We start from the raw sequence: 144,179 nt of genomic DNA on the forward strand, positions 1-144,179 counted from the left end.
TGTGGAGCATCACATATAAACAATAACATTTTAAGGGATATTAACTTTCAACTACCTTTTTTTTTAGCAATACTCAGAAATTCAAAGAACCATGTTTTGGATAAGAAACTGGAGTCATTGTCAGTTATGATAAATTGTCTCTGTAATTAAGGGCCTTTAACGTTTTCTAAGGAATAATCTTGCCTCTCAGAAACTTTGAGATGTCCAAGAAATTGAGGGAAAGCATGCCAGAAGAAGGAAATGGTACAACAGTAACAACTGGCTTGTTGGGGTGGGGCTCTAAGACCCACATCTTCCAGATCAGAGTTGAAATCATGATCTTTCTTCTTAATAAGGCAACATGATAAAGGCCTACCCCATTTTTCAAAAGAATAGAACCAGATGCAATGGTAAATACCTATACTCCAAGTGATTTGGGAGACTGAAGCAGGAAGATTTCAAGTTCAAGGCAAGCCTACTAACTTAGTAAGACCCTGTATCAAAATAAAAAAATAAAAGGGCTGGGGATGTATCTCAGTGGTAAAGTTCCTCTGAGTTCAAACTCTACTACTAAGAAAAAAAGAAAGAAAGAAAAAAGAACTTGTACCCTTTTCTGAATACTCTATCCATTACTTTCATTACAATATAAAGAAAAAAAGAATGAATAAGGTTAATTAATACTCTGAAAACATTTTCAATGCTTAAATAATTGGAGGGAAATACTGAAGCAACATAATAGAAAGATGCTCTTAAAACCGGTTATAGAGGAAAAACTATATATGCTTTAAATCTCTTCTGAAGTTAAAAGGTGAGTGACCATAAAACAATTTGAAATATCACAAATTAACTACATATAGATAGTCTACAATTTATGATGGTTTGATTTATGATTTTTGATGTTCTGATGATGCAAAACTATACTCATTCATGAATGTACTTTTCACTTCCAGTACAATATTCAATAAATTATATGAGGTATTCATGCTTCATTGTAAAACATTTCGGTTTAGATTAATTCACCCAACTGTAGGCTAATGTGAGTGTTCTGAGCATGTTTAAGGAGGCTAAACTAAACTAAGCTCTTTGGTATGTTAAATGGGTTAAATACATTTTTGGTTCATAATAGTTTTAACTTACAATGGGTTTATTGGCATGTAACCTCATTATAAGTCAAAGGGCACCTGTACATATGAGATATCAACAGAGAAGAAATTACATACTAGACAAAATGAATAATAATATTTCTGATCACAGATTATGGCTATGTCATAGCCAGCAGATGGAGATTTTGCAAGATCCTAGGCTTTGCTATATTCTATTCTATAGCCTAGAAGAAACAGATCATCTCTCATCAGTCTGAATAAAATTCTGGTGATACTACAAGCCCTTGGGGAAAGAAAATGTAGCATTTAACAAAGAAACCAAAAATACTCAGAAGTATGAATTTCCTCTAGATTCAATGAAAATAATAAGTTTAATTTTTTTAACAAACCAAAATATTCAAAAAGAGTGATGTGCCCAATCATCAGGGGGAAAAATACTTCATTTGTTTTATTTTAAAAATATTTATTGAGGTCTTTCATTGTGCCAGGCATGTTCTATATCTTACTAGATTCAACGTTGAGCAAAACAGATCAAATTCCTTTTTTCAGATGCTTATATTCTAGTGGAAGAAGAGATATTAAAAACAAATACATAGAACATGGCATGGTGACACACACCAGTAATCCCAGCAACTCAGAGGCTGAGGTTGGAGGATCTCAAGTTCAAGGTAGCCTGTGCTACATAGAAAGACTCTGTTTCAAATAAATCAATGAAGATAGATAGATAGATAGATAGATAGATAGATAGATAGATAGATAGATAGATAATAGATATATATAGAGAGGACTGGTTAAAGTTGGGCTGGGGTGTAGCTTAGTGGCAGAGTGCAAGCTTAGTTATGCATAAGGAAAAAAGTACATACATAAAAGGTTAAGGATGTCAGAAAATGAATGGAAAGAGGATAGGGTATGCTGGCATGGGATTTAATTTAAATAGAATGACTAGTGAGGCCTCATTGAAAACAGTATTTGAACAAAGATCAGAAGAGGGTGAGGGAGTGGACTTCATAGGAATCTACATAAAAGTGTTCTAGGCAGAAGGAATAATAAGTGCAAATGTCTGGAGGCAGCAGCAAGTGTAGTGTGTTTGAGGCACTGTGCAGATACCAGTGTGGCTAGAGGAGTTGAGTAAAAGAGAGACTCTGCAGATACTAGAGACTCTGCAGATACTCTGCTTTCACTCTGAACAAAATAGAAGGTTATTGCAGGGCTTAAAGCAAAGGAATGGCATGATATTACACATTTTAAAGGGATCTTATATATTTTAAAGGGATCTTTCTGACTGCTGTGTTGAGCATTAAAAACAAAAATCTAAACGTATAATTCCTCATCCTCACCCGAGCGTGTGGCTGAAAAGTGGTGATAAAATTTGGAAATGACCTATCCATCCTTTGTCACCTTGGCAACTTCTGACCAGTGGTACATAGAGAGGCCAGCTGGTTGGGATTTGGTGCTTCCGTTCCATACTGGAGAAGGATAGGAAGGGGTGGGCAGCAAAAGCTTATCATTGACAGGTGCAGGTTGAAATATTTATCTCTCCTCCTACTACTACTAAGGAGAAAATCAGCTTCCTCTGAAAAGCAAATAAATAGCATTTTCAGTAATAAAAAATAAGGAGGTTTCTCCCTTTCAGTTACTTTCTCTGACTATTGTAGCACATAGTCATCAAAATAAAATGCAAAATTCCAAACCTGACATCTGAGGCTGCCTCAGCATAGCCTTGTTCTTTCCCAAATTCTTTATTTTTGCTGTAAACAGATCAAGGATTTCAGCCAAACTGAATTGCTATTTTCTATTCTATGCTCATGCTGTTTGCTCCATCTAAAAGGCTTCCCTAACTCTCATTTCTCTGTGTCCAAATCATACAAAACTAGCACTAATATGAAGGTGAAAGAACATGAACAGAGGCCCTGAGCTACTCTTTGTTAAACTTTGGTCATGTCATTAAAACTTTCTCATTCTGTTTCCTTGTGTACTATTAACTATTTTGTGGAGTTTGTGGTACATTCAAATTGATAATATATGAGAAAGTGCTTATAGAGACCAATCATACAAATTTATTTAGTCAATAAGTATCTATTTCATTGAAAGGAAGAAGGTTGAGGCGAACTGTGGAGGAAATATTCAGGAAAAATATATGGGGCTTGGAACAATTACACCAAAAGAGATCCATAGTCCCGTATGTCAAATACCTTCATAGCAACAAAATTATAAATATTTGTAAAACTATAGTTTGTATATAAATGAAAGTTTGCAAATTTGACTGAATTCAATGACTATTACATATATTTGGTGTTCAATTAATAGGTGATATTATGAGTAATAAAATAAAGGTAAAAATAAGTTATCATTATGTAAAATTTATTTTCCATTCCTTCATTTTTCATGTCTTTCATGATATGCCAGGGTGAGTATAAAAGTATACACAGATTTTTGAAGATTCACTACCAAAAATGTCAAAGAAATGTTAAGATTAACAACTTTTGTATTGATTACTTACTGATATGGTAACATTTGGGGTATACTAGATTAATTTAAAATACACTATTAACATTTTAAATGTATATAGTACATATTGACTTTCACACATTTTAGATAAAGCTAGGCAGTGAGAAGTGAAAAGCAAATTTGAAAAGTCACCTCTCCTCATTCTACTTTTGAGGCAGGGAATGTGATAGAACAACGAAAGGAACAATTGTGTCAGAACAGTTGAAGATCATCATTGGCTATGGTGTGCCTTGATTTTTCCCTAGCTATGGAGGGTCACTGTGAGGTTTATTGTTAGATTGTGCAGGGTAAGAAATGGGGAGTATTACAAATTCAAATTGGCTCTATGAACAGGAAGAGTATGTAAATCCTGGAACATGACATGATCTCTAGGACCCAGAAAAATTCCATCAGAAAAATCTCGCCTTCCTCACAGAACTTTGAAATACTGGAATGAATTTCTCAACTAGTCAAAGGAGGTAAAAGTCAACATTCAAGCCACCTTCCATAAAATTGTATTTCATGTTTTATATACGTCAATGAGTATATTTATAAAATCAGGGGCATCAGAGCTTCCAGAAACAATTGAAAACAAGTTGTAAATGACCATAGTCTATCAGATAGGCTTTATATCTTTAAGTATGACATAAGCATGAATTATCATCTGGCTAGTTCAAATGAAGTAGCAAAATCAGAAAAGGTTAGTTTAGAACTTCTTAAGTCCACCTCTTTTTAATCTGTATTATTAATGTGCAGAAGAAACCTGGGGCTGTATGGGCACAGGGTCAGTGCTGGGGTTGGTCCCCTGGACAGGTGAAGTGTGGGGTCTATATGGGTCTTTACCTTCCTGGAGCAGCTGGGGACCTGGGTGAGTCAGGGTCAGAGCCTGCTGCTCTGCTCAGCTTTGGAGCACAGCAAGGAATCCCGGAGTGCAGAGAAGGAAAAACAGGAACATGAGGGGAATGAAGAAAACTATTTTTCAGTATACTTCCTCTCCCCTTTCTCCCCTTCCACAGTCTGCCTGCCTGTCTCTCTCTCTGAGACACACAAACACACACACACACACACACACACACACACACACAATACTATTTCATCCACAAGGATAAGCAGATGAAGACCCCCATTGTCCATTAAAAAAGTGGTAACGCAACAATTGAAAAAAAAAAACCACAAACCCTCAGACTGGCTGACTAGGAACATTGAAAGCAGAGGCAGAGATAGTCAAGGACAATTCACAGGCCAACTCAGAGGCCATGAAGCCAAGTAACCAAAGATGTATGAGACACACACACACTCACAAAGGAACTTTTTAAGAACTTGTTTGTCTGAGCTGGTGCAGGCGGGCAATGAATAATATAATTGTTCTTCTAACAGGGAGGATACAGGATTCTTTTCCTGAGCTATTAAATTTCATGTGTAGCTGCAGGAAGAGAAAACATTGAGAGAAAAATGATCCCTCAGGAGTTTTAAGAATCTCATCCCAACTGAGTTTAAATATAACAAAGCTTTAATATCGGTCTCAGGGTTCAAATAGATGCTATTTAGAAAAAGCAGGGCAACCCACCTCCCCAAAAGAGTTTACCTCCTCAAATTCGTGTTATATTGTCTGTAACAAAGTAACCTGTTTATAACTCCTCTTTCTTTAGGGCAAACATGCAGAAATATGTTGGTATTTGCCTCTTTTTATAAAAATAATTAATAGGATTAAACATTTCTAAAAGGCAATAGTTGCATGAGCTAATAACCTTTCAATATGGAAAATGTTTATTTTGGTTTTGTTTTTTAACTCAAGTCCAAAAGAGCAATTTGGAAATTTGTGCTAAAAGAATTTACAAGATCATGTTTGGCAAAAATTACTTGATCATCTGGCTGTGAGAGAAGAGAGGAATGAGATTCAGAGTACAGATCATTCTGCACATCACCAGAAGGAAGCCAGGTTCAGAGGCACTGCCAATTGTTTTCCTGTCATTTCAATTACATTGAATCATACAAGTTGCAACTGAGTCCTTGTTAATAGGTCCTAATTCATAATAATCTCTGATTTGAAAGTTCTATTACAGATCACCTAATTCTGATTTTTTCAATCCACAAAGTGATTAAACATACACACAAGTATATGCTTTTTATGAAGAAAATATTCTAGTTGTTGTTGTTTTTCCAGCTGCACATCAAGTGATAAGGAACATATTAGAATGCCAGAAGGTACTTTGAAGGGAAAAAACAACCAAATATTTTAAATGGTTTCAAAAAACTGATAGAATGAGATGGTTAATTCCAAGGTTGGGGAAAGAAGGTAACAAGGTGAGTCTGGAATCATTTGTTGTACAAGAAATTAAGTTAGTACTCACAAAAAGAAAGGGGGAAAAAAAAGTGGGAGTGTGAATAGTTGACACAGGAAGTAGCCTGAAGTGTCTCCAATTTTATCAATCTGAGAAAACTTAATTATTCAAATTATACAGGTACAATTATTTGGATGTTGAATGGCTCCCAAAGGTCAATGCTTGTAATACAAAGTGGCAATACTGAGAGATGGTCGAACCTTTAGGAGGTAGGGCCTTGTGGGAGGTCATTAGGTCGTTGAGAGCATGTTTTCAAAGCTGATTGAGGGACCCTGGTCTTTTCTTCTTCCTCACTCTTTGCTTTCTGGTTCATGATGTAAGCAGTTTGTTCTACCACATGCTCCCTGAGATTGTCCTTTGGCACCATTACCACAGGCTCAAAGCAATGTTTAATTATCTAGTATTTCCTTATAGGTAGATTCAGATAATGCCATTCTGACCAGATTGCTACAAAAGTGAATCTGTCTTTTTCAGGGTATGATATCTCTAGGCACATGGTATCTACCTGAACCTCCTTGGTGATGTCAATTTTGATCACCAATAATGTCTGGTTTCTCTACTATGTACATACTAATTTCTCCCTAATAACTAATCAGCAAGTTATGAAGAGGCACTTTGAATCCATGTAAACATGAATTCTCTATCAATTTTATTTATAAACCTGTCTTCATATTTAGCATCTATTGATTATCCTTGCTCAAATCAATGTGGTATTGGTGATGGAGGCAAAATTACAGTTTTACAACTCCATCATCTTTGCACCTTTATCAGTTATCATTCTGTTCTAAGGAAGTGCCTATTCCCCCTTATCTATTATCCCCATGTGGACTTATGGATTCCAGTTTTATTCAATAGTATTCCTGTCCTCATGTATTGGTTAGTTTCGAGTTACTATAATGAAATATGTGAGGCAGTTAACTTACAATGAGATAAGGTTTATTCTGGATCATAGATCAAGGATGTTCCAATTGCTTTGTGGTAACTTCTATTGGAGATGAGGTAGTAATCTGAAGAGATAAGTGTGAAGAAGTTTTAACCACTTGGAATCTACAGACTATTCACACATGAACATACTGCTATTTTTTGGATAAAAATGCTCTCGGCCCAAAGAGGAGTTCTTAGGTCAAACTTCGGGGCATCTCAAATCAATGGCAGAAAGAAGGCTGTAGAGTCTTGCTTTACTGGGTGAAACTCCCCAACAAAGTCCTCCAGAAATATCTTCTCAAAGACAACTGCCTCTTGTGTACCAACTCACCATGAGCTGGCTTCAGATATAATGACAATCCTTTACTTTCATAGTGCAGACCACCTTTCTGTGTCTTTTATTGTTCTTTGCCACTACCCTAAGTTATGAACCTAAGAACTGTCTGGCCTTGTTCTATATAGAACCCTAAAACTCCCATTTATGCAGGTGTTAGACTATCCTAGGTTGACACTGTCTGATCTGAAAAATGTATTTCAGCTTGGTCAATGGGAAAATCTATATCTTTACCAAAACCCGTCCTTTGTCTTCTTTTATAAAATAAAATAAGGGAGGAAGAACTCTGATTACCTAGAAGTTTCCTTGTTACACTGATAACCCATGTTTTCTGGTAAGTTGCCAGCTAAAATTACTAAGCTGTACCATGAATACGGGCTTCTGAGGTGATGATGGTGACTTAACAACTCAAGGTGACTTTGGTAGTGGGTAAACTGAGAGAAGTCACACGGTTCTAGTGAGCCACCTAGCTTTAGTGGCAAGCATATCCATGTGGCATGCTTTACTAAGATGTCCTTGAGTCAAAGTGGTAGGCAGAACAGAAGTATCCTAAATAGCTATGATGTCTCCTAGTCTCAGTTTCTTGCAGATATAAAAATAGAAGAATGGTGTGGAGTAGGTCCTTTATAAGTCATAAACTAGAAATATCAAAACATGAGCTTCCCCTGGATAGAAGGGGTGGGAGTTTGTCATCTGCCTTGTGTGAAGGAGGCAGCAAGATAATTGATATGCCCACTATTTATAGCCAGGCAGTGATATCATGCAGGTAATTTGAGCTATGAAGGAGTGTTTTCATTTATGGATAAGTCCTGGATTATGTCTAAATGATATCAAGCATCCTAATAAGAAAATAAAACTTTGGGTGATAAGTGAATTGAAAATGCCTATAGGATTTATGTTCATCAGCAATATAGCTTCATATCCAACTGGGTGTTACACATCCATGCAGATCACTATTGATAGTGCACAGATGTGGCCTCAGGATTTGTCAGAGGTAAAGCACACTTGGACAATTATGAGCTTTGGGAGGCAGGGAGGTAAATGGGTTTTCTGTGAGCTGGGCTGCATTGTCCTTATCCTAACTGCTGAAAAGTGTCCACCTCATTTACTAGTAACTGCAATGTAGTGCACACTTGTCCTGCCGATTAGTCTGTATATGAGGGGTTCTGAGACTTCATATTATTAGACATGGAAATAACTACAGCATTGCAAAAATTTGTGATGCTCTCTAACTCACTCTATAGTTAGTCCTCTGTTCCTTTACTTAGTCACATTAAAAGTTTCCAGAGATTTTGTAGCCTGATAAAGTATATGTTCTAATTCAAAGACAATTTCTGGCTTGTCTCTGTCCTCATTTCATAAAATCTGTCTGTGATATTGAAACTCTAAAAGAAGCATTGTTAGTAGAGATATTTATGTATGTACTGTAAGAATTAAGTTTTATATATATATAATATATATATATATATATATATATATATATATATATATATATATATTATATATATATATATTCCTTCACTCTTTCTTCAGTATTTTCTATTTTTGGTACCAGAGATTGAACTCAGGGGAACTTAACCACTGAGCCACATCCCCAGTGTTTTTGGTATTTAGAGACAGGGTCTCACTGAGTTGCTTAGATCGTCACTAAGTTGTTGAGGCTGGCTTTAAACTCATGGTCCTCCTGTTTCAGCCTCCAGAGCCACTGCAATTACAGATGTGCACCACTGTTCCTGGCCTTTAATATTTTCTTAAAAGTTACATACTCAAGCATCCCTCTCCATTTTAAATCATTTATACTATGGATGACTTTAGAATATAAATACTAGTTTATTAATGTTCATCTTCTAGTTAGTTGGTGACCCGGGTAATTAATTTTAAATTAGTATTTTATTAGGAAAAAAATAAAAGCAAAATTAGACTGGAATCTTTTAAGAAATGCATATGGTAGGAAAAGCATGATTTTCAAAGCCAGGGATCTCTGTGTTGATCATTTTGATGCTTATTAGTTCTGTGCAAGGGAAATAAAGACTCTCCTTCTATGAATTTATTTCCTCATCTTTTAAATTTACTTTAAATTTGAAAATATAGTTTTTAAGATTTAACATGATTTCATGTGAAGTCCCTAACTCAGTATAGAATTGGCATCACTAAATATTAGCCCCCCCATCTACTTCTTATCTTCCTTCTTAGTAGTCTTTTTCTTTTGTCTTTAGTCTTTTTTTTCTTTCTTTTTAAAATTTGTTCTAATTAGTTATATATAACAGTAGAATGCATTTTGACACATTGTACACAAATGGAGCACAACTTCTCATTCCTCTTGCTGTACATGGTGCAGGTTCACTCCAGTCATGTAATCATACATGTATATAGGGTAATAATGTCCATCTCATTCCAACATCCTTTCCATCTCCACACTCCCTTCCCTTCTCTCAATACCCTCTGCCTAATCCAAAGTTCTTCCATTCTTCCCTACTCCACGCCCCTGCCCCCATTATGAGAGAAAACATTTGGCCTTTGGTTTTTCACATTTGACTTTTTTCACTTAGCATGATGTTCTCCAGCTCCATCCATTTACCTGCAAATGCCATCATTTCATTCTTCTTTAAGGCTGAGTAATATTCCACTGTGTATATATATACCACATTTTTTTTTATCCATTCATTGGTTGAATGGCATCTAGGTTGGTTCCATAGTTTGGCTACTGTGAATTGAGCTGCTATAAACATCGATGCCACTGCCTCAGTGTAGTATGCTGATTTTAAGTCCTTTGAGTATAATTTGTTAAATCTTTCTTCTGTCTTTTCTGATATCCACATCAAATAGAATAATAATTCCTTATAGCTTTTACCCATTATTTTGTTCCATTCTAAAGAATCACAAAAGAAGCTTGTTTGGAGCGAGGTGCCAAGCAGTTAAGCCCAGGGAACAGTGGGTCACTATTCTATCAAGAACCTGATCTGTATTCATTCAAAAATGAAACTGGCACAGGTGTCTCATGCTTGTTCAATCCTGAGTGTATCTGTACAAGAAGAAGAAAGTCACTTAGAATCTCTCTTCTGGGAAAATTCTCAGAGGCTTTCCCTGAAAACTTGTTATTTTAGTTTCTGGCCAGAGTTCAATAAAGCCAGTTTCTTATTACTTAATTGCCTTATTAAGTGAGAATCTCTTTAAAAAGACATTCATTTGGTTTTCCTTACAATGAGTTCTTTAACAAGTTTACTCTGAATCCAGCTTTTACTTGGAGAAGACAGAATACAAAGGGTTTGTTATTTTTCTCCAAAATGCTATACTCAGCTCTATGGTCAGTATTGAACATTTGAACAGTATATGGTGATAACAATAGGAAAAGAGATGATTACTTCTCCTGCTGTTACCAAAATTCTTCATGCAAGTTAGAGTGCAAGACAGGCAGAGGCCAGGATGATGTGGGAAGTCATCAAATTCAGAAAGCAACATCTCCCTCTCTAATTTCACAATTATTAAATTCCAAAACTTTCTGGCTGCCTCCTTAGAAGAGGAAGAATGCTGATTGAACCTCTAACTAAACTCTCTTTAAAATACAGTTACATACAGTTTTACAGTTAAATACAGTTTTAATGAACATAAAAAATAAAATTATTGTGAATGCAAAACTATGCACATGTGAGGTAAAAATTTATATGATCATGACATAGTTTTTGTTAAATAAATAACATGTATCCAAGGGACAAGGCATGCTAAGTCAGAGTAATTATATGTGTTTAATATAATAAAGATGAAAAAGTTGCCTGCCTTCAAGAGATGTATCTTGAGATGTTTTTGAAAATGTGAGCATTATATGCAAGATAATATAAGTAAAAAACATAGAGGACCAATACAATACTAATGTTTCAGTCAGCTTTTTTTTTTTTTCCTGCTGTGACCAAAAGACCTGACAAGAACAATTTCAGAGGAGGAAAATTTTATTTTGGCTCATAGTTTTGGAGGTTTCAGTTTGTAGACAGTTGACTCCATAGCTCTGGGCCCAAGATGAGGCAGAACATCATGGCAGAAGAGTGTGGTTGAGGAAAGTAGCCCAGGATATTGCCACCAGGGCGTGGAGAAAACACTCCACTCACCAGGGACAAAATGTAAACCCTAAAGTCAGGCCCACAGTGACCCACCTCCTTCAGCCACACCCTACCTGCCTACCGTTACCAGCCAGCACTGATTATGTTAAGGCTCTCAAAATCCAATCATTTCACCTCTGAACTTTGTTGCATTGTCTCACACATGGGATTTGGGGGTTCACCTCATGTATAAACCATAACTAAGTTATATAAACAGAGACTGGATTAGAGAGGACCATGTTAATGATACTATACACAACTAGCAGGAAATGGGAAGTCCTTGGAACCTAATAAAATGTCACAATGTAGCTTGAACACCATAGCCTAGACTATTTCAATAAGAAATAATCAGTTCTATATAAAATCCTCAATGTTTCTATTATTATTATTATATACAATGTATATAATCTAATTTGAAAATGGAGTTCATATATGCCTGTACTATATATACAAAGGATTTTATGAATATGGGTTTTCTGACGTCTGTCTTTAAAAGGTATGGCTCATAATATAGGGTTTTAAAAAATTAAAGGGAAATATTCAATTATATTGATTTACTTCAGATGGCAAATGTCCACATAATACCAAAACTAGGAGAAATAGATTTTTAAGGCAAGGTAAAATTTTGTTTGAAACCATGGAATTTAAGTTTTAGGGGCACTGATAAACATATTAGTAAACTCTTGGAGCTAAGTCAAGAAGTCCAACCTACAAATAAAAAATGATGGAGATTAATGTGTCAATAAATAATCCATAAATGTTAAAGATAAGGTAATAGAAACTATCTAAGAAAGTAATGATGTTTTTCCTCAAAAAATTATAAGTAGGAAGCAAGGCCCTGAACAATTTAGGGAGACCCTATCTTAAAATTTAAAGATTTTTTAAAAGGATTGGGGATGTGGCTTACTGAGTTCAATCCTGGTACCAAAAAGTAACAGTAGAAGTATCATATTATATAGTAACCTCACTGATAGGGAATATCTCTGATATCCATGGGTTGAAGAAACATCTACACTCCCATGTCTTCTGCAGCACTGTTCACAGAAGACAAGATCTTGAATCAACTGTTGTGTCTATCAACAGATGAGTGGATGAAGGAAACATGGTATACATTCACAAGAGGATACTATTCTGCTTTTGACAATAAAAAAAATTCAGTCATTTTTGAAAACATGGATGAAACAGAAGGATATTATGCTAAGTGAAAATAAATCAGGACAGAAAGACAAAATACTGCATGACCTTATTTATAGGAAGAATCTAAAAAAGTTGATCTCACAAAAACAAAGCATGGAATGGTGGTTATCAGGGTTTTTCTACAAAATAATTCTAGGAAGCAATGCATATGTTAATTAGCTCAATTTAGACATTCTAGTGTGTACATATTTCAGAACATTGTGTTGTATATGATAAATACATACAACTTTTATTTGACAATTTAAAAATATTTTTTAAAAACTTCCCTTCTGGGCTGGGATTGTGGCTCAGTGGTAGAGAGCTTGCCTAGCATGTGTGAGGAACTGGGTTCGATTCTCAGCACCACATATAAATAAATAAAATAAAGAGGTCCAGTGACAACTAAAAAATAGTTAAGAAAAAAAAATGATGATGGTGTTTTTAAAAAGACCAATGGAGCATTTGAAACACTAACTTTTAAGTACAAAGAAGAGACAAAAATGGAATCGAGTTTCTATTTAAAAAAAAAATTTTTTTTGGCACCAGGGATTGAACCAGAGATACTTTACCACTGAGCCACATCCCCTGTCTTTCTTTCTTTCTCTTCCTTCCTTCCTTCCTTCCTTCCTTCCTTCCTTCCTTTCTTTCTTTCTTTCTTTCTTTCTTTCTTTTTGAGACAGGGTCTCACTAAATTGCTGAGGGCTTTGCTTACTTGCTGAGGCTGGCCTTGAATGTGCAATCTTCCTGCCTCAGCGACCAGAATTGCTGGGGATTATAGGCATGCACTTCTGGCTAGGGAGCAAGGAGTTTTCAAGGAAGTAGTGATAAAGATCTATGCTGATTGTCTTGTGGTGAAACACGATATCCTGGGAGTCGGATGAGCTGAGTTCTTTAAATTACAGAGGCAATTTAGACTAACATGTTCACAGTATCCAGCTACTGATTCCTGGAACTGTCTCGCTCCTTATTTTCTTGCATCCTGACTTTTCTTTTGACTTTGTGAGGTATGTCTACACTCTTCCAAAAATTCTCTGATTTTACTTAGACTTGTCAGAATTTGTTCTCATTGCTCTCAACCAAAAGAACTTAATATATATTCCTACAATTGATATAACTTGACATTAAGGAAGATACGTTCCTAGGAAATCACATAGCAGAAATAACATTCTCAGTTTTTCAGTCATATTTGAAGCTGTGATTATGTACTGCTCCTCCAGAGCATCTGTTTCACTGTTTGATTTCTCACTCCACTATAAACTTCATGAGTAAACTTCCAGAAGAAAGGCAACATTACTATCTGCACACAAATAAATTCTGTGCAAGGAACAAGGAACATAGTGATAAGAGTTTAGTCATTGAATGAACATATGCTTATTAACTACTATGTACCAGAAACTGCTAAGTATTTAAGAATACAAAGACAAATTAGAGATTTCTACTTATCACAGAGCCTAGAAATGAGTAGGTGTGCCAATATTGTTAAATGAATTTAATGACCTAGACAGCTTACCATACTTATCATGGTACATTTTGCAAAATAGTATAAGCTCACTTGGTATTGCCACAATATAACTACTAATATTATTTTCTTCTTATTTTAGGGTTTTCATTTATATTGCCTTATAAGTTTCTTTTTGAAAGGAAAGTGACCACAACACTCAGAGCAACCAAGAGATCTTTATTGCAGCAGTGCAACAGAGGAGAAAAGAAAGAAAGAGAAGAGAGAGAGCACGCAAGAGAAAGACAGAGAAAGCAAGAGAGATAGCAATAAAGAGAGCGGACCGGCAGGAGGGAGTTTTTATAGCCCAAATCTAATGAGGTCTCTGGGTCTGCAAGCTGCCTTGTTGGCACAAGGGGGTTACGTGTTCAGCCTTGAGCAGGGGGTTGAGTGTTCAGCCTTGAGCGGGGGCTTGGGCATTTGGGCTTGAAGCAAATAGTTGATAAAGAGCCAGACAGAGGGTTTGAGTGACCAGGTCACCCTGCAGCTAACTTTGTTTGTCATGCCCTGCAGACAACTTACTCAGCCTGTCCTGCACCTAACATTTTTCCCTTTTTGTTTTTCTAAGTGACATGGAGGATGGCGTAAAGTCCTCTGGCTACTTCCTGCTTAATGGTGGGCGGTGTTGGGCCTAGAAGGGGAAGTGGAGGAATGTTCGGGGGACAGGTCTGAGAACACCAGGGCAGCCAAAAATAACACTCAGTGGCTATAGATAACTACTTTGGTAGGGGTAAAGTCCATAAAAGTTCCTTGAAGCCATAGGTTGTCGACGGCATCAAACCATTTCTGAGTGGAGGAGATCTTTGGTATCAGTCATTGGTCTTGTAGGAATTCTAGGAAATATTGAAGTGGCTTGGTTGAATCCAGTAATGTTAAGGGTGACAGCCGGATTGCAGCCAGTAGAAGAGCAATTGCCTTGACCCATAAATTGAGAGCAGGTGGTGTCATCCTGATGCCAAGTCACTCCATATTAAAGCGCTATCTGTGGTTGTGATAGAAACTTGAGAGAGATTAATGATTAGTAAAAGAAGAAGAGAGTTGGCAAAAAAAATTTGAGTTTAGTGGGCATGGTGGAAATCCAGGACTGGACATTTGGAACAAACAGGTGCCTTTTTAAGGTGGGAGACATGGTACCAGGGGGAGTGGCCCAAAAGCTTCGTCACCATTGGGGTAGTAAGTATGATTATATGGGGTCCCATCCAGTGAGGTTCCAACAATTGAGAATGCAGTTCCTGAAGTAAGACTGAGTCACCCAGTTGAAGAGGGTCCAATTCAGTTTGTGGTTGTACCGGGATTGAGGCAATGAATGGCGCAGGAAGGCACTGGTCTGCATGTTCCCTGGGAAGTGAGGGCTGAACCGTTGTCTGACTGGGTGGAGGTGGGAAATCTGAACCTGGGAATGATCTCCTCAATGAGGATGGAGGCAATGGTGTCAGCAATTTCCCTGGAGATAGGGAAGGCTTCAATCCAACCTGAAAAAGTATCAACCAAAGTAAGTAGGTAGCGAAGCTTTTTGTGCCTAGGCATGTGAGTGAGGTTGATCTACCAGTCTTTGCCTGGCTAGTGGCTCCTCATCTGAGGTGTGGGGAGTTTAGGTTTGATGCTTTCTTGTGGGGATACTGTAGAGTAGACTGAACAAGCAGAGTGGACCTGCTAGAGAGTAGTTCTCATTCCTAGGAAGTGAAAGAGGGGTTGTAAAACCTGGAAAAGAGGTTAGGGAGGGTTTTAGGTGGGGGCAGAGTCTCTGGAGCCAGAGGAGTTGGTCATGAGTCATAGGTCTCTGTCTTGGGCATCAGGGGTAGTCTTGAAGAAGTAATTGATTGACTGACTGGTTGGTGAATTTGTGTATCTGATCTTTCAGGAACTTCTGTAGGCAATTTAACAGTCGTGGTCCTATTAGTGGTCCTATTAGGAGAAACATAAAGAGGACTAATAGGGGTCCTGTGAGGGGCAGGAGCCAAGGCCATACTTGACTGAACATTCCCCATGGAGCCTGTTGGCCTAGTCTCCTCTTTTCTAGCTGTTCTTTGTCCTTCATTACTCCCAGGAATGATGGTGTTTTGGCTTAACTGTTTGGTAGGTGTTTAAGATCAAGCTGGTCAAAATTGACTTTGTTTTTATCTATTGTTAAGAGTCAGCCGAGTTCCCATATGGGTCACTCGTGGGGGAACTTGAGAGCAGCTTCTTAGTTCTGCTAGTGCTATTTGCGCTAGGATGAGTCCAGGTCTTGCTTGACCATGTGGCTTCCCTTGGAAGCATCAGGGATGTCTCCAATGACCCTCCTCTTCATAGCAAATGCACTGATTGGCTTTTTATTCTTCAGTGGTCTCATTAATCTCACTGATCAGGAGGTTATGTGGCCCAGAGTTGCAAAGCTCTTTAGAGAAGTTCCCTGTTCCCTAGATTTAGACTGACTCAGAGGGCCAGAGCCAAATATTGGTTTTCTTGGCCTTTTTAATTTAACTTTAAGTCTTGATCATAAACATCCAGCAAAGTCAGTTTCACCCTAAATTAAGAGTACTGGGCTTTAGCTGAAGTTTGGCCTACTTTGGAGTCATTATTACATGTAGTAAGATGGGAGACAGAGCCTTATCTCAGGTAAGGCAGGGCTCTTTATAAATCTTAGGTAAAGTGTTCTAGTATTGAAGTTGATCTTTTTTTTTAATAAAGTTTACATATATTGTTGCTTGATGTCACATGAATACTAGCTAACACAATATGATATTACATTTAAATTGTACCCAGTGTATAGAACTTTATATTAATCTTATTGATAACAGGTCCAGTTACAGAACATTAAATGATATAAATAAATCTCCAATATGTTATTTTTATAAGCCTAAAATTACCATGCAACCTTTTGGAGAACATCAACTTGATATAATGTGTTTTTTTTTTTAAAGCTTCTGTCTTAAAGAATTATATACCTGGAAAATAGGAACACATTTAATAGTACCACAATTACATTGATGTTTTTGTATTAATCAAGTTTAGCTCTTAAAGAAATAACATATTACAATATTGCAAAATAGCATTTGTTGTTTAACCATAGTTGTATAATTCTTAATTCCTTCAAGATTACTTGCTCAAAAAACTTACATATATAACCAACGTACATAGACCTTTTTTATCACTTGCTTAAACCCTCCTATTTACTTAATAGACTCTCTTGTCCAGAAATACCTTTTCCTTCTATTAAATCCATACTTAGAACCTTCTAATTTCTCTTTCCCATCTGTTAACTCTTTCTTTATTCACACTTTGAACTAATCCTTGTAAATTTCTGAATTTAGGTAAATTATTCCATTTTAATAAGAGATATTTTGTTATTTGCAGTACACAATTAATCACATCTGTTTACCATTTCATGAAAACGTAAACAATGTTTAAGTATATAGAATTATACCGTTGTAGGGACGGACAAGGCAAGGCACCTAAGATAGCACCAAAGATAGGGAAACAGTCTTATTTAGTTGCAGCTAGATTCGGAGTGCACAGCTTCTGCCGTAATCAATTAATCCCCTGAAACCCAAATTTAGATAGTTTCAGAATTTTGCACCCAGCATATAAGGGGAGGGGCTCAGAAGTTCACAGTCTGCAGAAGTTCACAAAAAGCAGGGTTTTTTTTCTTTTTTTTTTTTCTGTTCTGAGCAAGTTAACCCTTCAAGGACACCTGGGAAGGGGAAAGCTTTTTCTTCCTTTTCTTTCCTCCCCCTGCCAGCTCTTTCCATGGAGCCCAGTTAGTAACTCCCTTATCTTAGAAATGTAGTCAGCACTGTGAAGTCCAGCTCAAGGCCAGAGGCCTTGTTCACATATCTTGTGAAAAACTAGTAAGGGGGTGTCCAGCACCTGGAGTGCTGATTTTTCCCAGACAGTAGCCAAGTAAAACAGGGCAACATGAAAATAGGAAGTTTATCTACACTGAACTCTTTTGTAGAGATTCTTTTGCTGAAAGTCCTAAAATCAGCCATGGTGAATATTACTGGAGAAGGTCAGTTAAGACTTTTCTGTGGGCCTGGTAGGGAGGGGGAAGACGGGAAGGTGGGGCTGAGAGCAGCTCCAGTGGATCTAAGAATGAAGAAGGAGATGTAAAAGAATAATGGGAAAGGGGTTTGGGATTTTCCCTAGCAAGGAAAACTTGAGCAGCAGAACAGGTAGAGCAGAGGGGAAGACGGGAATGAATATCCCCCAAAGCCTGTGAAGGACATTAAATTCTTAGTAACCTGTTTTCAGTGATGACAAAGCAACTTTAAAGGCCATTTTCACCAGATATTGGATAGGGGTCTGAGGGCTCTCCTCAGCTAGTTTGAGCTTTGGGTTTAGCTGGTAAGAGGATCCGGTGGGACCCGGTGTGGGCACTGACAAGAGAAGAGAGCAGTGAGTGGGTGGATTCCTTCAGTAACTACTACCTCAGCAAGGGGGCAACGGTCTGAGGAAGGGTGGTGGTGTAGGTTTTTGATCTAGTAATTGGAGGGGAGAAAGCAGGTTACTGAGGTGGGAGTGAAGGCAGACAGTCTGGGGCAGAAGGCTGAGGGTGAGGTGGAAATTCATTAGCAGGGTCAAAAGTAGATAGGGTGGAAATTCATTAGCAGGGTCAAAAGTAGTGGATGAGTCTGGAGGAGGAGAAAGTTGGGGATCGTGGTTGGGGGAGTTGGTTTGCAAGCTGGAAGAATTTGTAGAGGTTTGCAAGAGGTGCAGAGAGCAGGATTGGATAGGAGCAAGAAGAAAGTGATCTTTACCCATTTTTTTGAATACTCACAGTAATTGTAAAATCCTCCTGACACCACCATTGGGTTTAGGACTCCAGGAAGGGGAAACCCACCAATTGAAGGCTGGTGGTGGATGGAGTTCTGGCGGTCGAGAAAATGGGTTCAGGCTGTCCAGTGAGTGGCACTTCTGAAGGAAGAGGGACCCAAAAGTGGGTTTTAACCCTCTCCCGGGTTTCGGCACCAATGAAAAGAAAGTGACCACAACACTCAGAGCAACCAAGAGATCTTTATTGCAGCAGTGCAACAGAGGAGAAAAGAAAGAAAGAGAAGAGAGAGAGAAAGAGAGAGAGCACGCAAGAGAGAGACAGAGAAAGCAAGAGAGAGAGGGGACTGGCAGGAGGGAGTTTTTATAGCCCAAATCTAATGAGGTCTCTGGGTCTGCAAGCTGCCTTGTTGGCACAAGGGGGGTTACGTGTTCGGCCTTGAGTGGGGGTTGAGTGTTCAGCCTTGAGCGGGGGCTTGGGCATTTGGGCTTGAAGCAAATAGTTGATAAAGAGCCAGACAGAGGGTTTGAGTGACCAGGTCACCCTGCAGCTAACTTTGTTTGTCATGCCCTGCAGACAACTTACTCAGCCTGTCCTGCACCTAACACTTTTTAATTTTGAATCTAATTTAACTTCTTTGTTTCAAAGGTTTAAGTTCATTCTGGAGATTCAAACATGAAAAATGAAGAAAATAAAGTGCAGAATATCCAAAACAATAACAACAACAAAAGAACGACCAAAAAACAAGCAAACAAACAAATGAAAAACAAAACAACATGCCACAGTCCGGCTCCAGCAAAATAGCCGGGGGGTGACGAACAACTTGTGTACATTGATACAGCAGGAGTGGGAGCCGTTTATTGTAGGACAGGAGGGGTATATACATTACACACAGCTTATCTTAATTAACACAAACTAACATAATATTCCTTATTGGCAGTCAACCAATAAGGGATCTCCACACTTAATGGCTCGCTGGCAGTACTTCACAAACCACTCCCTCTGGCAAAACGCCAGGTGCCATCTTGACTTGTTTACAGACCCTAACAACAACAAAAAAAATGTAACTTGGAAGGAACAACAGGAGCTGGTCCACTAAGTTATTTCTGCTCCTTTACTCTGTGAAAAGAAGGAAGAACATGCTCCACTAAGTCAGTGGAAAATCAGTCCTCTGTTGGGAGGCATCCAGTGTGGCTAATGCAGTTGGAAATCATTATAATCTGCAATCTTACAGCCCTAGGAAAGAGTGAGGAACAATGTGGTCTGTATTAAAACAGCTGTGGATACTACCTCAGATTATTGTCTTTCAAGATATAATGTGGGAACATTTGATCTAAAGACAAGGGTTCTTACCATGGGGTACTGGTAAGTGTTTTACAACTGGTTTTCTGGGAAGGAAAAAGAAAAAAGAAAAAAAAAAGCCAACACCCCCACCCCTAGCAAAAAATATCTGGTTGTAGCATTTGCCAGTTTTCATGGTGCCCATTATTTCTATTGTAGCCTATTTCCAGCAAGTAATGTGATGTCAGCCAGATCATAGGATGCCTGAAAATTTATCAGTTGACTCTCAGAAGCTGGCATAAGTGAACTCTTGCACTACACTGATACTTCTCCATGGAGACTACTTATCACATTTCTCAGTCCATTATAGATGCACACTATATTAATGAGTTGTCTTGTGACAGGAATGGAGGAAAAAAAGATCAACTTTGCCCTGTGTTAAGAGTGTAAAAGACATACCATTTTTAAAAAGTAAATTTAATGTTAGCTTTATGTAGGTTACAGGAAAGAACAAACATTTTCATGTAAATCTATCTAAGAAGAGCAAGGAACATAGTGATAAGAGTTTAGTCATTGAATGAACATATGCTTATTAACTGCTATGTACCAGAAAACTGCTAAGTATTTAAGAATACAAAGACAAATTAGAGATTTCTACTAAGATCTTCACATTCTTGTAGAAAAGATAAAGACATTAAAGATCACAATCTATTTTAAGCACAACTGTGGAGTAGATATTGGAAACAGTGATGGTACATAAAAAGCATAAAATCTATACTGCTCAGCATTTCTCCCAATACTGCCAGTCATAGAACCTCTTAATATTTCTCTAGTCTCATTTCTACTGTACAATGTGATCCGTGTTTCAATCCAACTGAGCATCTTGAAGCTCCTCTAAAATATCTGGGCTTTGTAACAAAAGCTCATTACTTATCTCTGTTGCTGATCTAATAATGAAGATAAGGTTTTGAGAAAAAGGAAAAGTTTTATTGATTTGCTAGCAAAGAAGAAACACAACAGACTTCTATCCCAGAGCCTGTGATTTTTCCCTGCCAGAAGGAGCACAGGGCTTTGTTAAGAGGAATACAAGAGCTGAATCCAAACATTAGATATATTTAATTAGTGTCCATAAAGTGTCTTTGAGAGAGCCATTGCTCCAGTTCCCAGGTGTGGGGCTTCTTTATTTTTATGAGCAATCATACTTTTCTGGGCAGTGAAGGATATGATAGCTTAGCCTGGAATGAGAGGGGGAAAAGTGCTAATCTTGTTTTCCCCAATGCTAGAGAGAGAGAGAAGAGGAAGAAGAAGACAAAGGAAAAATAAAAGAAAATCGTGTCACTTTTAAAATAAGACATCTATGATCAAGCAGCAAGGTTTAGCCTCAAAGCATTAAGTGGATAAGTTGAGACGTTATTCCTTTTTGTTTGGTTTTCATTGTTATTTGAGAAGTCTGCTACAGTTCTATCATTGTTGATATTCCTTTGCAGTTTGGATGAAAAGAACAAAAATGATCTGAAAACCATTGTCTCCACAAGGACACCAAAGTAAGTCTGACCATGAGCAGAACTGCTTGTAAATATTGACTGGTGGAATTTACCAGCTAAGAAATACATGCAGCATTTTCCATTTCCATGTACTTATTTCAGAGCTAGGAATATTTTTAGCATGGTGTATCTGTGCCATCTAGATTGGTCATTGTAAAAAAAAAAAAATAATAACCTTCAATTTATGTGCCTCAGTTGCACCAAAAAATGAAAAGTTCTGTTGCTTTCCTGTGCTGACTTAACCCATACTTTGCTCTTAAGACTAGATACATGCTAATTAATGAAGCAAAGGGATTTGGGAACAGGGTCTGACAGTTTAGGGCCTGCTAGGTATTGATTTCAAATATACCTTAGTGTTTGTGTAACTGAAAAGTTGAGTGTTTTTGATCATTTGTAGCTGTCTGTCCTTTCTCTTCAAGTAGTTTATTAGTGCCAGGATTAAGCAGTTCCACAAAGATTAATCTATGTATGGTTTTATTTCTATAAACTTCATTACATTTTTAATGTATTTTGCTTCCTGGAACTGTGGATTCATGTTTTTCATTAACTGTGAAACATTTTTAGTCATTATCTATCTCATCAAATGTTCCAAACTCCCCAGTCTCTCAATTCTGTCTTCTCTGGGTCTTTCGTTAGATGTAATTAGATATTGACAAAAATTACATGATAAAAAAATCTTTGTTAAAAGACCATATAAAACAATATTATAAATGTTTAATTAAGGAGACAAGAGAATAAAAGATTAACAAAACAGTTGACAATTGCAAATAGAGATGATCAGAGTTGAATATTATATTTATTATAAATGTCAAAGGAGAACCTAAGGGATTGAATTTATAATTTTCAAGTTCTCAAGGTTGGGGGAACAGTAGAAGTAAATTACAGATGTAAAAGAATAGATATATTGACACATTTAATTACAATGTATTAAAAAATATTACACCATGATTAAATTGAATTAATAGCAGGCAGTGTTATATAAATACTTTAACATTTGAAGGTTTTTTAGTAGATTTACTAAATTCATATATTTAGAGAAAAAAATGACCTGGTCTTCAAGGTTAATGAAGAAAATGCATTTAATAATATGCAGCATTTATTGTGACAGGAATTCATAAAATAAGGAATAGAAAAAAAGTTCTCTAATTATAAACAAATTCCTCATAAAGAAAGTTACCACGCCCACTTTTGAAATGTGAAGACAATTCACACTATTATAAACTAAAGAATGTTTACTGTTATCAAATATTAAATATCATAAAGGAAGCCATGGGAGTGCAATAAGGCAAATTAAAGGAACAAAACTAACCATATTGTCATTATTTTGAAATTATGTGTTTGAATAAAAGAAGAGAGTCTATACAAAAGTGTTTAAATAATAAAAAAATAGTAAATAAATGTAAGAGCAATATATAAAAAGAACAATTTTAAAAGATAGTTTTAAAGATAGCATCTTAAAAAAGACCAAGAAATATAAATTACTGATGACTAAGTCTAATAAAATGAGTGTAAACCTTAGTTCAGAGAGAAAAAAAACTTTATTAAAATATATTAAAGAAATAGATCAACTACATGCAGAAGATACTCTCATAAAGAAAAGATATATATTATCATGTCTTAACTTGTAAATTTAATTTGAATTCCTTGCAAAAATCCTGCCCTAGTTTGTTATGCAACTTGATAAACTGGTTTTAAAATAAATAAGAATAAATATGCACCAGTAATGGCCAACAACAGTCAAGATGATTTTGAAAAAGAATAAGGCAGAACAATTTATCCAATTATGTAGCAATGCTTATTACAATGCAATAACAATCGGGGCAATATTGTATTGACTAAAACTAAAGAAAATACCAAAGGAACAGAATAATATGCCTAGAAACAGTACCATGCATAAACAGAAACTTTACATATGACAAATGCCATTGTTAATCAATAGTGAAAAGATGAATAATTTCATAAGTGGTGCTAAATAATTGGTTAAGCATGTAAAAGTAAAAGCATGCCCATATTTCACACCATATATGAAAGTTATTGTTAGATTAAAGTCCTAAGTATGATAAGCAAAATATAAGACTTAGGAAACCATAAGATACTCTTTTATGACTTTATGTGCAGAAAACAATATATACAATTTTAACTTGTTTAAGAAGTTAAAATATAAACCACATATATGAGAAGTCCGTCTTCTGATTAAAACCCTGTGTGTGTGCTTTCCAGACCTTATGAAAGACTTCTGGGGAAAGCTGTTCTACATGGACAAGAGGAAATGGAAGGTATATTCTTTATTAAAATAAAGCAGAGCACACTTTCCTCCAACTTCTCAAAAGTTGTGTAAAACAACTGTTTATTCCATAATTTGAAGCCAGTCAAGGATGCTTCAATAAAACCAAGCCTGCTACCCAGGCCAGAGACAGATCAAGTCATAAGATTCACAAAATGGAAATTAACATTTGTTAAGGTCAGGAGTACCTTTCAAAAAAAATGTTGTCTAAATATTTCAGATAAAAAGTTTAGAAAAGTTTCCTTTTGATCTGGCTAAAATATACACTATATTCCTTTTTTTTTTTTCCTTTTCTACCTCCAGGCACTGCTACATAAAACCGCCAGCATTATTAATGCATCATCTTACTCTATTATTCCTTGACTTTACTAAATATGGCAAGAACTTAGAAATAGGTCCTTAAAAGAAGCAGATGTTATTGCTGTTGAGTTATGAACAGTTAAGCCCTTCCCTTTTCTACTTCTTAAGATTTGCAGGCCTTCATAGAATTGTGTGTAAAAGAAAAAAATCTTTAAAACTAGCTTTGCTGAACGCTCAAAAGGAAAGAAAGAAAGAAGGAAGGAAGGAAGGAAGGAAAGAAAGAAAGAGTAAGAAAGAGCTACAAAATTAAAGTGTACATTCTCAAAATCTTAGAAAATATTTTATCCTCAAAATAAGCCCCCAGAATATATGTTGATGGTAAGTTGAAATTTTCAGTATTTAACTATTTCATTTTTCCTAAGTCATTTTGCAGTCATGGTATAACAACATTTTTAAGTTATTTGGAGTTTCTCTCACATCATTGTTTACCTTGTTCAAAAGACAAAAATAAGCAAAAATGACAACTGCAGATAGATTTAGAAATTCTATATTTTCCCCTTCATATAGAGAATAGTTTAGTCTGTGGACCCAGATACTGTTTGTGCCCTACACTTGCCCCAGAAGTTTGTGGGCTGCATTTACATTGGATTAAGTTTCACCTGCCCTCAGGCAAGTTGGGAAAGGTTGTCCCTTTGTTTTCTCACAACAGCCATTATTAACTCCTTTCTTTAATTTATTCCTTTTTCTTTCTTCTTTCCTTTCCCTTCCTCTCTCCCTCCCTTCCTTCCAGTAAATATTTCATCTAGCCTTTGTGCATTCTTTTAAATAACTTTTTTTCTCCTGTCAATTATTCATTCAACACTGACTTTTTAAAAAGTATGCAAAAAAGAGATGAAAAGGGCAGAACAGTGCTATTTAGAGACTTACATATTGCTCTGATGTATAATTAAAATGTATGCAAAAAGGAGATGAAAAGGGCAGAACAGTGCTATTTAGAGACTTACATATTACTCTGGTGTATAATTATCTAAAATATTTAAAATCAAAGTAAGTAAGTTGAGAGAATAGTTCAGTGGTAGACATGTACTTACTAGTTCTAGGCCCTGGATTCAATCCCATAACCAACACACACACACACACGCACACACACACACACACACACACACACAAAGAAAGAAAAAAGAAAGAAAGGGAAAAATAAGCTTAAATACATGTTAAATTAGAATGAAAAGTATTTTTTCTTTAGGAAGTCACAAGTGGAAACAAAAAGTATGAGAAATTGCACGGTTACATACAGAGAACTTGGAAGATTTTACTATTAAGAGCCTATAACCAAAATGTGAAATAATTGTTGAAATACAGGCTTTAGTAATTGATTACTTTAAGGATAATTATGAAATAATTAAGTAGCTAAGAGCTACAACTGAAAATTTAAAATGTTGCTTCTGAACAACTTTAGATAAAAAATTGAACTTGTTTCCATATTTAAGCAAATTCTTTTTGTTTTTTTATAATTTTTTTCTAATTAGTTATATATGATAGTAGAATGTACATTATACATAAATAGAGTATAATTTCTCATTCTTCTGGTTGTATATGATGTAGAATCACATTAGCAATGTATGAGTGTACCTTTTCCCTACATCCTTGCCAACATTTATTGTTGCTTGTATTCTTGATAACTGCCATTGACTGGAGTGAGATGAAATCTTAGAGTAGTTTTGATTTACATTTCTCTAATTGCTAGAGATGTTGAACATTTTTTAATATATTTGTTGATCAATTGTATTTTTTCTTCTGTGAAGTGTCTGTTCAGTTCCTTAGTCCAAGCGGATCAAAGGCTTAGGTGCTAAAACAGAGACCCTGTGCCTAATAGAAGAAAACAGTAGGACCAAATCTTCACCATATCAGCTTAGGACCTGACTTCCTTAACAAGACTCCTAAAGCACAAGAAGTAAAATCAAGAATCAATAAATAGAATGGATTCAAATTAAAAAAGCTTCTTTTCAGCAAAGGAAACAATCAATATTGTGAAGAGAGAGCCTGGAGAATGGTAGAAAATATTTACCACATTCACCTCAGGGCATTAATCTCTAGGATACATAAAGAATTCAAAAACTTAACACCAAAAAAAAAAAAAAAAACCTAATGAATAAACGGGCTAAGGAACAAATTCTTTATCAAAACAAACTGTTCAAACTATGTGACTAGTCAACTTTCAGCTAAATTCAGTAAGTGGTAGTCTGAATTTATGAATGGGAGCCTAGTATAAGATTAAAAAAATATATCATTCAGAAGACAGGCTTGGTGGCACAGGCCTCTAAGACCAACAATGGGAGGCTGAGGCAGGATGACCTCAAGTTTGAGGCCAGCCTCAGCAACTTAGTAAGACCCTCAGAACCTTCATGAAACCCTGTTTCAAAGTAAAAAGTAAGAAGGACTGCACATGTAGATAAGTACTAAAGTTGCCTTAGGTTCATTGCTGAGCAGCTCCCCAAAAGAGTTACTCAGATAAACAAATCTTTGAATAATGATTAAAACTAAAGAATTTATTTGATTGAAATTATTTTGTATGTATCATACAAACTAAAGCTGAGTGTTATAGTTTATTTTTTTCTTTTATTTTTATTGTTGGTTGTTCAAAACATTACATAGTTCTTGATATATCATATTTCACACTTTGATTCAAGTGGGTTATGAACTCCCATTTTTACCCCGTATACAGATTGCAGAATCACATCAGTTACACATCCATTGATTTACATATTGCCATACTAGTGTCTGTTGTGTTCTGCTGCCTTTCCTATCCTCTACTATCCCCCCTCCCCTCCCCTCCCCTCCCCTCTTCTCTCTCTACCCCCTCTACTGTCATTAATTTCTCCCCCTTGTATTTTTCCCCTTTCCCCTCACTTCCTCTTGTATGAGTGTTATAGTTTAAATCCTTCTCCAGAAGTTCATGTGTCAGAAATAATCCACAATGAGACAATGTTGAGAGATGGAACTTTTAAGAGGGGAAGAAGGCATGAGGGTTCTGCCCACATGAATGATTTATCATTATGACAAGAATAGGTTAGTTATTGAAGGAATGGGTTCCTGATAAAAGGATGAATTTAGCCATCTTCATACCTCTCTTTCTTGCTCTCATCTTTGGTCTCACTTGGACTTTTGTTCTCCCCTTGCTCTTGACCTTCTGCTGCCTTCTACCATGAGATGATAGAGCAAAAAATTCCAGATGCAGAGCCCTTCAAATTGGATTCCCTAGCTTCTAGAACCATGACCCAAATAAACTTATTTTCTTTACAAATAACCCAGTCTGCAGTATTCTATACTAGCAATGCAAAAAAAGAATACTATAATAATAACTGTAAATATATAATAATATATAAACAAATAACTATAAGATACTATAAAAACACTAAATAAAATAGGTGGTATCTCTGTGTTGAGTACCAAAATAATTTTTACATGTGATATGCTATTCTGAAAAATACATCATCCTTTCCAAATGTTTAATGTAACAGCTTCCAGTTATAAACATTCTACATCATTTTTCTTTTAGAACTTAAATCCTAAAGTCAGAATTTTCTTTTTTCCTTTTATTATCTTCCATTACATTTAAATGACGTATCAGAAACTATGACTTCATAATTTTTCAATCTCCATATTTCTCTTTTGTTTCAGTCTGATAGCTCTGTATTGTTCACAGTGAAGATTAAATATCAAGGCTCTACCTTTATCTAATACTTCTTTCCTGTTTCTCTTTCTTTATTAAGTGCCACTATTCTTTATATTTACATGATAATTTCTTAACTCCTTCTATTATTTTACATTTTTTATATTAGTCCCTTTTTGGCTTATCTAAGCTATTTGGCCTAATTCCAGGTTCATACATATCAGTGCTATCCTTTTTTTTTAACACCTTTGAATACTGAGACTCTTCCTCTTCTTCTAAAAAAAGCATATTATGTTCTTTAATAAGGTAAATGACATATTAAAGACTCAAAATTTTTTTGTGGTGCTGAGAATTGAACCCAGGGCCTGTGCCTGCAAGGCAAGCACTCTACCAACTGAGCTACATTCCCAGCCCCTGAATCCTGAGACTCTTTAACCTCTACAAACTTTAAAATCAGGCTACAAATTTCAATAACTCTCATACTCACAATCTTCATTGCTTTTTCTCAGATTGTCCAATATTATTGTACATCCCAACATGGCGCTGAAAGGGTCATATAGAATCCCTGTCATTTATACTTCAATTTTAATAACCTTTTAATTTGTTTCTTGTTGAGTCAAAATCACACTCCCTGAAGAGATCTTATTACTTATTATTTTCTCCTCTCCATTCCCTCAGTCCCATTGTGTCATCTTTTAGACCCAGCAGAAACTTTTTCTTTTAACTTCTATGGCCTTTTAGCAATTCACTGAGGATGTTCATTGCTGGGATGTCTATGAAGAATACATATCAACCTTTTCTTCTTCTCCATACTCTAATATATAAGGGTAATCAGAATTTTGGGCAAGGGGGAAGGGAAGAACAAGGTGCAGCCTGGTTTATTTGAAAGCCTCCAAAGTGAAGCAGGCATTGTTAATGTACTGTCCAGAACCATAATTTGCATACATGGTGGCATGTTTTTTGACAGCTAGTTACTTTATCTTTGTCAGAGAACTTCCCTCAGACCTTACTGGACAGCATAGCAAGCAGATGTGATAGTCCACAGAGACAGACCTTAACCAATAATTCATTGGTGTTGTGATAGATATGTAGACCTTAGCTTTCATCATTCACTGAATGAAATTCTTTTACTCATGTTTTGCACAACTTTCTAGACTTCATTTGCCCACTATGGTAGCCTACTGAGTGACACATTTCCTTCACTTTTCCATTTCACCTTGGTTGAGTTCTTAGCAATTTGCAATAAACTGCTTGTGCACATGAATCACTGGGCTAAGGGGCTAGAGTCTGGGTCTGGGAAGAAAGGCAATAGTGACATTTGGAAATTGTAATATATAATTTCCTCATACACTATTTGAAATCACTGCTTTAGCAATAAGATTGAAGCCAGCTATATTAGTTGATCTACTTTTTCTGATTTTCATCTCTAAGCAAATATTCTTGTATCTTTTTCTTCATCAAAATCACACAGCGATCTCTTCAGTTAACTTTCCCACATTTCATTCCTTGGAGAAAAAAGTTGTATTTCTCTATCAAGATCTTTCATTTTTTGATCTACTTGCAATACTAGAGAAATTCAAAGACTCTTATGGTTTGGATCATATGCTGAAGGCTGGAACCCCAGTTGATGGCACTTTTGGGAGGCACTGGAAAGTTTAGGAGGTGGAGCCTGGTATAAAGAGGGTAAGTGGTGATAATTTATATTTGATAATATATTTTGTCCTTAGGCCCTAGCGTTTTCTCTCTCTTTCTTGGTCTCCCTCCCTTTCTTCCTTCTGGCAGTCGCAAGGTAAGAAACTTTCTTTGGCCATGACCTTCTGCCACGATGTTTCTGCTTCTCCACAAGTCTAAAGGCAAGGGCATCAATTGATCATGAACTGAAACCATGTACAAAATAAACCTATCCTCCTTTAAGTCGATTTTATCAGGCAGTTTGTCACAGTGGTGGAAAGCTGATTAACACACTGCCTTTGATGAATTATGCTAAACATTTACAGAGCATTTAATACCAATACTTTGAACTCTTACAAAAACTGAAGAGGGTATACTTCATGCTACTCACTTGAAATGTCACTTATTTTATATGTGTAGTTTCTATATAGATTCTCTCTTTGTTTCATTGTTATCTTTGTCGCTATGCCATTATCAGTTTAAATTACTGTAGGTTAAAAGTATGTTTTGATATTTGATAGTGTAATGTTCTATTCCACCTGAAAATTTAAAGTCTAAAATAGTGAAGAACAAAACACAAAGAATCAAAAATATATTTACGAAAGCAGAGCCCCTGATATGCCCAGTCCACACAAAAGCTGGAACTAGATAAAAGAAAGATGGCTCTGGTGGTTAATTTCAGGGGGCATATCAAAGGTGGGGATAAGGTTTCAAGGGTGGAATCTTGCTTCATGATGTCTTGCAGTCTGCAGGTTGATTGGCATCTTGGCAGGTCACACCCATCTCAGGTGCTGTGTGGGATCCAAGGAAGAGCTGAGGGGGAAGTTCACCTGCATCAGATAATCTATCCCTGTGGGTATGCCATGGGAAGTTTCCAAAGCCAGATCTACCCCCTACAATGTACATACAACACATTCCACACACAGCTCATGGATTGCTTATGACAGAACAGCAGTTGCCTGTTTCCTCTATGTCCTAATTCTTGGCAATCACTGTAAGTATTATATTCTTGTATAAGTTTGATTGTTATAAATACTAAAATGTATGGCATCATACAGTGTTTGTCCATTGACCTAACTTATTTCACTTTGTGTAACATCCTTCAGCTTCATCCATATTCATTACATTATTGTTCACAACAGCCTTAGTCGCATCACCAGATGTCAAATCTGCCATTGTCTTAATATTAGAATTCCCAGACTTAAAAACTGTGAGAAATGTTTGTTGGTGAGGCTACCATCTATGGTATTTTTATAATAGAAGCCTTAAACAACTAAAAACAATAATATGTCAACAAATTAGACAATGTAAATGAATGGACGAAATCTTAAGAGGAAACCATCCATCAAAACTTACTCAAGAAGAGGTAATTACAGGTAAAAAGACTGAATTAGTAATTCACAATTATCCACAAAGAAATGCAAAAGCCCAGATGCCTGTACTGATAAATTTTCCCAAATGTTTAAAAAGGAATTCATACCAATTCTACAAAAATTTGCTCAAAATATAGGAGAGGAAGCAACACTTTTGTGAGACCAGTATTACTTCATAACAAAACCAAAGATATCATAAGAAAAGAAAACCACAGACGGATATCTCTTATAAATATATATATGAAAGTTTCTCTAAAAATACAATTAAATTCAGCAACCCATAAAACAGTAAATATCATTTTTGGATGGAGGATGGTGAATAGAAGAAAGCTGTATTTTAAGTCACAATTGGCTTCAGACCAAAGCAGCAGGTGTACAGCTTCTCAATGAGGGTAAGTGAAAGAGGGATTTCACTAAAATTCAATATTGGAGACTAAAAAGTGGTTTAGGGGCTCAGGAATTTGGGTACAGTAAACAAAGAAGAAAGAATACATTGGAGCCTATCTGGCTGCCACATTAGCGGCATAGGCACAGCTTCATCACAGATAGGGAGATGGGTGGGGGTCAGGGGGGAACAGATTTGGTACAGAAAAGTCTGAGATAAACAATGCTGCCTAATGTTAGCTGATCCAGAAGCTGCACTATGTGTTGATGCTTGAAAAATAGGCACTGTATCTCAATAGGTTGAAGAAAGCTGACTGAGGTAGGACCATCTTGGGTCAACTGCAGGACCCAGGAGAGCAGGGGAAAAAAAATACTGTCACAATATCCTCACAGGTGTCTATCATGTGACCTAGGCTGTACATGGTAGAAAGTGAATGAAACAAGTGTGGAGGAGACTGTACCCAAGGAGATTCAAGTCAGAAGGACAAGGAGGGTCCCAAGTTGTTTCTGATAGCTCAAATGACCAGATGAAATGGGCCAGGAGTCCGAACAGGTGAGGGTGAATACACTCAGAGATTAAGCTTGGAAAGGCTATGCTCCCTGGCAGCAATGAGTGTAGGATCAACACCCCTCCCCAAACTGGATTTCATGGGAGACCCAGACCTGCATCAGAGATCAGATACTGTCAAGCCCTATAATCTCTCCTAAGCAGACAACACTCAACAAAGCCCCTGAGGTTTGATTAGACCTCAATCCCATCTGCTGAAACTCCCCTCAGTGAACTTTACAGAGCCTGTACCCTGAAAGTACACCAAACTGATCTGAGTGGACGAAACACCAATGCACAGTACTTCCTAACCACATTCCCCTCATACTGGTGAGAAGGGAAGCTGAGTCTTATATCAAACAGCAGATTCAATCTAAGGGAACTTCAGTTGGCAGTTCAGAGAGCAACACAAAAACAGGAAGGAGTTAATAATCCTTACTCTATTGTCATCAGCTGGCTGGATTGGCAACTAAAAAACCACACAAACACAGAAATACCTTTTGCAGGGCTCAGGGACGGCTCTGAAACCTCAGCTCCCACACTGGAGGGCAAGGGGAGCAAGGGAGGCAAGAGGCAAGAGAGCAAGTGTACCCCAAACACTTGTTTTTATTTAGGGGAAAGACATTTGATAAAAAATTGCACCCAAATAAGTCAAGAGATGGTGTTACAGCAAACGGTGGTGGTGGGGTGTTGGTTGGTAGCCCAGTCCCATTGGGTGACATCCACTCCCAGAGTTACACTTCCTTACCAAGCGAAGGTGAGGCCCACCTGCCTCACACTGTGTACATGCCAGTTCCACACCCCCATTACTCAAGGCTAAGGGGGGCGTGCTCAGCTCCTGTTCAGGGTGGCCCCCAACACTATTATTGTATAACTCACAAATAATTGGAAAGAAAGACTGCTGGACATAAACAGTGACCACCCAATCTGGTCAACTATTTTGACCACTTCAGAGGAGATAGCACCTTCATTTTTCATTAAGATTTTTAATTGTTTTTATTTTTATTTTAAAAATTATTTCTGTGTGTGTGTGTGTGTGTGTGTTACTCTTGCTATGCTGTTTGGTTCAGGGAAATATATACATACTCATGTTTGTTTCTTTTTCTCTCATTTCTAGCATTTTTAGATGTAATTATTTTTTCCTAGCTTTGTCTTTTGAGGGTTTAAATATTTTGGATTATGTTTTTTTGTTTGGTTTTGTATTATTTTCATATGCTTATTTCTTTTGTTTCTGTTTCTCCTCCTGCTAAGGGCCAAATTCTACTGTTCTCTTCTCCTTCCTCCCAATACTTTTGCTTCTTCTGTTTTTTTCCTCCTATTATATAAACATCACCTGCTACTCTCGTCTACATTCTCTGTTCACTTTTTAAAATTATAAATTCTTTTCTAACTTTCTAACACTCTTCCTTTCTCCCAATTACCTGTATTTTTACCATCTTTCAGAACCAATTGACTTATGTAACTCCTAACTACCCCATCATAAATGCTGACACAATCATTACTGCTATGGATTATATAGTTTATACCTGGTCTTTCCTTTAAAGTCAGATCTAGTTCATGGTTGTTGATTTTACTATTGACAATTGCTAAGCCCATAATTCTTGGTTTTTGGTGGTAATTAATATTGAATATGTCATAGCAGGAACTAGGTATTTGCTTTAATGCTGTGTATTGTTTGCAATGGTTGTTACCATTGTTTATTTCACTCCATCCTGTGAGGTGCTGGGAACTTCACAGGTTAGAGATTTTGCTGCTGAACTAAACCCAACCAAAAGACAGCATACCTTGTTCCACACATAAATTAATGCCATTCAACCTTCAGCAATACTTTAATACAAAAAATAGAAGAGATAAAAACTAAAACTGACAATTAGATTATGTAATTCCCACCCCATTTAAGTTGGGGTTGTCATTAATAAACTAGACAACATAGTAGACACCTGCCGTTGAATTCCTGATCTAGTTCCTGACTTTTTTTTTGTATTGTTGGTAGTATTGTTAAATGCTCACCCCACCATTCCTATATACTGGCAAATAGTGTTACAGATGTCAAAGTAGACACTGGACATTTAAAATAAATCTATACATTTGTTGCTGACATTAATGACACTCTTGGCTCCTCCCTCCCTCTAAAAGGTTGGGACACTTTAAGATCAAAAGGTCATGTCAAGTGTTCTCTCTCATTTATTAGAGACAGAGGGGTGAGGAGCAATATGAATTGAAAAAATGGAGGAATCTTACAAAAATACAAGAGAGATCAATAGAGTAGAGGAAAGGGATCAAAAGGGAGTGAGGATGGGAGGGTATTGGAAGCACTGGAGAAGAAAACCTATGAAATTATGCTATGTCCATGTATGAATATACCACAATGAATCCTGCTTATATAATGTGCTAATTAAAATAACAACAACAACAGTAATAAAAGGGATACTGGTATAGCAAGAAAGGGAGGAAAAGGGTAGATACCACACTGAGGAATGAGACTGATCAAATTGTTATTTTTATGTAATGTATGAGTATGGCATACTGAATTCCACTATTATGTACAATTATGCACCAATAAAACATAAACTTAAAAAAAATCACTAAAAAAATTGACTGTAAGTGTTCTGTGAAATCTGAAAAATGCTTATTCAGTTTTTCATTTAAAAGCTTGATTACATATCTTTTTTTATCTTTTAGGTTGTAAAAAATTAAAATTCTAAGTATAAGATCCTCATCAGATATATTTCTTACATTCTATGGTTATCATTTCTTGATATAATTGCAGTACAAAAGTTTTTAATTTTGAGAAAACTAATACACACACACACACACCACACATGTACTTTCGCATATTTTTATGATTTGAATATTGGGTGTCATATCTTAAAGTTATTTTATAACCAAAGTCAGAAACACTGATTCCTGTGTCTTAACATTTTTATAGTTCTTGATCTTATGTACAGATGTAATAAATTTTGAGTAATTTTTTGCATATAACATAAGGAAGTATTCCAAATTCTTTTGAACAGGAAGATTCAGTTATCCCAGTACCAGTTGTTGAAAAGACTATTATTTCCTTCATTAAATTTTCTTCTTAGTTTTTAAAAAATAATTGACCCTAAATGTTTGTTTCTGAACTCTCAATTCTGCTCCATTGACCCACATGTCTATTCTCGTCTGCCGCAGTCTGGCTGGGCACAAAATCACATGCCACTCAAACAGGAACAAACTTTATTTTTGAAACTCCCGCCAATGCCCTGTAAGCTGCCGGGAAATATGCCGACCCACACACGCAGCGTTCTCCTGGACACACTACTCCAACAGGAAATCCCTCCTCCGGAATTCCCTCCTACCACACTTTCCCAACCAATGGGAACTCTTTGGGAGTCCCACTAGAGCTCCAAAGTAGCAGGCCAAGGTGGACAGCAGGGGTCTAATATCCATTTGAATGCAGATCTTAACATAATCATATCATCTCAATGGCTTGCTGGCCTCACCTTTCAACCAAAAATGCCATGCATCATTACTATTTGGCTATGGCTCTTAGCCCTCATCCCAGTACCATGCTGTTTTGTTTACTATGGCTTTATGGTGCATTCCAATATCAGGAAGTATGAGTGTTCTATTCTTTTTCAAAAGAGTTTTTGGCTACTTTCATTTCCCTGTATTTCTATAGGAATTTTAAATCATCTTATCAATTTCTGTAAAAGAACCACTGGTGTTTTTAATAAAGATTAATTAATCTGTAAATCAATTTGGGGAGTACTGCCATCTTAATAATTTTAAGTATTCTGACTCACAAATATGGTGTGTTTTCTATGTTATGTCTTCTTTACTTTGCCTCAGTAAGGTTTTGATTTACAAATCATTTCTTTGGTTAAATTTAACCCTATATTATTTTTTGTTGTTAATATATGAAGCTGTTTTATTTAAGTTTCAGACTGCTTATTGCTAGTCCAGAGAAGTAAAACTAATATTTTTACATTAATCTTTTACCTAGAATCTTATATCTGCCAATGTGATTTATTAGTTGCAATAGTTTTATATATAATAATATTCACACATTGCTGAATATTGTTTGCAGTTTTCATGTATATTAACATTCTTAAGTGATATTGATCTGCAGCTTCCCAGTCTTAATCTTTGGGTATGAAGGTACTATTAGTTTCAAAATGAGTTGGGAAATGTTCCTTTCTCACCTATTTTTTGTGGTATTAGAGATTGAACCCATGGGTACTTTACCACATCCCAGCCCTTTTCTTTTTTCTTAAGACAGGATTTTGCTAAGTTACCCAGGATGACCTCAAACTTGTGACACTCTTTCCTCTTTCAGCCTCTTAAGAGTAGCTGGGATTACAGGGAAATACTAATATGTGTGACATTTCCTCACCTATGTTTTGAAAGAGTTTTTAAAGTATTAATTCCTCTTTAAATGGAATGTTGTACCTTTTAACCAACATCTTCCATTTCCCCACTCCCTCTTATCCCTTGCCAACTATCCCTGCTTTCATGAGTTCAACTTTTTTAGATTCCATGTAAAAGTGTAAGGGTAAAAGAAATTGAAGTTAAAGCGTAAAAGTTAAAGAGTAAAAGACCGGGTGTTGTAAAGTTTCTAAGCTGCAAGGTCTGAGTTAAATTTCTGTAGCTGTTAAGACAATGCTTGGAACTGCCCAGTAATAAGGGCTCTGTGTGGTCGCACATAGGCATTGCAGGGCCTGGACCAATCAGTTTAAATGTAACCCCCTCCTTAGGAATGACCTATCACTCCAGCCTGACCTGTTCCCGCCAATGAATGAACCAATCATGTTTAGGAGTTGTTGTTCAATTTTCCCACGCCTCATGATGATTTGTTCTGATGTATACAAAGCCCTCCACCCTCCCCAAAAAGTGTACTTAAGCAGTGCTCAGCCCCTGCTCGGGGCTCTGGGCTGCTTTCCCTTCTTGAGTGGGCACGGAGCCCCAGCATTCTGGTTCAATAAATCCCCCTTCTGCCAATTGCATGAGTGGTCACTTGGTGGTCTCTTTCTCCGATGTTTCGCAGGACCCTTACAAAAGTATATGCGTTTTTATGCTAGTTTACTTCATTTAGCATATTTTTTTCAAGTTCATAAATGTTGCTACAAATAACAAGGCTTCCTTCTTTTAAAAGCCTGAATAATATATATATATATATATATATATATATATATATATATATATATATATATATATATATATATAATATACATACATATATAATATACATAAATATACATAAACTAAATGTGAGGTAGATATATATTTCTATCTATATCTATATATCTCTATATCTCTCTATATATCTATATCTATATATCTGTCTATATATATATCACATTTAGTTTATCCATTCATTCCTTTGTAGATATTTAGATTGATTCCACCTCTTATCTATCACAAATAATAATTATCAATGAAGGTGAGGGGGGTGGGCATATCTTTCAAATATATTGATTTCATTTCCATTGGGTAAAGTAAAAGATTTCATTCCTTTTTTTGTACCTACATATCAGCTATTTGTATCAGTTACTATGATATTACAATGACTTGTTACTACCAAAACTCATGTTGAGGCTTTATCCCCAATGCAACAGCAAATAAATCCCCTTTCTGCCAATTGCATGAGTGGTCACTTGGTGGTCTCTTTCTCTGACGTTTCGTGGGACCCTTACATTTGGTGCGTTGGCCGGGAAAAGCGCATTGCCGGACAAGGAGACCTCCAATGGACTCCTTTAGGGGGTAAGTAAGGGGCCTCTTCCTCTTCTTCTTCCTCCTTCTCTTCTCCTCCTTGTTCTCCTTCTTGTTTTTCCTTTGCGATCACTTAGAGCTTTTTGGTTTTTGGCTCGATGGAGAGCGTAAGTTCTCAGAGCTTCTTGGTTTTGGGCTCGGTGGAGAGCGTAAGTTCTCAGAGCTTCTTGGTTCAGGTTTGGATTTTGGCTTGGATTGGTTTGGTTGGGTTGGCAGCGTGGCCGTCAGCGGAGAGTGTAAATTCTCCCTGGCAGTGGTGACAGACGTGTCCTAATCCACAGGCCACTCCTCTTAAGGGACGCCTTAGAGGATTCGGGGGGGCAAAAGTGCCCCCAGTTGGTAGAGGGACAAGAGTGCCCTCGTTTGTACTCTGCTGCCAACCCGTTTGGTTTCGCCGGCAATTCTTTCTCTCAGATTAGATTCACAGTCTGTCTTTAATCTTTGCCTCTAAACTTGTGTTAACCGTTTACTGTTTGTCCTTGTCTCTGTGTCACGTTTGTATTGTCCCTGTCTCTGCCTGAGTAACTCCCAGTATGGGACAAAGCCATTCCACGCCTCTGTCCCTGAAACCTTTCTTGGTCCCTGCCTCTACTCCGACCCCTTCCCCCAAGATCCTATCACTCAATCCTTCTGCTCCTCCCCCTTTCCCTCCATTCTCCTTGAGTCACAAGATTGTAGATCTTGGGGTTGTGAACGAACGGGAGCTGCATGATGATCTTTGTGTGTCATTTTGTCTGTGTCTCTGTTAAGTGTGATGGCATTGTTTTACTTTGGACCGATGCAGAGTCCCAAGTTCCAAACGGCCTTAGATGTGTGGAAGTAACTTTAGCTAAATTTTAACCTAATGCTTCTCCTGTGAGGGACCAAAAGTCAATAGAACCGCCAGCTTTTCTGTTCTCACCTTTTACACCTCTCTTAGCTGTGTTTTAAAGAACTTTGATAAACTTTACCCCCCTTTGTTAAGCAAGATTAGGGAAGCAGTGTTTTCTTTTCTTCCCATAGTTGGCTTGAGCACGCCCACTGCAGAGGGAAATGCCTGGGGTCTAAAAACTTTGATATCTCGCTTAAACTTTTCTCAAACTCGAAACAACTGCAAGCAGAAGATGAACTTTTTGGGAAGCTGACTACTGAAAAGTTAGGAGATGTGAGAAATGCCTAGTGCCTGGGGTCAGACCAAGCCAGAGGAACTAATCCTATAAGTAAAAGGTGGAACTAAGGGGCTCCCAGCAGCTGCCAAAGCCATTTTGCTTTGGGGAGTCTCCTCCTTCCTTACCTGCACTTTAGGGATTACCCCACCTCTGTTTGCTTAACTAATGAGAAAAAATTAGAAAGTTTCAATTTTGAACTGGGTAGCCTGAGAAAATTTCACTAGGTATTCCAGTGCATTAACTTGGGCGAAGATAATAAATTATGATATGATATCTGTTCCCCTCAGTGTGTAAGATTCAAGGGGGAAAAAAAAAGGGTGCTAAATTAAAACGTTGGTCTGGCTTATTGAAATGACATTAATTAGCAACAGTCTTGGAAATTTTTAAGGCTTAATTTTGGATATACATGATAAAACTTAACACTACTTTAGGAACTTCAGAACAAAGGAAGCAGCTTAATGATCCTGAGGAAACTTCCTCTGATGGTGGCCTTTATATTATCAGAAAAAGATCCTATTTTCAGTTTTGTGTGGGCAAGTGTTTCTAATGTAAAGAGATATAAAGATATAAAATTTTGAGAATTGCATCTTAAACCTGAAAATTATGACTTATAGCTAAAATGCCTTAGGCATGAGGTTTCTGCTCAGAATTCCAGTTTTCCCAGTTCCTTCCAGACCTCAGCCAGGACTTAAGCTGATATGCAAATAGAAGAAGCTTGGGGCACTCAGCAGGAGACAGATTTCAGGCCCAAGGGAAAAAAAAAAAGGTTAAAGTGTCTTTTTACCTGAACTCAAACTAGACCCCAACCAAAAAGTAAATTATATGGTATTTATTAATTACTGGCCAGTCATTTTTTTTTTAGGACTCTTGCTTTTTCTTAGATTCTGTATTTTTTTGAGCTCATGATTTTGGTCCTATAGACCTAGGTTAATGTTTTTCTGATCAACTGTGGAGTTTTGAAACATTGCAATGGAGATTTCACCTGAAAAAGCTACAAGGGTGTTACACTTGTGTTATGTGTTGTATGTCGGTATGTCTGTATGTGTGTATGTCCATATATCCTGCAGTGATATGACAATTGACAGATGAGTGCTCATAAAAAAATTTAAAAATGGATCCAAATATCTTTGATTCACGTGATTCAAATGGTTCAATTTAAATTGGGTAAACAGATAAAAGTAAAAATGTCTTTAAAATTAAGCTTATAAGTTTTTCTAGGTGTTCAAAAAGACCCTAATAAAATGATGATGTCTGTAAAATAATCTGCTTAAATTCAGAAATTTACAGATATTGTTTTAAAGTGTGAACAGAAGGAAGTTAACAGATGGAAAAGAAAAACTAGAACGTTTTAGATATGGATTTAATAGAGGGAAAATGTGTTTCTGGATAAGAGAGTCTATGTGATTAAGTAATTAAGAGGGTTTAAGTAAGTGATAAAGAAGGTCTGTGTAAGTTGGTTATATGTGTAAGTTTGAGCAAGTAATCTTAAAGAAAATTAAAGATTATACAACTATGGTTAAACAACAGCTGTTATTTTTCAATATTGTAATGTTGTTTCTTTAAAAGCTAAACTTGGTCAATATAAAAACATTAATGTAATTATGGTGCTATTAATGTGTTCATATCTTCCAGGTATACAAGTCTGTAAGGTAGAAGCTTCAAAAGAACATTATATCAAGCTGGTGTTCTAAAGTTGTATGGTAATTTTAGGCTTAAAAGAAAAACATGTTGGAGATTTGTTTATATCATTTGTGTTCTACAACTGGACTTGTTATCAATAAGATATGTACAGTTCCATGTTACTTTTTACACTGAGATACAATTTAAATGTATTCTTAAGTTAATGAGAGCCTAATCTGTGTGAAGGTTTTATTGCAAAACACAAAAGTACATTACTACTTTTCTACAAGAGGTTAAAAGCTTTCAGCCTTTAATTCATGTTTTAAATGTGATATTATGTTGTGTTAGCTAATGTTCATGTAAACTTGAACAACAATTTATGTAAACTTTGTAAAATGATCAGCTTCAGAACTATAGTACTTGAGATTTATAAAGAGCCCTGCCTTTACTTGAGATAAGGCTCTGTCTCATCTCACTACATGTGAAAGTGGCTATGAAAGAAGTAAGCCAGATTTCAGTACAGTTAAAGTTGTGTCCAAAAGTAGGTTTTTGCCAAGATTACTAGGATCTCAAATAGGGAATTATGATGTATAACCCTGCCAGAATTCAAGGTAGCTATTATGTAAGCTAAATATGTTTTTACCCTAGTTAGTTTTGTTTTGTTGTTTGCTTATAGATGGTTTAAGGATTGCCTGTTAATGTTTTAAAGAGGTACTGCTTTAAGAACTCACAACCTGGGTCAACTTAAGATAAGGAGTTATCACCTACAGGATAGAGAGATAGACATTAAAGCCCAGTGCTCTTAATAGAAGGCTGTTAACTTATTTGCTGGATGTTTAAGATTAAGTTTTAAAATTAAAAATTTGGCTCTTGCCCTCTGAGTCAGTCTGAATCAGGGAATAGGGGACTTCTCCAAAGGGCTCTGCAACTCTAGGCCACATAACCTCCTGAGCAGGGAGATTAATGAGACCAGTGGAGGGCAGAAAGCCGATCGGTGCATTTGCTGTAAAGAGGAGGGTCATCAGAAAGGGGAGACATCCCTGATGCTTCCGAGGGAAGCCACATGGTCAAGCAAGGCCTGGACCCATCCTAAGGTAAATGACACTAGCAGAACTGAGAAGCTGCAATGAAGTTCCCTGAGGACTCCCAGGGAAACTCAGCTGACTGTTGACAATAGATAAGAACAAAAGTCAGTTTGACTTGCTTCATCTTAAACACTTAGCAAAGATAGTTAAAGCCAAAGCACAGCTGGTCCTAGACATTTTAAATGATAATAATAGTTAAATGTAACTTCCAAAAATAAGTAAACTAGAAGCTACAAAAGAGATTCTTAGACAGGAATGCCTGATAACTATTAAAAGGAACTGCCAGAGTAGTTTTTAGTTTAAGGCCCACAGATATTCCTAACCTACACATGTAGGCTTGGTGTTTGCTAGTATGGCTATCCAGCCCTAAGTAGCAAAATTAAAGGTTTCTCTATTAGACATAGGTCATACTAGTAAAAAGGACATCTGTAAACCTAAATGTTAGTTGTTGTGTTTACATCCCTGACATTTCTGGCAAGGTGACAAATATCCTTAAAGATTTACATGCTTAGATAGAAGCCATGTCCTCAGCAACTTTGTCGTGGAAACAATATCTTAGCTTCTGGTTCTTGGTACTTCCTGGTGGAAAACATTGTTAGTCTCTGTCTTGGCCATTATACTCATTGGCATATTCCTGTGCTGTGACATTTATTGCTGCATCAATATGGTTCCAGTAAATTAATGAATTCTTGTTTCTCTTATAGACCACCTATCCCTCGAATGGCCCTCCAGCCTAATACTTCTCAATTGGACTTTTATCATGGACCACTCGATAGACCCAATTATTAAAGGGGGACTCCAAACTGCTTGCCCCACACCGTCCCTTTTCAGCCTGAAGAAGCCAGAAAGATTCTCTTCGCCCCCCCTTCCTTACAGCAGTGAGGAGTTCCCAAATTAGAGGGGGGAATAAAGCCAGATTTTAAGTTAGGTAGTCAGTGTAGTTAGATAAATCGGGGTCTAATACCGAGTGAAATCTAAAATGGAGGCCATGCTGAAAATGATTCCAGGGAACGCAAAACAACTCATGAAATGTGAAACCCTTCAATAATTGTGATGCATTACTTTTAAGATTAAAAGTAGTCAGAAAAAGGAGTGGGGAATGTAAGGGTAAAAGAAATTGAAGTTAAAGCGTAAAAGTTAAAGAGTAAAAGACCGGGTGTTGTAAAGTTTCTAAGCTGCAAGGTCTGAGTTAAATTTCTGTAGCTGTTAAGACAATGCTTGGAACTGCCCAGTAATAAGGGCTCTGTGTGGTCGCACATAGGCATTGCAGGGCCTGGACCAATCAGTTTAAATGTAACCCCCTCCTTAGGAATGACCTATCACTCCAGCCTGACCTGTTCCCGCCAATGAATGAACCAATCATGTTTAGGAGTTGTTGTTCAATTTTCCCACGCCTCATGATGATTTGTTCTGATGTATACAAAGCCCTCCACCCTCCCCAAAAAGTGTACTTAAGCAGTGCTCAGCCCCTGCTCGGGGCTCTGGGCTGCTTTCCCTTCTTGAGTGGGCACGGAGCCCCAGCATTCTGGTTCAATAAATCCCCCTTCTGCCAATTGCATGAGTGGTCACTTGGTGGTCTCTTTCTCCGATGTTTCGCAGGACCCTTACAAAAGTATATGCGTTTTTATGCTAGTTTACTTCATTTAGCATATTTTTTTCAAGTTCATAAATGTTGCTACAAATAACAAGGCTTCCTTCTTTTAAAAGCCTGAATAATATATATATATATATATATATATATATATATATATATATATATATATATATATAATATACATACATATATAATATACATAAATATACATAAACTAAATGTGAGGTAGATATATATTTCTATCTATATCTATATATCTCTATATCTCTCTATATATCTATATCTATATATCTGTATATATATATATATATATATATATATATATATATATATATATATATCACATTTAGTTTATCCATTCATTCCTTTGTAGATATTTAGATTGATTCCACCTCTTATCTATCACAAATAATAATTATCAATGAAGGTGAGGGGGGTGGGCATATCTTTCAAATATATTGATTTCATTTCCATTGGGTAAAGTAAAAGATTTCATTCCTTTTTTTGTACCTACATATCAGCTACTTGTATCAGTTACTATGATATTACAATGACTTGTTACTACCAAAACTCATGTTGAGGCTTTATCCCCAATGCAACAGCATTGAATGGGTACTGGGGCCTTTAAGAAAGATTATTGTTTTTCTTAGGTCTTATAGGAGTGGATTAGATCTTGAAGAAGAAAGTTTCTATAAAGTAGAGAGCAAACAGATGAGCAACTTTGTCTCTTCTGTCTTGCATATGTGCTTCTTCGCAAATGCTTACTTCCTCTTTCTGTTTCTCTACCATGATATGAAGCAGCATGAGGCCTTCACAAGAAACTGAGCAGATGCTGAAGTGAGATGCTCTCATACCGCTGTGCCTTTCGAAGAGTGAGCCAAAATAAACCTCTTATAAATTACCCAATCTCAGTCTCCTGTTATTGCAACAGAAAACAGACAAAGACACCATTTATTAAACAGAGTGTCCTTTTACCACTTTACTTTCTTGTTATCTATGTCAGAGAGCTCTTGAACATAGAATTATGCATACAATAATAATGGTACAACATTTTGAGATAGACACACACATGCACAAACACACAGGAACTACTGCCTATTCAACCTAAGACATGTGTTGGTGTTGTTTCAGGGGAAATATTGTAGTAAAATCAGAGATGGAGTCAAATTATTGACTTTTTTTTCTTTTTGTGGTGCTGGATACTGAACCCCATGACTTTTCACATGTAAGGCAAGTACTCTATCATTGAGCTACAAACTCAGCCCAAATAACTGAATTTTGACTTACAGCAGTTTTCGAAAATCATGATATTTAAGGATTGGTTTCTGTTTTGATTTCTCCCCTCTTTTTAGAGTAAAATGGTGTTTTGCACTTTAGATGGAAAATCATGAAAACCTCATTGCATTGTGTCATGAACAGTAAGAAATAAAATACATGAAGAGCAAAGGTGAATTACATAAGAAAAATGAGTGAAACTCCCACTACAAAGTATTATACAATGTTCAAGTATATAATTAATTGCAGTCATTATTTGTTCAGAGTATAGAGATACCTGAGGTATAACAACTATTACTAATTGTCTTTCAATATTTGACTTAAGCGCCACTTGCTCAGAAATTAAATATCTGGAATTGGGGCCAGGAATCTGCATATTTATCCAATTGAACCATATGTCTGCCAATGATTGAGAACCTCAGTGTTTGTCAAGAAGGTTGTTAGTAATTCATAAATACAACAAAAGTACTAGGCCTTTTCTCAACTCAAAACATCAACTCCCAACACTATGTAGACATACTTTGTCTTCAAAGCATTTAATACCATCTGACACTGCACTGTATGTTTACTTACTTAGATTTTCATTGTCTACCTTCCCCAATAGAAAAATATATGCTGTGGAGCATAACTTGGTTACTTTCCTAAAATATGAAAAGATAAATAGAAATTAGGATACAAAAATAGAAAGATCATTTAGCACTAGATTATTACTAAGACACTAAGATGAAAGAATGAAAATTATTAGTGAAAAAAGTAACTGAAGAGACTTTTTTAAAATCCTTATTTAAGAAATAAAATACATGAAGAGGGGGAAAAATGCAGATTGAATATTCAGTATAGTCCATGGTGTAACCACTGAAAAGAAATTCATGGCTAAGCAACACTTGCATGACAATGGATGTTACAAGGATAATATAAAAGTCCTACGACCATATAGATAAGTTTAAAATAAGGATTTCATATAAAAGAATAAATATCAGGTTAGCAACAGGTTTTTCTTCTAGCAAAAGAAATGAGTATGGTCTATAGAGAAAAGGGAAAGGGATGACACAAGAATTGATCACTAGCCAAGGTGAAGATCATATGGAGAAAACAATGACTGTTTCAGATATGCATGGGCTCAGAAAATATGTAATAGATATATATATTTCTTGGGAAATAGTAAAAATAAAAAGAGTAAAACAAATAAAAAACATTTTAAGTATCATTGTAACCAAGTATGAGGTGAATAAAAATGAAAGTTTGAAGTAACCATAAGTTTAAAACAACTCGTGGGTTTAAACATAGATTGCCTAAATTGTTTTTAAATATGATCTAAAACATGAAATGCAACTTTGAAAAGTATTGACATAAAAGGCACATAATATACAAAATAAAATTTTTGTAACATCAAGTCTCAAACACCAGATTATACAACAAAACCTGACAAATGAAATAGGAAGATGAAATAATAGTGAAAATACTAAATTCCTTATTTTTTCAAAAAAAGGACTAAATAAAAATTTTCAAAGAAAAGATTAAATAAAACTATGTTTTAGCAGTCAAGAGATGTTGAAAGCCACAGTTAAGTCAGAATGACGCCTGGCATTTAGCCAGAGGGAATGGTTGAATGGTGACTCTGCTCCGGAATAGGGCAGCTCCAGGATTAGGGAGGATCCTGCTGGGATTAGGGCGGATCCTGCTGCCTCTGGCACCTGCTACTTTGGAGTGCCCATTGAGTTCTCCCAGGGTTGCGGGAGAATTCGCGTAGGGAGCCCAGTGGAGGGAGTGTGTTCCCGGGAAGTGTGTGTAGAGTGCCGGTCCAGAGTTCGGGAATAAAGAGTTGCTGTTTGAACCTACAAGGCTTTGTGGTGGCTCGGTTATTTTGTGCCCAGCCAGACTGCGGCATTTGGTGGCCCATACGGGGAATGCCTGAAGCTTGGAGGTAAGTGAAATTGCTTGCCCCTGAAGGAGAGCGAGAGAATGGGTGACCATTTCAAAAAACAATGTGTTCTTGTTTTGATTTATTTTGTTTTTATTTCAAGTTGCCTGTCCCTAGAACTTTCTCAGGCAAATTGGGGAAAATGGTTGGCTCAGGGTTTGAAGTTGTTCGCCCCTGAGGAAGAGAAATTGTTAGAGGAAGGAGGCACCCCAGTAAGACCAAGAACAGTTAGGGCATATGTTGATACAATACAAAAATGTAGCCCATGGCTTTTTAAAGAGGAGTTGTTGAATATATCACAATGGGACCATCATGGTATCCTGTAGAAGGATTTTTCTTCAACAAGAAAGAGATAGCTAGTTCTGTTTACTACACTTGTCTAAGATCTTGGTTTTTTACAGACATCTGATTAATTTACAAAGCTAAAGTGTTGAAACATCAACCACTAAATATAAAATCAAGTACTCTTTACTTATTAAGTTCCATAAGGTAATATATTTAAACATTATGTGTGTTTTCATAAATTGGTAAATGGAAAAAAAGTTTAATATTGCTTTGTGTCTGTGTCTTTGCTGAAACAAGGTTACTAAGGGTTAAGATTCTATCAGGTGTAATTTATATCCAAAGAGTATAAGAAGTTTCAGTTGGGTTTCAATTATAGTATTTAGTATCATAAAAAACATGAAAGTATTTAATCTTATTAAAGTGGAGTAATTTGTCTAAATTCAAAAATTTTATAAGGGTCGTTTCAGAATGTGAATTTTTAAAAAAGGGTTAACTTCTAGAAAAGAGATATAAAAAGATTCAAGATGTGGAAATATATTTTAATATAAAAAGTTAAAGGAAAAAGAAATGTTTCTAGATGAGATAATCTTTGTGTGGTGAAGTAAAAAGTTGTAAAATGTCTAAGTAAGTTACAAAAGGCTTTAAAAGGTTAAATTAAAGGTGGTTAAGATGCCTTCATGGTAGAGGAAAGATTGTGTCATTCGTAGCCTAGTTAATCTTTTTAATTTTTTTTTTTAGTTATCGGCGGACACAACATCTTTGTTTGTATGTGGTGCTGAGGATCGAACCCGGGCCGCATGCATGCCATGCGAGCGCGCTACCACTTGAGCCACATCCCCAGCCCCCTAGTTAATCTTAAAAGCATTACTTAAAAAAAATGAAAATGGGAAGATAATAGGATAAAAGATATTTGGATAAAGAAGATTAAAAGTTTGAAGTAGAAAACTTTAAAGACAGAAGTACAGAAAGGTAAAAAAAAGATAGAAAAGATGTAGGAAGATAGAAAAGATGTAGGAAGACAAGAATTTTAAACCCACAAAATAAGAAGCAAAAAAAAAAAAAACTAGGAGGAAAAAAAAGCAACTAAGGGATGAATGTACAAACCTTAGAAGAAAACTAGAAGATAGAAACAAGATTAAAAAATGGTTAAAAACGTCAAATAAAGGTATTTCAGATAAAAAATGCAAAAAGCTAAGACAACTATTAAATACAGACATTCAAGATAAAAAAAGGTAGAAGAGAGAAGTTTAAAGTCATTTATTGGATAAAATAGAAGAACAAGGAGATTATTAGTAATTTTTTCAAAAAGCCCATCAACTTTAATTTCTGGTGGTGCAGAAATTAGAAGTCTCAGATGAGGGTGTTAAAATTTATAGACAAGAGCCAATTTAGAAAACGTTAAACTAGAAGGAAATTGGTTTAAAACCACATTAAAAAATTAAAAGGACTAAAGTAATTCTAAAAACTAAGGCAAAATGCTTTTTGGAAGACTTAAATTTAAAAGGCTTTAAATCCAGTATTTAGTTTGCTTTAAAAAACATAAAGGACTTTGATTATTCAAGTATTTCAAGATCAAAAATAATGTTTTTACATTGGACTTTGAGCTAAGATAATTTGTAAAATTGGCTCCCTTCATGCCAGAAAAAAAAAAAAAAAACTAAAGATATTATAGCTCATTGCTCATTGCCACTGTGGGTGTTCCAAAACAGTTAAAAACAGATAATGTCCCTGGCTATACTTCTACCTCTTTTAAGCAATTTTGCTCATCATTTGGCATTACTCATATAACAGGAATCCCATACAATCCACAGGGACAAGGCATAGTTGAAAGAGCTCATCAAACTATTAAAATGTACTTATCAAATCAAAAAGAGGGAATTGTGAAGGGGTACATATCCCCCAAAGATAAACTTAAAATAACCCTTTTTACTGTAAACTTTTTAAATTTGGATTCATCAGGGCTTAGTGCTGTGGAAAGGCATATGTGTCCAAAAAATGTACATAAGCCCAAGGTACTTTGGAAGGATATTCTAACAGGACAATGGAAAGGTCCTGACCCAGTGATTGTTTGGAGTCGGAGGTCTGTTTGTGTGTTTCCACAGGAAGAACAGCAGCCCATTTGGATTCCAGAGAGATTAACTAAAGCGATTTCTACAGACCAAAAAGAAGATGATTTGGCTCAAATCCATAACAGCTGATATTCAGATCTCCAGTTTGGCTATTCTTACATCTGCAACAGTGATTCTCCCACACTGGAGGCTAATGGATAATGAACACCATTAAGGCCTATTTCAAATGTAAGAAAACTTGGGGCTTACTTTTGGGAATACCTTCAGACTCATATGCAAGTTACAGGAAGAAGGATGGAATATCAGAAGAGTCAAACCTAGGTGGTAACCAGGATGCTTTTTTTCAATATCTATTTTATTATTGCCTTTTCCCACATCATGAAGTTTTATTTTATTTTTTGAGCTCATACAGACCTAGGTTAATGTTTTTCTGATCAGTTCTATTTTTTGACTGTGGCATTTTTAAACATTGCAATGGAGATTTCACCTGTGAAAAGCTACAAGGCCTTTACTATTGTCCTATGTGTTGTATGTTTATGTGTGCACACTTGTGTTTTGTGTTGTATGTCTGTATGTGCGTACGTCCATATATCATATATGAGGAACGCTCATGAAAAAATGGATCCCAATTTTTTTTTATTCACGTGATTTAAATGGTTTAATTTAAATTGGGTAAACAGCTGTTGAGGATTGTTTTAATATGTGAACAAAAAAGGAGGTTAACAGATCTGTTTGTTTACTTTTACCTTTCCTTTTCATTATATTTAATAATTCTGTTCAGGATAATGTAAATTGTTTAGAAAATTGCTTTCTTTTAGTGCCTGCTGGAATGTTACATAATTTTTTTTTAGCTATCATTGCTAGAATTCCTATCTTCATCCCAGTGCCGGTGAAGACAAAGATAAAACTCAACTACAGCTTCTTCGATAGCTATCACAGTAAACTGTATAAACTGATGCATCAATGAATAATAACTCAGCAAGTGATGCTCAATCAAGGAGTCAATTTACTTTGGAGGAAACGGACATATTAATAGATTCCTCTGCTTTGAACTGTTTGCAGAACTTGCCTGGACTATGTATCACTTGCATGCATTGTGAACCATCTGTTGGTGCAGCGAATTGTGGTAGTGCTGGGGTATCTTTGCTGATGGTGTCATCAGTGATACAATTTTTCCAAAAAGAGCTGTCATTTGGCTTGGTGCCGTGGCATTTTGCATCCTCCTCCCTTCTACTTGTGATGTCTAAAATTTGGGGGCCAACAGAGGTGAGGCAAAGAACCTCACCACCCCCCCACACTGGCACTAAGGCCAAATTTGGGGGACAATAGAGGTGAGGCAAAGAACCTCACCCCGCCACTGGTGCAAAGGCCTATCCACAAGTATGGCTGTATGCTGGATAGGTAGCCAATGACAGGTAAGATAAGACAGGAGGCTGACGCCTAGAGGTCAGCTCATCTGATGACGGGTAAGGACCACATGTAGTACTGGATAATCTAAGACAGGCACGGTCCCTAAGCCACACGCTTGTTGTTTAATTAAACAGAAGCGGGGGAGATACTGAGAGCCACAGTTTAGTTGGAATGACAACTGGCATTTTGCTAGAGGGAATAGCAAATAGAGGGAATCCTATCCTCTATAAAATAGAGGGAATCCCTGCTCTGGGATTAGGGCTGATCCTGCTGCCTCGGGCGCCCTCTACTTTGGAGTTCTCGCAGGGTTGCAGGAAAATTGGCGCACAGAGCCCGGTGGAGGGAGTTTGTTCCTGGGAAGTGTGTGTAGAGTGCTGGTGAGAGTTCGGGAATAAGGAGTTGCTGTTTGAACCTATAAAGCTTTGTGGCAGCTCGGTTATTTTGTGCCCAGCCAGACTATGGCAAAGAGATTCTTGGAAAATGTTAATAATTGTAGTAGAATTAAAGTCAGAATATATAACTTACAAATCACTGAGAGAGATTAAAAAGTGTATGAGATTACTCATATAGAAAGCTACAATTCGGGAAAATAAATACACATGCACACATTCACAAAGGAAACACAAAGAAGCATAAATAACAGGTATGCATACATACAAGCCATAAACTGGTATATACAAATAATTTTTTCTTCAGCTCAAGTCAGTTTTTATTTTGATGCCCCAGTTCTGATGAAGAGTGGGCAATTAAAATTTTGGATGTTAAAGTTTGCTTCTCTTTATCCTAGTGTTGTAGCAACACTCTGAGAGGTTTGTATAATTGTACAAGGACAATCTAGTTCTTGAGAAAGAAATAAAAAGATTATTGCTGAATTTCACAAACCCCAGATAAATGGCCTCTTTAAACCTTGTGGTTTTCTGACTCTACACTATCATATAAATCTCTATAATCTAAAATGTGGTTTTCATCCCTATTCCAGTGTCATGACACATTCTATTCCTCCTACTAGAAATATTTCCTTTACTTACCTATGACAACTGTGTAACTCTGGGGACATGACAAGTTCATCTAAACCCCTGCACTAATAGGACTGACCAAATTTCAGTATGGCTTCTAAAAACATAAAGCCACAAGACTAGTATTGATATAGTCAGGAACTACCACAGGGACAAAAGGCAGACACACTCCAGGGACTTAACTCATGAACCATTAAAAGTACCATATGCTTGTGTTATGGTTTGGATGTGAGGTGTCCCCCAAAAGCTCATGCATGTGTGAGACAATGCAAGAAGGTTCAGAGGAGAGATGATTGGGTTGTAAGAGTTTTAACCCAACTGGAGATTTAACTCCCTGATAGGATTAACCGGGTGGTAACTGAAGTGGTAGGGTGTGGCTGGAGGCAGTGGGAATTGGGGCATGGTATATATTTGTAGCTGGTGAGTGCAGTCTCTCTCTTTCTGCTTTTTGATTACCATGATGTAAGCTACTTCCCTCTGCCACACTCTTCCACCATGACACTTTTCTACCATGATGTTCAGCCTCACCTTGAGCACCAAGGAATGGACTCCACTGTTTATGGATTGAGATCTTTGAAACCATGAGTTCTTTTTTCTTTTTTTTTTAAAGAGAGAGAGAGAAGAGAGATAGAGAGAGAATTTTTTAATATTTATTTTTCAGTTTTCGGTGGACATAACATCTTTATTTTTATGTGGTGCTGAGGATTGAACCCAGAGCCCCGTGCATGCGAGGCGAGCCTGTTACCACTTGAGCCACATCCCCAGCCCAACCATGAGTTCTTAAATAAACTTTTTCTCCTCTACAGTTGTTCTGGTTGGGTCTATTAGGTGCAGCAAGAAAAACACTGACTAAAACAGCTTGTAATCCCAGAAATTCAGGAGGTCGAGGTAGGAGGATCACAAGTCCAAGGCTAGCCGCAGCAAATTAGTGAGACTGTCTCAAAAATAAAATAAAAAATTAAAATAAATAAATAAATCTTATAAAAACTAGACAGTTCAAAGCCCCCAACAATAACAGGAACTAGAGAGGCTGCCAAGAAGCACTAACTTCACTCAGGCTGCAGATGCTGGATGGATGGACAATGAAAAGCAAGTTACAGCTTGGCACCTGTCTTTATTGTACACTTGCCTCCTTTATTACCTTAAAACTTACATCAGGTTCTTGCTGAACTCTGCACACTGGCATGTAAACTAATCAAGGAGCGTTCATCTAAAACTGGTTATACAAGATTTATTGACTTAAATTTACCTCTCCTGTACCCTTCAAGACTGAGGACACCATGATAGGAATAACTAAGGTATTTTCAAGATTTGCAGGGACATTCAACTGCCAGCTCTTACAATGTCCTATTCCAGACACCCCTAAAAAGTGCCTTGGAGTCTCCAGTCATTCTCCTAAATCTGCAGTTACTCAGAACTTCTGGAACAACACCTGGCAAACAGAATAGTCCATAATGAAACTGCCTCACTTAAGCAGGACCAAATCACCTCATAGAAACCAAATTGTCAACCATTCAGGATCACAGGTCTAATAAACATCATACAAAACAAATGCAGATCTCCTCCTTAAGTAAATATCCCTTCTGTGGAGCCAAATGGGAAAGCCAGAACTGAGATAATGATCAGCCAGATTCCAATCCATCCCAGCAATCTGATAAAAAGGCTTGTCCTTTATTCTGGCAGTGGCATGGTCTTTCTTTTAGTATTGTCTCTCTTCTCCTTGAAGTTAACCCACGATGATCCTATTACAACTTTGCCTGTTCAGAGGTCATTCTTATTGTCACTGGCTCAGAGGGTCCCCATCTCTGGCATATTTATGAGGGAACCACCCATAAAATGCCTGCCTGAGAAAGTTCAACTGTTTTTCAGCCAACAAAATGATATGCTCTTGATACCCTTTTCTTAGGGCAGCTTTCAGAGAGAACTTGCCATTATAAATGTGCAACTTCTGCAACTCAGAAGTACTTTATCAAGGAATTCAGAGCCAAACCTTGCAAAAGCAGTCATCAAGAAGGACACAGCCTCTCAGTCAAAGGTTAAAAAGCCTAAGGTAACTACCAGCTAACAAACACTGTTGGCCTAATCACATTTACACTAGCCAATTCTGTAATTTTTCACTTTTTTGCACCCACACTTCCATTCACTCCAATTATTTTTAAAACACTGAATTGCCTCTGCATAAGGGAAATTGAGCTTAGTTCTCTCCCTTACTGTTAGTAGTCACTGGGCAAAACGTTTTTTATCACTTTAATATCCAGATGCTATTTTTGTCATCAACCACCTAATAACTAATTTCAGTCCCACTTCTTTGACAAAATGATTCCAAAACAGATGCAAAATGGTTTTCCCTTTCATCTGTCTTCCAAAGCATTTGCTGTCTGTGCCAGCAAAATGGGTGTTGGCACAGAATTTTACGCTTACCGAGCTTTATAAAAGCCATGTCATATTCAGGGTATACACTGTATTTGATTTAAAAAAAAAAACGATAAAATATTCATTTATCCCTCAAAAACTCTGATATATTACATAGGGTGGCTTTCGGTACCTCTCCCCACCCCTTTCGCGATTCCCTTAAACTGGTTTTCTTCTCTTCATCTGAAGCCGGGTTTACAGCAGAACGCTGGAAACTAGCTGGATGAAGCGGCTTCCCTGTCCCAGAATAAACCCAGGATGGCAGAACCCAACGTTCGAAGATAGCCCAACAGGAGTCCACCGTACTACGCTTTCTCTCGACACCTGGAAGAGCGCAAAACTGCGACGTCCTCCCGGGAAAGGGACTTCTGGAGGGAGCGGGGGCGGAACTTCCGGGGTCCGGGCCACCCGCCGGGGTCTGAATAAGGATGCCACGGACTGAAAGGGGACCTGGGTGAGCGAAAGGAAACTCGGGGGAACAGAGTTTGGGCATCGGAGAGCAGAAGAGGCTCTCGCGGAAGAGGCTCTCGCGGAAGCAGGGAAAAGACTCCGAAAGGTAGCGTGGAAGAGAGCTGAAGGGAGTCGTGGGGAAGCGGAAGCAGAATTTCCCCTCCCTTTCGGGCTCTGTATTCGTAGGAGCTGGCGGTAACCTTAGCGTCATCCGGAAGACCATCCCACAAGGTGGCTGTGGAGTGGATGCTAGCGCGTAGCCCAGCGAATCTCACTTGGAGAGCAGAGGGGCTCCGCTGCCGGGTCCTTGCCAGGCGGCCGAGCAGGCCCACTGCCCCCTGCTGGGCGTGGGAATGCAGTGGCTTGCGCCGCCCACTGACCTTCCGAGGTATTGGAGGCGCCGGAAAACTTTCCGGGGGAGGTGGAGGGGTTTTAACATTTTCAAGAGGACAAGAAGGCCTAATTTCAAAGCACTTATTTGATTTCTGAAGACTTCCAAGGCCTTGTGTTAATTAGGTAATGGTCTCTGGGATCTCCGTACTTGTTTCTTTCTGTTGTATTCAATCTGGCTTAACTGCCTTTATTCTAGAATTTTTGTATGTGTGCCGCAGTGATTAAAAGGCAATACACACGCAGAAGGGCCACAAATGTAGATTGAACCCATAGGTAAATTATGATTGAAAAGACTGATGAGGATTGAGAGAATATCCAAATCAGCACTCCCACATTCCCCATCAAGGAGTTCAGTGTATACCAGCCATTGTTCTAGGTGCTCCCAGTTTGTAGAGATAAATGGACACGGACAGGGATAGCAGAAGACTCCTTTTGAAGACCTTGTGCTCTCTTGAGATAAGCTGGAGGGTTATTAATATTTATATCTTCTGAGGGAGGGAGGGAGGGATATGGTGATACAACATCTGATCTTTTCTTGACAACTTATTGGATGAAAGACAGGTACATAATAATTGGTTGGGGCACAGACAGAGAGTGATCAGCATTCCAGTAAAGAAAATCAGCCTTGCAAGAGGCATGGAATTGAAACAAGGTGAGTTATGAGAATAGTGAATTGGACAGATGGACTGTTGGTTGTGGCCAGTTTCTTAGCCCTATGTATGAAATTCAGTCTTAAGAATATTATTGGTAATTACTATTTGCCAGGCATTTTTCTAGACATGGCAATTGCCCTCATGCAGCTAAATGTAGTGGAACAATTTGATTAAGGAAGTAGGGAAGTCACGGAATGAAGGTTTTGATAAGGAAAGTAGAGGTGATGTTGTCTAGGGTGTTAGAGGAGATGACTTGGAGTTACTCTAAGGAAGAAAAATGTGTCACAGAGATCAAGGATACCAAAGTTTGGAATGATGAAAATCCTGAAGGATTTGAGGAACTGAAACTTTTTTATTGTGGTTGTGTGAAGGAGAGGGTTTGGGTGACTTGTAATGAAACTTGAAAGGTAAGTTTATATGGTAATATCCTAACATCAAATTGAAACCTTGACAAACAGGCAGCATATTGACAGTCTAATCTCACATACTTCTGTTTTTTTTCTTGTTCACTACCTGCCTTAGGTTGTTTTCTTAAGTATGATCTGTGTTAGTTTTCTGTTAATGATTCTAACATAATGGTGAAATAGGTAAGTACTTTTAATAAAACAACTAGTGTATTCTCTTTGGGGGTGGGGCGTGCTGGGGACTATTTGATCACCTTTGTAGAACTTGAAAACAAATTGGAGAGCAAAACCTTTGATCCCCCCCCCCCCCAGGGGTGAGGGGTGGGGGGGTGTCAGAAGGTCTTCTCTCTTACCTCTTTCTAGAGGCTTGGCAGTAAGACTGAATTGGCCTTCTGATGGGGCAGCAAGCGATCCTACAAGACAGATTTTAAACTTTTTACACTGAAGAAAGTTTATAACATTGTAAATGCCTCAGTACCTTTTTGTTGCCTTGTGATTTAGGGAGTAAACCAAGTATAGATTATTAAACTACTTGCTTACACAGAACTTGAATCTTAAACTGTATTTACTTATATTTTCAGATACTATAATAGTTGACTAGTGACTAACACCTTGTTATCTCCTCAGCATTGACCTGCTGTGTACTTTAGACTCTAAATTTAGAATTGGGATTGAAGTATACAAAATAGGCTCTTAGCAAATTTTTAGACTTGGCTGCCTAAACTTTGAGTCAGCTAATTTGGTAGGTTTAAACAGTGTCATTGAGTTTTTTTCTGGTACTATTCTTGTACAGACAAGGAAGGGAATCTGAGAGGAGGAAAAAAAAAAAGAAGAGACGGTAGTGCAAGGAGTACAAAATGAGAAGAGAAAGAGAAAAATATGGAATTAATAGAGAAAATGTTACATGGCTTAATATAAGGTTTCCTGTAAGAAGTCAGCATTTCAAAGATCACAGATATTTAATGAGGCAAGGTATTACTGTTATTTACATATAACATAATATTACATAAGTATTTAAATGTTTAATGATTTAAAGATAGGGGATGAGGATCTGATGATATTTCATACTAATTGCACGAGTGTTCTTGGCTGCTGGAGGGAGGGACAATGTAGCAGACAAACCCCTTACAAATGAGAGCAGAAAACATATTGCTTGCTGATTCTGTTATCCTACAATAATAATTTAAAATGCTAATGATTTTATAAGCCTTTACTCCTTTGTATTTTTTAGTTTTGACTCTTTAGTCTTTTCCCTATATAGAGCATTATAAAAAACACAGGCAAATTTATTTCTTTAATGTTGTATAATCCATATCAAGTTTCTCTAGCATTTTTATATGAAGTCATGATTAGTGTGGAGAGGATCAGGACTTCTGCCCCGAATTAATTTTATTAATTGAGTTGCCTCTATATTTGATTGTCCCTGGGGATAAAACATGCAGAGAGCACACACAGTCCATACAAAAGCAAATTCCTGGAAATATGTTTGGCTCTGAGTATATACACTTGGGTTCTGTGTGAGCTGAGCTATTTACTGATCTTGAGAACATATTTTCTCTAGACCTGGAAGGAGCCCTAAGGAACCCTGAGCCCTACTCTATGTTGCTTTCTTAGGAAGGGACATTCCCTAGACTGAAAACAACCCCAGGTTCCTTTTCCACAAGGGTCTGGGGGTTCTGCAGGGGTTGTTCTGGAGGTGACATGTAGAGACCAACTAGTAAAGACATAATGGGAGAACAGATCACAGTGAATCCAAAACAGGAGTATCAGTGGAAGCAGATTCCTTTGTTGACTCTTATAGAATGCTCAAAACTATTATGTGTCTCTGAAAGGGGGAGTAAGAATAAGGATACTGGTTTCTCATTTAAGTGTGCTAACAATAATTATTAGGTATTTACCTTAGTATCTACTAGGTATACTGCCTGTCATTCTAAGAAAATTACAAAGGATGTATCAGGATGTAAAACTCTGTTTTTTTTTGATTGTCCATTTGTAAGAGACACACAAAGTCCTTTAATAAGGACTTTTGCTTACTATCCAACAGCTTTGTGAGATATCTAGGCAAATAGTTAAAGTAGGAAGAATATACTAATAGACCCTTCCTTATAAAGTATATAAAATGGACATTATAGATATGCAGAGTACCTTTAGATTATCTCTTAATAAGCTAATTTCTTTAAAGTGGCCATGTTTTGATTGATGATTCAATAGAGATCATATTGTGTACAAACTTTTTATAAACTTGATTAAAACCAGACAAGGAGCTCTTGCCCTCCTTTTCTGAAAGGAAACAGAGATTCTTAGCTGATTGGAAGAGTGGTGGCCAGCTGACCAGAGGCCAGTGAAGAAGAGAATTTGGTCAAATATAATGCCCTACACACTTTGAACTTGCATTTATTAGAAACCCAACAGTAAATTATTTTTTTCTATTTTGTAATTCTTTTGGAATTGCATTATGTGTCTTTTAGTTCCACAAATATTGAATTTAAAATTATATGCTAAGAGTTATGAATAAGGCATAGTCTCTCTTTAAAAATTTAATTTAATGGAGTCAGGAACTCACCTTCAAAATATTACCATTGCCATGGACAGTGGTGCAAACCTGTAATCCCAGCTACTTGGGAGGCTGAAGCAGGAGGATTGTGAGTTCAAGACCAGCCTTGGGAATTTATTGGCGACCCTGTCTCCAAATTAAAAAAATAAAAAAGGAGACCTGGGATGTAGTTCAGTGGTAAAGCACCGCTGGGTTAAATCCCCAGTAAAACACACACATTCCCCCCCCCCACACACACACAGAGCTATCATTTGTGTCAGTTCTAAAACTCTGTTTTTTTGATTGTCCATTTGTAAGAGACACACAAAGTCCTTTAATAAGGACTTTTGCTTACTTGCCAGACCTGACAAAGACTTCACACTGTATTATCAGTGGCTCCAATGTAACATTTGTGTTCCTTACGAGTTTTCTATTATGAAATGAAATAGAGTACTTAAGAAACTGTCTTCGAAATTGACAATTTAAAAGTTTGGGAAACATTATCTGTATATTCTTTAGGGTTTGTTAAAAAGTTTACTGAGAAGTATATGTAGCATACACAGAATGTAAAATATATAAGAAGAATGTAAAATATATAAGAAGAATGTAAAGAACAATGACAAAGTAATTACCATTGTATCCATTATTTAGGTTAGGAAATAGGACACATCCACACTCTGAAACCTAACTTTAAGCACCTGTTAGGTGACTCAAACACTTGTTTTTCTTCATTCTTTACATTTAGGTTATCTTATTTATGACTAAATGTAATATAATCTGAAATTCATAACCATAGATTTTTAAAATTTTATAAGTATTTAATAATTAATGCATAATAAGATAGCCTGTGTATAAAATATGTTTAGAATGCTCAGAAGACTTGATTATAGGTAGCTGTGGAGTGATTTGAAGGAGTATTTCAGGTTTTACAGATTATTTGATAAATTGATATTTGCTTTTTAAAATGGAAGGGCGGGGGTGGGGAGAGAAAGACAATAGCAAGTGCTAACAAGATTGTGGAGGAAATTTAACATTCACTACTTATGGGAATATACATTGGTACAATCATTTCAGAAAATGCAGACAGTATTTTCTAAAGTTGAACAAATGAAAACAGTACATGCATTATGATTGATGGTATACCAGTCAGTTGGCTGTGTGTGTGTGTATGAGAGAGAGAGAGAGAAAAGTGAGCTCGTGCACATGTGCGCATGCATGCTAGTGCTTGTTAATAGTTGGAACTACCAATGGTCTAAAAAGTTAACTTTGAAAATTCTTCAATATTTAACAATCAGGATAAGATGAGCTGTAGCATACCAACCCAATAGTTCTATTCTTAGATATTTATCCATCAGAAATGTATATATAGTGGCCAGTAGATACATACCAAAGTTGTGTATAGCAACTCTTTGTAATGCTAAAAACTGGAAACACCTCAAAAGACTGTTAACATAGAATAGGTAAGTTGTGATACATTCATGTAATAGAATGCAGGAATGATGATGATTGACTATTTAATCTCTAATTGTACATAATATTAGCAATGGATTCAGAAATAGAAAGTTGAAACCAGACACAAAAGAATATATGCTTTTCAATTCATGTAAAGTTAAAAAGTATGCAGACTAACCTTGGGTTAGTTTGTCATCCTTATTTGAGGCATTCTGAGTGCAAGATGGCACAAAGGACCTCTTGAGGTTCAAGTTATGTTCTATTTCTTGATTTGAGTGCTATTTTAACTAGGATATTTTCAACTAGTGAAAAATTATTGAGCTGTGTCTTATGTTTTGTATACTTTTCTGAATATATGTTTTATATTAACAAAAATGTTTTGATTTTCGTTAGGCAAAAAAAAGTTGATTTACATAGGGCAAAAAAAAGCCTAGGGGGAAAAGATGAGATTATTGAGGATATATGTATAAAATAAGAAGAAAAGAGAATAGAACCATGGAGAACACAAAATCCACATACACATTCCTGTCCTTCCCCATTTTCCTTATGATCCTTTCCAGCTTTTTGTATGAAAGCATGGCAAAGGGAAGGATAATGCTAAGAATAAAATTTCTATTAGGGTGCAATTGCTCTCATAGCATTCTGTTTCCAATGGGAAAACAGAATAGCTGATTGGAAGAGTGGTGGCCAGCTGACCAGAGGCCAGTGATATTTGGACTGAATTAGATTTTGAAAAAGTTAAGGGTTGGAAAATGAAAAACTACTGTGATGAGAAAGACTACCTGGAGACAGGACGTTTAATTAAATAGAGAAAAGCAACATTTTTTCTAAGCCTTTTTAGTTTTATTAGGTCCCAGTAAATGCATTGTAATTATGTCATTCTCCTTGATACACTGAAATGATATGTTTTGTGAATCAGCCTGTGGCTGATTAACACATAATAGTAGAAAATTGAGTCTGTTAATCTGGACAGCTGTATACTTACCTCTGTTTTTTCAGAAATGGCAAAAAATCTTTTGAATGCAACATCTCTGTCTGCAAGGACAAAACTACTACATCAAGTGGGAGTATCACTTTATAATACTTCTCATGGCTTCTATGAAGAAGAAGTAAAAAAGACATTGCAGCAGTTTCCTGGTGGATCCATTGACCTTCAGAAGGAAGATAATGGCATTGGCATTCTTACTCTGAACAATCCCAGTAAAATGAATGCTTTCTCAGGTATCATCTTTTCTAAAATAAAGAATGAGACACTCAATCTTACATGCTATCACATATTTTGTCTTTGGTGACTGAATCTTCAAAATCTTTGCTCTTTGTAGAATGCATGCAACCAAATGAAACTCTGTTACATGATCCAGGAACATTTTTACTAATGTTAAAATGGTATCTTAATGTTTTAAAAAGAATTGTGAACACAGATATTGATAAAAAGGACACTGTTAAATCAGTCTTATTTTTTCCATAATTTATTAACTATATAAAAACTTTGTTTTCAGCTAATACCACTGAGAAACAAGGAAGAGAAAGTTTCAAAGATTTACTGAAACTGAATAGAAAAACCCATAAATGAAAAAAAAATATTTTGCTTACATTTTTTTTAATGAATTGAGATAAGACTGTTATTGTTAATTTCCCTCTGTTGCCTACAAAGTGTTCATTTTAGGAAAAAAGGCACTCCTTTTAAAAAATTTCTTTTTAAATTTTTAATTGTCATATATATGTAGTACAGTGTGATAATTTGATACATATATTTAATATATAATGTTAAAATTAGAGTAATTAGCATTTTCTTGTGTTGAGACCTTCAAACTCCTCTTAAAATTATTTTGAGATACAAAATGTTTTTTCTTATAAATACATAATGTTATTTGTTATAAATGTATTATTTATATATATTAAACTATATATAATAAAATTGTTTTATATATATTGCATATAATGATTATTAACACATATAATAAATTATTGTTCTGTAGCATTTACCAAACTAGTGAGTATTAGAACTCATTTCTCCAATTGAAACACTGCACTGGCCTATCTGTTGACACTTGCCTAACTCTTAGATTCTGATGAATAACTTTTACCTATTAGTCAAAATTCTGAGCATATAATAATTTTATATTTAAGAGACATGGAGAACAGAACGTGGTAATTTTTACTAAAGCTCAAATTTGAATCACGCTACCACCATGTTATATAAGAGGTATTAAATAGCCTTCTTGACCACATATTATGTTTCAAGGTGATTTTGTGATCTGCTTGTAAGTTATGCACTGCATGGGGCAGAATAAATTCTATTCTTTAGTAGCACTTGAATATTGGACTCAAAAATATCTCAGTAATTTTATGTGTCTATATATAATTATCATTATAACTGCAGATATAATTGAGTAAGTTGTAAACTTTGTAAATACCAGTAGTGACTCTTTATAACTCACAACTTTTCTCTCTGCTTATCAGAATTAAGAGGTATTTTTCTTTTCTTTTTTTTTTTTTTTTTTTTTTTTTGCTACTGGGGATTGAATCCAGGAGTGCTTAACCACTAAACCGCATCCCTAGCCCTTTTTTGTATTTTATTTAGAGACAAGGTCTCACTGAGTTATTTAGGGCCTCACTAAATTGTTGAGGCTGACTTCGAACTCGAAATCCTCCAGCCTCAGTTGGGATTACAGATCTGCACCACCACACCTGGCCAGAGATATTTTTCTAGGTCAGTGCTGACCAATAAAATATAATATAAAACCCAAATGTGATCTGCATGTGTAATTTTAAATAGTCTAGTAGTCATCATTAAAAAAAAGTCAAAAGAGAGACAGATAAAATTGATTTTAAAAATAATACCTTTAATTTAACTCAGCATATCTAAAATATTATTTCAATAAGTAACTGATACATGAATGAGAAATTTTCTTACTAAGTCTTCAAAAGGTGGTCTTAAACTCACTGTACTTCTCAGTTTAGCCTCATTTCAAGTTCTCAGTAGCTACATGTGCTTCATCATTACTTTATTAGATGCTATAGTTCCATACTTTCAGTTAGCTTTAAGGAATAAAATCCAAATTTGATATTAGCCCAGGAAAAATAAAATTAGAAAGTCAAGAATGCTCTAGAGGATTAAATTATATTAATGGTTCTAATTTGCTACTGAATAGTTACAAATAATCTTTTGTTCTATAGGAAACACTAATTTAATGCATAATGTATCAATTTAGTAAAAACAGAGCTGCTTTGATTTGAGTAATGATGTTTAATTAGGTTTAGTGGGGAAAGGATGAGTGAGAATCATTCATCCAGATACTTTATTTCACAAAGTCAAAAACATGAATTTAAGATTAACTATTGTATAGATATTGTTAGATTCAAGGCCAACATAATTATTTGTAGATACTTAAATATCTTAGATAATTTGAGATCCATATTTGCCTATATAGATTTATTCTTACCTTAAACATGTAGGTCTTTTATTTCCCCTGCTAAACTGGAAATCATTTGAGAACAAGAGCTCTACTTCTAGAGCACCTAGGACTTTCTTGGGAAGGGTTACAGTTCTAAATGTGCCATAATTAGTGATTAGAGAGGATAGCTACATTACTCAATTTTCTAAGTCCAAACATTGATTTAACATTTGTTGTAGAACCACCTTGCTACTGGTTACTTCAAAAAATGGCAAAGAAAATAATAGCTCTGACAGTAGGGATTTTATATTACAAAATTAAATGTATGTAGTTTAATATGAGCTATAAAAATTTTCTGGAAACTTGTACAGATTCTTTGGCATTTTAACCCTTTGTTGTGATCTTTACATTGCTTCTACTTTGAAGTTTTCTAGGCAGAGGAAAATAAAATTAATTATGTTGAAAACATTACAGACTTTATAAACTTGGAACATTACCAAAGATAAGCACATTTAACAGTCACTGATTAAATCTTTAAAGTTTCTTTTTCTGTTTTAAATTTATTATAAGGATGCTCAAATAGAATTTTGAAATATCTAATCAATAATTCATAGATTTCATGGTTGGAAGGCATGTGAAGAGTATCTGTGGTTTACCTTGGGTTTGTAAAAGCACAGTTCATCAGTCATGGAATAAGATATTTACTTCCTGAACTTTCCTCAACTGGCATCCTGTTATACTCCTACTGGTATGAACAGAGTAGGAATTTCACTTTATTCCAGTATACCATATGTTTGGATTGTCACAAGATCTCATAGTCATATGTTATAACGTTTGTTAAGATTGTCAGTTGGGACACTTATGCATTTGCTGTGAAGTTATCTCTATATTTTTATGTTTACCCTAAGAAGTAAATTTTCATCATCTCAAATTGTATATTCCTGTTCCTACTCCTGCGACATGTATGATAAATTTAACTTTCCTCCTTAAATATATATTTGTATGAATTCTTTTGGTACCAGGGATTGAGCCCAGGGCCCCTTAATCACTGAGCCACATACCCAGCCCTTTTTATATTTTATTTTGAGACAAGGTCTTGCTGAGTTACTTAGGGCCTTGGTAAGTTGCTGAGGCTAGCTTTGAACTCACGATCCTCCTGCCTCAGTCTCCCCAGCCACAGGGATTACAGGTATGCTCCATCACTCCTAGCTATTTGTATGAATTCTTGAGGTAGAGATAGATAAACTAAAAAATTTGTATCTTTAAAGCAGAGACTCATAGATCCTCTATGTACTCTGTTGTACTAGTACAAATAGGCATTTGATAGACATTCAGTAAATATTTGTAAAATACATGAACTAAAAGTCTTGCTTGACATTTTTTTTAATTATCAAGATTTTATTTAGCATGACAATACAGTTTATACTGGTAATAAATTAATATGTACAGTTATAAAAAATGTTTGGTGCTATCTAAGAAAAATGTTTCTTAATCTATGAAGGATATGCAAAATCCTTTAAATAGCTGACTTAATTTTCAAACCCAGAAGTGTGGTAACATTGTTGATGAAAATTGGAAATTCTATTCCCTGTAATTCATGATTCAGACAGTGTTGAGTTTATAACGGTTTCACTTGCCCTATCTGTTCTGGCAACGTCCCACAACTGAATGGGAACTGGTAGCTGGAAACTGACCCTATTTCCTATACCTGTACAGTGAGGGATCCACTGGCCTGGCCTCAGACTCCAGAGCTAATCAGACAGAGATTGGGTTAAATTGGGTTAGATTGGCGTAAATCACAGAGGTGTTCCACAAATGTCTATGGGAGTAAATAAGGCACAAGCATCACTCAGAACTCGAGTCATACCTGAAAACCTTGATTTTACTTTCTGCTTACTATAGGATTCATTCCTGGTATGTTATATTGTAGTTCTAAAACTTAAGCAACTCAGTTGATTTAAAACAAAATCATTAGGTCTGGGGATATAGCTCAGTTGGTAGAGTGTTTGCCTTGCATGCACAAGTCCCTGTGGGTTCAATCCCCAGCACCACAAAAGAAAACAAAAAACCAACATTCCTATTATTGCAATATTATCAACAGTCACTGACTGTTGTATTTCTTTGCTCCTGGGATGTTTGAACTTGGGCAACTTTTCATCAACAGCAGAGAGAGTGTTTATGTTAACACCATCTACAGTGAGTTTGAAGATAGTTTATTTCTCTTTGCAGGTTACTGCCCACCGGAGTCAACCTGTACCCTACTCTGTTCATCTGAGCAGTCACTTTGCTTTTCAAAGTAGTGTGGATTATTTCTGGGCTGACAGTGTTCCTAACAGCAGTGAGATTTCATCATGTCATGAATATGCCATATAATGCACCAAGTACAGCTAGCATATAATTTTTAATTTATTATGTTTCAGCCTAATAGTTGCATATAGCCATGCTGCTGCCAGGTTTAAAAAAGAAAAAGTCCACTTGTTTTAATTTAAACTTCAAAGGAGTGTAGTTTATTTATCAATCAGTACATATTTAGCAGGCTTTCTAATTGCAGGAGCCATACCCAAAATAACTTGTCAGATATCAGTACATTTTCATACACACAGCAAAGTTGTGTTTGTAATGGAAATTTTCCAATTTTCTTTTGATTATAATTTCTTTCTACTCTCAGCACTCTAGCAAAGGAAGACTAATAGTCTATCTTCATATATTTCTCTTTCTCCCTGGCAACATTTCTCTGGTAGGAGTGCATGTTTGGTTTGGTTGCATGCTATAGAGGCTTATTAGATGTGTCCACATGGATATATTTATTCAGAACAGGCCTTCCATTTTCAAGTTCATTCTCTATTATAGATACTTTGCTTTTTAGGAGTAGGGACACAATACTGTGATAGGCTAAAAGCACTGGCACCAGCCATATAGTCTTGGCATTAACCCCTCTCTGAAATGCAATTTCATTGGTTATATCAGAAAATAATCAAAAATCTAGACACAAAAATATTTGCTTTGATCTGGTAAAATAAAGCATTCATTTACTAAGTTGGCTTGTTTGCTTCCTTCAGTTTTTTTTTTAATCTAGTCATGATTTTTAAAGAACATAAGGAATCTCTACTTCTTTGACCATTTCACTTTAGACTTTTCTTCCTTATTCACTTACCTGTAGCAATGGAGAAAATATAGTCAATCTTTTCTCTTTAATACCGCAATAGAACTCTGTCCATGAAGTGTAACAGAAATGACATGCTGAACAGCACCTGAACATTCTAATATTGGAGACTGTCTTGGTGATGGAACCAGAAGGGCAGTACTAAGGAAGTAGTGGATTTTTATTTAAGTTAATATAATAAAGCTGATGGTCAAATTTCAAAGAAAGCTAATTTTAACCATCTTAGTAACTAGTTAAAAATATAATCTCTTTTTAATAAATCCTAATGACTGAGGTAGATGATGCTGTTATATCAGATACTGAATTAGGTTTAAGGTATAAAAATGATAACTAAGGGAAAGAAAGCACTGATTTAAAATTATCTTCCTTTAAATTCAGGTGGATAATTAAGAATGTTTCCAATTCAATGTTCTAAACATGAAATCCAGGTATGGGCTCACTTTTGTATTTGAAGATGAACTCAGCAGTTGGAGGACAAATGGGCTAACAGAATGACAAACCACGAAACAGCTGTCCCCATGAAAAAATCAGTTACTCTGCATTTGATATTTCCATCTGGGCTCATTCTCAACTGTTCAGGATGTGGATTCCTAAAGCATTTAAGTAATTTTTTGTTAGTTGAAGGTGCTGGGGCTGTTTCTCCACACATAAATTGATCTTTGTCATGAATCACTTTCTTATGAGAGAACAGCTAGGACATATTGCCACATCTTCCCCATTCTCCAAATCTTCCTTGGTGATGGAAAAGTTATCTCCACACAGGCAGGTGTAGAAATTCATTTCGGAGTTCTCATCATATTGTAAGTCCTTGATCTCTACCTCATTGTGAAACACTGCCCCATGGTTGTTGGGGCTAGCAAAAGGCTGGTGCCCCAGTGGTCCAACACCGCCTCTGTTGGTCTAACTTCTCGAATGCCATCTGGGCTTGCTTGATACAATTTTATTTCTGAATTATTTCTGTTTTTGTAATCTCTTACATGTGTTGTGATTTTTCCTCTTCCCTCTCTGGCAGGTGTTATGATGCTACAACTTTTGGAGAAAGTGATTGAATTGGAAAATTGGACAGAAGGGAAAGGCCTCATTGTTCGTGGGGCAAAAAATACTTTCTCTTCAGGATCTGATCTGAATGCTGTGAAAGCTCTAGGAACTCCGCAGGCAAGTGTTATGTGAATTATGCTTTAGGTTGTACATGTCGACCAGACGTTTAAGATATTTATATTTTACTTATGTGGTTATTAGAATGACTTGTACTCTTAAATAGCTTTCTTAGAAACTAAGATCTGAGTATTGGGAATCTCTTTTTCAAGGCCATTGATATGGCATATTCCTGGGTTAATTGAACCTTTCATATGGCAGAAGAAAAAAGCTCTGAATTTAGAATCTTGGGTTTAGGTATAGACCTGGCCCATAACTGAGAAAATTAAGAAGGTTGGCCTTTTATTCCTCAGCTCCATGGAGGTAGTAAAATCTACCTCACAGATTTTTGGAGGCTTGGGATGTCTACTAAAATACTGCTTTGTAATCTGGAAGACTATCATAAGATTTTAAATTAGTGATATAAATTGGTAACACTAAGATGATAGGTTAAATTCAAGATCATCACCTTCTTTCTAGAAGTCAGGTGAAATAACTACTCCTTTTGTAGCCATTTGTTTTGCTTCTTAAAGGTTAAGGTACGATAATATGAAGGACTGAAAAAAAGGAAGGCCAGGAAGATTAGTAATGACCAAAGGTTATAATTAAAATCATCAAGACTTTTGAGTTTTTTAAGTGTAAGCTCCCTAGCATCTCTGATGAGGAGTTTGACAAGGTATACATAGGCACCTAGCAAACTGACACATAGTAAATTTCAACCAGTATTAATGATTTTAAAAGTATGCTTGTGAATTACCTGTTAGAGTAGGAATCCTAATCCTTTTCCATTATCAGTCCTCAAAGGAACTGGTTTTTCTTGAATTCAGCCCACATTCCATAGGTCAAAAAGAAAAAGAAAAGAAAGGGAAGGGAAGGGAAAGAAAATGAAGTGAAAGGAAGGGGGAAATGAAAGTAGGGAAAAAAGTAACTAGTATTTGTTATCCATTTAATAATAGTGGGTTATGTGTAGGTATTTAAGTTTTAATGATATTTCACAAGTCTCATACCAGTGTATGTAGTATATTATTCCTATTTGCATAAATATGTAAGAGAAAATCTCTTCTGATAAACCAGAGCATTGATTTTGATGGAATTAGATTTGAATGCTGGTTTTAACACTTTCTGGCCAAGCAATTGGGCAAAACACTTAATCTTTCTAAGTCTGTTTTCCTAATATAATTTTTAATTTTTAGTTGTAGATGGACACAATACCTTTATTTTATTTATTTATTTTTATGTGGTGCTGAAGTTTGAACCCAGTGTCTCACGTGTACTAGGCAAGAGCTCTACCACTGAGCCACAACCCCAGCCCTTATTTTCCTAATCTTTAAATGAGGATTATAATACATATTTTATAGAGCTATTGTAAAGATTCAGGGTAATATATAATAAAGTGGCTACTAGCCCTGTGTTTGAAAAAGTTGGCTGTTATTTTTATTTCAAAGAGTTTGAGATAGTAATAAACCTTATTATCCTTGAGATGATGTGGAATTACAGCACCACTTCTAGACTTAAATTTGTAATGTGTTGGAATGGTGAGAGCTTTAACCTGGAAATTTGAAGGGATGGATTGTTTCCAAAGCTTTATCAGTAATTAACTGGGTGACCTGCAATATATGAAAATAATTCATCTGATTTTATATATATATATAAAATATATATTTTATATATATATATAAAGCTTTTACATATATGTATAAACACACATCATTGTCATCTCTAGAATGGTTGTATTACTATTCACCGTAGTTCACAAAAGATACTATCAAGATAGAATGAAATAATAGATTATTGTGGGCCTGATATAAGTTATGTAGGAAAACATCTCTAAAAAGATGAATTCTAATTCTACCTTCTTATTTTCTTGTAGTCAGAAAGTTGTTTCTGTCTCTTTAGATCATGTAGCCAGGACTTTTTTCCCATATGTGTAAAAGACAGAAGTGGAAGTATATGCGTGTTGTGTGTGTGTGAGGAGGGGTGGGAGGGGTGTATAAATCATTGGTATGATGTGAGTCATGTTGTAACAACATTTATTGAGAGAATTTTTGTCCAGACTTAGGTAAGTTTGCTCTTTGTAGTATAGACATTTTCCAAGTATTATGCTATCATCAGTGTCTGCAATAAATTTGTTGATTGATAGCTGAGAACTAGAGGTGTCCATTGCTTCTTGCTATATGCATCTTCCAAGTTTCTTTAAGAAAATAAGGAATTGCAAATCTGCTTTACAATGAGTATGCTTAAATTCCAGATTAGAGTTGACCTATTTTGTTTAAAGCATTTTTCAGTATAAATGAATTCTTTATTGTATTTCTATGAAGTTTCCCTAGTCATAGTATAAGAAATATATAGCATAAAAATAATATTAAGAAACATAGTATATATGTATAGAGGGTATTTTATCACATTTATTCTACAATTAACAAGAACTAGAAATGATATATGTAAAGTTTCTGACAACCATTTTACATGTAGACTATATTCTTATGTACTTGAGAAATAGCTATAAATACATATAAAACTGAAATTAAAAATAGCTTTGGGGCTTACGAGGCTCATGCATGTATATGAGTTGCAGCTATCTGTTAAATACATTGTACTCTTACAGTTGAGTTATTTGAAGACTTTTTAACATGACTTAAATGCAAACTGTTTTCTCTCAATGGGGCACTTTATCCAACATACTGACTCTTTGTTGTTATAGATGCATTATTAGCATCTGCTTATTTGGTGAATTTGCCTTTTCTGAGAATGATGGGGTGATTGGAATATTTGATAATTTTAGTAAATTGTAGTACATTCCCTTGTAATTATAATAAAATGCTTTAAAGTGATTATTAAGTGAATTTTTTTGAAAAGGGTAATCATTTAGTATTTTTGTCACTGTAATTTTTCAATCTTAAAAATGTTTACTAATGAAAATTATTAAATAAAAACAAGAGACTAATAGAATGAAATCCTCATGTACCCATAGCATCATTAATAGCTATTAACATTTATTGTATTTGCATATCTTTACTATACTTTTTTTCTCCTTTCAAGTGTAACTGATCCCTTAAAAAGTTGGTTTCATTTTGGTAGCCTTTGTTTAATGAACAGGAGAAAAGTTCCAACTGTCCCTGTTAGGCAATTAAAATTCTTACTATCTTACAGACCAAGTAATGGAATAACATGATGAAAGGATTAGCCCTGAAAAGTTATGGGAGGGAGAAAAGAATAAAATGGCAACAAATAATGCAGATTTTAATCCAATTATAAGATTTGAAATTGATCACCACAGATGTTGCATGAACTGTAAGGAGTTTTCTTTAGAGAGAGGAAGTAATCAGACTCCATCTATAAGCTTCATGAGACTCCACTCTTTATGTAATCTTCTACAGAGTGTGTAGGTACATTTCTACCTTTCCAATCACCATTTGAATCAAATAAAACAAGATTTTTTTTCTTCCTCATTCCTTATGGAAGAGGAAAATGAAGTTCATAGTTATGATTCGTTTAAGTTCATGTTGTTATTAAGGGGTAGCACTAGGATTCACACTCAGCTCTTTAATTCCCATTTGGTTTTGCCATGCTAAGTTTGAGATGTTGGCAGAATGCGAAAGTATCTACTAGGTTTTAACATTTAGCTTAAAAACAGTAGTTGAAGTCTTTGGAAGTGGATGAATCTTCCAAGGAAGAAAGTATAAAAAAACAAGAAAGAATCGTGGATTAGATTTTTGAGAACATGTGCATTTAGAGTATTAGCTGAATAAAAAGAGTTAGGAATGAAACCTAGAAACGAATAATCAAAGAAATAGGAAGAGAATTGGGCGTATAAAATTTTGCCATTAAACTGTGAGGATCAGGATAAAGAAACTGGTCAGAAAAAGATACTACCTGTTATGGACAAAGAGAAGACAACAGAGAAAGAGAAGTCATTTAATTTGATGAAGAGACTATTAGAAAGTTTGAGGGAAGTTATTTGGGAGCAGGTTGAAGGCCAGATCATACTGTGTTGACCAAAGTATGTGAGGTGAAAAAGAATATATAATACATTTGGACTACTTTTAAGACATTTGCAATTTGTGGAGATACCAGTATAAAAGCCTTAGGCGTACAGAACATGAAAACATATTACAACTTTTTGCTTCTTCCCTTCCTCCTTTTATGTGTTTATATTCATAGGGTTAATAGGTGGGTGTATCTTATGCTTCTTCCCCCAGATTACCCAGAGTGGAATGCTTCACTGTTCTAGGTGTGTGATCTGACTCTCATACCTGCTTCTTGTTCGTCATAATCTCATGCAAAACTGAGCTCAAGAACCTTTAGGACATCAAGAGTAAAATACTGCATTATTTGAATTTCAGACAGCATCAAAGGGTTTTAAATAGAAATTTCATTTTTTTTAAGTTAGATATATTTTTGTCTTCATTGTTTATACTAAAAGCTGAATTTTAAAAATATTTCTTAGGTAATACATGTGTGTTATACCTTTGTTTTATGCTTATTTTTATTTAAAGGATGGAGTGGCCTTATCCATGTTCATGCAAAACACCTTAACAAGATTTATGAGGTAATGTATCTTTCTTTTAAATTTATAATTTCTAAAAGATCAAAAATCTCTCTTTACTATTCCATTATTTATACCAGTTAAAAAAATAATAACTAATTTTCAAATTGTGTATATTCTAGTGATGAACTGTTTCCTTGTGTGTGGAGGACAGTCATTTAGTTGCTAATGAAATGTACATGAGTACTGAAGAAAAGAATTTAGACCTAGCCCCTTTCCCTAAGGAGCTTATATCACTAGGTATATTAAGGAATAGACATGGGGGGAGTCGAATACTGATATTAGAGCAAACTATAGACAGTGATCTATTAAAAACAGATAAAGATTATCACATATTTAAGTTAGTAGAATGTGGAGTGGAGTGAATCCAGAGGAGAGAAAAAGAATTAAAGATTGGAGAAGACTACAGCTTTCTGAGAGATGGATTTACTTTGCATCTAGATGAAGAAGAAAAGGGGGGACAATTCTTTTATGCATTTGGACATACAAACTGACATATTTGGGCTAATTAACTTTCTACTTTCACATTCTGATTATAGACAATTTAAAAATTATAAAAACTAAGGAAATTTATATTTAAGCATACTTATTTATTGGTATTCATCACTATTTTTGTTACTCATTATATCTGATAGAGTGATTGAATTATAATATTACTATTCTAAAATACTTTTTTTCATTATTTTAACTCCCGAATTCATCTCTTTCCCCTATTATGCCTGACTTTTTCTCAAATTCATGTGAAAAGTTATTCTTTTTTAGACAATCTTTTCTACTTGGGAGCAGTATGTATCAAGGAGCACTCAGTTATTTTACATCTGCAGCTTCACTTTTTGTTTAGAACCTATAAAAAAATTCCATACTTTTAAAACATTTTAGACTTACCATGTAGTAGTCACACATTCTTACAAACAGAAAAGGTAAAAGATTTATTTTATAACACAAAATAATGTCTCCACATAGGATTAATCTGTGGATCATTTCAAGCACTAATGAGAAGATTTTTGAGGAACCTTCAGTATACAGTTTTGGACCCCTATCTTCTAGATCACAGTTTCCACCATGGCTGCAGCCTTAATTTTCCTACCCTTAAATAATTTTAGTAAAAATGGACTAAGATGATATTACGTTAAATTATTCACAGTTGCCAGCTTCTGAGAAGTCCCAGGGGCTTTAAATTATACAAAAGCATCCATATTTGGAATAAAGGTATAATATGCTGTCCTTTCAAAAGTATATTATAAGGGAGCTATTTTGATAAACTTACATCCTATTTAGCATGAATTTTTGTATTTTTAGTGTTATGTTGTTTTTTTCTCAAGGTGCATAGATTCAAGGTTCTACTGTCCTTTGATGTGTTTGCTATAAACACAGTGCAATAATTTTGTTTCAACTATATTTTAAGATTTTTAAAAATATTAAAAAATAGAAATATTAACATCCATTTGTTTTTCAATACACAGACTTCCTTTAATTAGTGTTGCACTAATTCAAGGTCGGGCATTGGGTGGAGGAGCAGAATTTACTACAGCATGTGATTTCAGGTAGGATAAACATTGCATTATTTCTTGTTTAAACATAATTAGCATATTTATTTTCTGCCTTCATTTCTATATTTAGTATATTCTTAAACAAGATAATAAATTAGTGAATATTATCTTTTTTGTCAGTCATTATAGTAGATAGTTTTATTTTAGTTTAATTACTATTTTATGCCTTGAAAAAATTAAAACACAATGATTTTGACTAAATCAAATTCATATTAGCAAAACCTCTAGGAAGATAAGTCAGAGAAATGTAAAACTTAAAATCCAAAAGCATTACACATGAAAAGTAAACAGCTGGAAAAGAAAATAGAGGAAAAACCTGTTCTAACTATCCTCTTAGCAAAAAAAGAGGTTTTCTGAGATCCATTATATGTCTTCAATCTATGTGATTCATAGCAGCACTGTGAGGCTTTGGGGAAGATTAGGGAATAAAGTTAGAGAAAGTTCTTTGGGATTGATAGCTCTTCAATCTCTAGAATTATTCTCAGTATTGAATAGCTATACTACTTAGGAATGACCTTTTATAAAATCTAATGCTTTACATTTGTTTGAAACTGCTTTCTCAACACCATTCCCAAGACCTTTAAGCACAGCTGTAAGGAAACATTAGTACAATAATCTCTACAGACTCACACACTTATGCCTCTTTATGTAAAGAGTAAAGGGTAGAATATAAAAGGGTGATTGGATAAAATGGTGAAATAAAATGGTACAATAATAAAGAGCCTGAGCATCTGAGTTCAGTAGATTTAGGTCATTCTCAGTTTGCGACTTTTATCTGATTTTGAGCAAGTTACTATTTCACCTTTTTAGGTCTGTTTCTTTATCTGTAAAATGGAATATCTCCCTTAAATAGATAAGTATAAATGAGATTATGATTATATAGATTTTAGCATAATTTTAACCTAAAGTACATATTAGTGTACACAAATGTTATTTCTTAGAATCTTAAAACTATCTTATACTAATCTCTTTTACAAAACTGCCAATACTTTTAAATTCATTGTCCTTTCATTTGGGTTTTTCTATTCATTGTACACTTGTCCTAGCTAACAGAAGTGCATAATAAATGGAGATCTGTAGTCAAATTTTGACTTGCTTTCAGACACTAAGGAAAAAAAAATTCTTCTCTGGCATGTAGTACCATAGATATTTCAGTATATTGTTATATAACATTTTAACAATTTTTAAAAGTAACTTTATTGTGGTATAAATTTAAAAATTTATTGATTTTAATTATGTAAGTTAAATTTGGATGAATGTGTACATCTATGTAACTATCTTCACAATTGAGATGTAGAACATTTTTATTATCCCCATATGTTTGCATATGCCCATTCCCATGATGGATGAGAGCAGCTGTGACACCTCTTTGTAATTTTAATTTGAATTTCCCCAACAACTTGATGGTGTTGAGCATCTTGCTTTCTGTTTATTAGTCAGTTGATCAGTTGATATATCTTCTTTTTTGGTCTTCAAAATCTTTGCCCCCTTTTATAAGTTGAATAATAGCAGTTATTTATATATACTTGATAAAATTATATGTCAGATAAAATATTTTTTTAATTTGTTCTAATTAGTTATATATGACAGCAGAATGCATTTCAATTCATTGTACACAAAGGAGAACAGTTTTTCATTCTCTGGTTGTACACAATGTAGAGTCGCACCATATATGCATTTATACATATACCTGGGGTAATGATGTCCATTTTATTCCACCATCTTTCCTTTCCCCATGCCCTCTCCCCTTCCCATCCTCCCCTTTGCCCAATCAAAGTTCCTCCATTATTTCCACTGGTGCCCCCCACCCCGCATTATGGATCAGCATCTACCTACCAGAGACAACATTGGACCTTTGGTTTTTTGGGATTGGCTTACTTTGCAATATATTTTTAATATATAAATATTGTGAATATTTGCTCCTAGCCTATGGTTTGCTTTTTTATTAGTAGCAAATTTTGAAGAGCAGAGAATTTTATTTTTTAAAATGTTTCTAGGTTCTCTGTTTAAAATAATTACTCTTGTGAAAAACTTGCAAAAATCATACATATAATTCCTATATACCTTTCACTCCATTGGGGATTGAATCAGGGGCTCTTTACCACTGAGTTACATCTCCAGTCCTTTTAATTTTTTATTTTGAGACAGAGTCTCACTAAGTTGCTGAGGTTGGCCTTGAACTTGTGATCCTCTGACTCAGTTCCCTAAGTAGCTGGGATTACAGGCATGCATTACCACACCTGGTATTCTAATATCCTTTTACTGGTCCATGATCTAATCAAGAATATATTTTATCTGATATAGATATTGTTACCCCAGCTTTCTTGCGATTAACATTTGCCTGTTCTTTCATTTTAATTGATCTGTATTGTTTAAACTAGAGTCTGAGAGACAACATACATTAGGTGTCTTCCTTTATTTTTTTTTTTCTTCAGAGTGATGACAGTCTTTGGATTGTTCAGTAGAGTAACATTATGGAGTATTTACTCTATATTTGTAGACAGTGTTATTGATATGATTGGGTTTAAATCTACTATATCAAAACTTATTTTTTATTTGTCCCATCTGTTTTTATCTTCTTACTCTTTTCCTGCCACATTCTAGATTATTTTTATCATTCTATTTTCCCTCTACTATTGACTACATGCCATATATGAAGATTTGTTTATGATTTCTTAACAGTGTGAACTTTGGGATTTTAAACTTGTCACAGTTCAGCTTCACATGATATTATATTAATTGCATAAGATATAAGAACATTACAATATAATTGTAGTTCTCTTTTTCTGTCCTTTATGTATTAGTGATATACATTTGCTTTCATTTAACTCCACAATCACCATATTTTTGCTTTAAACATTTATCATTTAAATCAATAAATATAATGAGAGTCAAATGTCCTTTTATTTATTTGTATTTTTCTAGAAGGAATATTTGGGTTTAAGCATATTTTGATTTGTGACTAATTCATGATGATGACTCACCTAAAGAAACTCTTCTAGTATTACATATGTTTTCTTTTATGTTGTTTGAATAGTTTTGGAACTCATTTGTTTCTAAAATAGCTAGACCTAAATAAATACCTGGATGATGTTTCTACATTGATTTTCTAGTTTTCTGAGAATAAAATGAAAAGCTAGGGAAATGAAAGCTAGGAATTCTATCTTAGGAAACTTCACATAAAATGTTTTCCATGGACCCTTGATTTAGAAACCCTGTTTTTAAATAGGTATTTTTATGTATGTAATATTTTGTCATTATGTTTGATATATTATTGATGGTTCTTCTGTCTACTAATTTAGTCTGATAAGGCCTTCTAATATTTTAGTTTTGTGTATGTAAAACATAAAAGTTGAGTTTCATGACGTGTTACAAAGTAAGAACCTTATGTAACCATGATTTAGGTTAAGAACTGGAGCGTTGCCAACACTTTTGTAGTCCTCCACCTACCCCTTAGTCACAATCCTCTCATTTCCACTAGGGTTAACCTCAAATATGGTAATTCCTTTATTGCTTTCTTTTATGGTTTTATAAAATAAATATTCCATAACAAATATTTTATTTTTTCTATTTTAGCTTCATAGAAATAGTTTCAAGGTTTAATAGAAATAGTATGAAAAAGATTCAGCTAACACATGTAAAGTTTAAAATTTATCACTCAAGTTTTAGTTTGTTAGTTCAACCATGTCACTTTATACTCACAGAGATTTATAAATAGTTTCAGTGTATGAGACAATTTACCAAGATCCTAGGTTCTTTGAAAATTACTAATTCCTAATTTAACAGATTCTAGTGCACAACGAAAAATGGTCATTTTGTTTGACAGTGCCCTCTGCTGTCATCAGTGCAGATTGCATTAGGATTCAGCTACTCTATTCTATGAGCAGTCATTGACATTATGGATGATGTGAGACTAAATGGGAAATTGGTCTATATGTGAAAGGATAGAATACTTTCCTCATTTTATCTGAAATGCAGGTACTTATGAAATATACAATTTAAATATATAATTACATAGAGTATATATTTTTTTAAACTGTATGTATATGTTACTGCACTTCAAAATTCTCTACATAAAAGTAAATGCAAATTAAGACTTTGTAGATGTCCTTTGGAGAAAGTGAAAATTATTTAGAATCTACTGTTTATCTTCAAGCATTTATTAGACTTTGGCATCATCCTTCATATTCATTCCCTACCTGTATTTGGGCATAGTTAGGGTTTAAGACAAAAGGCAAAATAGCAGGTGAAATAATCCAAGAATATTTAACCCCTTGATATTTATAAATTGCCATATTATGTTAACCTCTAACTGAAAGAAATATAACATGTCTCAGAGTCTCATTAAATATTTAATTTTGTTGTATGTGAGACTATTGCCCCCTGGTTACATTAAGTAATATATCAGGTATATTCACAGAGTAGAATACAGTTTCCAATAAAAACATGTTCATCTGTAGACTAACTTCTCTGTAAGTGGTGTCTTCATTCATTAAACATTTTTTAGCATGTACATATGCCAGGCACTGTCATTCACAAAACATTTATGTTTTAGGTTTTTGTTCTGTTTTTCTAGTTGAATGTTTCTGTTATTTTTTTAAAAAAACAATGGTCCACAACCAATTACAATAGTCCCTTCCATAGAGTTTTGCTTTCTGTGGTTTCAGCTACCTGTGATCAACCACAGTATGAAAATATTAAATGGAAAATTCCAGGAGTAACAATTTACAGGTACTGTGTTACACATTGTTGTGTAGTCTGATGAAATCTCATGCCATCCTGCTCATATCTACCAGGGATGTGAATCATGCCTTTGTCCGATGTATTCACACTACATATACTACCTGCCCATTGGTGAGTTGCATATATGTAGCTTTAGTAGTGGTCTAACATTCTCAGATCAACTGTTATAGTATCCCAGTGTTTGTATTCAAGTAATCTTTTTTTTTTTAACTCTATAATGGCTCCAAAGCACAAGAATAATTATGTTGGAATTTTATTATACTATATTATTGAAATTTCATGTTCTGTTTCATTAGTCATCTTTCTTAATAATTTCACTATGCTTAATTATACATTAACCTTATAATAGGTATGTATGTATAGGAAATAACAGTATATGTAGGTTTTGGCATTGTCTTTGGTTTCAGGCATCCATCAGGAGTTTTTGGACCTAACCTCAGTGGGTAAAGGGGGATCACTATAGAAATTAAAATGATTAAACTGATCCTTCACCCTGTATGTTTGAAAAGAATTGTTCCCTTAGACGTTTTTAAAATCACATACCAAGAATAATTGTAGTTCTTAAAAGAGGCTAATAAAGCAGATTGCTTACTGAATGATGTACATTACTAGGAAGTGATAAATCAGTACAACTCCTCTAGCTGATATTTTCCCCTGTTTTATCAGTACTTTATTAATTATCTTCTATGACAAGTTGCTTAAATTATATTCATAGTTAAATTCTAAGAAAATCTGTGTCAAAAGAACACCAACATTTTTATTTCATAGCATTCAACTAAAATGGTAAGTTCTTTTAAAAAGTATATCTATTGGCCCTCTTTAGCTTGTTTAACTTTCTTACTCTGGAGAATTGCCTAGAATTTACTCAACTTATATTTCTACACTTTTCCATTTCCAATGCATAATACTTCAGCAGATGGAAATATACTTAATATGAATTTACACAAGAAATGAGCCCAGATGTCATACTAGCATGGTCCCTTCCTCTCCAGAAAAAACCCCTTTAAGCACCAGCTGATAATAGATTTAATGAATACATATGTCAGAAACACTCAGGTCTACTTGGCATTAGTAAGTAGACCTTCATAGTAAATTATATTTTGTTGAGTCATTATTTCACACAAAATATTCCAAAAGACAATGGCTTTTTAAAAGCATTTTAAAAACCAAAAGGCTATCTTCTGCATTAAAAATTGGCATTTCACAATTGAAAAATTAAAACAAGATGACTTGAAAGTAGAAGACTGGTAAGAAGAATAAAGGCACAAGTTGTGTTTAAAAAAAAAAAAAAGGAAGAAGAAGAGGAGGAAGGAGAAAAAGGCATTCCTGCTGGGCCCAGGGGCACATGCCTGTAAGACCAGTTACTTGGGAGGCTGAGGCAGAAGGATTGCAAGTTCAAGGGCAGCCTGGACAACTTAGCCAGACCCTGTTTCAAAATAACAAAAGGATCAGGGATGTAGCTCAGTAGTAAAGTACCCATGCAATCAATCCCTGTTTACCCTGTCCCCCCAAAAGCATTTCTCATTGCCCAGAACCTAGTTGCTCATCATTATACTTCCATTATGACAGATTTCCCTGAGTGCCAGGGATACGGAATATTTTTCCTGTATTTGTTGGCTATTATATTTCTTATGAGAAATGCCTGTTTACTTCTTTTGCCCATTTATTGATTGGGTTATTTGTTTTTCTGACGTTAAGTTTTTTTAGTTCTTTATATTTTCTGGATATGAGCAGCTGGAGCAGCTGGCAAAGATTTTCTTCCATTCTGTAGGCTCCACATTTAGTTTTTTCCTTTCCATCCTTGTTTATTGAATTCTCTCTCTTGAATATATAAAGTTTGTAGTAAAAAAGCTGTGTAATTTGGTATTATTAATGGTATCTCATAAGAAAATTCTAGAAATGATTGCCCAATCAAAGGTTAAATGAATAGTAACAAATTAATGAATATTGTTAGTTATTACAATTTCTCTTTCATAGGAAATAGACCAGCCTTGCATTCCCTTTAGCGTGTTTCATTAGCCTTGACAACAGAGCCTACTGTTAAACCTTTGAATTTTTGCCAATGGGATGGATGAGGAATAAAGTTTCAGCAGTTTTATATGCATTTCTCTAAGTGCAGTTGATCTTATTTTCATGTGTCTAAAAACCATTTTTTAAATCTTTGTGAATTACCTACTCATATTTTGCTTATTTCTGTGTAGAATATTTTATCTTTTACCCTTAATTTTTATGTTTTGCAACCTTTAGTGATATTTGTCATCTGTGATACATTTAAAAAATATTTGCCTACCTGGCCATAAGTCTTCTGAGTCTGCTTATTGTTTTTGCAATGCAAGCCTTTTTTTTTTTTTTAATGTAGTCATGTCCATCAATCTTTTTTTTATTGCATCTGAATTTTATGCGGTAAAAAGCCCTGCCTCTTTCCCAAGTTATAGAGAATTCACTTACGTTTTATTCTAGTATTTGAGTAATTTTATGGCTTAATCTATAACCTATTTTTAGCTTATTTTTATGAATGATGTAAATAATGGACTTATTTTATCTGTTTTTTGCCAAATGTCTGTTTTTCTGCAACACTATTTTGAAAGGACTTCTGTGTTTTAGTGATTTCAGACACACCTTATCATGTGCTAGATTTCCACTTGTAATTGTATCTATTGACAGATTTTGTTTTGTTCCAATTCCAATTTTTCTGTATTGTTTTTAATGCCGTGATAACTATGCATAAGGTCTTATCCACCTGAAGATTATTTCCTGAAAATAAATCCTATAAGTTGTACAAGTACTTAAAGACTAAGAGAATATTCAACACTTTTGATATGTATTGCCAACTTGTCCTCTAGGAAAGATCCTACCAATTTATACTAACACCAGCATTAAATTAGTGTTTATTTGAGCAGATCCTTTCTTACAATGAATATAATCCTTTTAAATTTCCCTTCTTTCAGCCTACACCATTGTGTTAATGAAGGGAGCCTCATGAGGCCAGTCATCTGAGGGTTGGGAATGAAAAAGTTTTAGGGGGAATCTTTAGTTTCTTTCCTTCTGTTTTCTATAATTTGTCTCATGATGGGTGACAAATAGAAAGTAAAAGGGAAGAAGGTGCCAGGAAAGTATGTGTGCAAACAAATAAGTATTTATGTTCAAACATGATTTTAAAGTATTGCTTGTTGTCAGAGATGCTAATTATGTGGTTTTCTATACCATATTTTATCCAAATCAGCAGTTTGCCTTGTTGTCTTTGACTCTTAATATGCAATGTAAAAGGACTAGCAACTTCTAGCCTTAGACATTTAAATCAGTGATTAAAACCTTTAAATTTATGACATCCCATTGCTAGTTAATTTTATAGTGTCAATGCTTTATTTAAAAACTTTCAAGTATTTATTTGGTTACTTATGTTATTTCATTTTGTGTCCTTTTACTTTGTTATAATTTATGAGGTATGGTATGCAGCCAGTCTAGTAGCCAGACTAGGATTCCAGGCCAAGCAGTCTGGCTACATAGTCTATGCACTTCACAGCATAGTTGAATAATGTCCCAATTCAATATGCATTTCTATCCTCATCACCAAGTTCACTGTGCCTTTCATCAACACCAAACATTTTTATAAACTATTTTTCTTGTATAACTTTTACTAAAAACTTCCTATTTTAGTAAAATTTGATAAGTTCTTTTTGAAATTGTTTTTCTTGACTACATTTGGTAACCCTAAAATGTAGACTTAATTTATTAGAAAGTAGTAAGTAGCACACTGAATGGTTTTCCAGGTATCAACTTCGACCTTCTATCACCAGCCAAACATTAATAGTCTTTCTCTAGTTATACACAGTTTCTCATATAACACGCTTCGATCCAGACAGTAACAAGAAACATCCACATTTGATTAACTTCATCTCTTCTCTCCCAGGATGTCAGAGGAAATTTTAAACATTGCCAGGAAGCTTACATAATGAACAACCTAAAGACACTTATAAGTATTTCCTTTTCTTATACAAATAAGGGGCTTTAATATGATCTTATAAATTGAGTCTGTAGTAAGTCTATAGAATTACAAGAGCTGTCTTCTATTGTTTACATGAATTGATAGATTATCTCTTGCAATAAATTATATTACAGGTAAAACTACATGAAACCCTAGAATTAGTCTATACTCTTGTAAGATGAATGAATAGTTTGTTTGTACATGTATCTTGCTGATGATATCATGTTTTCTTAAATTAGGTTTTCTACATTTAAAATGTTATAGATTATAATATTTAGGTCAATTCCCTTAAGTCCTTAAAAGAGCGTACTATAGGGATACTGCTACATCGATGTTCATAGCAGCACAATTCACAGTAGCTAGATTGTGGAACCAACCTAGATGCCCTTCAATAGATGAATGGATAAAAATATGTGGCATTTATACACAATGGAGTACTACTCGGCACTAAAAAATGACAAAATCATGGCATTTGAGGGAAATGGATGGCATTAGAGCAGATTATGCTAATGAAGCTAGCCAATCCCTAAAAAACAAATGCCAAATGTCTTCTTTGATATAAGGAGAGCAACTAAGAACAGAGCAGGGAGGAAGAGCATGAGAAAAAGATTAACATTAAACAGGGACGAGAGGTGGGAGGGAAAGGGAGAGAGAAGGGAAACTGCATGGAAATGGAAGGAAACCCTCATTGTTATACAAAATTACATATAAGAGGAAGTGAGGGGAAAGGGAAAAAAAAACAAGGGAGAGAAATGAATTACAGTAGATGGGGTAGAGAGAGAAGATGGGAGGGGAGGGGAGGGGAGGGGGGATAGTAGAGGATAGGAAAGGCAGCAGAATACAACAGTCACTAGTATGGCACTATGTAAAAAAGTGGATGTGTAACCGATATGATTCTGCAATCTGTATACGCGGTAAAAATGGGAGTTCATAACCCACTTGAATCAAATGTATGAAATATGATATGTCAAGAGCTTTGTAATGTTTTGAACAACCAATAATAATATAAAAAAGTGCTATGAAAGGTTACCCTCTAAATGTTCTGTATTTCTCTCCTTGTTAAACAATTATGTTCTTCTGTCACCAGTGATTTCTCATACTTATTTACTGTGTATCAATACAAAGGCACGCCCTAAAGAATAGATGTCAGTTTGATCACAACAAATAATTTTACAAAGATTACCTCAGGATTTGTTACAATCATGAAATAGTATTTAAAAAGGCATTTTATCTTGTAAAATAGAACAAAGGAGAAAGAACATGGTATGAAGATCATAATGAAGAGTCTTCTTTAGAAGCAAAGAATTTTTAAAATGTGTTTAAGTTGGTAATAAGTTTTGTTGTATAAACCATATACATTATACCAACACCTAGGACGTTAACTAATTTTTTCCCCCAGCACTGAGGATGGAACCCAAAGTGCTAGGCAAGCACTCTATCACTGACCTACCCTGCATAGCACAATAACCAATATTTATGTTCACTTAAGGTTCCTAACACAGTCTTTTACTCCATTGTAGGCATAGTTCTGAACCAACATCAGTGTGAATTCCACAATTTAATTGGAACAGTGACATAATTCATTCTGTGAAAAGCTTCATAGGACTGGGCTAAATATTAACAATATTCCTATCTGCAAGGCTGTCAGACATTATTATTTCTATGATTTGAGTCCTTAAATTTTTGACAGTTTGTGATGTCAGTACTCCTCTTAACAATTTATGGCTACATTCAGATTCTTAATGAGACCTGTTAATTCTTCTGCCCCATTTAAAAATGATTTATCAAAACTATTTTCTTTTTCTTTTTAATATTTTTTTAGTTGTAGGTGGACACAATATCTTTATTCATTTATTTACTTTCATGTGGTGCTGAAGATCAAACCCAGTGCCTCACACATGTGATGCAAGTGCTCTACCACTGAGCTACAGCCCCAGCCCCAAAACTATTTTCATAGATCTCTCTTCTGGAGTATTTCTCCTATAAAGTGTCAAAAACCTCAAGATTGTTGTTCTTTGTGCTAAGAGAACTAAATCACCTGGTATTTGAACATTTAACGTTTTGGAAAGCAAGATTTAAGGTCTTCTTTTTGTAATAAGTAGTTTGAAAACAATCATTTTTCTTAAAAAGTTAAAATTTTGATATGACATTTAGTCAGAATGACATTTTAACATAGTGAAAGCATGCATTCAAAAACTCATTTGGTATTTTCCTAACTATATAGGTTTACTCAGTCTCTTAATATTATAAAATGTTCCTGGGCAAACATGACGCCTTTTGCTATGACCACCATTTTTTAAACTAACTCCTTTTGTTGCTTATTAATCAATGGTCATACTCATAAAAATCCCACAATTTGGGGAAAAAGAACCCCTGCTATAGGAAATCACTGCTATCAGTCTAACCCAGATGACTACTGGTGTTTTTACTGGTATCCCTGTGCCACAAAGTTAAAATTTTTGAGTACATACAACACATACTCTCCAGGTTTAAGTCCTAGCTTTGCAATAGCAGAGCTATTTAACTTTTGTTCCCTGGATTTCTTCATCTATAATGAGGATATTTCCATACCTCATATGGTTGTTCTGAAGGATTAACATAAGCTTCCTTAAACAACTGGTATGTGATATTAAATGCTAATTTTAGTCTATACAGCAACCAGAACAACTCTTACAAAATGTGAGATGCTAATTTGTCAAAATCCCTTTAAGAAATTTCACAATTAAAGAATGAAGTCTGGGGCTGTAGTTATGGCTCAGCAGTAGAGCACTTGCCTAGCATGTGCAAGGCCTTGGGTTTGATCCTTAGCACCATGTAAAAATAAATAAAATAAGGGTATTGTGTCCAACTATAACTAAAAAATATTTAAAAAAAAGAATGAAGTCTGAGCTCATTATGGAGGTTTGTAAGTCTGCTCCTCTGATTTTGTTCTGTGTTACTCTTTGCTTTCTCTATTCCAGTTACACTGGCCCCATCCTCAGAGATACACAGCAGTCCTAGTTGAAGACTTTTGCATTTGGAATTGCTGCTTCTTGGACACTTTTTCAGATTTTTGCACTTCTCTAAATATTGAGAACATATGTATTCTCATTCATTAATTCCTTGCCCCACTTTGTTTTCTTTATAGCACTTATCACTACAGATTGTGTGGTGCCTCTCTCTCCAAGCACAGAATTTTATTTTGTTATAGTCTTCAAGCATCTAAACACTACCTGACATTGGCAGTGCTCAGTAAATACTTGCCAGATATTGGGCTATAAGACGAAATTTATTATTTTTTTCCTGAGGACTTTGAAAACCCTAACTTACTATGTATTTTTATGTGTGTGTGTGTGTGTGTATGTTTGTGTATATGTATGTGTGTGTGGATACAAACATACCGATGCCCATACTTTCACCTGTTCCGGGTTTTTTCATTAGGACTCTACTCACTTTAGAAAAAAATTGGGCTTTTAGAAATAAACATAAATTTGCAAAGTTAAGAATAAGCAAGCACATGTTAAAACAAGTAAATATATTAAAAATTTTAGATGGAATAACCTCATCTTTCTAATATTCAGTTTTTAATATTATGTATCTACCTAAAAAGAACAGTGATTTCATGTCACATTATGAAGAGGTAATACTTGATTATAGTACATATATGTAGTTATATTTTATCCTTTTTTGCTTTTGCAGGTTAATGACTCCAGAAAGTGAGATCAGATTTGTCCACAAGGAGATGGGCATAATTCCAAGCTGGGGAGGGGCCAGCCGGCTGGTTGAAATCATCGGCAGCAGACAAGCTCTCAAAGTGTTAAGTGGGGCCCTCAAACTGAATTCAGAAAAAGCTTTAAACATAGGAATGGTGGAAGAGGTCTTGCAGTCTTCAGATGAAACTAAATCTCTAGAAGAAGCACAAGAGTGGCTAATGCAATTTGTCAATGGGCCACCAGAAGTCATTAGAGCTTTGAAAAAATCTGTTTGTTCAGGCAGAGAGCTGTATTTAGAGGAGGCATTACAGAATGAGAGAGATCTTTTAGGAACAGTGTGGGGGGGACCTGCAAATTTAGAGGCTATTGCTAGGAAAGGAAAATTTAATAAATAGATTTTAAAAATGTTTATGTACTACAAATAAATCTTCAATGATTAATATATATGAAAGTTAAATGATGCTAAATATGATAGAATTACTTTGAAGTCTGCTACTAAAATTCAGATTTACTTTTCTTATAATTTTTTGCTTAAAATTATTTGTCAATTCCTAAATTCTCATAATAGTTTTTAATCTATAACTGAAGATAAGCTTGCAAAAGGAAAAGCTTCTACATAAAACCTACTTCTGGAGCTGTTTTTCATAAATGTTTTGTTCTGTCTTACCTAGAAATAACTTAATGAACTCTGTTATTCAAGAAAAAAGTGGGCAGGGATCAAGAGAATATGAAAATAAGAAAAGGTATAATTAATCATTTCTGCTCTAAGCAGCTCAAGTAAAATTAGTGAGAAATGACCCTTTGTTTTAAAAAAATCTATTAATCAATCAGTGAGGAGACATGATATGGAACATCAGCTACCTAAATTATTCATTCTTTTGTTTCCTGGAATTTCTGTTTTAAAGATGAGATGTAAAGATTAATGAAGCATCCTATAACAAATCTGCATTTTTATACTAGATTTGTTTTTCTGGAAAACAACTTTTCTTCTTTTGTAACTAGCTATTTTTTAAAAGTAAATTCAATAAAAATGCACAGCTCAAACTTTTATGATCCTAGTAATTTACTTCTTTAAAAATGTGTTTCAAAGAGTTAAGTCCCAATTCTAACCTTTCACAAGAAGAAAACTTCAAATTAGTGAGTTTTTAATTCTTGCTTTTATTTGCTATTATATTTAATTCCATTTGAGTCATAGTAAAACTACCTTGCATATCCTAAATCAACATGATCCTGCTTTTTGAGTTCCAAAAATATAGTCAGACAGACTGATGTTTTGAGGACATTCTAGATTACATGCTAACCCAATACTTCCTCTCTTGCCAAGAAAAAAGTGGATTTTCCGACCTACAATATTGTATATAAAATGAATTTGTGTCTACTAATGCTGTTTTTACGCAAGTCTGCCATGTAATTCAGATGTAAGAACACTAAGTATAAGACTTACTTACTAAGTAAGTGCAAGACTGCTACAGAAAATATAAAACATTGGCTATTTAAGAACTCTTAAAATTGTTTCACAGGCTGTAGGTTTATTTCCATACCTACAGACTGCCTTACCGATTCTGTTTAAATATTCTCTAGGAAGAAATCAAACTTCAGAGCAGGTGACTATTTAAGTGAAATACAATCAGTTCAAACCACTACCTTGTTAGTAACTTTTGGCCACAAATATCAAAACTCTTTCCATCCATTTTCCACACTCAAACCAGAGACAAATTATTTTCAATAAACTCTAGTATTTATTAAATTATAAATTTTTTAATCAAAAAGAAAAATGCAGATCAAGAAAAACCTCAAACTACAAGGACTAGACAGCAAAGCCTCTGGGAACGCCATGAAGTGTGTTACAAAGATTCTGAAACATAAGTTATTAACTGTTTTCTTCACAATCCATTTTAATAACTTTACTATATAATAGTTGTTATTCTTCTATTTTTAAATCCCAAATTCACATCTATTTCCACATTAAGCTTCCTGCTCATAATGATACCAAACATCTCACAGGTGCCAAATTTTAGTAATGGTTTTATGCCAATCCATGCAGAAAAATAAGGTAATGCAAGAGTTGGATGACGACTATTAATGCACAGATAATATACACACACTGGCCAAAAGAACTAAAGAAACTTAAAAAAAAAAAAAAACAACTATAAAGTAAACAAACATCAAGAAAATGGGAAACTAAACAGCTCTCAACTATTAACACCCAAGTTCCTTACATTAAATAAATTTCTCAACAGAGACATGTTAGACGTTTTAATTTCAGATCTATCCTTCCCTCACCCCTTCCCACCCCAACTCCCCAAATGCACTACTAGGGATGAGTATAATGTTACGTGGGCAGAAATTTACAGATAACCATTTCAACCTTGAGCATGGAGCTGAAAACTTCTTAAATTTAAACTTCAGTTACTGTGCACTGTCCATCAGGCCTTCTAGATCTGACACTGACACTCACTGTTCCAGCCCCTGCTACTGATCGATCAGAAACTGATCGATCAGCTACTGTCTGGTTTACATTAGGAACCAAAAGTCTCTGTTGGGTCAAGGAGTGCTGTGCAACAACCACGGATACATCTTCACTATCACTACTGGCATCTGATTCGGTTTCTTCAATGGAGGTGTCAGGTACCCTGCTTGAAGAAGGTGATTCATGATCTTCTTCTCCTTCCCCCCTATGACTCCTTTCAGCTATGCTGTCTCCACTGAGTTGTAAATGAGAAAAAGAGTCTTCCAGAGAAGTACCTGCATCAGGGGATGGTGTTGCAGGACTGGTTAACTGGCCATCTACTGATGTTAGGGGCCTTGCAGAAGACACTGGAGGCTGAACAGAAGCTCCACTCTGTGCTGATATGCTGTCCGCTCCATCGGCAGAACTCTCTCTCGCTAGGTTTACGGTATTAGTGTCACAGTCCAGCCTAAGTCCAGCTACTCCCTTCTTTGGTATATCTATTATATCTCGCTTAATCTTCCTGCGACGTCCATGTTCATTTCTCCTATACTGAACCATATTTTCAAGATCAGCAACATACAGAAACCCAGCAATTAACATTTCAGTGTTCTTTTTACCTTTAGAAAAAGCATCTTCCAGCTCTCTACTAGTACGCTCATCATACTGCCACCACCCATTTCTTCCTTCATAATACCATGCATATTCACCATTTCCTCTACTTGCTGCCTTAAGTTCTTCTGGTGACAACAAAGTTGGCTTGTCAAGGAAATCCTCAGGAATTTCTTGTCGACAAAGGGCACATCGCTTTCCAAGCCACGAAGCTCCCTTTACACACAGATAGCAGAAAACATGCTTACAAGGCAGACTGACTGGGTGAACACATGTTTGCAGACAAATGGCACATTCAGGAACAGTTAGAGAAGGTGCAGTATTAGAACAGGACTCATTCGCTTTCCTGTTCGTAGGAAGCATGTTTATTGAGTGATCAATCTCACCACAGCCAGCCATCCTAAGAAAATGAAAAAAAAATACAATATTAAAATCATGTAAATTCTTCCAATATCTAAATTCAACAATTCAGAAAACATAAGTACCTATTACATGCATTACATGCAAGCCACATAGAACCAAATAGATTGATAAAACCAGATACACACATTTAAAAATGTACAATCCATTCTTGACTGATTTAAAAATGTACAATCCATTCTTGACTGACTACAATCAGACTAAAAACCACAACACAGCCAAAAATTAATTCAGATGACAAACAATGTTGAATCCTTTCCAGGATGATTACTATCAATTTTACAAATTATGCAATACATTAATATATTTGTTACTTCACAAAGAGGCCATATAAAATTAAGACTAAAGCTGAAATCCTAGAAATTCCCTACCTCTGTTATATATGTAAAAACACATGTTTAACCACTCCTTTGTCATGCCTAGCCATTTCTTTTCTGTGAAACACTCTTCTAATGGTTTCCTTGTTGGCTTTTTCTATTTTTTCTAAACCCTATGTTCTTCTCACTGTATTCTTTTGAAATGATCTTATCTATACTCATGGCATCAATTACTACTTATATATAAATGATACAAATTAATTCAAACTGGACCTCTCCATTTGGTGTGGCCCTATATTGTCTATTTTAGATCTAGTATATCTGGAAGGTACAAAGCTGAAATCATGATGTTTCTTTCTTACTCCCTAAAATAGCCTTCATGGTGACACCACTATTTGCTTATCCAAGCCAAAAATCCAACTCAGAAACTCTCCTCCTACATGTTTCCATCCAAATAAACCATCATTATATCAATTTTATCTCTCAAATTTTATCTCCTATATTTACCTAATATCCATCTCTACCTTCCCTAGCTATCAAGCAAACATTTGCTTATTAAATTATTGCATATGCCTTTTAATTTGTCCAGGCACAACAGCTGCTTATAAATTGTTTTTTAGGATAATAACCAAAATCTCTAAATCCATCATGCCCTGTATGGTCTGGCCCCCCACTTCCATAGGAGCCTCATCAAACTTCTCCTTGACCAGGCTTCTTACCAAACTGGCTACTCCCTGTAATAATGAGCTTTCCCAATTGGGAACACTCCTTCTCATCTCCTGCTTTCCACACCCCTTTTGATAAGCAAACTAGTATCCATCTTTCACCTCTCTTTAGAAAACCTCTATGACTAAGTCAAATAATCCTGTTAACTTCTTGCTACCACAAACTCCTCATTCTTTATCAGAATTGCAATGTAACATTTACTTTTGTGAAAATGAATGTTTTCAAACCAGATATTTGGGTTTCATTTTAAATAATTTTAACCTAAATTATCGGACCTAAAACTTTTTTTAAACATGTACTTAGATACACCTTGACAATATGTAAAAATTCTGTCAGTGTACGTATTGAAGCAGCACAATGAAGAACTGTATAATGAAAAGCTTCAGCCAGCCAATGAAAGGAGGATAACTAACTGAGAGAGAACTTACATAGTGAAAGCAATGCTAGACAAGAAATCTAAAAACCTGTTGAGTCTTACTCTCCCTTATTAATTATGTGCTCTTAGTCCTTCAGATAAAATTTTAGTCTAATTTCCTCACCTAAAAAAAATCAAGAGTTTACAAAGCTCTGGTAAGAATGGCCCTCCAAATACTTAATAATCACTAAAGCCCCATAAAAGTTAGAACCATATAAAATCATGGGAGAAAATGATACCACTAACAAAACTGCCCTGAAAATGAGGGAAAGAGAAATAAAAGGCAAGATTTGTCAAACTGGAAACACTGAACTTAAACACTGACATAAAAATTTGAACTTCTACCTTATTTTATTTGTTCAGATAAACAACATCCACTACACAGTCCATCTAAAGATGAACAAGACATTCACCTTATTTTTGTTTGTTAAATAAGGACACAAACATGCATGTAGATAATCACATTATGCAATAAACAAAATGTGTTAAGATACAAAGCAATGAGAGACAATGTCATTAGGTGGGTGGCCCTGGATAATGGAAGAGATTTCAGGCAGAGACATATGCAAACCACTCAATCATGTAAGCAGTGGAATAGCAGGAGATGGAACTGTAAATGTTATCAGAAGCCAAATAAGAAATATCTGATGACTTTTATTCCACAGTAATAGGAAACCAAGATATATTTAAAAGGGGGAAAAAAAACAGGGAAGCAGACTAATGACTGAGAAATGGAAGTAAAGATTTCAGAGATTAGAAACCATTAAATATTTAAAATGAGTAAAAATTTCTCTGCACCAGTTAATTCTGCCATTTTAAAGAAGAATATTTAGAATATAATCACCATAAGGACCTTTGCTTTTTGCCCAAGATCAAGAACTCAAAATTAAGTTCAGTGGTGCCGGGTGTGGTGGTACACACCTGTAATCCCAGCAGCTTGGGAGGCTGAGGCAGGAAGATCTAGGGTTCAACGTCATCTCAGCAAAAGCAACATGCTAAGCAACTCAGTGAGACATTGTCTCTAATAAAATACAGAATTGGGCTGGGATGTGGCTCAGTGATCAAGTGCTCCTGAGCTCAATCCCCAGTAACCCCCACCAAATGAGTCCAATGATTATAAAAAGGGGATCGTCAATAAAAATGTTTAATCAAAAATTGAAAAACAGTATTCTTTGGCTTTAATCACACCACATTCAATCTTGTAATGATCCCATTTTTTACTGCTTTTTCTGTGTTCTTGTTTCCTTAAGAACTTACTAATAATGTAAATTTTAAAAAAGATTTATCTAGATAAATCTTTTTAAAAATCTAGATTAAAAAATTATCTAGATGAACATTTATCTAGATAAAGACACAACAGAGTCTCCATGGAAGAATTAATCAAAGAAATGCTCAATTTCTAAGTTCTTTTTCAAACCAACTCTAGGTTTATAGAATCCAGCAAAGTACAACTTTCCCTAACCCATAGAAAGTTCTAAATCAAGCAAATATGACTTCCGAATATGTATTAGGCACTGTAGGAACTTTAAAATATTTTTCCTTTTCTTCAAAGATCTTAAAACAACTTAAAGTACAAGTAAAGCACATGCTTCTTAATGGCCCAATTAACACCCCCATCTATCCCACCCTTCCTATCCCAAAAGAGATGGCAGTGCCCTCCACATTTCATCTCAAAAACTCTCATTCATTGCAATAAGTGAAAGAAATTAATTTCAATGAAATTCTTGAAAGTCTTTTTAAGAATTTCCCTATGTGCCCAAATTTCCAATTAAGAAAAAGAAACCAAGAAAGAAATCCATTTACAAGTAATCTTTTATAAATAAGTAAAAAGCCTGTGATTTGTGATTAAGACAAAGTGATAAAATGGGCTTTTGCTCATCATTATTTTGAAAAAATAGCAATATCTTACAAATAAATGTCTATATCCTAAACTATCTAGACCACCTGTAAACAAAGAACAAGTTTAAAATTTTATAAATTTAAATGGAATACAAGCCTGATAAAATGCAAACAAGATATCCAACATGTCACTGGGACCAATGCCATACTTTCAAATACATAATTCCAAACGTGTTATATTTGATCTAAGTAAAATTGACCTGAAACATCAGTTTTCCAACACATGCAAGTGGTTTATATATAGAAAAGAAAGTTTCCACTGGTTGCTAGGTGGCTTGCTTATAATCCTAGCAACTCAAAAGGCTGAGGAAGGAAGATTGCAAGTTCAAAGCCAGCCCAGCAACTTACAGAGACTCTATCTCAAAATAAAAAATGGGGGTGTAGCTCACTGGTAATGTGTCCCTGGGTTCAATCCCCAGTAGTATTTTTTAAATTTTTAACTAAAAACATTACTTTCCACTCTGCTTAATGTTATCAATATTTTGTACAACTCTTACCCTTACATGTATAGGTAAAATTAACCAACTTTAAAATGTAAAAAGCAATTATGACCACCCTAGGCAAGGCATGAACTATAAAAGCAATATATTTGGAAAGGTAAAACAACAACTCTGTGCAGATATTTTGTTTCCCTCATCACAATGAAGTTTACTTCATTGGAAAATTTTATCAGAAAACAAACAAGGGACACTGGAGAGCTAAAAGTGCATTATTTCATAGGAAACATTCTCAATTATCAATATGCAATAGCAAATTTTAAATTCTGATTCATTTTAGTCCACAAAGTATACTGCCGTCAATAACCAAATAAGAAACTGGGAGAAACATTTGTTAATACTTCTTATATAATTCTGGATGAGGCGTAAACAATAGATAAAGAAAAGATATTTAACAATGTAAAGATCAAGCAACCTCAAACCACTAGCCTATATATAAGACATACTTCAAGGCTGTTTTTATAACCATTTTAATCAATCCTACTGTCTCTATTTCACAAAGTTTCAATAATCTTAAAATAGGTGACAGCTCAAATGTATGCAGAGGTTCATACCAATATGTAAATAAGAAATGTTTCCTCATCCCTCTTTGTATAGAATAAAGATTTGGTAAAGAATTAATGCTAATAAAAAAGAAGTATTCCTGTCTAATAAATGTTGTATGAAACTCTACAAATCATTTTGCGAAAAAGGAATTTATTTCTAGGTTACTAAATTAAGAAAAATTCAACACAAGGAAATTTGTAGTTAATTTAACTCTGCTAAGGAGCATCAATTAGCACCTATTTTCAAAGACTTTCTTACTAAAAATTCTTCATGTGCTATTTTAACCTTCAAGGATTAACCCCATTCTTATTCCCATAGATAAGCCGTGGTAAATACTTCTGCAAGATGGTAAGTGTCTATCAACCCTACTAAGTCTTCTCTCAAAAAAGACAGACCATAAAGCGATAGTAGTGGAACTGATGGAAATCTTCAAGGACTCAGATTTTGTTGAAACTTCTTAAAGATCTTTAATTAAAAAGAAAGGTAAAATTATGATAAACACAAAAAGTCCTCAGCATATAAATAAGAACATTTTAGCCAGCAATAAAAATACCAATCAGGTGTTCACAGATGTTTACTTTTACTATGTTCAAATATAAACGTAGGACTATCACTTATTTATTATGTAATATGTGCCAGGCACTGTTTGAAGCACTTTATATTTAATGCTTACATTATCCTATAAAATAAGTCAATTATTTTCCTTATAACATATAAGGGAATTAAGAAAGTTCAAGCGATGTGTCCAAAGACACTGACTCACCATTATTAAGTGATTGAGACAGCTTCAAATCCACGTGATCTGACTCAGTATCTATTATCTTAATGCTACAGATTGCCTCCAAAATAACTATGGCCATCCAAATACAAGAACCACCCAAAATAATTTTAGAAAAGATAAAATTTCAAGAAGTTAACAAGAAAATTTGCCAACTAATAAAGGAATGAAAATTCCTGTCACTTGCCCAAAGAGCACTTGTGACTTTCAGTATTTCTCTTTATTCCCTTTCAGTTTTGAACTAAGGAAGAAAATATTTCATCATCTATTATGCCTATGGCACTAGCAAAGAGATACATCATCATATTTCCTATCAAAATGCAAGGGAAGAAAAGTTCATTAACACATGCCTTCCTTATTAGTTTTATGACAGGCACAACAGATACCAGAAGGAAATTGTTACATGTAGGAGGGCACAGGCGTATATTAAATGAATGAAATGTACTTTCGAAGAAGTGGTGCAGCAAAATCTTGTCTTTATGGTATCTTAATAGGTTTAGACATTTATTCTAAATACAATGGTTCTTAAACATTTTGGGGCTAGTTTTATCAGGAGTTTGATGAAATCTTATGTCAAATTTCAAGGGGTTAAAAGATCTCTATAAAGTTGATCCACACATGAATCCCTATAGCAGCCAGGGGAATTCACTGAAACATTTTACTTTAGAAAATAACAAGTTAATAATTTTTCAAAATTTTAGACAGCAGTCTGGAGAAAAGTTTGGTAGTGGGGGAGGGCAAAAGGCAACTGGAATTTATATACATCCAGGTAGAAATCCAATATAAGATAATGAAAGGGAGGGTGCCGACATAAGGTTCCAACAGTAGAATATAAGAAATGCTAAAGAATAGAAAAGATGGAGAGTGGCACTATTCTCCAGGATTCAGAATTTGAGGAGACTTTTGTCTCAGACACAAGGACTTTAAGATATTTATAAGGTTTCCAGGAGGAGATAGATAGATGATAGCTATATTTACTAGATTGGTATTCTAATCTAGACAGAAATCAAACTGCCAAAAAATCTGATGAGTCACCAACACATACCCAATTCTTGGAGCCATAAAAATCGATAAATCCCCAAATTAAACCCCCAAAGAGAGCAGGAAAAGAGGCCAAAGAACCTTGGGTTACTCTAAAATTTATAAATGAGGTATGATAGCCTGCAAGAAAGATGGGGAACAAAGAGAGAACATCACCACAAAAGCCAACAGTGGAGACATTTGCAAAAAAAAACAAGTGTCAAACAAAGAGAAAACTATAAAAGTTACTGTGGTCAAATTTCAATTGATTGAACTGCATGTTGCAAAAGTTGTGAACTCCACATCCTGATTTGCTATTTTGATTTTCCAAAGACCATCAAGCCTGCTATGGATAACTTTTTAATTTAGCAAATACATCTTTTTTTCCCTGTCCCCCAGACTACTATAAAACTTTTCCAATGTCTAGTTTAAGAGATACTCTGACTCCAATGTCACTGAGAAATTACATAAGCCAAAGATAAATCTTCAAAATCTACCTGCATCTTTACTCTGCTTTATCATCATTCCTCCTGAGAACATGGTACTGCTGGTTGTTTTCAAAACTAACCCTTCAATTTCTAGTGTTAATGCCATGCCTTAACTCCTCCAAGACTCTAATATTTCAAAATCAATTAACATGATAAATCTAATGACCTCTTTTAATGCAATCTATTCAATACTATTGCACTAAATAATATTAACCATCTATTCTGTTTCTTAAACTTCATACTTTTCATTTCCATAATAGCATTCTCAATATCTTCTTTCATTTCTTTTTATCTTCTCTGGCATCCTTTAAATACCATTACTTCTCACAAGTGGGTAGTACTATATTCTATGCCTAGACAACCTACAAAATATTTCACGTTAATATATAGACCTATACGACTCTCAACATCTACTATCCAGAAATCTTCAACCTAAAGTCCATATTTCTAATTCTGTATTCAAAAGGTTTTCCTCAACATTCTCATGGTACTTGAAATATGACTGAAAACAACATTATCTGTTCCCCTTAATCTGTATCCTCTTTGTTCTCTACCTTGGATAACACCTGGAGCCACTGCTGGTGCTACCTTATTCCTTGGCCACTTCTCTCTCTCTCTCTCTCTCTCTTTTTTTAATACAACAGAACATTCTTTAAATATGTCCCCTTTATTCCCAAAGACTGTGACCCTAATTCTAGACTCCTGGACACACTCTTGTAAAAAATAGTAACCTTCAAACTGATTTCAGTCTTTTCTCCCTCAAGTCAATCATGTTTAATTAATTCTCTTTCAATTTTCAATAGTTTATATATATATATATATATATATATATATATATATATATATATACACACACACACACACACACACATATATATATATAAAATTAAATTCAAAATCCTAAGTATTACCTTTCAAGACCATTGATGTGGGTTTTACACTGAAACAGACTTAGATAAAATCTAAGCTTTACCAAGTATTTTTAAAATGGTTACCTAACATTTTCCAAATTTACTTAAAGACAAAAATTACTGAACCCAAATGTTTTAGTTAGCATCTCGGAATCTGTACTTTAATAAAGTGCTCCAAGGGCACTTATTCTCTCTCAGTACACACTGACTCAGGCAAGTGACATAATCTATTTTTTCATCAGCAGGTGAGACAACTAGTGTAATATACAGTGATAAAACTCAAAAACTCAAATAAAACACCCAGTAAGCCCCTTGTAAAATAGTAGGTACTAAATAAACATTTAATTTCTTTTACTTACACTCTGAAATCTCTTTCTCCTACCCTACTTTTCGAAACAGGACTGTTCCCCAACCTACCTAAAATGCCCTGATATTAGACTGCTATATCCCTCCTCATTCCTTTGGCTTGAAAATATTTTCTAACTTTCTCTGATAAATTATAGTCATTTTTTAAGGCCAAACTAAAAGTTCTTCTGTCCACTTTCAACCACTCAGATGGGACTAATTTCTTACCCTCAATTCTAATAGCATTTTACTGTTATCTCAATATGACATTTAATTGCATACTCACACACACATATATACACACATACATTTGTCTCATATACTAGAACATAGCGAGTTCCTTGATGATCAATAGCTAGACTATCTAACCAAGAAGATTAAACAAAAAAATAGAGGCTGGGGATGTAGCTCAGAGGAAAAGCATTTGCCAAACATATACAAAGCCTCATCTTGTTCAATCCTCAACATAGGGGAAAAAAAATGATAGAATAGATTAACATAATTAAATAATAGATACATGTGTCCTAGTTTTTTTTTTTTAAAAAAAAAAAGGGTTACTGGTATCATTTTTCTTTTACCCAATTCTCAACACTAAGAATGATACGGTCATACTTTCAAAGGAAGTACAGAATCAGATATACTAACTAGGAGAATATGGAATAGTGCCTACAAGGGTTACTCTGGTTCAGTAATTTAAACACTATAATCACAAAGCTTCAAAAGCCAATGAAATGTGTGATAATTTTTTTATGACATCAAGTTAAATAATGTTCATATCAATTTGAAAGAAAAAACTATTATGTTCATTGTGGGAAATGTTATTGATGAAACACTGTGGGAAATGTTTCATCAATAACCATCAAGTTCAATATGAGCAAGTTCAGGGTAATCTAGCATTTTAAAGCATATTAAACAAAGACTAAATGACAGGAAAATAAAATTGTATATCAGAGTGAATTGATATGAATAAAAAGCAACAGTACTAATTAAAAACTCAGCTATGCTCTGAAGAAATGCCTTAAATTTAGTGAAACAAGTTTTTAGTAATTACTGTTTTTATAACCCAGACAGTTTCTTGTTTATAAAACCAGATACTGTCTAACTGCGTCATTTATTAAAATGTTAAAAGAAAGGTAGACCCTAGAGGCCCTGGAGATCTTGCCAGTTTTCTGGCCTTTAATAAGCAAATTCCTGTTTTCAGTTTCACTTCTTACAGAGATTTTTTTCCCCCATAGGATAATTTAATGCAAATAAAATTGCTAACTTAATAAAGCATCTATAAGCCAATACAAAATGCTCATTTGATATAATTAAAACTAAACATAACAGACATTTGATTGACAGTCTTTTATACCAAGCCATTGCAAGTTTTGAAAAACCATGATGCTATACTTACATTTCTATTACAGATTCCACAGATGCCTGCCACAAAAATAAAACATCATCTTCATCAGCAGTCAGCCAGATTGTAGTATATTCTCTTCCACTGCTGGTTCATTCTTTGTGCTACAAAAGAAAAAAAAATTCACTATCAATTTCTCTATAGACTAATCAAGATCAACAGAATTAGTTAATTATGATTGACCCTTTCACAAGTCTATGGCAAATCTTATCTTTAAAGTAAAAAAACAAAAATCAAAAACCAATCATGTGAGCTGGAATGTAGCTCAGTGGTAGAATGCTTCGCTAGCATATGTGAGTTTGATCCCCAGTACCAGAAAATAAATCAATAAAATGGGTATTAAAAAAAAAAACACCAAGGATGCCTGCTTTTTCATCACTGCTCACTGGATGTTCTAGCAGAGTAATTAAAATGGAAAAAGAAATTAAGGACATAAAAATTGCCAAGAAAGCCGGGCACAGTGGCACATGTCTATAATCCCAGCGGCTCAGGAGGCTGAGGCAGGAATGAGTTCAAAGTCTACCTCAGCAAAAGTGAGGTGCTAAGCAACTCAGTGAGATCCTGTCTCTAAATAAAATACAAAAAAATAGGGCAGGGGATGTGGCTCAGTGGTCAAGTGGCCCTGAGTTGAATCCCCAGTACCTACCCCCCCACAAAATGTCCAGAAATAAGTTTTTTAAAGTGTCTAAGTAAAATTGTCTCTATTTTCTATAAATAGACAAAAGATTCCCAAAGAATCCCCAAGAAAGTTAATTATCAAGTCTGGCAAAGTTGTGATTACAAGTTTCACACACACACACACACACGAGTTTTGTTTCTATATCAATAACAGTCAACAATCCAAAAAAAAAAAAAAAAAAAAATCCATGAAGTGATTCCAGTTAATAGCATCCAAAAGAATAAAATAGCTAGGAATCAACCAAGGAGGTAAAAGACCTGTACATTGAAAATTATATTACTGAAAGAAACAAGAAGAGCTAAACAGGTGGAAAGAAAACCAGCTTTCATATATTTAAAGACTTAATATGTTAAGACAACAAATACTACCCAAAGTGATCTACAGATTTGACATTAAGAGGACCAATGTTATCGAAGTGATCTACAGATTAAATGTAATTCCTGTCAAAATCCCAGCAACATTTTTGCAGAAATGGAAAAGCCAATCCTCACATTCATACAGAATTGTAAGGAGCCCCAAATAGCCAAAACAATCTTCAAAAAGAATAAAAAAGTTGAACAATTCCCACTTCCCAATGTTAAGACAGAGGTCCAGGCATCAAAACAGTACAGTGCTGGCATAAGGACAAAGACATAAATGAAATAGAATTGAGAATCCAGAAATAAACTTTTACGTCCATTGGCAATTAATTTTTCAAAAAGGGTATAAAATCCATTCAATGTGGAAAGATTATTCTCTTCAACAAATGTTGGGACAACTGAATTTCCACGTGCAAAAGGATCAAGTCAGACACTTACTTTACAGGATATGTAAAAATTAACTCAAAGTAGATCAATGATCTAAACATCAGAAGTAAAACCATAAAACTTCTAAATGGGCAAATTTTCACAACCTTGGAATTGGTAATAAAGTCCTAGATATAACACAAAAAGCATAAGTAGCAAGAAAAACAAACAGATTGGATTTTATCAAAATTAAATCTTTTGTGTGTCAAAAGCCATTTGTCAAGAAAGTAAAAAGAGCCAGAGAGGCGGGCACACACCTGTAATCCCAGCAGCTACAAATTAATTCAAAGCCAGCCTTAGCAACTTGGTGAAACCATGTCTCAAAAAAAAACTGCTGGGGATGTGGTAATACCCCTGAATTCAATCCCTGGTACAAAAAAAAAAGAAAGAAAGAAAAAAGAAAAGAAGTAAAAAGATAATCTATCTATAGCACGGAAGAAAATTTTTACAGATAATGTGTTTGATTTAAAGTTTAGAATAAAAATTTCTACAACTCAATAACAAAAGGACAAAAAAGAATGAAAAATAAGCAAAGAACTTGAATAATGACTTTGCCAAAGGGATACAAATAGTCAATAAGCACATGAAAAGATGCTTAACATAGTGATTGGGAAAATGTAAAAGTCTCATTGATATAGCTACTGTAATGACTATAGTTTTTAAAAACATGAATAAATGTTGGTGAGAATGCGGAGAAACTGGACCCTCAATCATTGCTGTTGAGAATATTAAATTGGGTATCTATTATGAATAACAATTTGATGGCTCCTCAAAAAGTTAAACATAATTACTATATTCCCCAATAATCATGCCCCTAGTTATACATCAAAATAATTGAAAACAGGACTTAAATGGGTATTCATATACTAATCTTCATCACAGAATTATCAGTGAAAAATCAGAGATGATTCAAAGTACTCCTCAACAGATGAATGAATAAATAAAACATGATATGTAATCATATATTACTCAGTAATAAAAAGGAGCAAATGAAGTTCATCCAACATAGGTGAATGTTGAAAACATTATGCTAAATAATCCAGACATAAAGAGGAAAACATTAGATTTAATTCAATTTAAACAAATGTTATAGGTATACGGAAATTAAGAAGGGGGAAAGGAGTTATTGTCCAATAGGTATACATTTTCTGTCAGAAATGATGAACACTTTATAGAAATATACAGCAGTGATGGTTACACAGCATTGCAAATAAAATTAACTACACTGGATTATACAATTAAAATAGCTAAATCATAGAATAATTTTACTTGTCTTATACCACACTAAAAAACTTTCAAGTAAAACAAGACCTGTATGGACAAAGAAGTAACAAAAAAGCCAAGCCGCCCATCATATAACATTGAATGTATTCGGCAGTCATAGCCTTCCTGCAAGGGAGGTGTACAAAGGCAGTTGTGATCACATTAACTAGGACTTCCTGCTATTTGCATGCCCAAGTTCACAACCTTTAATGGAAGCTCTCTCAAGATTCCTCCTGTTCAGAAAATCCAGAGGTACCATATAGAACACCACTTCAATCACTAATTTTTTTCTCACTTTGTATTTCCCGCTTACACTTCACTTTATCTACTGCCAAGAGGCACACCATACTACACAGAACTTCAAATGAAGCAGACATGATTAACTAAAGAGATGAAAAACCTCACAATAAGCACAAGGTAGGTCAGGCTTCAATCTTGTCTTTTGGTTCCATGTGCCTCTTATATTGCGGTCATCTATCTCCCCAAGGTATCTAGTGATTCTAAAGATAAATATTTGTAATATATGTGGTCTCTAAAATGCAAGACAGCTTATTCTACCAGAATAATAGAACAAACAAATTTCAAAACCAGTAAACTTTCATGGGCTGGGGTTGTGGCTCAGTGGTAGAGCACTTGTTTAGCATGTATAAGGCACTACATAAAAATAAATAAAATAAAATAAACGTATTGTGTTCATCTACAACTAAAAAAATGGAAAAAAAAACAGTAAACTTTCAAAAGTAATTGACTAAATAAGGTTTCTAAGTAATATGGCTTTTTATTTGCTGACTTTAGATGACACAAGCTCCATTATATGACTTTCCTTGCAACCCTCACTTTGCCTGAAAGTGCCTACAAATTCCATGGCATAACAGAAGAGCATTCACATCCCTCTTGCAGCCTACTCAAAAGAGAAACTACCCATTTTCACACAATCCATCTGCTTCCTATCTGCAAGTCAGGAGGAGACATTCTACTGTTCTAATGTCTTACTTATTCTTTGAAGTCTCTCCCATTGGCTATAATATACACAATACCCTACTGTTACTCTCTCTCTACCTTCACTACTGATCTTTCTCTTTACCCTAATTCTGACATCACTATGAGCCTATTACACATACTTGAGAATGAACCATTCAACATCTCAGGGGTTTCTAATACTTGCCCCAACATATTAATTAGAATTATGTTTGCTATAAATGTGCATTCTCCTTCTCTACACCCAGAGATTCTAGGCCAGTGGTACTGATGCAGGTAGTCTAAAGAACACAAAACTGTCCTCAATTTTCAATTTCTGAAATCCTAAATGTAATTAACTTCACTTCTTCTCAGTAACAAAAGAATCACCACCATGTTTGGAACTAGCTGACACCTAAAACTGTTGCCTCTCAGATCACAAGCACTGGTCCTTTCAGTTTATTTACTCATTCCCACAACTGCTAATTTTGGAGACCTCCAGCTTCTTGACCAAATCCTTTTCTTTATCCAGTTCCTGATCTCATTTTCTTTCCTGCCCAAATTGGAACACAGTTTCTTAACCCCTAAATCCCTCACAGCCTTGTCTCTCATCTATACACTCCACATATCCCCATCTTTGCATAAATCTTACAATGAAGTAACATCTCAACTTCTATGCCTTTATCACCTAATTGTTGATGGAGGGGGGAAAAAAAACCCGCTTACCTCCACTCTCCCTTTCAACCAACCATACCAGAGTGTGCCAATTTTTATTTCTAACACCTCTGAAATCTATTCTGTAACCTCCTATCCATTACTAACACCTTAGTTTAGACCCATTTCTCACCTGGAATACTCTTCACAGAAACTGGCTTGCTTCTATTATCACCCTCAAATTCATTCAGTGATAAAGGACAAAACAGACCAAATTCCTTCCATACCTGAAGCCCAATATTGCCTCCCTGGTCTATAAAACAAAGGCAAAGCTCCTATAACAAAGGCCTTAGTGATCTGAACCCTAAACAAACAACTCTCTACTCTTTTTTAACTCTGATAACCACCATCATAGATTAGTACTCCAGTTATGCCAACTTACTCATCTTCCAACCCTCCACTTATCATTTCCTTTTACCTGATATAGCATATTCTTTTACAGTTTCTTTTATGCCTATTTGTTCTTCAATATATTGCTCAGGAATAATTATCCCTACCCTTTCTTTTAATTGCCTCCAGAAAGTCAAATGTTCCCTCTTCTCTATTTTCTGTTTTTCTTAAAATATTTTCCATTATTTTTCAGTGGTGTATTATAGTTGTATAGAAAGGTGGGATTGTTACATATTTTGGTATGTTCTTCTATTACTGAAATTATCACATGCACTGAGAGTATTAGTTTTCAAAGTCTGATTCCTCTATTAACCCATTAAGTCCCAAGTTTTTAATTCAGTGACTATGTCAATAAAATTGACACAGGTTTACTGAAATAGATTGGAAATCATAATCTAGAACTTATATAGCCTTTATTATCTTAATAACAATAATACAGATTGTTCTATAAATAGGACACTGGGACAATATAATTTTCTCAAACATTCATAAAAATGTTTTCTGCAACACATTTTTTGCAGTACAAAAATACAGGTCATAACTCGTTAACAAATAACCACAAGCAGAAACATGTTAAGAATTTGTCAGGCAGCAGTGCAGTACACAACACTTTACTATACAGTATACATTGTCCCAGAGTCCTATTTATAGAACAGATACTTAATGAAAATTGATAAAAAAATTTGATATACTGTGCATGCCTTGAAATAAAATGACAACTAGTTCTAGAAATGAAATAAAATGACAACTAGCTCTAGGTTAGTTCTGGAAAATGTTTTCATGAACGCATTTCTTACATTTGTATCAGTTATGTAGGTAACATCTGGTTCAGTTTAACATTTAGTAAAAGTAACTTCCACAGTAAAGTTTATACCAATTTACAATGAAGTTAAAAATATTTTTGAATGCACTTATCATTCATCTGTTACTTTTATCAATAGAACTTTAAAAACAATATATATTTCAAAGTTAACGGAAGTAGTATATATGTTGCTCAATTTAAGCTTTTTTATAGGTGTTCCACATCTGGGATAATAGGACAAAAAGATCTGAAAAATAAGCCTCATGAAGACAGGACCATTTTTACATCTTTAAGTGGCTAGTAAACTGCCAATCATTTTTTATTTGAATTGGTAGCTATTACATAAATGAAAAATTACCTTTCAAAAATAACCAAATTTGTTAACTCACATAACAAAACATTTGAGTTCTGTGAACAAGGCACCAAGCTCAAAGCTACAAAAGATGTTAAGATAACTAATTTTTTTAAGAACTTAAAAATTTAAGAGAGGGATGTAAACTGTAACTACATTTGCAAATAAAGATTCAAGTCAACATTATATGTTTTGGAAGATACACCTAACTATTATTCCCTGGCAGTGAATTCTCCAGAATGCACATAAAAATCCAGCAATAAGCCAAAATAGGATTCTGGACAGCCAAAAGACCTTCATAAAGCTCTTTCCCTAGGGATAAAGGTAAAGATGACCATACAGGATGGCCTAGCATTTGTCCAGTATAGTCCTTTGTTTCAAGTATCCTGGAAAATAAATTATATAAACATCCTATTCTTCACCATAGGGTATTTGGATCATCATTCAAAAGTAGATTTACACTTTACTCCCATTCTAAGATCAAAAACTACTGCTAAAGACTGCTGTTGATCATTAGCATTAGTTGGTCATTAGTGGTGCTTCCCTATTCTGCAAGTTTTTAAAAACATCTTAATCAATCATTTTAATCTCTTATTCTAGGAACATTTGATTGACTGTTAAACTCCAATCTGGAAGATTTAATTGCCCATTTCTTTTAAAAATCTTATTAGACCACTGTTTATACTTTAATAATTTGATTATTCTTTTTATTCTTATTGATTCTTGCTTATTCTTATCTTGTTCATAAATATGTTAACTATGAAACAAACTGATGCTTAAAGGAACCTAGGTTAACTGAAGCAAAGTAGCTTTAAAGTAATATACAGAAATTTCCTAAATATTTTCTATTTGGGTACCTAAATAAGTTCTGACCTTGTTTTATAGATCTATTTCACATAGCTGGAAAAAAAAAAAAAAAGCTGTAGCCACACTGAAGTAAAAGCTTTTCAAAATGTACATTAAAACAAAAGTGATTTTTAAAATGTCTAGTTTATATAAGGCGATAGAGTTCTATCATTCTGATTTCCCTACTTGTAGACTAATAATTGAATCCAAGCAATTCACCTTATCAACAAAATAATACATTCTCTGAAAAAGTCCTTTAAAAACAAACAGAAACAGAGACCTATTCACACATTATATGACAGCAAAACATCTACTATAAACACAGAAACTTTTCCACACTCTAATCCTTCCCATTCAATAGAACACTCTCACCCTCATTATACCCCTCTAGTTTAATTAGATTTTGTAAACAACATCTATCATAGACGGTAATCTCTATTCCAGTATGACCTTTCCTTATATTAACTAATACCCTTTTCTAGAAAACACGATAAAAATATTTATTTAGCCTAATATTTCCTTTTTATTCTTTTTTTAAAATTCTGGCCTCATGTAATGGTCAGGACTCTCAGAAATGTCTTCCACCAATTTTTAAAACCTTGATGATTCTTTTTATTCCTTTAAAGAGTTTTGTTTTTGTATGAGAGATGGAACCCAGGGACTCTTCACCACTGAGCCACATCCCCAGCCCTTTTAATATTTTATTTAGAGACAGGGTCTCACTAAGTTGCTTAGGGCCTAGCTAAATTGCTGAGGCTGGCTTTGAAAGGAACCAGGTATAGTTATTCTTTAACAATAAAATAAACTCAAATACTATCTTTCTATGTTCTTGGTGCATTTTTAAAAGTATTTCACTTGTAAGTATGCATTATCTTTCAAAAATAATTTATAAGTCAATATAAGTAAGTTGGTCCTTCAAATTTGAGATTTAGTAATACTACCCCATCAATAGATATCACTCCAGCTAAAAAAGGAGACAAAACTTTATAAATGTAAAACAGGACTCCTGTGGTATCCCTAAAAGAGTGCATATAGTACATATAATATTTTTAAATATTGCAAGTTAGGATGACATTTTAAATTTCTATCTCAAGGATAATTTCAAAGTAGAGGCTAGATGGATAATGAAAGTTGGGGGAAGGAAAATAAACTAAAATGTTAGTAGCAATCAGATCCTAACTATGCAAACTTTGGTTCCCAACCAGCAATACCAGCATGACCTGGGGGGTTCTTACAAATGAAAATCTGAAGCCCTACCCCAGACCCATAGAATCAGGTCTCTCAGTGATTTAAAGGCTTCTATAGTCTCATTATATCACTGCATCCTCCAAACAACCTGTAAAAAATGACTAATACCCATTTCACAAATGAGCAACCCCAAATTCAGAAGGCTAATAACTGACCCAAAGTCACAGAGGTATTAATACCTGATAGGATTCAAACTCAAATACACTGATGTATTTTTAAAAATCCTTTCTACAATGTATTCTCTCTCAAGGAAAAAAACTAGAATAGTTTTGTGCCTAAAATATTTTGCAAATACGTATGTAATTTCAAGTATAACACAAAGAAATAGGTAATATTAACTTTTATTTTATTCAAATCAATGTATCTACAATGTTACCTTTTCAATATGTATTCATTGTAAAGAAATTATTAATGAGATATTTTACATTCATGTGTGTATACTCTGAAATTCAAAGTGTACTCTACATTTACAGCACAATTCAGACTGGACACATATCAAGTAATTAATAGCTCCAGGTGGTCAGTAGCTACCATATTGGGCAGTGCAGATCTACAATTTTTTCCTTAGCAACTTTTTTGTAAACACAAAACTGGTAAGTTATTACAGTAATCAATAAAAAGAAAACAATGAACTCCATGTTAATTCCATGCATATTCTATTCTGATCAGTTAACAAGTTTAGGTGGGCCCAATTCTGCCAAGCTGACCATCAACTACAACCTCTGCAGAATATAATTTAAAAAGCCCTGGGATAGGGCTTCACAAAATAGGGTATATATGTAACACTCAGAACTGTCATGTGAAAAAGTCCCAAATCTTCCATAATATCTGAAAACAACATTTTTTTTTTTTTTTAAAAAGAGGGGAGAGTGATGCTTCCATTTTATTCAAACCCAGGAAGAGAGAATATTGTAATTTTAACCACAGGCCCAGAAATAATTAAACAAAAAATAAATAATTCAAATATTCATAATTCTGTTGCAATGAATGATTTGTAAATTATACAGACTCAATGTGATGATCTATTAAAAAAGTAACAAAAGCATTAGATTACAGTTGTGGAGGAAAAAAAGGGGTGACAGATTAATTTATAACTATATAAAGAGGTTTAGAGATTATCAGTGATTATTTTTTACATAACCAATTAAAATAAGTACAACTGAAAATGAAGTAATATTGCATAGTTTAAAATTTGTGACTACTGAATTCATTCATTCTATTATTTGAATAGTTATTTCTTATGAAAATATCTAGAATTAAAAGTCCAATTTTCAAGTCTGTCACAAATTTTTTAAAAAGCCATTTTCTTTTCCCCAGATAGTAAATTCAAATAAATAATTCTTTTAAATATATAAATACATAATGTTTATCTAATGATGTGTGTACAATATTATATAATAAATATGTATACACATTCTCACACAGGAGAAAAAGGAATGAAGAGTAGAGATTAGGTGATTTAGTAGATAAACCTTAACATTTTCTTAAGAGTTCCAAATTAAGAAATGTAACTAAATACCATAATGTATCTATTTTTGGCCTTCATCACCCCAGTTGAAGACCATCTTACAAAAAAACACAGGTCACACTTGGAAGACCATATCCATTTCAGCTGAATAGGGGCCAATACTTTATTTTAAATAATTCTTTCCCAATTATATATCATTTCCCTTTAAAAACCATCTATTTACTGCGTTCACAATCTTAATACTTAAGCATTAAACCTTTACAATTCTTCTCTCCAAGGTCGGGCTTGCATTTTATTTCAATATGGTATGTACATGTGAATAAATATTGTCTTTTAATTATATCAAATATAGGAGGTTCATGGCCAGCACCATTCTATAAAAAAGTCTCTAATTAAATTTGTGATCTTGGTCAAGTCATAACTGCCATGTCTTTGTTACTTCTCCCTACACTATAATTCTGTAATTCTAAGTGCATTAATAGGCATTTAACAAGGGCTGGGGATGTGGCTCAAGCGGTGGTGCACTCGCCTGGCATGAGTGCGGCCCAGGTTCGATCCTCAGCACCACATACAAACAAAGATGTTGTATCCGCTGAAAAGCTAAAAAAAAAAAAAAAAAATTAAAATTCTCTCCCTCTCTTTAAAAAAAAAAAGGCATTTAACAATAGACTCTGTTTTAATTAACCCGAAAGACAATATGGCACAAACACTAAATAGAATACAGAAATAGACACAGGTGGTTGTTGCCCAGTGTTAGCTTCTATACTCACAAACATTGTTCCTAATTCAGCCTGCTGTTTCACAAATTCAGATTCCTTAATCAAAGGAAACCAGGCAAGAGAAAAGTCTCAGCACCTTTCATTACTAACACCAGAGGAAAAAAACAAGTATAACCCCAACAACGCCTTTGTTAGAAGTTTCATGCAAATACAGAAAATGATATTATTTAAACAGAAAATTGTGAAATTATTTAATCCTATCATTTTCATCTTTTAATTTAAGAAATCATCTTGAATTTTTTCAAAACAAGTCTGCTCCTTTCTTCTGACAATTCAAGTCAGTGAAAACTGAAACACTTTACCAGGTTTCTCCTACAAGGAAAAAAAAAATGTCATTTCCTTTTTAATCCCTCTTGTCTAATGACCAGATATTTGGAGAAAGTTTTCCTGATGATATAATTCTACCACTTTCTTAATGGCCAACAAAAAAAGAGAAACTTTCAAATGTTTAAGTACCAGTCTTTTCCTTCTGTCCACAACTTCCACTGGCCCATTTGACATGTAAATTCTAAATCCAAGTGCTCCAATTAAAATACCCAAGGCAAAACAAACACATCCAAAATCTATTTTTAGAGTGGCATTCACTCTTTAGTTTTCTCTTTAAAATGAGATTTACTTGACCTATTTTCCTGTGTTTTTACAGCACCCAGACATTGAACAAACAATGTGCTAGTCAAAAAAAACCCAGCAAAGCCAACATCACAAATCCTATTATTTGTGTGGGTCAATTTCTTCGTGTCCTAATATGCCCCGTCTTTTTGAAGTCTACATACAGTCATTTACTAAAATGTTGTAGGTCTTCCAAATTTTGTAATTACATACTGCTTTCAATGTCCAAGTTATATGTTCACATCTCCGCTTGAAAAGTACATGTATACACACACACACACACACACACACACACACACACACACACAGTCTGTGTGTGTGTGTGTGTGGGGGGAGTGCCCTGGCACCTGAAATGTCAATCATTCAAAGAACAAAGCCTTTCCTATCATATCTTAGCTTTCTTCTTCCCCTCAGTTCTACATTATTTAAGTATTTTTAGAATGTAACTTAAAATGTTCAAAACTTGAAAGTACGGGCTCACTAAAATGGCACTTAGAAAAAAAAAAAAAAACATACACCAGAAAGACTCCCAAGAAAAAAATCTTGTTGCCAGAATATATGGTAAAGTTACAGTAGTACAGAGTTTACCTGTGAAGAGAGCTGTTCCATCTCCACACTAAAAAACAATGTTACAGCGTTTCTTTAGAAGTCTTCAGAAAATAAACTAGCGACAACAATGGAAGACCATACTCTTTCAAATGGGATGGAGAGTAGGAAGAGAACTCCGCACCCGGTAACCAGAACAAAGCAACAACCTCGGCTTTAAAGACGCACAGAGGCTGGAGAAGCTCAATGGGTACTCTGGACACATCTCCTGATTATTCCAATGCTTTAATAATCGTCAAAACAACTGATAAGATGCAATGCTGGGTTTCAAATGGGCAAGGTGGAAGGATTGCTCTCTCAGTGTTAGGCAAGCCCCAGGGGCTGAGTAGAGAAGAGAGGGAGAAGAGAAAGCAGCAGCGAAAGACTCCAAGAAAGACAAAATCCAGAGACCGTGCGCCCTGACTACGATCTGACCCAGGGCCCAAAGTGTTTGACCACACACAGAACAGGGTGCAGGCTATCCCCCAAATCATCGTCGCCCCTAAACCTTGAGGCCAGATGGTGCCCGGGTAGAGGCCTGACACCATCGCGGAAGGGGGAGACGAGGGACCCGCGGCCACCCAAGGCAGCGACACAGACCGGGCGGAAGAGGCTGCGCAGTAATGGCCGCTGCTCCGCCTCTCGCACCCTGGCTGCGACCAGCTCCGGCCATCGCCCAGGGCAGGGGCTGCGGCGCCCGCCGGCAACGCAGTGGCCGTCACAGTCTTCTTGCCTGCGACAGCAGCCAAAGCGGGGGCGACGGAAGGGCTGAGCGGTCCCCTCCCGCCTCCGCGCGGACAGTCGGGACCGCGCCGGCCCAAGGGCGTCCATCTACGTACCGGCCCCTGACCCCGCCGCCGCCCCTCTGAGGCCCCGAGCGCAGGGCCGACCCGAAGTGCGTCGCGGCAGAAGGTGACACCGCGGGCTATGCCACCTCTCCCCGAGTTAGGATCCCCCAGTGACTGACTTTCACCTTGCCCCCTGCCAGGGCTTCGCCCCGACTCCCACCTCTCTGGCCACAGCCGAGGCCACCTCGCAGTCTTTTCTCTTCGGCCTCGGAGCCCGCAGCGGACGGGGACGCGCGCGGCCGTCACGTGACCGCCCGGCGCTCGCGGGGGCGGGGCCGCGCGGGGAGGGAGCCGCGCTTCGCACCCGCGCGCGCGCGCGCGCGCGCGCGTCTGCCCAGCCTCTGTCCCTACGCTCCTCCCAGGTTCGCGTAGCCATGTGCACCAGCTTTCCGGCAACGCAGTGGCCGTCACAGTGCATCAATTTCGCTTACTGGATCCTTCTAACTGGTCGCTATTTTACTTTCCTTGTGCATCTTGGCGGCTGGAGGCTCGGGAAGAATGCGGAGCCACTTGCGAGAGATTTGGGGTGGAGCAAGTAAAACCCTCGTGCGACCAGGAAGTGCTGCTGCCCCGCTTTGTGACCCTAAAGAAACCCTTGCGCGCCTACCCGAGTTTCGGTTTGAAGAGCCTCTAGCAAAAGTACAGTTCCTTTGAGGAAAAACGTAAAAACAAGGCAGGAGGGGGAGCCCACTGAGACGTTCCAATTTATTCACCTTCTGAATGGTTGAGCGATGCAATAGGGGAGGATAAGGCCCTTTGGACTTATTTTTCCTGACAAAGTAGGGCCTGAGAAGCTGGAGGAAGAAATTAATCAGCGTAAGAATCTAAAATTAAAGAAATGGATTATTTCCATGGCAAGAGTGTGTTTTTGTTTTGTTTTTTTACGGTGCTGGGAAGGAATGTGGTGTTGTCAAAACTCTTAACAGTATTGTGCATTCCGTTTTAGCATGTACAATCAGCAATTTATCCTTATTTTTAGTTAAATGAAGAGAATGAAAGCATGTCTTTTATTATTTACAAGAGTATGTATTTCAACATGGTGTAACAACATTATCTTCTGTCTTACATTGATGTTGCTTTTTTATTTCATTAACTCATTCAGGATTGGGAAATTAAAGGTTCTTTATATGTACAGAAATATGTACATTTTCTTTTATTTCACTGAAGTCAATTTATTTCAGGATCCATATTCATATATGTAAAAGCCTCTTCAAAGGTGCCATTTGTTAGGAAAGTGGCACAGGACTGAATCACAGAAGCAAGTTTATTGTCAGGAAATCTGACAAGGCTGCTTCTGTGCAAAGAGAACAGCAGCAGCAGATTTCCTCTAAGCTAAACTGATAAATCAGAGTCTGGGTTAGGCATTGGGGTTGGGCTTAGCCCTTGCTATTACAGGTGGAAAGCAAACTTCAAAACCTCAGGGAACACAGAGGGGAGGGGGCAGGAGGAGCAGGCACGTTGTCTGGTAGCCCCTGTACATAGTCAGAAAGTAGGCTAGTGTCTGTGAGCACTGTGTTCAGGGTACAGGTGGAGGTGTCAGCCTCTGTGTGAGTGTGTGGGCTCTTGCAGGAAGGGAAAAAGGGAGAGGGAGCAGGGTGAGGTGTCTGGGCAGAATGGAGTCAGTTTAACTTAACTTTCTAAATTAACCCATAGTTATGTTAACAGGCTAACCCCATTTACTTCAATGATGTTTTCTGTCAATACTATTTTGCGTATAACCTCTATAAATGTAGAAATATTGAAGTGTATGTCCTCCAGATTTAAGATTAGTTTTCTCTCTTATCCATTTAACCACCTAGTTTACCCCTCCTCCTACACAACCCATGAAGAGATAATAGCAAAATTGTGGTATGTATTGAAGTTTCTAGCTTAAAGAAATAATCCTAACTACCAATGCGCATTGTCACATGTGTGCTTTACATGCATAAACTGGTTTAACCCCTACAATATCATATGAATTGGGTCTTACTACTAGACTGATTTTAAAGAAACATGCACACAGCTAGGATTTGAATGTAAAAGACTATAATAGTTAACCTAGTCAATCCAACCCTTTTAAAGAACCAGATAATAAAAGGTTAAACGACTTACGACTTACTTGAAGACCTTGAGAGAGTTGCAATCAGAACATAAGTATGTTTCTTAGTCCATAAATGATTCTAATTTGAAAGGTTTTGTATTTTTTTATTTGCTCTGGGTCCAGATTTAGGACAGATTCTAGCTGGGCATGGTGGGTAGGCCTGTAAACCCAGGAATTGGGGAATCTGAGGCAGGAAATCACAAATTCAAGACCAGCCCAAGGAGTTTAGAAAGACTCTGTCTCTAAATAAATAAATAAAAAGGACTAGGAATGTAGCTCAGTAGTAAAGCCCTTCTCCAGTACCAAAACAAATAACCAAAACAAGAACAGATAAATAAGTTGCATTCTGTCTTTCAAAAGATGTAAGATAGGGGTTAATCAACAGAGTCTAAAATACCCTTCCAGGCTTCAGCTCTCTTTATTTCAATAAATGGTTCCATCTTTCCTTCTCCAAACCCATTTTTAGTCTCTCCCTCTCTCTTTGTTCCGATCTTTGTTTTGTAAATAATCTATTGGCTCTTCCTTCAAAATACATTCAGGATCTGACTAATGAACACCTCTACTACAATCTACATTATCTCTCATTGGACTATTACAGTACCCTAGGAACTGTCAATTCTCAACACAAAAGTCAAACCCATTAACAAGGAAGTGATGTCATACCCTTCCTCTGTTCAAAGTCTCCCTTGGCTTCCCAACATAAAGCAAAAACAAAAGTCTTCCAATAGCTTTCTATCCTCCCCTCATTACGTCTCTGACCTCACTCAGCCTTGTGTTCCTATAGGACTGTATGCAAGCTCTCAACCCCATATTCTTTGCTGTTGCTGTTTCCTCTGCTTTGAACACTTACTCATAATGGCTTGCTCCCTCTAATTGTGTTCAAATGTTGTCTTTTCAGCCAGTCCTCTACTCCCCACCCTACTTTAAATCCTAACATTTCCAAAATTTCTTATTACCACCATTATGTTTTTTTCTCTAATACTTACACAATGTAATATATGGTTTGTTTGGCTTATTCATCTTTATTACGCTTCTCTAAAATATAAGATTTAGGGGTGCAGGAATTTGTGTTATATTCTGGATCCAGATTGCTAGGAATGGTGCCTGCTACAATCTTTGTAAATATGTTGAATGAATGAATATGTGCATACACATGAGATTGTATGTGTATCATATACACACATTAACATACTGATATATAAAGGGATAAAAAGTGAACTTCTTTTTATTTGTCAGCAATTGCATATAAAGAGAAGAATTGAATGCATAGAATACAATACATCTCACTTCCACCAGCCACCTATAAGAGTGGTAAGTTTCTGTCTTTGCATGATACAAGGCAAAGATATACTCAACATTGTTAAGAGTGTTTTAAGAGTAATTGGTTTCCACTAATTGTTAAAGGCCCAAACTTTCAAAGTATTTACTTAAATAAATAGAGCCTAAAAGATTCAAGATATCTCTGTAATAATGTTCTTGTTACTAACATTTTATTTTGCTTCACTGAAACAAAGATAAAAGAGTTGGCAGCAGATTGCTGGGAATTGTCCATTATTTATAACTTACTATTTCCTACTAGCTCATGAAATACTTTCATGAATAGCACACACCTCCTCCAGGAACCACTCTTTCCCATTCTGTTCTCCCAACACCCAAATAATCTGATATTATTTATTTTATTTAAAGATCAAAGTATTCTTTTTTATTTGCTTAATATCTAAAGAAGTTCAAGAAAGCATGCATGAGAAAAATCATATAATGTCACAGTGGAGCATATGTTGATTTAGTTAGTATCAGGCAGTAGTTTTCAAAGTGTTGTCTAGTGACCCTGGGTATCCTTGTGACCCTTGCAAAGGATCTGCAAGGGGGAAATTATTTTCATAATACGGGTTGGATCTGGAAGTCCCCCAAAAAACTCATTGTTGAAAGCATGATCTCCAGTACAGTAAGGTTCAGAGTTGGGACTTTTAGGCAACAATTAGGGCTCTGACTTCATCAGTGGATTAATCCATTTGCTGTGTTAGTCCATTAATAGCTGATTGGACTATTAGGTGGTAACTGAGGGCCAGTGTGGCATGGCTGGAGGAAGTAGGTCACTGGGGGCATAGCCTTGGATTATATCTATCCCTGGACCCTTCCCCACTCTCTCTTTTCTTTCTAGCTGCTTTGAGCAAAGCAGCCTTCCTGTGTCACGTGCTTCTTCCATGATGTTTTGCCTCATCACAGAGTGAAAGAAATGGAATCTCCGGGCATGGACTGCACCTCTGAAACTGTAAGCCCAAAATAAACCTTTTCCATTCTAAGTTGTTTTTATCTGGTATTTTGGTTATAGCAGCAAAACGCTGACTAACGCACATAAAAACACTAAGTCTCTGGCTGTTCTGTTCAGTTGTACTCTCTCTCCAGAGGCTGTATGATGTGTGATATAGCAAAGTTTGAATATAGATCTAGATGTGAGAATTTGTATCTATTAAATCAGACATTAAAGAGACTTGCACAACATAAAATAATGTCATTCTACTCATTTAATTATCTTTGTTTTGGAAAACACAGCCATTGTTTATTAAATGACTATGTATGCAACTACGTTAACACTTAATGAGTCTATTCTTTTTAAATGAATTAACAAATATTTTAAACAGTTCTCAGTTTAAATTTATAATTTCGTAAATGTAGATTAACATACAAATAAAGGTTTTGGGGGTCTTCTATAATTTTTAAAAGTTTAAATATATCCTGAAGCCAGGCATATGCCTATAATCCCAGTAACTCTGAGGCAGGAAGATTGAGAGTTCAAAGTAAGCCTTAGCACATTAGCAAGGCCCTAAGCAACCTCAGTGAGACACTGTCTACAAATAAAATACAAAAAATGTGTTGGGGATGTGGCTAATGGCTAAGTGCCCCTGGGTTCAATCCCCAGTACCAAAAAAAAAAAAAAAAAAAGATATCCAGAGACAAAGAGTTTGTCAATTCTACATTGGTCTGGAGGCTATTTTATATACCAACTATCAGCTAGTTCCCGCCCCCCCACATGCCAGCAATCATCTGATCGCTATGGACATCACTTTCTCATATGTTTGGAAACAGAACAAACAAGATTCAGGAATGTACCAGTCATTATAGCTAGCAGATGAATAGAAGTAAAACCAAGAGTTTTGTAAAGCAAACTTTAATTGAAGCTTTTGCTTTCAAAGCTGATATAGAGCTTGTTCTCTTGTCCTATCATTTGATGCTGCTGTTCTTACAGTAATGGAATGATACTTTTTTAAGGCAGAACTACTTTGTCAACAATAGGATACAAGCCAATTTTGCTAGTGTTTTTCTTTTACCTAATGTGATTATCCATGCTCTTTCTATGCATAGTTGTCACTTTCCTCCTCCAGTCCAGAAGTTAAATTTCAATCATAACAATGTATGCCCAGCAAAGGGCCCAACATAAACACAGTTCCTGAGTCAAATCTTATAGTTTGACTATGAGGTCAAGCATGCCTTTCCTAACCCTAATTTTATGTATATATGACATCTGTATTGATTTTTGAAGTCTTATTTTTTTGCTATTATGTTATGACTAAAGTCTGGGCTTATTGCATTAGATAACATGATCTCTTCCCTGAGGGTAGTATTGAAAGTAAGAGTAAATGCTCTATATTATTTTTTTAACAACAGAAAAAAGTTTCCTTTAAAGCTGATTTATTATTTTAATAAGAGTCTCTTAAACAAGATATTCTATCACATAAAGGAAATAGCTTAGAGTCATGAAAGTGGCAACTATGTTTTGCAAAGTCACATTTTAAATAAACGGTTAGGATTTAGGAGTCAATTTTTAATGGTTTTATAATCATAAGCTTTTAAGATTTACATATAAAATTATATGCACATCAAAATATCAATTTAATACATTTATAACCTAAGAACTTGAAACATCTTTACAAAAGTCTCTCAGTAAGGATACTGTTTTGGAAACTGAAACCACCTTAAACATTTCAAAGAAAAGGAATTAAAGTCAGTGAATTGGTGGCAAAAAAAAAAAAAAAGTCAGAAACTTAGCCAAAAAAGAAAGATGGGAATATCCTGAAAAAGTCACTATCTCTTCTAAGGCTGGCAGAATAAAGGATTTGGTGGTATTCTTGGGAACGTTGCTAGAGTTTTTTTCTTTTCTTTTTTCTAAACTGCTGTAATAGGAAGCCAGGACCCCATATGCTCACAGAGGCTGCAGGAGCTCAGGAACTCATAGCCACAGTCACCTACCCTTACCATGCCAGAGCCAGAAACAAAACAAAAATCTATCTTTTCCCTTCTGCCTTTTTTTTGTATTAGTGTGCCTCTCATTGCCAGATCCAAACATGAATTCAGCTGTCAAAAGATTTTTTTTCTTTCTTTTTTAAAATTTCTTACATACATGACAATAGTGGAATGCATTACAATCATAATTATCCATTCACAACACCATTTTTCGTAACTCTGTATATAAAGTATGTCCACTCCAAATTATGCCATGATAAATTGTGGTATAAAGGTGTATTAAGAATTGTAATGCAAAAAGATTTTTTTAAATGACCTTTTCTAGCTCCCTTAGATAAAGCAGACTAATGATGTGCCAGTGTGAGGTTGGGCATCAAGTACGTAGTTTACGAAGGTTGAAAGTTGATGAAAAATATTGTTCCAGATGATATTCTGAAATATGGGAAGAATTACAACAGTTGATTGACTACTTAGAATGAACAAATGTTATTTTTTCACAATAATACTTCAGGTCCATGAATATCTTTATGTTCATCATCTTACTGCAAAAGACAACTGAAACCCAGAAAGGTTACCAGTGCTTGCAAATAGCCCAGAATAGATTCAAGATAAGCAGAGGAGCCTGGCTAAAGAGGAGAATGGACATGAGTTCATAAAGAATCATAGAGACATGAAGAGTCTTGGGGTCAGAAGTACCATGAACTAACACAGAAATGCTTGTTATCATCTCTAAACCTCAATTTTCCTTTATATATCTACAAAACAGGAGCTCTCCTGGATCCCAAGATTCCATTCTTTACTGGGACTTACACCATTGACTGTTCTGATTCTTAGACATGCAGATTTGTGTTGGAATTGTATCACTAACTAACTTGTGGGACTTCTCAGCCTCCATACTCACGTGAGCCAATCCCTTATAATAAATCTCTATGTATCTATGTATATCCTATTGGCTCTGTTTATCTGGATAACACTAATTAATATATCCAGTAATTCATTAATAAGCCAGTAAGTGTGTACCAACCTCTGAGCTAATGACTGTAAAGATGTGGACCTTTGATATAAGACAGTGTTATCACATGCAATTCTGTGACTTTTGTGACACAGACCCTCTCCTCCTCTCAATGCATCAGGTTCAGGTGTCACACAGGAAACTTACTCATTCATATTGCACTGTAGCCAACTTGAAGTTGAGACTGATACATGGAGGAAAACAGGATTAAGAGAATGGATTGGGTTTAATGAACCACAACTAAAGTTGACTTTTGTACTTCTCAAGTATGTGAGCTCATACAGCATAGTTTGCATTTGAAATATCTGGTATAGTTTGCATTTTAAATATCTCCCAAAGGCCCATGCATTAAAGACTTGATCCTTAGTTTGACACTAGAAGATGGTAGAAATCATTAAGAAGTCAGGTCCAATGGGAGGTTTTAGGTGGTTGAGAACATGCCCTTGAAGGAAATTGTGGGATACTGGTCTCTTTCCCTTTCCCTTTTGTTACCAAAGGTAAAGTGAGTAGGTTTCTCTACTACATGATTCCATCAAGATGTGCCACCATAGCACAAAGAAGCAGGGCAAATTGGTCATGAACTAGCAACCCCCCAAACTGTTAGCCAAAACATATATTTTCTCTTCATAAGTTAATTCTCAGGTATTTGTTATAGCAATGAAAAGCTGACTAACACACTCTCTATATTGTTTAAGTGAGTTTGAGTTAGCTTTTCATGCTTTATATTTCCTAGATGGGGTTGTATACAATCCCATATGTTTGTTTAGACTAGCATATTTCTAGCTTTTCTGCTTTCTCGGTCCTATTAAAATGTTAGACATATAAAGCAAACGTGAAATAAAAAACTGTCTTAGGCAACTGGTACATCTCTCAATTTTTGATAGAGTAAGAAAGTAGAAAAAAGGAAATAAATGAGAAATTGCCTGATAATTTTGGGTTAGATCAATATATATACAATACAATTTACATCCACAAGAGAAGAATGTGGATGCCTATGTAATAATTACCAAAACAAAAAACAAAAAAAACCACAAGACAGGAAAGGGAAGAAAGGAGGAAAAGAAGAAAGGAGGAAAGGAAGAAAGAGGGAAGGAAGGAAGGAAACATATGTTTAGATTACAAAGAAAACCGTTATAGTCAGATTTGCATTGCTGTGACTAGAAAAACTAAGCACAGGAAAGTTATTTTTGCTCACAGTTTCAAAGGTTCAGTTCATGCTTGGCTGGTTCTATCATTTTGAGCCCAAATAAGCCAACACATCATGGTAGAAGGGCATGACAGAGGGAAGCTGGGAAGTAGATAGAGAGGGAAGATGTGTGCCCCCAGTTATCTACTCCTCCAGCCATGTCGCAACTGCCTACAGTTACCATGCAGTCTATTCAAACTAGGATAGACCAATTGGAATACAGCTCTCATAATCTACTCATTTGATCTCTGACTATTACTGCATTAATACAAAAGATTTTGGGGGACACTTAATATCCAAACCATAACATTTGACCCATTGTCCCCAAAAGCTTATGTTCATGTCACAAAGCAAAATGCATTTAATCCATCTCCAAAAATGCAAGAGTCTTAGCAGTTCCACCATGCCCTAAAGTCAAAGTTCAAAGTGTTTTCTGAGACTCATGGGAAAATCTTGACTATGGAGCCCTGTGAAAATCAAAAGCAAGCTGCATAGATCCAATATATCTGTAGCATAGAGTAAACATTCCCACTTCAAAAGGGAGGGATGTGGACATAGAAAGAAAGGATGGGGGCCAAAGCAAAACCTAAATCCAGCTGGGAAAATATTTTTTATAAGTCCATTCCTGGTATCTGTGGCACATGGTAGTAAGATGTGATTTCCAAAGGGTGTGGCCAGTCCTGCCCCTTTGGCCTCTCTTGAGCATGATCTTTCTGCAGGAAGCAGCTTTTTTTCTTTTCTTTTCTTTTTCTTTCTTTCTTTTTTTTTTTTTTTTTGGCAGATGGTCCACTTTACTGGCATCTCTTAATTCCCAGTGTCTCCATTTCAGTTTGGCTTCACCTTCACAACTTCACACATCACCCTCTCAGAGACAATCTGCAGGGATTCTGACCCTGCTACACTTTGCCTAGCTTCCCATGCCCTCCTTTGAAATCCCAGTGGAAGCTTTCATGACCCTCTATCTTTAGCAACCTACTTTCCTGAAGAACCAGAACCACATTGGATGACACCAAGGTCTATCGTCAGCTTATACAGTACCCGGGTTCCCTGGGATCATGGCTACAGCAGCCTCTAGTGCAAGGGCAGTTGGGAACATTAAAACAACTTCCTAAGCCCCTTCCCATACTCTCCTTTGCAAGCCAGGGGCCCCTTGTATCTTTTCTCAAAGGAATTTTCCCTTCTACATACTTGAGCCTGCAATGAGAGTAGTTTTGCAAATTCCTGAGATGTCTTCAGTCATCTTCTGTGTTGTCTTTATGAAAAGTGCTTAGCATCTTTGGCTGTAATCTCTTTTAACAATCATGTCTTGTTTGACCCCAGTTTTAAATGCACTTATGTACTTTTATGGCCAAACTGAAGGTTTTAAAAGTTCTTCAGCTGTATTTTCTGCTATTGATTTTCATAGTAAGCCCATCTAAAAGCTTCCAGCCATATCCATACCATAAACTGAATGCTGTGCTGCCTTGAAATTTCCTCTGCCGGATTAATTAGTCCATCACCTTTAACTTCAGCCTCACACAAAGTTGCAGATGTGGGCAAAATGTTGACAAGTTCTTTGCCAGAATGTAACATATGTTGGTCTGTAGTCTAATTCCCAATAGAGTCATTTCCCTCTGTTATTTCATGAGCACAGTCCACATTCCTATTGGTATTCTGTTCTGATCTCCCACCAGGATCACTCATTAAGCTCTGCTTACAACAATCTAAGGCTTCTTCAGCCTGCATCCCCAACTTTTCCAAACACACCCAGCAAACTAGCACCAAAGGTTTCTGAACCACAAGGTCAGGCTAGTCACATCAATGACATCACTTCTCAGTACCAATTTCACTACCAGTGTCAGTCAGCTTTGCATTGCTGTGACCCAAATGCTTGACAAGAACAACTTAGAGAAGGGAACATTTATTTTGGCTGATGGTTTCAGAGGTTCTGTCTATGCTTAGCTGGTTTCATCACTTTGGGTCCAAAGTGAGGCAACGTGTCATGGAAGAACGGCATGGCAGAGGAAAGCTTCTCAGGACATGGAGACTGGGAAGAAATAGAGAGAGGAAAAATGCACACTTCTGGGGCCTGCCCCCATGACCCACTTCCTCCCGCCAGGTCCTACCTGCCTAGAATAAATTCATTAGCATTTTTTAATTGTGGGCAAAATTTTTCTCAGGAAAACATTTGTACTCTTATAAGTTTTAGTATTAAAAATAATGAAAATATGAACTTAAAAAAGGAAACAGAAATAGAGGAATGTTATGTTTTGGACATGAAACATTCCCAAAGACTTATATGTTGAAGTCTTTCCCCCATTGCATTAATATCCAGAAAGAAGGTTATTGGGAAGTGATTGGATCATGACCTCTTCAGTGGATTAATCCATTGATAGATTATTTGCCAATATTAGAGGGAGGTGGTAGAAACAGTAGGAGGTGGACCTTAGTTGGAGAAAGTAGGTCAGTGGGGTAGTTCCCTGGAAAGGTATGTCTGTTCCTAGCCCCTTTATTTCTCTCTTACTTCTAGGCTGCCATGATATGAGCAGCTCTACTCTGCCATGTCCTGCTACCAAAATGTTCTGCTTCAGTTCATGTCCTAAATAATGAAGCTGACCAACCATGTCCTGAAACCTCTGACAGCATGTGCTAAAATAATTTTTTTCTCCTCTAAGTTGATTTTACCAGGAATTTTGTCACAGTGATGAAAATCTAACAAAAGGAATAATATACTAAATAAGAAAGTCAAAGTAGAATTGATAATCCAAACATATCATTTTGTTGTAAACATAAATGCACAAAACAACAGGTAAATCTTGGAAAAATTTCATTGATAAAATGATATAAAAAAAGAATAAAAAGTAAAAACAACTATAGATATTAAATAAGTTAATATTACTAGGCAACACCATACTGATAAATTTGAAAATCTCAATCACATTAGTACCTTGGAACATGCCAATCTTTATGCAACAAGAAAAACCATCCTGCATCCTTTCATTCTCTACAAGATCACACTCTTTTAGTGTCACTGGAGTATTTACCATTATTGGACATGTAAATTTTTAAAAATTTATTTTCTTTTTTCTCTTCTGAGAACGTAAGTTCCTTGAGAATAGGGTTCTGTGCGTCTTTATTGCCCAATGCACATAGAAGAGGTATGTATTGGGTATCAGAAAGAATCTTAGGAAAACAAAAACTTAGAATCACAAAACATATACAGTAATCATGGAATTAGCTTACTATTTCCAAGACATGACAATTTGCTTTTGAGCATTTTCAACTTTCAATAAATAAAAACTCTCCATATTATATAAAACCCTTGATAGTCCAGAAAATGATGACCAGATACTCAATTATATAAATTTCAAAATTTATACAAAGAATGAATTTACAAATTCTTAAAATCAGAAGAGGTTCATGTGAAACATACTAATATACCAGTGGATGGATACTGGTTTTGAAATAGATGAGTATACTTTGTCTCATAGTTACTAGAGTGCTTTAAAAAATAGTGGTAGTTAAAATAATTATGTAGAATTTATTATTACAAAAATAATTAGGATTGGTTTATCCAGACCCTGTCTCTTAAAAAATTAAAATGGGCTGGGAGTGTAAGCTCAGTGCTACATCGTCCCCTGGGTTCAATTGCCACCACCGCAGAAAAATAATTAAAAAAAAAACAAAAAACATGAAGCCAGGTGCAGTGAGTGGCATGTGCCTGTAATCCCACCAGCTCGGGAGGCAGAGACAGGAGGATTGCAAGTTCAAAGCCAGCCTCAACAACAGCAAGGTGCTAAGCAACTCAAAGAAACCCCGCCTCTAAATAAAATACAAAATAGGACTGAGGATGTGGCTCAGTGTTTGAGGGGCCCCTGAGTTCAATCCCTAGTACCTGTCCCCACCCCCCACCCCCAAAAATGAACACTTTGGTGTAAGTATATGCCTTCAACCTTGGAGAGGTGGTCTGTTACTTTCTCATCAAGACATTGGCCCACTTTGTTTCCTGCTTTACTATTAATCACTTCCAGAATGATTCATCTTTATATAATTATTTCTTTGAAAAAAAAAAAAGAACGGTCTTGCACCAAGGTTAAACTGGCAAATCATAACATTGCTCTACATTGGTACACTTCCCAAAATCTGTATTATTCATTTGTGCAGCAGACATCTGTTGTCTATATCTGCCAAAAATCCATTTCCCCTTCTTTTTGAAATGGTGCCCTGAAATTACATTGGGAAAGCTATTCCTTTTCTATGGATATGACCATGAAAATGTTAATCCAAGTGTCCCCATTTTCCTTGGCCAGGGGATAGACATGTGACCCAAATCAGATTCGGGGTTCATGTGGATTGCAAAAAAAAAAAAAAAAAAAGTGGAAAAAGCAGTTGGTGCTGATTAATCCCATCTGGCTTTAACTGTCCATTTGTTTCTATTATCCCAAGATACAGTTTGGTTCCTGACTTTAGACTGACTCAAAGGTGGTTTAAAGGTGTCCGTATTCTTCAATCCTACTTTCTTGTGTGTGTTGAGATGGGTTGATTCCTGTGTCTTGCACTTAAGGAATCCTAACTAATGCACACTTTCTATCCATTTGAATTTTTCCATATATAAGTTTTTCCCCCCAAACTCAGAAACTATAGCCCTAATTAAACAGACAAAAGAGGTAAGGTTTCTGACCAACACCAGCCATCTGGTTTATTTTTCTTATGAGATGTTGGATCTATTCACAGGATATGGTTAAGATCAGATCACACCTAGAATGTGGTTACTGATGTCAAATGACTGTCATCACTCATATTCCAAATACAAGTAGTTATTTCTTCCTAGCCAATCTCTACCCATTTAATTTCTTTTTATTATTTTGCTGTACAGAGTAGGACCTCCAGTACAAAATTCAACAGAAGTGGTACTAGAAGATATCTTAGTCTTTTTCCTAAAGAGAATATATCTGTAATTTCATCAAAAAATATTATATTTTTTGAAGGTTTTTAGTAGATAACTTTGACAGGATGATGCTTTTCTATTTCTACTTGCTAAGAGTTTGTAATTATTATTATTATTATGATTATGATTGGGTATTAAAATATTAAAAATATTCTCTGTACTTATGGAGATTATATGTTTTCTTTTCCTAATTTCTTAATGTGGCAAATTGCAGTGATGGAGTTTCTAATATAAAAAGTAGAATTCCTAATATGAAAATATCTTTTGGTATAGACACTCCCAACTTAGTCATAAGATACTCACCATGGGATACTCCCAATTTAGTCATGGTACACTCACACACATGCACACACAAACACAGAAGCATGGGCAGATTCCATTTGCTAATATTTTATCTAGAGGGTTTATAGCCTAGATGACATCCACCTATAATTTTCTTTCCTTATAGTATTTTTGTATGATTCTAGAATGAAAGCTATATTGGTCTCAGAAAATGAGATACTAGAGGAAAATTTCTTATTTTTCTGTCTTTTAAAATAGTTTGTATGATTTAGGGTTCATAATTTACTTGAAACAGTAATTCCCAAACTTCAGCATGAATCCTTGCTTATACATATTCATTAGCCTCACACCCAGAGTTTCTAATTTAGTATGTATGAAGTGAACTTGAGAATTCACACCTCTAACAAGTGCTTTTGTTCTGAGAACTAGAATTTTAAAACTACCTTAAAATTTGGGAAAATTGATTTCTAAAATCCACTGGACTGATTTGCTTGGTTTTATTAAGTGGTGGATGGATTTTAAACTATTCACTAATATTATGATGTAGCTCTTGTTAAGGTAACTTTGACATCCATTTTGGTGAGATTTCTCTAAGAAATGGTCATTTAGTCCAGGGTTTCATTTACATTGACAGTTATTCAGGACATTCTCTTATAATGCTTTAAATTTTTACCACATTGGGTCTTATTTTTCACTTCCAATATTATTTATCTGTGACATCTCTGGTGTGCTGCAGCTGACTTGATTTGGCTGCCCATAGCCAATTGTCTATGTATTTCTCTCAGTTTGCAGTCAGTGACATCATACTGATAGATTAGAATCAACTATGGTAAGAATAGTTACACTATTCTAATCATAAACCTCTATAAATAGGGGAATACCCTCACCCAGAGAGCTGGTCTACCAGCAAAACACCACTACTTTCTTCTCTCTTTCTAACACTCTCTCCTTTTCCTCCTTCTCTCTCTCTCTCTCTCTCTCTCTCTCTCTCTCTCTCTCTCTCTCTCCCCCCCATCTGATTTGTTACAGATTTTTACATTTTATTTGTGTTTTAAAAATAATTTTGGTTTCTTTTATTGTCTTTTTATCCTTGTTTTTAATATAAATTTGTATTTTATCTTAGTTTTATGATTCTCTTTGTTCTATTTCAAGAATTTATCCACTTTTTAAAGTTCTTGGGTGGATATTTAACTCATTAATTCTTCTTACTTGTTTTGCAATATATGCTTCTGAGACCCCATTTTCCTCTTAAATATGCCTAATTGTATTCCACAAGTTTTTCTATAAGGGAGTTTAATTGTAATTCATGATTTAATATTTACCACTAATCACTGTCCATTAGGATTTCTTCTTTGATTCATGGCTTACCTAGGACTGTCCTCTTTTAAATGTTCACACATTCGGCAGTATGATCTTGATGTACTTGTTTATTTTTAAGCTATTTTTGTTATTAATATTTTTATTTTATAGTAGAGTAGTTATAGAATGTGGCATACATGTTATATGAGTTTTTAGTATTTGTAAAGACTATTTGCGACCCAGAACCTGTTCGACTTTGAAAAATATTTCATTTGAGCTTGAAAAGAATGTGTATTCCTTAATTGTTCTGTAAATAACTATTTCTTTTCATTTTTTTTGTGCTCAAAACTTATAAACCTTTTTACCTATTTTTTTTTTTCTGAGAGAAATTTGTTAAAATGTCCCACTATTTAGATCCTTTGTTGCTCTTTGGTCTTTCTTTTTGCATTAGAATCTCAGCCCTGACTAAAATATATTGTCCAATACATCATGGACGAGGACATGGGTTTCACCTTCCGTTCTGTAGTGTTTCTTTACAGCTGACTATGGTTCTTGGATTTTTCTTGTCTATCCTTCAAGCTAAAATTCATCTAATTGCCGCAGTCTGGCTGGGCACAATCAGGAGCCACTTGTCAAAAGAAACTAACTTTATTTTTAGAACCACACACCCCAAACAAAACAGCCTCTCAGGAAAAACCCTCAGAGCCTCAACTGCCACCACCGGCTTTCCACAAGCCTCTCTCTCCCACACCAGCTTCTCTCCACCTCCCACAATCCTCCTGCTCTTGAGGCCGATTGGCTGGGTCACGTGGGCGGAGCCAAAAAAGTCCCCCAATGAGCAGCTCCCTGGTCTGAAAGGGCAGGGAAACAGCCCAATGAGCATCACTGCAGAGGAGCCAATCAGCTAGATGTTGCTGGGGCCGCTGTGAGCCAATCATCAGCCGGCAGCTGGAAGTTTGCTGGCAGCTGGAAGTTTGCTGGCAGCTGGAAGTTTGCTGGGGCCCCTTCGGCTGTGGCTCTCAACATCTAATTTTTAAAATTCATCTAATTCATCATGAATTTTTAAAACATTTTTTGCAGACTTTTCTGTATGTGTTCAGGGAGAGAGAGAAACCGTCCATGCCAGCTCAGCTGGTCTTGTTCACCTGTGCTCTTCTTGTGCTTTCCAATCCTACCTTTTATTTCTTTTTTGCTAAGATACAAATTATAACTTTTATATTTGTTAATTTCTTTCATCTTGATCTTATTTTTTCAGTTGCTATTCTTTTTTCTTCATTTATTAGATTGGAACCTTTATTTTTTTCTTTGCTTAATTTTACAAAAGCAATAAAGAATTTTAACTTCTCAATGGAGAGCTTTTTAAGGACAAGTATGTTTTGAATATATTATCTTAGCTCCCATTTGTCATTGTCTATTCTTTATCTGCTTTTTAAAAGTTCACTGAGATTTTGTTATGAAAAATAATGCAAATGTTTGTTTCATATTATAAGAATGCTTGAAAATGACGAGTAACTTTTTAAGAAATAAATTTATAAGATTTTTCAGTTATAGACTATAATTTTTATGAATTCACCATCTGTAAATGAGAAGGATATAGTGAATTTATTTCCTTCTCTTATGTAGCATATTACATATATAGACATTAATATATAGTTTATGTAATTCAGCAGTTGGCCAATACTCAATATTGATTTAAAAGGTAAATGGATGGAGTTAGAGAAGATAATGTTAAGTGAAGTTAGCCAATCCCCCCCCCCCAAAAAAAAAAAAAAAATGCTGAATGTTTTCTTTGATGTAAGGAGGCTGATTCATAGTGGGGTAGGGAGAGGGAGCATGGGAAGAATAGATGAACTCTAGATAGGGCAGAGGGGTTGGAGGGGAAGCGAGGGCCATGGGATTATAAATGATGGTGGAATGTGATGATCATTATTATCCAAAGTACATGTATGAAGACATGAATTGATATGAATATACTTTGTATACAATCAGAGATATGAAAAATTATGTTCTATATGTGTAACAAGAATTGTAATGCATTCCATTGTCATATATAAATTAAAAAAAAAGTGATTAGAGGGCTGGGGTTATAGCTCAGTGGTAGAGTGCTTGCCTAGCATGCATGAGGCACGGGGTTCCATCCCCAGCACCACATAAAATAAAAACCAAACAAACAAAATAAAGGTATGTGTCCATCTACAACTAAAACTATTTTTTTTAAAGTGATTAGAATTATCCCTTAAATTGGGCTGAGGCTGTGGCTCAGTGGTAGCGCACTTGCCTGGAATGTGTGAGGCACTGGGCTCGATCCTCAGCACCACATAAAAGTAAATAAAAAAATAAAGGTCCATCGACAACTAAAAAAATAGTAAAAAAAAGAATTATCCCTTAAAAACAAATTTTAAATACTAACAATTAAATTGTTTTAAAAACTAAGCTAAACACATTCTAGTTTAATACCATTGAGTCTGTGTGACATGCTATTAGTGAAAAATAAGAAGCAAATTCTGTAGGGTTTTGAAATGTCAAAAAAGTATACTTTTATTAATAAAAATTGTTTTGTAGTATAGATTATAGATTTTTTTAAAGTTTTGATTTAATTACATAGTAAACATTAGAAAGGTACATGTAAGTTTTGAGCAAGATAATATTATGGTGAAGCAGGTGGTAAAGAATAATATGTCTGATATTGATAGGTAAGAGATCTGTAATGAGGTAAAAAATGGAACCATGAAGATCAAATATACAAGGAGTTTATTTTAATCAAGCAATATATGATGACAAGAGATTTGAAGAGAGAATTAAGAAAAAAATGAGAAATATTGCAAAGAATAACAAATGTGTCTGGTGAAAATTGACAGAAATTGAAGGTTTCAAAATAAATCTTTAAAAAGTAAGTCCTTCATACATCTATAAAAATCTCAAAGTTCCCTAAGGGGAAATGGCTTTATTTCTATTCAAAAAATAAATGTTTAATAATAAGATTTATAAGAAAATAAATATTTGCTTAAAAATACATTTAAAATTTTAAATTAGAACTTTTTCTTTGATGAACTTGAATTAATTCAAGATGAACTAATTTGGACCAGATTTTATCCACATCTATTGCCTTAACTACAAAAGAGAACCATGAGAAAAAGAGTTTTCAGACATTTGACAGCAGACAGTACAGGACTATATTCCTTAAGAGAAGGGATACGTGCAAGGCAAGCCCGATGATTTTTATCAGTTTATTGCTTGGAGGCAGTTTTCATGCTGGAGTACAAGGATAGGAACCCAGACAGAGATTAGTGCAGTGGTCTTGCTAAATTGAGAGAAAAAAAAAATCAGTTTGGTGAAAACTGAGAATTTGTTAGTGGGATTACGGAGACTTCAGAGGAGTCTCTTGCGTTGTCAGCAGAGAACGAATTACCCACAGGAGACAGGAAAACCACCTCAGGATCTCAGAAAGAATCACCATAAAGGAACAGGCAGAACAATGCCTGCAAATTTCACAGGATTTGGAATTGTTCATGTTCCTTGAAGCAAATGTGTAAAGATCATAAAATGAAAAGTGCATCAGGGAGATTTCTCAAAAGGATATCAGCAGTGAAATTATATGGGCACCAGAGTGAAGGATGCTTTGGATACACTTCTAATGACCCTCTATTTACCCCATTATAAAGTGGGATTTTTCTACCCTAAATAGTACAGGATAACTAAACACTGGATACCTTTTCCTGTACAGAGGAGAATGGCATAGTTTATTGATCACATGCACTTACAACCTAGAAGTGGATCCTTATGACAGGTAGGGCCACAGGAGGTTGCACTAGGGAGTAGAGTAAACCCAAAGATCTGTGAGAGGCAGGCTTTGTAGTAACAGGATGGTGGGTACTCATTAGTTCGCATAGTAGGATGTGATTGTCTTATTTGTATAATTTTGTGAACTGACAGTGAAGTGAAACACATTAGGTTGAGGACCAGGTCAGGTGCAGTTGGTTCAGCTTATAGGGAAACCAGATAGACCTTTCCTGAGGAGTGGAATGTGCATTTGATGAAAGCAGGGGAACTCACTGCTAGGACTTTGGAGCTGGGTAAAGCTCAAAGATGCTAAGACAGAACTTGAAATTTTACTTTTAATATTATAGACAGATTGTAAAAAAGTTCAAAAAAAGTCAGCATGATCCAACTGATTACAAATAATTTACCTATTATATAACTTACGTATTACAAGTTACCTAAATAAAAACATTCAACAAAATTTTAAGAAATGTAAAAAAGTAAAGCAATTGATTGTATAAAGTCCACAATGCTCATTGTCAATTTAAATAAAAATATAAAATGTGCAGAAAAATATTATCCAAAACTATGAAAAAAATCTATTAATTGAAATTGATTCAGAAATATTAGTGACAATGAAAGTAGCAATAATGTATAAATAGTTCTTACAAATATAACCCACATGTTGAAGAAGGTAGAGAAAACAGTAAATGATGAGAAAAATTAGGTAGTATAAAAATGTCCCATATGAAGCTTGTAAAGATGGAAAATACAATAACTTAATGAAAAACACAGTGTATGGAATTAAAAACAGAGTGGGCACATTGTAAGAAAAGATGGGTGAATCTGAAGGCATGGCAAAAAAAACTATACACAAAGAAGCCCAGAGAGGAAAAAAACTTACGAAGAATCAATGTCTATTTGGACAATTATCTAGTAGTTTATTACAAATGTAATTAAAATTCCAGAGGAAAGTAGTGAAGGAAGGGATGTTACAAAATCTTTGCAGAAATAATATCTGTGGAGATATTATTATCAGCAAAATATTTCAAATTTGATAAAAACTATAAACCCAATGATATAGGAAGGTCAATAAAAATCATTAAGAAATACCAACTGACATTATAATCCAATTATAGAAAAATCATAGAAAATCTTACCATCATGGAAGAAACTACATTACAAAGGAACATATTTAATAATAACACTAGACTTCCATTAAGCCAAAAAAAAAAATAGTGGACAAATAGCTTCAAAGTCCTGGGGGCAGGCATGACACATGATCAACCATTTGAAAAAAAATGATTAAAATACAAAACCAAAATAAACTCTTTCCAGACTAATAAAGTCAGAAAAATTCTTTGCCAGCAAAAATGCATGAGAAGAAATCTTAAGGAAACTTCTTTGGGCAGATGAAAAGTGGTATCAGCAGGAAATTTGGATTTAAACTAAGTAATAAAAAGTATCTGAAAGAGTAAATAGATGCTACATATCTTACTCTTAATTCATTTTTAAAAATTTCATTGAAAGATAAGGACTGCATAAAGCAAACATGATATCAAACTATTGTAATGTTAAAGTATTTGTACTGTATAATATATGGCAAATGATATGATGGGGAAATAGATTTCTGATTTTATAATTCTTAGAAAATGAATGAGGTTAAATTTTCATTTGAAGGTAAACTGTGATATTGTTGATGTGTATTGTAAAAAACAACAACTAAACAATGAAATAAAAAGGAATAGGTAATGAGTCAATAGTAGGAATAAAATAAAATAAGAAATGATACTCATTCCAAAAGAAAGCAGAAAAAAATAAATAAATAGAATTTCAGGTGGGATGGTTAGAAAGCTAATAGCAAGATTGTAGATTTAATCCTGTATATATTGATGACTATATTAAATGTGAAAGGTCTAACACAAAAATTAAAAAGCAGATATCATCAAATTGAAGTTTTTTAAAGTAGGTAGGCCCAAATTTAGACAACCTACAAGGCAAAAAATTTAAACAGAAAGGAGGAGGTAAGTAAAAGTACGGGAAGAGATATACCAGGGGGTAATAGGTACCATACAAAGAATCATGAAAATTCTAGTGAATGATTATCATTTCTGACCACAGTGAAGAAACAGAGATAAAATCTAACCATACATATGAAACAAATTAAAAGTGTATAAATGATATTTAACAGTATCTTTAAAAACTGTATGTAAGTTTTGAATAAGGAGAATGATTTCTGAGAGATGGAGAAAAAATGAGGTGACCCTATAATCCCCTTGGTTAATGCCTTGAGAGAGAATTACCATGATAAATGGAGGGAAATGACAAATGTCTTGAGAGACATTAATTATCAAAGTTCACTCAAGAATAGGTAATCTGGGACAGGGGTTGTAGCTTAGTGGTAAAGTGCTCGCCTAGCACGTGCTAGGCGCTGGGTTCTATCCTTAGCACCACATAAAAATAAACAAATAAAATAAAGGTATTGTGTCCAACTACAACTAAAAAAATTTTTTTAAAGAATAGATAATCTGAATATTCCTAGATTTGTTAAAGAAATTGAAATTGTAGTTTTAAGACTCCTCACAAAGTTTACTCCATGTTTGTATGGCTTACCTAGAAGTGTTAACAAATGTTTAAAATAAAAATAATATCAATTTCATACAAATTGCAAAATGTAATGTGTAAGGAATACTTCCCAATTTGCTTTTTGAAGCTATAATTAAACAGATGCCAAAAAGTATTACAAGAAAAAAAAATTCAAAGAAAGAATAATCAATCAATATTACTCATATCAATGTAAAAATTCTAAACACCTTTTAGCAAATTAAGACCAGGTTATATTAAAAATATAGTTAGTCATAACCAAGTGGGTTTTATAATAGGGATATAGGACTGTTTTAGCATAAAATAAATCAATGCATTCATTATATTATAGGCTACAAAGGAAAAATTGAACTGAAAACCTATCTCAGTGAAAAGCACAATCCTAAATCTATACCTGATAGAAAATTTGGGGGCAAATTTAAAAAATGCAAGAATATTCTCGTAACTTAATAAAAAGGCATCTAATAAAAACCTGTAGTAACATAATACTTAGTGATAAAAGAATAAATGTTTTTCCTTTGTGGTCAGGATCAAGATATAGATGCCTGATCTTCTCAAATCTATCACTAGCAGGAAGGTTTCATCTTAAGAGTCTAGTATCTGTAGAGAAATTGCCCCCACATATGATGACGTGGGTATTTGCACTGCCTGCATGAGTGAGAGGATTAATAGAAGGGTCATACACTTATGGCTCTGCTTTGTAGCCAAGCACTATAATCTTTCCATGCTTCTTATTATTTTATAACTTTTGGTTAACTTGACAATTTGGAAAAGAGGGTGACTTGACAATTTGGAAAAAAAAATTATGACATAATGACTGTTTTTTTTTTTTTTTTTTTTAAAGTACTTTTAAGGTGAGAGGAACATTGGATTCCAAAGTTCTGGTTGGGATCTTGGTTTTTGCCACTTAGACAAATATCTTTCATGGCCTCAGCTTCTCATTCAATAAAAAAAGGGACAGACCAAGAATCTCAAATTCTCTTTTCACTTGGAGATTTCTAAGTATCTAGATTAGCATCTTTCCATTTTTATCAGGCACTACAGTTACTTGCAGAGTTCAGATTCCTGCATCCTGCATTCAAGAGCTTCTCCTTCAGTACATCAGGAGAGGAGCCAGATAATTTGCATTTCTAACAAGTTCTCAGGTCCTAATGTTGCTACTGGCCTTCAGACTACACTTGGAATTGCATGGGTTTAAACCTAGAGATTATCTTCTTGCAATTCTATTTTAAGACACTAGATGATGTATTTTGGGTTGAAATATTCCAGTAAGGCTAAGTATTTTAAATAGCATAGTATAAAAAATATGTGTAGAGATTGTATAGAAATATTTGTGTAGAAAAAACTGATTTTTAAATATTATCACCTGTGTTTTCTTGGTTAAGGAGACACATTTGGATTATGTTTGTGAGTTAGTAAATTTAGTCCCTTTTATTGTGTATCTTTTTTTGTTTAAAGGTGTTTGGTTTATATTTTGAAATTTAGAACAGGATCTTCTGCCTGTCTTGAGCTTATAATCAAAGAAGGAGACAGGCTTAAGCAAAAACAAAGAAAACTTTAATTTTATTAAATGAAAGTTCTAAAACAGTTCTTAAAGAAACACAAATGCATACACAAAGAAGCACACAACATACTCCCATAAAAATGAGAATCTGAGAAAGAGGTTAACTCTAACAGGGGATGAGGTGGTGGTGGTGGTGGGGGACAAACAGGAGTTAGACCTGGTGACCTGATTCTGGTAATATAGAAAACAGAAAAGGACATATTAAGGGAACCTATAAACACATGTAGGGAATCTGTTTTAAATATTTTTCTATTTTGGAAGAACACTAATCTATTGAGAACTTTCTTTTTGAGGTACTATATACCTTTTAAAATATATTAAGTACATTGATAATAATTATGAAACACTTGTTATCTAGAGAATATGCTGAGTCGTAAAAACCATCATTGTAACTATCAAATTTCATTTTAATATCTATTAACTTTTAAATTCTATTCTCTTTTACTTCTTTCTATTTTAACAATGTCTTCTAAATTTCGGTGAGCAAAAAGAGTGAATAAATAAAAAAAATTTCATATGAGACACTGGGCAAATCAAATCCAAAATTACTATGGTTTGGATATGGTTTAAATGTAGAGTTCAAAGGTTCATGTGTTGGAAACTGGACCCTCAGTGCGGTGATGCTAAGAAGTGGTGGTGGACGCTTGAGGCATAATTCAGTGGTAAAAAGATTGCTGGGCATGCAGGAGGTTCTAGGTTCAACCCCCAGTATTGCAAACAAAAACAAAAACAAAACAAAAAATTGAATCACCTGTAAGAAGTGAGGGCCTAGTGGGAAGTCATTATGTCATTTGGAATGCTTCCCTTTGAAGAAATGAATGTAGTTTTTATAGGACCCTAGGGTAGTTCTCAAGAAAGGAATGTTATAAGAAACAAAAACTAGACATCCCTGCTGTCTCTGGCTTTTTGTCTCACTATGTGATCACTCCCTCTTGCTCCCACTATGTTAGTCAGTTTTTTTATTGCTATAACCAAAATTCCTGACAAGAACAAGTTGGAAGAGAAAATGTTTATTTTGGCTCGTGGTTACAGAGATTTCTATGGTCTGCTACCTCTATTGCTTTGGGCCCAAGGTGAAGCAGAGCATCATGGCAGAAGTGCATGGTGGGGGAGTGCTGCTCTGCTCATTGTTGCCAGGAAGCAGAGAGAAGAAGGAGAAGGAGTCGCAGATTAACCCTTTCCATGCATGCCCTCAGTATCCCACTTCCTTCAATCACACCACCCTACAGTTACCACCCAGTTAATTCATTCAAATTATTAATACATTAAATAGATCAACCCACTGATCTTGTTGTATCTCTCACAAATTAGTCATTTCACATCATGTGCTAACAAAGGAACTTTGGGGGAACACCTCATATACAAACCATAATGCCCACCATTGTGATGAAGTCACTAGAGCCAGCACCATACTCTTTGGCTTTCAGCCTCCAAAATCGTAAGCTAAAGGAATCTCTTTTCCTTATAATTTACTCAGCCTTGAGTATTTTGTTGTAGCGTTAGAAAATGGACTAAAACAACAATAGAACAAATATTTATTTATAAAAATAAAATTTGGTTAAAACTAATATAATATGTATTTCCAGACTTAATGGCAACAAATAATCATATGATTTATGTGTGGATATTATTTTAATTATTTATTTTAGGATTTAAAGTCCTAGAGCACAGAGATTTAATCAGATCCATGGTCTGTGCTATGAATTTTATTCTTTTATTTTAGTTTTCTACTTGCATTATAATATTAGAGTAGGTAGGTAAGATACTCATGATTACTAAGATTTGTTGAATTACTATTATTGAAACCAGAGTTTCTCTGCTTCTGCTGGTGGGTGGAGTCTGCTTAAGTTGTAGGCCTCTGCAGCTGAGAAATATTTTGCAGCTCTTAATTGTGGGCAAGGCTCTCTAGTGTATCTGTAGACCCTGGCAGCTCACTGCCAATTTCTTCTTTCTGGATTCTTGTCCCACAGAATTGAAGAATGAAACCTACAGATGAGGATGAGTGAGTATAAGAGTAGAATTTATTCAAGTATGAGTAGAAACAGAACTCCTGCAAGGGGACCTGGATAGGTGCAGCCACTTGAGTGTGCTAGTCTAGGGGTTTATATAGCACTTAGGTCAAAGTTATTGGTTCAAATTTACACTAATCAGTATTTGGAAAAGTACTAATGCTTTGTACAAATTTGTGCTAATCAGGGTTTGTGAAAATACCAATGTTCTTGGTTAGCCCTGCAAAACCATTCATGTCTGCCCCACTTCTGTTTTCCTACTTCTCATGGGGAGGTGGAGGTTGTCTGATCAAGGATGCTCAGGGATCCTGGGCTGCAGTGCTGTGTGGACTGGGTGTCCACATCAACTCTAGCTGAGTCACTGCAGGTGACAGGTCGAATTCCCCTGGCTTGCCTCCTAGGCCTCACTTCCCTGCTGTGTTCCAGCCCCCCAGCCCACCCAGGCAACTGCTGCACCAACACTTCTGAGTGGGGATTACTGTGCTGGCTGTGTGGCTCTGTGGAAGGGGAGCCATGTCATTACATGTTATGATGGATTTACCTTGAATAATCCTGACACAAAAATGTAAGCAGTACTAACTTCATATTAAGTATTGCTTAAATAATAAGTCATGCATTCTGAAAATGGTATGGCAGCTTCCCCTTGACTACACAGTGAATGATTGGCCCCACGACCTATTTTTCCTTGTGAAGTATTTGGCCTATGAAGGGGTATCACTGTGGCTTCAATAACTTAATGGTCAGTCCCATTATTCCAGGCATGAATCCACTCTTAATTTTGTGTATGTCTCTCAATTAGCAAATAGAACAGGGGAATTATCCTGACTGGAGCTTTGAACTATTGGTGGGCTCTATGTTCTTGAATACATTTACAGGTTGATGCTATTTCAGAAATATACTAAGACTTATAATTTTTAAAACATGGTCATTGTTATGGTTTTGGTAAGGTTTGAGTGTGTTCCCTAAAGTTCCAAGTACTGAAGTTTAGACTCAATTTTGAGTAACTAGGACTAGGAGGGTGAAAAATCAATCTGACTATGGTGTTTAAAGGTAAAACCTTTGGGAGCTTATTAGTATAAATAAAGCCATCAGGGTGGAACCCCATAGCTGAGTACTGGAGGCTTAATAAGAAATAGAAGAGAGAACAGAAGACACACACGTATGAACTTCCTAACTCTTGATATGTGATAAGTGCCAATTTAGGGCTGTGCCAGCAAGAAGAGATGGCTCCTTCATGTGGGCCCAGAAAATTACGAGCCAAAATAAAACTCTTTTCTTCATAGAGAAGCCTGCCGCAGATATTTCATTATACTTATAAAAAATGGACTAATACAGACATAGAGGTAGACTTAGAAAACTATATAGACAATCAAGACAATATGCACAATGAAAACAACATATAATCTACAACATGAAGGAAACCTTTTGGCCTACATAGTACAGTATGTTTAGTTCCAAATAAATGTGTGTGACTCTAACCAAAGATCTGTCATTTCATTAACTTTCCTTTTCCATAATTATCTAACCATCAGGTCCGCTATTTGTCTCAGGACATGTTCTGCTCTTAAACTGTGGCTTCCCATGATATATTTTCTGTATAATGTCCGAAGCTTGAACCCTTGCTGATTTCTCAGACATTTGTGCATTACTGACCCGTTTCTATAGGAATGGTGTGGCAGATAACAATAGCCACATATTCTTTGACACTGTTCCTTTTATGAGGAAGGAACTGTTTCCCTTTCCTTTGGACTTGGATTGGTATAAAGCTGTTCAGACTAATAGAATGCAGTCAAGGAGATTATGGCCTTTCTAGACATCATTTTTTACGAGACTGGAAGCTTGTGCTTCAGTCTCATAATGCTCTAAGGCTCAAAATAAGAGGTCAGAACAAACTTCTGGAGAGAATATATGCAGAAAACAGAAAATACATAGCATTATGGTTTGGATATGGAATGTCCCCTGAAAGACATGGAGAATTAACTGCACACACTCCCCCCTTGAAATTCCCCTATCTACTGCTGTTTCCCACCTTCCTTCCTGCCCCATGTGTGTAGGGTAAATTGGAGCTTTTGTTATTCAGAAGTCCAGGTCTCAGCCAAAGGGAAGACAGAAGTGGAAAATGGGGAGTGTAGGGTCTTGATTTAACATCTGAGCAGCCATCTTAAATGTTAACCACCATCTTATGAGATAAATTTCGCTTTCCTTGTACTTCCTCTTACCTGAACTCCCTCCATCCCATTAGTGACCTACCCCATGGTACCATAACCCCAAGCCAATCCCAGGACACGACCCCTTGACTCTGGAAAGCCCCATGGTGCCATCGATCTAAGCCAATCCCATGATATTTCTCACCCCCCTAGCTCTGATGCAAGCACCCCTGAGCCTATCCTATAGTGCCACAGCTTCAACTCCAAACCCCTACCCCACGAAAGCTGAACACCTGAACATCTTGGCCCCTCTCTCCTCTCTACAGAGAGATTGCCTTTATTTGTCAGCTTTGACAAATAAACTTTCCTATGGATCTCTGCCTAGTCTTAGTCCTTCATTTCTTGATCACCAGTCTCTTGTTTTCTCACTTTCAGGGAGAACACAAAAGGAACTTGTACCTGACCTCCACCTGATTGAACAGCTATCCCCAGTACAATAGGCCCCAGGGAACTTCCCTACTTGCCCTCCTGTCCTACAGACATGAACCCTCCAAAAGTAACTGACCAGCTCATCCCATGCCCTGGCTCTGCTAAACCCTATAAAACTCAGACCCCTGTTGTAGCCCATCACCAATCTCTCTCCTGAAAACGTGTCCCTCTTCTGCTTAATAAAAAGCATCACTGAACCATTGAGATCTAGTCTCATTTTGGTTATTTTTGCTTTTATCCTTCATAAGCTCAAGTGCAGAGGCCTGGGTCCCCAGTACAGCAATGTACAGACGTGGGGCTTTTGGGAACTGAGGGCTCTGATCTCATCCATGAATTAATCCATTTGATAGATTGATAATTTTAATGGACTGCTGGGAAGAGGTGAAAAGTATAGGCAGGTATCTGATTTGGAGGAAATAGATCACTGGGGTCATGTCCTTGAGGACTGTATCTTGATCCTGTCTTTCTTCTCTCTTTCTTGTCTGTCCTGGGATGACCAGCTTTCCTATATCAGTCCCTTATTCCATAGAGTTCTGACTCATCTCAGTCCCAAAGCAATGGAGCCAGCCAACCATGAAATCTCTGAAACCTTGAGCCAAAATAAATCTTTCCTCCTCTAAGTTGTTCTTGTCAGGTATTTGGGTCATGGTGACAAAAAGCTGACTAACACATATGCAAAGAGTCAAAAGGGTCCAGCTGTGCCAGTCTCCCAGCTAATCTTGGCAAATAAGTGTGCAAGGGAGTGAAGCCTTCTCTGAGACTTGCTTATTTATATGAGCATCCACAGTTTGTAATTGGCCTGACTGTAAAAAAGCAGGCATTTTTTTTTTTTAGTTGTAGATGGACACAATACCTTACTCTATATGTTTGTATATGGTATTGAGGATGAACCCAGTGCCTCACATGTGCTAGTCAAGTGCTCTACCACTTAGTTACAAACCCAGCCCTTCATACTCCTTTTTCTATATGGATTTCTTCTGATAATGTTGCAAGGAGACTTTGTATCATTTTCCCATTGCCTCCGAGGGGAGTGTATGTGTTTCTCCCTGCTGGTATCCTTCTCCATAATGCTTTATCTTTATGAATGTGTTGGTTTTTCCATGCTTACCTTATTTTATATTTTCCCTTCTATTTCTCTGACTCTCCCTATTAGTTTCTCTCACTGTCTCCCAGGACAATGTGTACAGAACAATGGATTAGAGCAAGACACTAGAGCCAAATTGCTGGGAGCAGGCTTTACTTCTCCTATTAACTGTGTGACAACCTTGGGCAAATTTCTTAATATCTCAGTGTTGTTGTAGTTTTCCCATAAGAAATATGAAGACAATAATACAATATTTTTTGTTTATCCATGGTTACAGCAATTTCCACAGATTTAGTTATGCAATGTCAAATATGGCCTAAAAATATTAAATGGAAAAATCCTAGAAATAAATAATTCAAAAGATTTTTTGTTTTGTTTTGTTTTGTGTACTAAGGATTGAACCCAGGGGTGGTTTTACCACTGAGCAACATACCCAGTGCTTTATTAAATTTTGAGAGAGGGTTTCACTAGGTTAATGAGGCTGGCCTTGAACTTGTGATTTTCTCCTGCCCCAATCACATGAGTTGCTGGCATCACAAGTGTGTGCTGCTGTGCTAGGCACAATTCATTAAGTTTTAAATTGAACACTAATATAAGTACCATGATGAACTTTTATGTTGTCCCTCTCCCTCCTGCCCGATACAGGAATGGAGTCTTTGTCCAGCATATTCACACTGTATATGTTATTTGCCAATTAGCCATCTCCATTATCACATCAATTGTTGTAGTATCAGAGTGCTTGTGTTCAAGTAAACACCTACTTTACTTAATAACGGCCCCAAAACTCAAGAGTTGTAATATTGGCAATTTGGATCTGCCAAAGAAAACCATAAAGTCCTTCCTTTACGTGAAATTATAATCATATTTAGAGAGAGACAACATATTCCCATAACTTTTGTTACAGCATATTGTTATAATTGTTGTGTTTTATTATTGGTTACTATTGTTAACCTTTTAGTGTATCAAATTTATAAATTAAACTTTATCATAGGTTTATATATTGTTATGGTTTGGATGTGAGTTGTCCCCCAAAAGCTCACATGTGAGAAAATGAAAGAAGGTTCAGAGGAGAAATGATTGGGATGTAAGAATATTTTTTAATATTGTTTTTTTAAATTTATATGTGACAGCAGAATGTATTAGAATTCATATTACACTTAACCTAATCAGTGAATTAATTCCCTGATAGGGATTAACTGATGGTAACTGAAGTGGTAGGGTGTGGCTGGAGGAGGTGGAAATGGGGGTGTGGCTTTGGCTATGTATTTCTATCTGGCAAATGGAGTCTATCTACCTTCTGATCAAGATGTGAGCTGCTTCTCTCTGCTACACCCTTCCGCCATGATGTTCTGCCTCACTTTAAGCCCCAAGGAATGGAGCCAGCCTTCTATGGACTAAAACCTCTGAAACCATGAGCCCTCAAAAAACCTTTTCTCCTCTACAGTTGTGCTGGTCAGGTCCTTTAGTCATAGCAGTGAAAAAAGCTGACTAAAACATGTATAGGAAAAAACACAGTATATATAGTGTTCAGTACTATGCAGAGTTTTGGGCATCCATTGAGGAGACCTGGGGACATATACTCTGCAGATAAGGAGGGAATACTATAGTTTCCAACTCAGAGTTGTTGTGTGTATAAGTCACTAAGTACACAAATAATGAATATAAATGTGTATATATACTTACATGTGTGTCTACGTACACTCATGTAGGTATGTGTATTAGGATGGTGGTCCACAAGAGGTTCCCTCTAAATTAGGCATTACAAGTTCTGATCTTAATGTGCTTCTTTATCTCTATTTCTTGTTCCCTGTCCTTTCACTTTTCCACTATTCTCGCATTTCCCTGGAAAATAACTGATATGAAAATTGCATTATTTTTGAGTAAATCAATATATTATAATATTCCTAAAACTACTTTTTTAAATGAGTCCATTTTGATATATTCCTCTCTTATTAGCATAAGAATCTTCAAGCTTATATGGACATTGACTTTTAAATTTTTCTTTTTCTGACATAGAATATATAAAAAGACTATCCAGCAGGCTTAGTTTATGGAAGGATATTTAAAATCTTTGCTTCTTTTCTTTTTTTTTCCTTTTTTGGAGTGAAACATGTGAGAGATGACATTCTTAGATTCCTAGGAAGGACAGTTCTGGTGGACTCTGAGGTTTGTGAATTTCCAAGTGTTATGATTTGGATATGAGGTGTCCCCCCTCCCATAACTTCTGTGGTAATGCAGAGGGTGCAATGATTAGATTACTAGAGTTGTAACCTAATCAGTGGTTTAATCCACTTGATGGATTAAAAATTTGAATGGGTTACTGGCTGATAATTGTGGGCTGAATGGAGTGCATCTGGAGGAAGTGGGTCACTGGGGATATGCCTTGGAGATTATATATTTTGTCCATGGCTCTTCCTGCTCTCTTTCTGCTTTCCTCAGTGTCATGAGCTGAGCAGCTTTCGTGCACCCTGACCTTTCCATCAGGATTCTGTAGCTCAACTCAGGCGCAGAGAAATGAAATCAGCTACCATGGACTGAATCTCTGAAACTGTGAACACAAAATTAACTTTTTCTCTTGTCGGGTGTTTTGGTCACAGTGAATGGAAAGCTGGCTGATACACCAAGCTTACCATTCTCTTACATTGAAGCAACATATTGTTTCAGGTAAAGTCTTCTCAGAATCCTGACAATTCTGAGACAAGGGTTTGTATAGCAGTGATTTGTAAAGTAAGTACTTGCAGGAAAGCAATAGGTTTAGCAGGACCAGAACACAAAAGAAGCCAAGTAAAATATCAGTCTGCTTTTGCAGGAATATCAAATTCTCTGTAATATGAAATTCACCTCAGCATTGTCCTGAGGAAAGAAAAAAGCTGGGCTTTCATATTTTTGCATCAGTAAGTAATTGACCAAAGGCTGGAAGCCTGGGAGCTACATAAGCTCCCAGGAATTTTCAGTTCTTTTTGTCTATATCTTTACGCAAAACAGTTTCAGGTATTTTTTCATGAATCTTAGGTATAGGCTAGAAACTGGCAGTAGGCTGATTAGGAATGGTAGAAGTAATCTAAAGAGATCTAGGCAGAACACAGAGAATGTCCCAGTTTCACAAATATAAAAAATTATAAGGAAGGAAAATAATAACTTTTTGCAAATAAAATTCGAATCTATTCAAATTTACTTTTAAAAGTGAGTCACTGAGAGGTGTTAGCACATAGCAGCAGGTGGCATCTCCACATTTGTTGGCCATATGTTTTGGGTCACAACAACATGGATTATAGCTAATTAGTTTAGATTCTAGTTCAATTTATTTTAGAAAAATAACACAGCATACTCGTCTTAATTCAAACTGATTTTCCTATGTTATGATGGCACTTGCAAGTTAGCACAAATAATAATGATGTAAGAAAAAAGAAAGGAGTCATTTCAAGGCTGAGTAATGTCATGGGTTCATTAACCTTTTCAGGTCAATGAGACTTCTAAACACAATGGTCAGAGCTAACTTCTGACCCTTGGGGCTATTTGAGGTGACCTAGAAGGGAAAAGTCAAACTGAGTAGCCTTCTCTTACTGATTTCCTGATTTCAGAGGTTACAAATGGACTCTTAGCCCTACTCCTATTCTCAGAAAAGCCTTTTCCCAACATTCTTGAATTGCAGAGAAGTCAGGCCAGGGGCAAGCTGTGAAGGAAGGCAAGAAGTAGTGAAGCTGGAATGTGGCAGTCAGTCTCTTGTGTTAGTCCCTTTTTACCCCCACTGGGACTCTTGAGTCTATTGCCTCTGTGGTTCTCATTCAAGAAAAGACAAGAAAACTAGTACTGAGTGTTCCCTGTGTCTACAATAATCTCTGTGGTTATGGGTATAAAATGAAAACGTGGATGCACCCCCTAATCTCTGCAGGAAGGGTTGATATAGGTGGTGTCAGATGTGGTAGTCATGCTTTAGTTACTGTAAAAGTTGTAACCCCATCTGGAGAGAATTTTTCTGGCCAAATTTGTGGAAGATAATACCAGTGCTCCCCGAGGACTTTCTTCCCTTTTGGAAGGGAAAGGGTGGGTTTGGGGGGAGAAAATGAATAAGAATGAGCATTTCAAGGTTAAGAAATAAAGCAGGCTGAAAGAATTTTGTGGAACAAATTAGAGGGGCCAACTCTCTAAAGAAATGAACTGAGAGTGAAGTTTGAGCATTTGCAGATATAGAAGAGTACTCTGAAAATAGTAATGAGGGCTTTTAAACAAGAAAGAGACAAATCCCAGGGTAGATGGCCTGAAAAAAAAAAAAAAAACTATCAGGGCAATAGAAGAGTATACAGAATTATCCCAGACTAGAGCAGTACAGTTACTATATGACCTCATCCAAACTGGCTAAGGGGGTCTCACAAGCTTCTTAGTAAAAGATAACTAAAAGTCTACTTCAGAACCATTTTATTTTAATATATCAAAATCTTACATATATATGTATGCATTTAGTTAGGATGAAATATGTGAGAGTGTGTGTGTGTGTGTGTGTATGTGTGTGTGTGTGTGTGTGTGTATAAACTGCAAGAGATTTGTGAAAAGATATATTGTTAGCCAGAACAGAGTATCATAAGCACCATTTTTTAAAAATTTATTTTCAAGACAGGCTCTCATTAATTTGCTTAGAGCCTCACTAAGTTGCTAAGGCTGGCCTTGAACTTGAAATCCTCCTGTCTCAGTCTCTTGAATCACTGGGATTACAGGCTTATGACACTGCACCTGGCTGTAAGCATATTAATTCTATTCTCCATAAGTACCCATACCCACATATCAAGGAAAATGTATGCACAGAAAATAAAACAAAAAGAAGGACTACTCTTTGGGATTGGCTCCAAATTCCCATGCAGAGATCCAGTGGGTTGCACTAGCCTTGAGCATTCCCTTCTTTCAGCTTGGTTTATTGGGCCTCA

The 144,179-nt window shown here is 35.5% G+C and overlaps 2 protein-coding genes and 1 pseudogene across 11 annotated transcripts; 1 reads left to right on the forward strand and 2 right to left on the reverse strand.

Moving 5' to 3' along the window:
- Nucleotides 1–53,715: 53,715 nt before the first annotated feature.
- Nucleotides 53,716–86,476, forward strand: Echdc1 (ethylmalonyl-CoA decarboxylase 1). Of its 8 annotated transcripts, none has more exons than XM_027947370.2 (7): nt 54,034–54,168; nt 54,731–54,825; nt 60,215–60,436; nt 66,789–66,931; nt 71,407–71,459; nt 72,920–73,000; nt 85,413–86,476. In XM_027947370.2, the coding sequence occupies exons 1-7, from the start codon at nt 54,134–54,136 to the stop codon at nt 85,819–85,821; spliced, it is 1,038 nt and encodes a 345-aa protein (XP_027803171.1). In that variant the 5' UTR covers nt 54,034–54,133; the 3' UTR covers nt 85,822–86,476. The 8 variants fall into 8 exon arrangements, with proteins under 8 accessions (XP_027803172.1, XP_071469150.1, XP_027803170.2 ...); XM_071613048.1 differs by having other exon boundaries at nt 54,149–54,168; nt 54,735–54,825; XM_071613046.1 differs by lacking the exon at nt 54,034–54,168 and adding an exon at nt 54,186–54,296.
- Nucleotides 66,237–66,695, reverse strand: LOC114102109 (diphthamide biosynthesis protein 3-like; annotated as a pseudogene).
- An 88-nt stretch (nt 86,477–86,564) lies between the features above and the next one.
- Rnf146 (ring finger protein 146) lies at nt 86,565–110,826 on the reverse strand. Of its 3 annotated transcripts, XM_071613043.1 has the most exons (4): nt 110,737–110,795; nt 108,285–108,355; nt 98,246–98,355; nt 86,565–88,887 (listed from the first exon to the last, which is right to left on the reverse strand). In XM_071613043.1, coding segments are annotated over exons 3-4 (1,065 nt in total). In that variant the 5' UTR covers nt 98,248–98,355; nt 108,285–108,355; nt 110,737–110,795; the 3' UTR covers nt 86,565–87,824. The 3 variants fall into 3 exon arrangements, with proteins under 3 accessions (XP_071469144.1, XP_027803202.1, XP_071469145.1); XM_027947401.3 differs by lacking the exon at nt 108,285–108,355 and having other exon boundaries at nt 110,737–110,826; XM_071613044.1 differs by lacking the exon at nt 108,285–108,355 and having other exon boundaries at nt 110,702–110,767.
- Between the last annotated feature and the right edge of the window lie 33,353 nt (nt 110,827–144,179).

The sequence above is a fragment of the Marmota flaviventris genome, chromosome 6 (assembly GCF_047511675.1).
Source record: "Marmota flaviventris isolate mMarFla1 chromosome 6, mMarFla1.hap1, whole genome shotgun sequence".
Classification (NCBI taxonomy): domain Eukaryota; kingdom Metazoa; phylum Chordata; class Mammalia; order Rodentia; family Sciuridae; genus Marmota; species Marmota flaviventris.

Coding starts and splice junctions, on each gene's coding strand:
- Echdc1 (XM_027947369.2), top strand. CDS start 54,027: ATGCTAGCGCGTAGCCCAGCGAATCTCACTTGGAGAGCAGAGGGGCTC. Junction 54,169..60,214: donor CCGCCCACTGACCTTCCGAG/GTATTGGAGGCG, acceptor CTGTTTTTTCAG/AAATGGCAAAAAATCTTTTG. Junction 71,460..72,919: donor ACCTTAACAAGATTTATGAG/GTAATGTATCTT, acceptor TTCAATACACAG/ACTTCCTTTAATTAGTGTTG.